The 137679-nt window shown below is 35.9% G+C and overlaps 12 protein-coding genes across 21 annotated transcripts; 5 read left to right on the top strand and 7 right to left on the bottom strand.

Annotated features, from left to right (window-relative positions):
* Positions 1–7000: 7000 nt before the first annotated feature.
* LOC137965645 (NADPH-dependent aldo-keto reductase, chloroplastic-like) lies at positions 7001–16383 on the bottom strand. Of its 3 annotated transcripts, XM_068811927.1 has the most exons (9): positions 16327–16383; positions 16185–16227; positions 15930–16063; positions 9640–9690; positions 9017–9093; positions 8795–8882; positions 7976–8251; positions 7651–7899; positions 7001–7295 (listed from the first exon to the last, which is right to left on the bottom strand). In XM_068811927.1, exons 3-9 carry the CDS (start codon positions 16047–16049, stop codon positions 7209–7211), a joined length of 948 nt encoding a protein of 315 aa, XP_068668028.1. In that variant the 5' UTR covers positions 16050–16063; positions 16185–16227; positions 16327–16383; the 3' UTR covers positions 7001–7208. The 3 variants fall into 3 exon arrangements, with proteins under 3 accessions (XP_068668028.1, XP_068668029.1, XP_068668027.1); XM_068811928.1 differs by lacking the exon at positions 16327–16383 and having other exon boundaries at positions 16167–16317; XM_068811926.1 differs by lacking the exon at positions 16327–16383 and having other exon boundaries at positions 16185–16317.
* Positions 16384–18120: 1737 nt separating this feature from the next.
* On the top strand, positions 18121–21722 carry LOC137965823 (CASP-like protein 5B2). Its single transcript, XM_068812183.1, has 3 exons — positions 18121–18643; positions 19238–19370; positions 21264–21722. Exons 1-3 carry the CDS (start codon positions 18513–18515, stop codon positions 21462–21464), a joined length of 465 nt encoding a protein of 154 aa, XP_068668284.1. The 5' UTR covers positions 18121–18512; the 3' UTR covers positions 21465–21722.
* Positions 21723–23313: 1591 nt separating this feature from the next.
* Positions 23314–26650, bottom strand: LOC137965821 (mannose-1-phosphate guanylyltransferase 1-like). 2 transcript variants are annotated; one of them, XM_068812182.1, is made up of 5 exons: positions 26557–26650; positions 25079–25236; positions 24654–24716; positions 24332–24571; positions 23314–24240 (listed from the first exon to the last, which is right to left on the bottom strand). In XM_068812182.1, the coding sequence occupies exons 2-5, from the start codon at positions 25187–25189 to the stop codon at positions 23569–23571; spliced, it is 1086 nt and encodes a 361-aa protein (XP_068668283.1). In that variant the 5' UTR covers positions 25190–25236; positions 26557–26650; the 3' UTR covers positions 23314–23568. The 2 variants fall into 2 exon arrangements, with proteins under 2 accessions (XP_068668283.1, XP_068668282.1); XM_068812181.1 differs by having other exon boundaries at positions 25079–25213.
* Positions 26651–34826: 8176 nt separating this feature from the next.
* LOC137965965 (uncharacterized) lies at positions 34827–44535 on the bottom strand. Of its 2 annotated transcripts, XM_068812380.1 has the most exons (10): positions 44358–44535; positions 43253–43317; positions 42906–43156; positions 37360–37480; positions 37197–37271; positions 37004–37109; positions 36400–36911; positions 36011–36144; positions 35555–35641; positions 34827–35153 (listed from the first exon to the last, which is right to left on the bottom strand). In XM_068812380.1, the coding sequence occupies exons 2-10, from the start codon at positions 43271–43273 to the stop codon at positions 35039–35041; spliced, it is 1422 nt and encodes a 473-aa protein (XP_068668481.1). In that variant the 5' UTR covers positions 43274–43317; positions 44358–44535; the 3' UTR covers positions 34827–35038. The 2 variants fall into 2 exon arrangements, with proteins under 2 accessions (XP_068668481.1, XP_068668483.1); XM_068812382.1 differs by lacking the exon at positions 43253–43317.
* Positions 44536–51834: 7299 nt separating this feature from the next.
* Positions 51835–57596, top strand: LOC137965742 (proteasome subunit beta type-5-like). The gene is made up of 9 exons (XM_068812075.1): positions 51835–51957; positions 53319–53442; positions 53565–53694; positions 55989–56095; positions 56493–56627; positions 56707–56810; positions 56898–56998; positions 57098–57229; positions 57401–57596. The coding sequence occupies exons 2-8, from the start codon at positions 53329–53331 to the stop codon at positions 57223–57225; spliced, it is 819 nt and encodes a 272-aa protein (XP_068668176.1). The 5' UTR covers positions 51835–51957; positions 53319–53328; the 3' UTR covers positions 57226–57229; positions 57401–57596.
* Positions 57597–66085: 8489 nt separating this feature from the next.
* LOC137966431 (PRA1 family protein B3-like) lies at positions 66086–68925 on the top strand. 3 transcript variants are annotated; one of them, XM_068813037.1, is made up of 2 exons: positions 66086–66980; positions 68669–68925. In XM_068813037.1, exon 1 carries the CDS (start codon positions 66286–66288, stop codon positions 66949–66951), a length of 666 nt encoding a protein of 221 aa, XP_068669138.1. In that variant the 5' UTR covers positions 66086–66285; the 3' UTR covers positions 66952–66980; positions 68669–68925. The 3 variants fall into 3 exon arrangements, with proteins under 3 accessions (XP_068669138.1, XP_068669139.1, XP_068669140.1); XM_068813038.1 differs by having other exon boundaries at positions 68643–68925; XM_068813039.1 differs by lacking the exon at positions 68669–68925 and adding an exon at positions 67056–67161.
* A 511-nt stretch (positions 68926–69436) lies between these two features.
* Positions 69437–72802, bottom strand: LOC137965117 (uncharacterized). The gene is made up of 3 exons (XM_068811518.1): positions 72685–72802; positions 70118–70271; positions 69437–69722 (listed from the first exon to the last, which is right to left on the bottom strand). The coding sequence occupies exons 1-3, from the start codon at positions 72800–72802 to the stop codon at positions 69437–69439; spliced, it is 558 nt and encodes a 185-aa protein (XP_068667619.1).
* Positions 72803–72845: 43 nt separating this feature from the next.
* Positions 72846–74781, bottom strand: LOC137966064 (uncharacterized). 2 transcript variants are annotated; one of them, XM_068812531.1, is made up of 4 exons: positions 74619–74781; positions 73373–73573; positions 73242–73300; positions 72846–73068 (listed from the first exon to the last, which is right to left on the bottom strand). In XM_068812531.1, the coding sequence occupies exons 1-3, from the start codon at positions 74727–74729 to the stop codon at positions 73247–73249; spliced, it is 366 nt and encodes a 121-aa protein (XP_068668632.1). In that variant the 5' UTR covers positions 74730–74781; the 3' UTR covers positions 72846–73068; positions 73242–73246. The 2 variants fall into 2 exon arrangements, with proteins under 2 accessions (XP_068668632.1, XP_068668633.1); XM_068812532.1 differs by lacking the exon at positions 73242–73300 and having other exon boundaries at positions 74619–74779.
* A 5398-nt stretch (positions 74782–80179) lies between these two features.
* Positions 80180–91022, top strand: LOC137966039 (shewanella-like protein phosphatase 1). 3 transcript variants are annotated; one of them, XR_011116175.1, is made up of 13 exons: positions 80180–80370; positions 81038–81138; positions 81873–81986; positions 82256–82468; positions 82809–82944; positions 83631–83803; positions 83920–84008; positions 84102–84171; positions 84500–84593; positions 87133–88282; positions 88437–88625; positions 88781–88844; positions 90750–91022. XR_011116175.1 is itself a non-coding variant. In XM_068812493.1 (10 exons), exons 1-9 carry the CDS (start codon positions 80223–80225, stop codon positions 84569–84571), a joined length of 1116 nt encoding a protein of 371 aa, XP_068668594.1. In that variant the 5' UTR covers positions 80180–80222; the 3' UTR covers positions 84572–84593; positions 90750–91022. The 3 variants fall into 3 exon arrangements, 2 of the variants coding, with proteins under 2 accessions (XP_068668594.1, XP_068668593.1); XM_068812493.1 differs by lacking the exons at positions 87133–88282; positions 88437–88625; positions 88781–88844; XM_068812492.1 differs by lacking the exons at positions 87133–88282; positions 88437–88625; positions 88781–88844; positions 90750–91022 and adding an exon at positions 86256–86667.
* Positions 91023–93609: 2587 nt separating this feature from the next.
* Positions 93610–94137, bottom strand: LOC137965116 (uncharacterized mitochondrial protein AtMg00810-like). Its single transcript, XM_068811517.1, has 2 exons — positions 93863–94137; positions 93610–93709 (listed from the first exon to the last, which is right to left on the bottom strand). Exons 1-2 carry the CDS (start codon positions 94135–94137, stop codon positions 93610–93612), a joined length of 375 nt encoding a protein of 124 aa, XP_068667618.1.
* A 10288-nt stretch (positions 94138–104425) lies between these two features.
* Positions 104426–123283, bottom strand: LOC137966051 (telomerase reverse transcriptase). The gene is made up of 13 exons (XM_068812510.1): positions 122987–123283; positions 122314–122391; positions 122133–122198; positions 121866–122052; positions 119337–119594; positions 119159–119250; positions 115483–115612; positions 115257–115401; positions 114957–115095; positions 113340–114575; positions 105810–106348; positions 105219–105491; positions 104426–104966 (listed from the first exon to the last, which is right to left on the bottom strand). Exons 1-13 carry the CDS (start codon positions 123281–123283, stop codon positions 104696–104698), a joined length of 3711 nt encoding a protein of 1236 aa, XP_068668611.1. The 3' UTR covers positions 104426–104695.
* A 3379-nt stretch (positions 123284–126662) lies between these two features.
* On the top strand, positions 126663–129373 carry LOC137966534 (dehydration-responsive element-binding protein 2C-like). The gene is made up of 2 exons (XM_068813190.1): positions 126663–126841; positions 128044–129373. The coding sequence occupies exons 1-2, from the start codon at positions 126825–126827 to the stop codon at positions 129014–129016; spliced, it is 990 nt and encodes a 329-aa protein (XP_068669291.1). The 5' UTR covers positions 126663–126824; the 3' UTR covers positions 129017–129373.
* Positions 129374–137679: the final 8306 nt, after the last annotated feature.

Below are 137679 nucleotides of genomic sequence, written 5' to 3'. Positions count from 1 at the left end.
CCTAAGTTAGGAAAAACTAAACCAACATTATAACTTCATTATATTTATTTTGTAAAACAATCCATCTTTTGATATTAATAAAATAATTATTTTTTATTTATTTAGTATATTCATTATTAATTCTTTTATTAAATAGTAATTTAATAGTAGTAATTAAAATATTATTAAAGTAAACATTTGATCAATTATTTTGGTTTAATTACCCCATTGCTATAATTAATTAAACCAATGGTATATATTTATTTATTTATTATATTCACTTATGTTATTTATTTATTTATAATTTATTCTAGTCACACGTAATTATTATATTAATTTATTATAAACTGTAATCATTAATTAATATAATATAGTATTTCATTATTTAGTGTATTAATATATTTTAATACTACACATTAAATCACTTATAAGTGTAGTAACCATGTTTATTTTGGTTAATTATCTATTTAGGTATATATTTTATTTAAGTATATTATAAAAAGTTACTCATTCTCTTGTTTCTATCATATTTTTTATTTTGGGGCACTAACATTGGAATTTGTTTTCCAGTGCACTTGAACTAGTCTACACACCCAAAGAAGAGTTGAAGTTGAATCAAATCATTGCCTCGAATTTGAAGTCTAACTTCAACTTCAACTTCAACTTCAATGTTGACTAACCCGGCAAAAAAACACCAAACAACCAAAAGTAGCAATCTTCTAGGGGTTGTTCAACGATTTTTTTCCATAGTATTAAACATAATAAACCATGATTTCAGTAGGGAATCAACTAGGCTTGATTCAAATAATTTCCCAAAGATCAAAAACAACATTAAAATATAGAAACTGCTCATTAACTGAAAATGGCATGAATGAGAGGAAACTGAATAAAAAAAACCTTATGTTGATTCAATCAAAGTAGCAACACTTAATCTTCATGTATATAAGAGGAGAATACTCATTCTCCAACCTTCTTCTTGAGGTTAATCATTAATAATTATCTCAGCAAAAGAAAAGATGAACACTTATCTTGGAGAGCACGAGTTGCTCAATTTTGCTTCAATTCCAATTTTGCAAGCTTGATAAAATCGTATGATCAATACCTTAACCGAAAGACTTGGAATCCTAAACAATGGCTCTGATACCATGTGGAATTTAGGATTCCATGGTGGAAGACCTCGATCAAAGTTGTGGAGAGAAAGAGGATGAAGGAGAAAAGGAAAAGGGAGAAAAAAGGAGAAGAGAAGAGAAAGAGCAGGATGGCTAGTAGATAAAGAGGGAGAGAACTCTTGGGAAAAGAGAGAATAGCTTAGGATCGAATTATGAGAAGATGAGAGGCTTCATGCTCTACCCCATTCCTTGAGGTTCTTATTTATAGTTGTGGGAGGAAGTTTACAATAACTACAATGCCCTTAGGGCTACAAGCTTTATGAAAGAAAAGACATAAGTGGACATACATCAACTTACATAATTACACCCGTGTGTCATCCTTATGAAGATCACTTTATTTACCCTCTTTGCCACCTCTAGACGTGGGGGAGTTCTCTCTTTTTTTACCTTTTGTGCCACCCTTCATAGGTTTCTTCTAACAGATACATACAAGTCCGTAGTACAAGGGGTTGAGGAAGATATGTTATCTATTTTACTGGTAGGATGTTTAGAGGCACCAAAGTCAATGATCCAAGATGAAGGACTAGTACATGAAACAAAGGAGAACGTACCAATAGTAGCAACCGTAGCTATAGTGTCACTTCGAGGTGGACCCATCAGGTTTTTAAATTTTGAAGTAAGTCATAATCTTTTTCTTTAAGAACCATCTTCCCTTTAGGATGACTAGATAAAACACTTTGTAGGGATGTTTTGATAGTAGTTGAGGCTTGATTAGACATGAAAAAACTTTGATTTACCATGTAAATTCTTGTACTTGTCAACCAGATGATTTTTTAAACCAAAAAAAGTACACTTTCTACTTTGAGTAAAGTTTGGGGAGTCGAAAGTGGGTTCACTCACAATTCTTCCTCTCCCTCTACCATAAGGTTTTCTACCTCTTCCTCTTCCATAGTTGTTGTTTCCCCTTCCTGGGGAGAAAATTGTTGAATTTTCTACTTGTTCTTGTTGAGTTGAGGATCCCTTAATTGGAATCCTAAGCAAGGTAGCACACACACCATTAAAAGGTCTACATGTAGAACTAAGTACCTGTGAGTTTGGAACATCCTAGTAAAACTGTAGACTTGTAAGGCATGTGGTTGAGATTAGGGGTGGCTTCGAATCGAGCTGGCTTGAGTTCGGCTCGGTTCGATTCGTTATCTATCAAGCTCGAGCTCTGAAATTGGCTCGTTTACCTTAACGAGCCGAGCTCGACTAAAGCCAGGTTCGGTTCGTCGGCTCGCGAGCCGGCTCTAGGTGAGTCGGGATTGGGGGAGCGGGAGCGTGAGCGAGAGAGAGGGGGGGAAAAAATTTCCTCCCCTCGTCACTATCGAGCCCCTCCCACCGCCTGTTGTCGCCGCCTCTACCACCGTCGACAACTGCTCGCCGGCCGCCTCTGTGGCCATCCATTCGATTTCTTCCTCTCCTCGCCGTCAACTCTATTTCCGTTGTCGCCGCTTTCGTCACCATCGCTTCCGTCGATGCTGTGGTAATCGTCATCCCTGACGACAGGTCCTCCCCGACGTCGTAACCACCTTCCCTCCACGTCGTCTCAGCGAAAAACCTAAACCAGTAAGTTCAGGGGAGAAATTAGGAGAGAAATAATCTCCCCCCTCCCCCGCGCGAAGATGATTCCGCATGTGCAAGATCATAAAGTAAAAAAAAAAAAAAATTCCTTAAACTCTCCTTCCTCATAGCTCTTAAAAAAATTAAAAATACATTTTATAGAAATAAGTTTCTATGATGTCTCATGTTTTTTTTAAACATTTTTCTAATTGAAAATTCTTATTAAAAATCATATAATTTTCTAAGTAAGATTTTCCTACCAAAGTGGGGTAAAAAACTGTATAGAATTTTTTTGAATAAGTATATAACAGTTAATGCTGTAATACTTTTAGCATGAAGCAATTTTCATTGCAATTTTGTGTTTGAAATTTTATTTGAATAAAAATTTATCAATAAGTATAATAATATATTAGATTGATTATTAATTTTTATTTATTTCCCAAGAATAGGCAATAAAAGGTCCATTTAACTTTCCTAAGAAAATTTTAAAATATTTCTTGTAATTTTCTAATAAGTCACTAATAGTAATAGGATTTTATTTAAAGTTTTTTTTTTGTGAATATGTATCATAGGAAAATATTTCTAGTTTTTTCTAGAATATAAATTTTCATCTAGGGGCACTATGGAGGCCATTGGAAATTTATGGCCAGATTCAAAAATTACAAAACAAGCTAGACAACAATTGGAGTAAAAATGATTAATATTGGTGCATTTTAATCCATTATTGAAATTCAATCATGAACCTCCCTTATCATTATTTTTTTAAAATGTATGCATAATTTTATATATAATTTATTCGAAGTCACCCCTACATGCGAGATCATAAACAAGGAAAAAAAAACTCTTTGTCCCTTCCTCATGGCTCTTGAAAAAATTGAAAAGATATTTTAGTAGAAATACGTTTCTAGAGACTATTAGTGGTTTTTTCAATAAATGTTGAAAAGACATTTTTAGTAGAAATATAGGGACAATTAGTGCCTCAAGTTTTTTGAAAATATTTTTCTAATTATAAATTCTTGTTAAAAAATCATATAATTTTCTACGTAAGATTTTCTTGGCAAGATGGGCTAGAAAACGGTATAGAAAAATTTTGAATAAGTATTTGACAGTTGATGATATAATCCTTTTAGCATGAGGCAATTTTCATAGCAATTTTGTGTTTAACATTTTATTTGATTAAAAGTTTATCGATAAGTATAAGAATATATTAGATTAATTATTAATTATTATTTATTTCCTTAGAAAAGCTAATAAGAGGTCCATTTAACTTTCCTAAGAAAAATTTAAAATATTTCTTGTAATTTTCTAGTAAGTCTCTAATAGTAATAGGATTTTATTTAAAGGATTTATAGTTTTTATTTGGGCGATTGTAAATTGATAGTGATATTTCATTTAATTTTGTTATGTTTGATTATTGTATGGAGTTTATTCATAATGTTATGCATTGTATGGAGTGTTTAAACTATTTTATGGAGTGTATAAATAATTTCATGAAGTATTTATGGAATGTATAGACAATTTTATGGAGTGTTTATGCAGGTATTATATATATAGATTATGCCCAATTTTAAGTAGAGGTCACGCCGAATTTTATATAAGTATTATATACATAGATTATGCTCAATTTTAAGTAGAGGTCATACCCAATCTTATATATGTATTATATATATAGGTTATGCCCAATTTTATGTAAAATATATGCATAATTTTATAAACAATTTATTTTATTTTATTTTTTTGAAAAGTTTTAAATGTATGTTGAAACTCGAACTCGGTTAAAATTTTTGGGCTCGCGCTCGATAACAATTTTAAGCTTGAGACGAAGTTCGGCTCAAAGCTCGGCTCAAAATATTTAAATCAAGCTCAGCTCGAACATAGGCAGGTTCGGGATCGACTCGGCTCGATGTCACCCCTAGTTGAGATCAAATCTTCTTTTTACTTTTCTTGAGTTACAATATCCGTTGAGTAAACCTTTGTAGCCTTCCATTCCTGTGACAGACCTCTGAATTCGGTAAAGTATTCATGAAGGTTATCTTTATGCTTTATCATGGACATCTCCTGAATTATATAATAAATCTTTGGAAGACTGTCAGGATTAGAATATAATTCAAGATGTGTGCCAAATCTCCTTAGTTGTTTCAAGTGAACAACATTATTTGCAACTTGCTCTTCTATGTTATTTATTAACCAATTAATAACTAAGGTATCTTCCTTCAACCACTTGTGATAAGGTTCATCAACATACATAGGTGACTGATTTACATGTCCAATAAGGTTTCTAGTAATCAGAAATTTATAGATTGCAACCAGGACAAGTAGTTACTCAGACCCTTGAGAAGAATTGTAGTGACTCTCAAGGGATCATGCTTGCTAAAATTAGTATATGATAAGGAAGAAGAAGAAGTACATGAGATTTCTATCATGCTAGATCTATTATAAATACTCTATTTTGTAATAAACTCAAGAGATTAACAAAGAAAATACAAAATTTTGGAATTAGAATCAACCCAAATTCACAAGGTATGGCTAAAGAGATGTAAAACAACTTTATGAAGAATATGGTTTCATATATGCACTAAACATGTAAAATTTGAAATTGAATCAATTCTAGCAATTAAACATTGAATTAATGCTGAAAATGATGATTAACCCACAAAAACATCACACTTAAAGGTGGGATTGAACGCAGACTTAAACAAACACTTTTTCTTCAACAGTTAACTTCAAACCCCACTTTAGGGTTTCATTGATTTGAAAAGTGTACTTTGCATTGAACAAAGGGAGATGTTAATCCAAAATTAAAAGGGAATTTTTAATCTAAATTTTTATGTTAAATTCATTGCTAAACCATTGAGATATAAGAACTCACAAAAAAAAAAGGAATTCATACATGACTATCAAGATGTTTTTTTCCGCCAAATCATGGAGATTGAAGCTAAAACAAAATTGGAATGTTTAGCACTTGGTTTCAGATGAATTAGAATAACTTTCAAGGATTAGGAACCACTTGTCTAATTTAGAACCTTGCTGGAATTTGAAAAATCCAGCACTATGCTTTCTTCAATAGTTGGAAAAAAAAACTCCTTTGTATACTTTTAACACTTTAGGAGTAGCTTTACTTGAAACCCTAGAATTCGTATTCTGATACCATATTAAATTCTAAGGTTTCTTGACAATTAGGGTTTAAGGGAAGAAGAAGGAGAAAGGAGGAAAGGTAACAAGAGAGTTTAAGAGAGAAGGCTAGCATGTGATGCAAGAAAGGAGAAGGAGAAAGTGAGGAAAATTTAGCACAAATTTTGTTGTAACTTGATACTTAAAGTTTTAGGGTAGAAACCTTAGTACATGAGTAAAAAGAAAGGAACATAAAATTTATCATAATTAGAACTCATACCACTCACTCACTTAATTACAATACATGCCACTCATACTACTTCAACAAGGCACATAGTTAGTAAAATAAAGAAAATATTGAGAAATATTGGGGTGAATGTAACTTGTTGATGGCTATTGCTTCAGTTTTTGCTCCAAATGTCAAATTAAGGTTGATTAAAATGTGTTTTTTGGAGATATATTCTGAGTGGAAACTAGAGTGAATATAACCTTAGTTTGTTAGATGTTATTTGAGATTTATGATGAATATGTAGCCATTTGTAATGTGAGACATAATAATGATGTGCTCATTTTGAATGTTGACTCTTTAGGTGTTTCGACAAGTTCTGAGATTCATTCTTCATCAAGTTCAAGTTAGTTAAAGTTATCGACTTATATAAAACAAGTGGAAATAGGTATGTATATTTGTGATGAGACTTCATAATCTGATTTTAATGCTTTAAAATGGTGAAAAAGCGAAAACTTGAAATATCGGGTATTATCTAAAATGGTAAAAGAGATTCTTGCAATTCCCAAATCTATAAGTGGCCTCACAGTACCTTTAGTGTTGGTGGTAGAGTGATTGACCCATATCATTCTTCCTTAATACAAGATACAGTTCAAGCTTTCATTTGTTGTGATGATTAGATTCTGGTTCTTCATAGTGTCAAGAAAATCCAAAAGGTGTACTAGTAGTAGATAATTGTTTCCTGTAACATTTTTCATGTGAATATTCTAGTTTCATATAATAAGTTTTAGTTTGATGATTGAAGCATGAGAAGAAACTTGTGGATAGTGTTATCCATTACATGATTTTTCAAAATTTTCTCTTGTTGGTCAGGTTCTCTTCATGGTGTGAAGAAAATCCAAAAAGGTGTACTAGTATTAGATAATTGTTTGTGCAGCCACTGCAATATTAGTTAAGCGCCTGGTTATTTGCTGTCTGTTTTCTTAGTTAGTAAAATATAGAGAAGGTATTGCTCTTTTTTATGTTTTTGGAGAGAGTACATAGAAACCAGAGACTCTGCAACATCAAAAGTAGGATATTCCCCTAGAGACATGAACAAAAAAACATCTCATGTTCAACTTACAGTCAGTTCCCCAGGCTGTTTGCGAAACTGAAACCACCATGCAGCCATTTCCGTCCACCTAGATTTCACCGTCCCAGAGTTCTTCAACACTCTTGTAAGGACTAAGAGTTTCATGGACAATAAACTGTCCGGTGACTTGCCTCCTCTGTACAAGAAGATAAAAAAGGACCACCATTAGATGCTCAGGTAAGAAGTGGCAGGCATCGAAGTTGAAGTTATTAGTCAACATTACTTTTAGACATTCTATTTTTGCTCAAAGGTAAGGGGCACTTCAACAGTTATTTCTTAAAGGAAGACCTATACTACAGTTTAAATTATGCATCATCGGGAATGGATCGAATCAACAGATCCCCCTTGTCTCCTGTATTGATGTGCAAGTTTTTCCTTGTTTTGTTACAGGGACTGTTTTGAGTACACAAAGACTTAATCAAAGTGCCTGTCTGAAGGCAATCTTGATGACAGATGGTAAGTAAAAGCAATGAAACTAGAAAACTACTTGCCTGTTCAATTCCTGCGAACTTGCCCATTAAGTCTTCTGGGATGGACCAACCAAATACATGAATGTTTTCCTTTATCCTTTCCTCATTTGTGCTTTTCGGCAAGATACTCTGACCCATTTGTAAGCCCCAGCGAAGAGCAACTTGGCCAGGTGTCTTGCCCAGTTTTTCTGCCACCTCAATCACGACTGGGTGGGTAAGCACATTACTATGAATCCAGTTTGTACCAGGGGAACCTAATGGTGAATAAGCCTGCACATAGCCAAGTAAAATATCCGAGTAATAGTTCAAATAAAGAATCACCTATAGCTAATGTGATGCAGCTTACAGATAAAAGAACCCCAGTGGAGTGACAGAACTCTCGGAGACGAGACTGCTGCCAGACAGGGTGGCATTCGACCTGATTGACAGCAGGAGGAATTCTTGCTACTTTAAGCAAGTCATCCAACTTCTTTGTTGAAAAATTGCTCACACCAATTGCACGAGCCTTCCCACAATCGTAAAGCTTCTCGATGGCTTTCCATGTGCTAGGTATGTCAAGGGGGCAGAAGCTTTCAGGCTTGAAGCCAGGCATTGATTTTTTTGTACGGAATGGCCAATGGATCTTCAGGGATTAAGAAGAAATAGTTTAGTTTCAAGAAGTTAAGTGATTAAAATTCCACAAGCACCAGAGTGAGATTTTATTTTCACATAAACCTGTGTTTCTTGACAAATAGTAAAATAAGAGAAGATAGCAACGTGAACAATGCCATCTGATTACACCTGATAACTTGCTCTACTTAGAGAGAAATAACCAATTTCCTATATTAACCTTACAATACTAAAATTTTAAACATCCAAATGACAGTACAAGATGTTCAGCATCTGAATTTTGACATGGATACCCAAGCATCTTTTTTCAAGAGAAATAACTGATTTCCCATATTAACCATATCATACTAAAAATTCAGACATCTAATGACATCTACAGATGTTTAGGATCTCAATTCTGATATGGATAGACACACGCATCTTTCGCTCATGCCAGAGAACATGCAGCTATGCATAAAAAGCTTGATCAGCAAATGTCCCAATTAATGATTACTTCTGCCAATAGTCATAAACAGTTGTAGATAAAACACCGGGCACTTTAAAATCAGAAACTTACAAGATACAGATCAACATAGTCAAGCTGCAATTCTTCAAGTGTTTTATCCAATCCCAGTGGTACATCTTCTGGTGCCAGATCACTACACCTGCAAAAATCGTAAATATTTTTCATCAGTTGACAGTAACTAAAAGGCAGGCACAAAAAGCTAAAGTTTTATGTATTGAGTAAAGACACCAATATGAATGTTATGACTCAATGAAAATGAAAAGGTAAACCAACCAGAGTTTAGAAGTAATCCACAAATCCTCACGCGTTACAACACCTTCTTCAAATAGTTTCTTCAGAGCATCGCCAACCTGAAATATATAGCAATTCTTTTAGAAAGAATAAATACCTCGAACTACATCAAATTAACTTAATTGACTAGTACCTCAGTCAAGGTTTAGAATCTGAGAAGTTTGACAACATGGTGAAAAAAATGGCATGACAAACTGTCTTCCTATTTCACTAGAGATTCACTTACTAATGACCCAAAACTGATCCTAGTCTGGTCTCCCCTGAGCTAACCATTATGAAGCACCTAATTTTCCTTCACATATCAACTCCTCCCACCAACAACAAAAAATGGACCACCAGACAGAACCTAGGGCATAGATAACACAGATCTAACAATAGCTGTATACAATGATGCACATGGAAGACTGTGATAGCGCAGAATGCCTGTGGTAGTATGTATTTTTTTTTTTAGAGAAACAGTGATAGTAGCTAGTGTCTAAATGAGGAAACTTTACAACTGTATATAGTAAGAAGCGGGAGACAGAATATGGGCAAGTTCAAACTACAACAAGCAACTGTAACATAGTCAACAGTTTTATTTTCCATCTAGAAAAGAATAAGACTACCTCCTTCTCATTGTTATATGCTCGAGCACAATCAATATGCCTATAACCAGCCTGCACAGATTTGCAACTATAATCAGTAGTAGTATATGAGCAAAACAGAAATTAGAAATTTTGGCTTGACAAACAAACAGATGCAAAAATTTAGTAGCACTCAGGTTCACGAAATTCACCCAAGAGACACCATTAACTTTTAAAGTACAGCAGAAACAAGAAATCAAGGTCAGGTAAAAGATTCAAAATGCACTCTCATAGAAATCCTAGTAAACAAACATATAACAAGGTTGTTGAGAAAAAGTCCACGATTATACTAGAGTGATCCACACCAAGCATAATAACTTGGTTAGACCTTTCTACTCCAAATATTCGGCTTTTCACTTGATGCTTTTCTTCATAGCGTGAGATTGAGTTTGATGGGCCTCCAGTCAAAAATTTTGCCATGTTAGGAGCCATAAAGAAGGCCTACAGGTGAGAGTGCTCCCACATCCTAGTAGAAAGATTCAGAACTCCTCGTTCTTTTTGTAAGCAAGAAAGGTAAAAGAATGTTTACTTTGTAAGCTTTTAATGAAAAAACTTTATTCACCACGATTTGGAAACCAAGATTACATCATATATTTATACATAAAATTGGAAACAGAAATTTGCTATTTTTGGCACTCATGATCCGGTCGTCGTCTTCCTTCGGTTCCGGTAGTGGAAGCCTAGTCTACAGGCTTTTGTTGCGGTGGTATATCGTTCACACACACTCGCAAGCTGAACGTCGGATTGGAACAGACGTGAAGTTTAGAGCAAAAAAATTCAAAGAGAGGGTGTGGAATACTTTTGGTGAAAATATCGACAACTTGCAGTGAGATGGCATATACTGTGTGTGAAGTTTGTCAGCAACAACAAGTTCTCGAAGGAAATGATAATCTAATTCAACATGTTTGACTCGCTTATAAGAAACTGGATTGGAACTGAGGAAGATTGCACTTTTGTTGTCACATAAGAGAAGAGGTGGTTGTGGAATAGAAACATGTAGATCGCAACGGAGATGCGTAAGCCAAATAAATTTAGATGCAGTGTGTGCAAGAGCACGATACTCAAATTCACAGATGAAACGTGATACCGTAGGTTGCTTTTTAGCACTCCAATAAACCAAATTGTCTTCACGGTACATGGCATAACCAAAAGGTGGAGCGACAAGTGTCAGGACATCCAGCCAAGTCAGCATCAGAGTAAGCAACTAGAACATTAGGAGTAGCAAATGGGCGAAAGGTAAAGCCAAAGTGAATGGTGCCTTTGACATAGCGAAGAATATGCTTAACAGTAATAAAAATATCTTTAGTGGGAGCATGCAGGAATTGGCTAACAGAGTTGACCGCATGGGCTATGTCAGGGCAAGGGATGTTCAAGTATTGAAGGACGCCAATGAGAGACCTGTAAATAGTGGGATCCGAAAATAAAGAACCATAAGCAGACAGATGTTGTGAAATGACTTTAGACCTAGGAATAGGTTTGCTATCAAGTATCTGAACTCGAGTCAGAATATCCCATGCATATTTGAGTTGACTGATAAATAATCAATCGGTAGTTGGCGAAGCTTCAAGGCCAAGAAAGTCACTGAGCGGACCCAAATCTTTAGTGGCAAACTCAGAATTGAGCTTACGAGTGAAGTTGGTGATAAGAGCGGAGTTGTTGCCAGTAATAATAATGTCATCAACGTAAAGGAGCAGATAGATAATGTCTGAATGCTTATGAAAGACAAACAGAGAATTGTCAACACGGTTGCAAGAGAAATCAAGTTGAGTGATAAAGAAGCTGAAGCGTTGGAACTAGACACAAGGAGCTTGCTTGAGACTATAGAGAGCTTTCTGCAACTGACAAACGTGATAAGGAAACCGAGGGTCAATGTACCCAAGAGGTTGTTTCATATAAACATTTTCAATGAGTGTACCATTGAGGAACACATTCTTGACGTCAAGTTGGTGAAGATGCCATTTGTTAGTCACAAAAATAGAGAGCACAACTCAGATAGTGGTAGCCTTTACAACAGGACTAAAGGTGTCAGTGAAGTCAAGACCTGGTACCTGAGTGTAGCCCTTGGCAACGAGGCACGCTTTGAGACGCTCAATGGATCCATTAGGTAGGTATTTGGTTTGAAACACCCATTTGGAACCCACAATATTGGTGTTGGTAGGTCGAGGGACTAAAATCTAGATCCGATTATTTTACAGAGGTTGAACTTCTTCATCCATGGCAGCACGCCAAGCAGGATTCCTAGGGGTAGATTTGAATCATTTAGGCGCAGTAGAGGCAAGGAGAGTGGAGAGAAGTCCAAAGGATTCTACAATACCGAGGTTGGCCAGATGGCGTGGTTTGAAAATACTAGATTTACCTCGTGTAACATAGGGTGAGAACCCAACGGTAGTGTAGATGCAGGAGTAGGAGGAGTGATTCGTGTCTCGGTAGGTTCTGGACTGAAAGCCTAGAGTGGCGAGGAGGGACCTGCAAAATAATCAGTGGTTTGCATGGACTCATCGATCGGATCAGTACAAATAGAACATGGGGTAAATCCGGATTGAGTAATGTGCGGAGAATGGTGTGAGGAGGAAGGAGGGGTTTCTGTTTGGATAAGACTGGGTTCCAAAAAGTTTGAAAAATGGAGAGAGGAAGGGGGTTGAGCCTGAGATGATTTTATGAAAGGAAAGTTGTGTTCATCAAATTGAGCATGGCGGGTGATGTAGATCTGAGAGGTGATTGGATCAAGGCAGCGAAACCCTTATAAGAGGGATTGTAACCCAAAAAGATGCAGGGAATACTATGAGGTGAAAATTTGTTAGACATATACTCATGTAAGCAAGGATAAACACGACAACCAAAGGGATGAAAATTTTCATAATTTGGAAAGGAACCATATAAAAGTTCATACGGTGATTTACCTTGAAGAAGTGATGTGGGCAAACGGTTGATGATGTAAGCTGCAGTGCCGAAGGCTTTAACCCAAAAGCGAGGAGAGAGATGGGAGTACAAAAAAAGTGTCAGACCAGTCTCAATCACATGACGATGTTTGCGTTATGCATGTCCATTTTGGGCAAGTGTATATGGGCAAGAAAGTTGATGATGGATGCCAGAGGTATGAAGATGAGTTTGGAAGCACGTGCTAGTAAATTCGCCCCCGCCATCACTTTGGAAAATTTTAATATGGGCCAAATATTGATTTTCTACATGTTTTTTAAATCGGGTAAAAATATCATAAAAATCAAATTTGAATTTCAAATGATAAAGTCAGGTGAAACAGGAAAAATCATCGATGAAGATAGCATAATATGCAAATCTTAAATGGGATTTGACAGGTGAAGGGCCCCATATGTCACAATGAATAAAATCTAACACATGAGACGACCTATGTTCATGACATGGATAAGGCATACAATGATTTTTCGCAAGTTGACATGAACTACTTAATGATGGAGAGGGCAATAAAAAGGTAAGATAAAGATGTCTTTGTTTATGTAAAGAAAAAATGACAGAATGATTTACATGTCCAAGGCGGGAATGCCATAAATCATAGGAAGCATGTAAATATTTTATTCTTAGGGACATAAATAAGTACATGGTTGCCACGCTCCAGCACATATAAGCCTCCATCTCTTTTACCGATTGCCACCACCATTCCTGTGAGACGATTCTGAACAATGAAAAGATGATTATTAAAAGTAACAGATAAAAGAAAACCAGACGTTAATTTACTGATGGTGAGAAGATTTTTGGTGAGATGAGGAACTAAAACATCTAACAATTGAATATTTGGGGTAGGAGAGAGAATCCTAGTATGTGAGATAGTAAAGAGGCATCATTCCCCACAATTGCAAAGTCCTTACTAGTGTACGGAGTGAACTGATCCAGGATTGATGCGTTATTGGACATATGAGCGGAAGCCCTAGTGTCCAAGAACCAGTCAGAGGACGCAGATTCAATGAGAGAGCACGATCCAGTGAAAGCCTCAACAAGATAGGCATGAGACTCACTGCGGGCATAACACTAGTTGAATCGATCAACATAGTGACCGTCAAGACGGCATATCTGGCAGCAAGGAGGGCAGTGCCCTTGTCCAGAATGAGTTCGTCCCCAGTTGACATAATGGCAGCCAGAACCACTGGTTGAGCCATGGGTTTGACCAAAGCTGCGGCAGGTCAACCAGTCCGAGCCAAGGGATGCGGCAGTGAAAGTAGCAACAGGAGAAACAGAGCTCTCGAAAGATTTCTGAATAAGCTCAAAGCTCTCAACTCTGGAGTTGAGGTCAGAGAAACAGGGGAGAGGTGTAAGTGCAATTTGTGTGACGGAGAAGGTTGAAAATTCGACACCGAGTCCATGGAGAAACCAGTGGAGTTTGTCGGTATTGTCAACAGGTCTACCGAATTTGTGAAGTTGATCGCAAAGACCCTTGAATACGTGGGTGTAAGCGACAACAAATTGATTTTCACGCTTTAGCTACTAGAGATCGTATTTGAGACAAATTTCTCGAGCCTTCGACCGATGACTAAAGTCATTTTCCAACTTGAGCCAGACCTCGCGTGTAGTGAAGAGGCCAACGGCATTGGCCATTGCCTCCTCAGTGAGGGAGGAAAGGAGGAGGCTGAGAAGGCGTTGATCCATTGTTCTCCACGCCAAACATGCGGCAATAGGGGTGGTAGAATCCGTGGCGGCAAACTAAGGTGGTGGCGCGAGGGTTCCTTCCACATAGTTGAGGAGATTTTGCCTTTCGAGAAGAGGAAGAAGTTGGCTTTGACACAAATCGTAGCTCGTGGAAGAGAGTCTAATGGTAATCATGTGGTTGAGGGTATGAAAATGGAGAAGATGAGAAAAAGATTCAATAGCCATTTTTTTTAAAAAAAAATTTTATGTGAACCGAGTTAGGCACAGAGTGTAACCATGGACCGACCTGGGTTCACGGTCGTGGGTTGGAAAAGCCTTGGCCCGGAGGAACTGAGCTGTCAGACTCAAAGAAAAAGTGTGGGACACAAATTCCCGTGGTCTCTCCTCCCGGAGTTGAGGTGGTGCACAAGCCGGTTGGAGCGGAGTGCGGCGAGGTTGGTGATTGCAGTGAGGAAGCGCCGCGGGACACGACGGTGATGCAAGCGACAGAGAATGTTCACAGTTTCTGGTCTGGATGCAGGCGACGGAAGAGGGTAATCGAGTGACCTTCACATCGGGATAGTTCACTGAACTGAGGCCTGCAGCAAGAGCGGCAACGATGCCAGTGCTGGGGCCAAGGGCCGCTGCGCTGAATTGCAGTGGCAGCAGAAGCAGGGCAGGAGGAGTGCGACGGGGCTGTCAGTGGTGCATCGACGGTGACGAGCGGTAGAACAGAAGAGGGGTTCCCGTCGAGAAAAAAAAAAATGAAATAAGGAGACGGGATCATCAAGGGTTCCTGATACCATGTAAGCTTTTAATGAAAAAACTTTACTGACCAGGATTTGGAAATTACATCATCTATTTATACATAAAATTGGAAACAAAAATTTGCTATTTCTGGCACTCGTGATCCAGTCGTCGTCGTCGTCTTCCTTCGGTTCCAGTAATGGAAACCTAGTCTGCAGGCTTTTGTTAAAGTGGTATATCGTTCACATACTCAAGTAGTTGTTAACAGAATAAAGGATTAGAATCTCTGGGTGCCAGGTAGACAAATATATTGATCAGACAAACAAACAGATCCCTTCGTTCTTTTCACAGGCATGGTTAAGCAGGCTGACACTTAAAAATGAATACTTAGATTCCTTCAAAGAAAACCATAACATCATAGTTTGGAGGCTGCATGTACCCCAATGTGGCATAAAATTTTTTAAAGATCGAGGCTGAGCTCCCTTTACTGGCCATTGATATCAAATACTCAGGTGGAAGATCCATAGACGACGAAAGGGGATTACAAGAAAAGACCAGATGAGCAGCGGCTACCGAAATCCACAACCTACATATATATGTAAGATGTAGATAACATACTCCGAGAGCCATAATACCGTCAGCCAGTAGCAATTCAAGGAATTACAAGTGCACCCGTCCAAACCAGTGAAAACTAGACTCAATGTCTAAGAGGATCAAGCTAACAAAAAACAGTATCTCACAAATGATAGCGAGAAAGACACTAAGATCACATAAAACATTTCAATTCTAATTAAAAATGGAAAGAAATTAACATTCAGAACCATTAACAGAAGCCAAATTGAGCCAGACATGAGGAGAGGTTATATGCGACAACAATCAAATACTCATAGAGAAGTGAAAAAACATCCACACAAAATCAAAGAACAAACCTTGATGGCAGAGATTACGGCTTTTCCGACTTCTCCAGGGGCCGATTGCCACGTACCGAGACCAATGGACGGGATTTTCGCTCCCGTGTTCAGAACGAAATGTCGAAGTTCGTCCGCCATTCCAAAACTTAGCCCTGTGAAGAGAGTGGGAAGATCATCAGTATAAGAAGATAAAAAAGAGCCTAAGAATCTCGCAATATGTATATAAAGGAGTGAAAAGGAGCAGATATAGGATACGCGATTGAGAAAACGCACTGCTTCGAAAATGAGTAGCTGAGAGCTCTGGAAAGATGAAAAGCTGCGAGAAGAGGACAGATTGTTAGACGTATTTCTAATTTGAGAAAAGCAATGGCATTCAGAGTGAGAGAATCGTGCTCGAGTGCAAGGAGAGTCCGACCTGCTCCGTTTGGGGCTAACTTGCTTTTTATCCAAAATTGGCCGGCTGGGAGAGTCAACAGAAAGAGAAACGGAAAATCACGGAATCCGCTTAGTCGCTGTCTCAGGGAATCTCGGATTCGGCAGCCTCTAACCTGGTTCACAATTCGTGGACCTCCTTTTTATCCAATTGTTTTATTATCTGTCCTTTTCGATCACTTACAAATATATTCAAAATGCAAGTAATTTTTTTTATAAAATAAGAGTTATTTTACCCAATTATAAAAAATATTTAAAAATAATTTCATAATTTTAATTATAATATAATAAAAGCTTAAAAAACTTTAAGGCCGTGTTTGAAACACAGAAAGTGGAGAGAAAATAAAAGAAGTTATCATGATCAAACGGTTAAGATAGTCATTGATCGAATGGTTGAGATAGTAACCGTCCATTTGATCAGATGGATGAGATAGCCATTTCACACCAAATGACTTTTCGTATTGGATTAACCCTCTAACTATATTTTTTATCGATGTTACTTAATTAAATGAATCTGTAATTTTGTGGAATACTTTTGTAAGAATTTTTATTTATACATTTATTTACCACATTACACATAGACAAGTGTTAGTTGAGTTGAGTCTTGAGTATGGATTTCTGGAATTGAAGATCTGAGTTAGAATTTTTAATTTGTTTGATTTCTAGAATTTGATACCTCAGTCCAATTTTGGGCATGATAAATGGAGTAAGGAGTATGAAACAATAGCAAATACAAGGTGAATGATGAAAAATCTTAAGGTGAGGGATATTTTCTTAATATAAGTACCAAACAGTGTAGGAGTAGTTCTAAATTCTTGATTTGTTTAATGTGGATAAGCCTAAGAAATCAGCTTACATCCCAATTGAGTCTGGCCCTGAGTTTCTTCGCAATGTTATATAAAGACATTGACGACATTCTAGAGATTTTCCCCTTGTTGAGAAATCTCGGCTCAGTCAATCTGTAAGTCTTCTTGAATAATTAGAAAACTCGATTAATCATATTGAATTACAATTATGGGTCAATTAGTGAATTTGTAAGTAATAATAGTAGATAACATATTCGGGATTTGGACTAAAAGTCTCATAATATACTTGGGTGAATTGTCATAATTGACCTCAGTTATAAGAGAGAGGGTCCATGAATCCCTTTAAAAAAATATAATAATAATAAATAAACAAATAAAACAAGCCTCGCGATTTGGACCCTTCGCATATGGGATTAACCATATGATTACAAGTGAATGTGTGCCCCTAACTACACTCGAGAGAATCTGAGTTGGATGACCAAGAAAGGAAAAATATTGTGCCCTATTTGCATAGAGGAGTTTGGGTCTCCTATGGTTGTCCTAAGGAGAATTATATGGACCTTTGTAAGGACACTAACAAGATGATGTAGACTTCACTTGAGACGCTAAGTGGGGAATCAATGCCTCTTTCGGGACGCTGATTGAGCTTTGTAGACTGGCCAGTATTATGTTTATGGACTTATTGAGTCCAGCTCTAGGGTGCTAAACATACCCTATTAGCATTTTTGTCTGAATATTTAAATGTTATCATTCCATAAATAAAAAATCTAAGAATGGTATACATTGTAAAAATGTTAGATTATAATACATTTCTTGCATCCCATATTGTAATATATTAGACCTTTCCCTGTTTAGAGTTATGCACGTCATAAGCTATTAACGGGATCAGTAACCAGGATTAAAGAGCACGGCAGTCGGCAGATTGAAGTTGAACTCGAATAGAATACTACAGGCAGCAGAGTTACGGAATGGGGAGAGCATCCATTTGTTTGATCCTGTTGTCTTTGCCCTTTAACTTATTCTTTCTCCATTACCGTTAGTCGGGAGCGATAAAGAAGCCGCCCTGCCTTCCAAATTCCAGCTCTTCCAGGTCTACATTGCATGAGATACCGACGCCATAGGGCCGGGAACAGAGAAGGACAGGATCTAGTGCTTCAACTCGAGAATTTCAGTGCACAAAAGTTCCTAGCAAGCTTTCCTTTTTTATCTTACAAGTTACAAACTGCCTTCAAATCTAACGTTGCTACTCCTTGTGTGAAATTCAATGCACCTTTGCTCTGGGTAGAGAAGATTTCTATGGACGGTCTGTGAGACTCGTGTTTTGCTTCGGGACCCTGTGTTTCTGGAGGGTCCCTTGGAAAGAATGAAGAAGTTGCTGGGTGGGCCTGGTACGATCACCGGTCTTCTGCTGCGAGTTGGGCAGTGCTTGTGTGCTGCTGCATCCATTGGAGTGATGGTTTCGTCTCTGGGATTCTCTAATTATACTGCTTTCTGGTATAAATATTTTATATTTTTTTTATTCTGTTACATTTTTTTTAAACTCCTATCATCTGGTTTATAACTTTTCTAGTTTCGTTAGAGTTGATTGTTTGCTCGATGACTATAGAAGTTTTGAATGGGTTCAAGATGTTATTTCTCCACCAGTTGTTGTGTCTTTTTTGTGCCGTGTATATCCCATTTCCTTAGTTCCGTTTGATGTTGCACCTCTGGTCCACATACTGTGCGTGCAATTTCTTTCTACTTTTTTCCAAAAAAAAAAAAAGTATATGGCAGGTTTTGTCATTTGCAGGCTTGTTTAACTTGTGATTGGAGGGATGAAAAGGATTCAATGGAATCTTTTACTTCGGTTTTGTATGACCTGGTCCCATTTTTTTTTCAAATTTTAGACAAATGGATTAGTAGGTCGTTCTCAGATTGGAGAGTCCAGAAAAATTTGGGCATGCCCGACCATTAGATGGTAATAATTTTCCAGTTACATTTTGAAGTGTCCCACATTTCTGATTTTTAGGTAATTGCTGGATTTCAACCAGCATCCATTGACTTTCTAGGAGATTACTATGGCTATCAATCAAACATTTTTGCTTGCAGTTATTTGATTGCTTCAATGGGACTACAAGTTAGCTGGAGTTTGGGATTAGCTGGTCTTGACTTCTATGCTCTAAAGATTAGGAGAAACCTCCAGAGCCCTGTCTTAATAAGCCTGTTTGTAGTAGGTGATTGGGTAATGGTTCTTTCTGCACTCCATCTACTCTCTTTTTTTCTGCTTAAAAATGCAAGTGATGCAAACCGCTGAATGAACTATGGATGATTTATATTCTTTAGTTGGTAATGCTGCTGTCTGAAGTTGCATTTCATATTATCATATACCACTGAACCTTGCACTTTCATTTCAACTTTCCACAGAGGATTGAAGAGGGGAGAGAAAGAAAATCTTCAGGGTAAGAAACAGCAGAGTAAAAAACAAGCAGTCAGAGGAGCAGACTTATAAAGAAACGTAGTAATGGTTGAGTGGGGGAGAGAGACCAACATTCTGCATTTACCTTGTTTTTGTGTTATTGTTGAGGCAAGCATTTCAACATGATGTAAATAAAGGAGATTCAGCCTCTGCTGCTTTGATTATAGGGATCAAGACACTGTATGTTGAGGAATGAAAGCAATTTGTCAGTGATATTTCTCTTGATATTTTGTGAGGGATATTTCTGGTAAAAAAATGTGAAAGCAATTTGTGAGTGATATTTCTCTTGATGAGGACCCTCTCTAAAACAGCAGTTGGTTTAGATTCATGGAATAACAAAATTGAATGCTTCCTCAAGAGTGTGGGGAAATTAGATTTCAGCAACAATTAAGAAAACTACATCCTGAATTCAAGTTTATTGAGTAAAACTTTAATGATAGAAGGAGGGTTTATGCAGCTATTAAAAAAAAAACGGAAGTTTATTTAATTGCAAAAGAGTAATTTATGTGGTACATATGAAGGCCTCTTATAGGCGTACAAATAAATAAAATAGGGAACTTCTATGCTGCCCATTGTAGGAAATAGACTCTAATTAGGACGTATTAAATCTTTTTTTACCTGCTGGAAAGAATTCAAAAACAGGAAACAACTTTTAATTTACAGAGTTGTTAACTTTGGTAACCTTTGGTTTTTCCTTTGGTAACTTTGGTAACCTTTGGTTATTTACGGCCAATATCTGGTAACTTTTGTTTTTCCTACTGTTCAATCTGCTCTCTCTGTGGTGCTTTTGCAACTTCATGATCTATTTTGCTAATCATATACCTTTTGGTACTTGAGTATGGAGCTCAGTGTTGGTTTTTCGGTTTTTCCTACTGTTCAATCTCCTATCTCTTCTCACTTATCTCGTAATCCTAGTTCTTTCTCTTCTCTCTTCTCTTTTTCTCTACTCCTCTTCGTTAAACCAAAGGTTCTTCTCTTCTTCTCCTTTTTCCCTCTTCTTTAATTTTCTAATTGTCAACCTTCCTAGCCCTCTATCTCTTCTCTCATACTCTCCCACATGACTATCCTCTCTCTCCTTTTATCTCTCCCTTTCTCTCTTCTTACTTCCTCTTCTTCCCTACAATTATCCTTACCTGTTTTTTTTTGTATCCGCCTAATCTCCAAATTCACTTCTTCCCTACACTTAATTGAAGAAGATAGGTTCTTCCTAAGAAGTTCCTATCAGATTACCTCTTTATTTTTATTTTTTTCCTCCCTAGTTGGGCTAAAACTGGGGTAGATTATGTAGCTTGGAAGCAAAATTATCTGAAGAAAAACTAACATTACTAGAAAGTAAGGAAAAGTAATGAGAATTAAATCATCTGATATATACTACTACAACCACAACTTTGATCTTTCCACCAGCTGCATTTTATATTGCTATGTTAATACTTTTTTGGGTGCTTTGCCCATATTCTATCAGGTATATAGTTTACTGTATATACATTTGTATGTGGTGTGTAGGCTCTTTCTTTATTTCCTGTTATCGTTGCTCCGTGATGCATGAAAACCACTCTCTCTTTTCCTGTTAGCATTGTCCCTGATACACGAGCTCCTCCTCCTTTTTCTTATTGATCTATCTTATTGACTTTTCTACCCATTTTAACAACCATGGAACAGGTGACTGCAACTCTATCTCTTGCTGCCGCATGTTGTTCAGCCGGTGTAACAATTTTGTACATAAGAGACACCGATTACTGCAGGTCACAGCCCAATCTCGATTGTCATAGGTATCAAATTTCCATAGCTTTGGGTTTCATAACTTGGCTTCTCATTTACACCTCTTCCCTAGTTATGTTGTGGCTGTTGGCATCAATTTGAAGGCCGGTCCAACTCACACATCATCTTGCTATATATTTGCCTGTATACAAACATTTTGTTTTTTTTTTCCCATGAAGCTACCAAAGAACCCTTGCCAAAAAATGTCAGAAATGCTTGAGACATGTTGAACTGAGATATAGTTCAACGTGAAAAGACAATTTTGGTGAAGTCTTCTGTTGAGTGGTCTATAAAGTCATTTGGTCATGAAACAGAGTGATAATTTACAAATATATATATGTTTATATTTGGCTGCTGGAAGGGAACTTACCGAGTGAAATGTATGACTTGGACTCTGCAAGATAAGCTTAGTAATTATCCGAGTTTTCTATCCTCTATAGGTCTTATGGGGGGATCACTGCCATTGATCCTTGTCCACTAAACTACCACTGTCGACTTGTAATTTTGACCCCTATTGATAAGTTCAGATGAACTAATGAAGCTAAGGAAGCTCATTTAAAACCGAGTGAATTGACATATTCTAAGAATCTCTTGTCAGCGTAGAGGTTTGATATGTTAACAAGAAAATCTAAGTAGCTTCATTTTTTCTGCTTAAACCTCCTAACTGAAGAACACATTCTGTTTCATTCTAAAGCATGTCTCTCTCATCGTTGCCAATGATTCATAACCAGAATTCAGAATTTTGGGTAAATTTTTAGCTTTTTCTATGAACTGGTGGCTATATCTTCACTGAGAGACAGCTGAGGAATGGCGAATTTCTTGTGCTGATGAGGTGGTACTGTTTGCCATAAGAGCTGACCAAAACATATTACAGTTTAAAGTTAATGCACGTAGGCTAGTTTGAGGTTGTCTGTGATTAGGACCCTTGAATGAATCGCTTCAGGGTCTGTTTGGAACCCTTAGAAAAGTAAAAAAAATGAGATAATGATCAAATTCTTTTTTTCGATAACTAGTTTTTGAAATAATAATAGTCAAGTTCTTATTTTCTTTTTTTTCTTTTCCATGGAGTTCCAAACAAACCCTTTATGACCATCTGATGCAATTAGGGCAATTTATGGTTCACGAGGTCGAGTGGTTTGCTGAATTAAATCCAATATAATTTGACATTGATGCTATCAATCAAACAAATCAAATTAGTCGGTCCATGGGAAGTAAAGAGCCCTAAAGAAAAGTCTATACATTACTCATTGTGGCACATTTTGTTCCATAGAGTTGGCAATAGAGTGGATTCAGGGTGGCTGTGCCATGACTTCCAGCTCCTTCTCCCAAAAAACCAAATAAATTGACCCATAAAAGAACTGCCCAAATTCTAGTCCATTTCTGTTGAATTGGAAGACTGAAGCAGCACTTTTGGAAGCTCCAGAACACACAAATGATGAAAATGAAACCCGAGAAACACTTTTCCTCTTCGTGGCTCACGTTTGGATTGTGTTTGTACTGTTCTGGAGACTGGGATGTCATGGAAGATTACCATCAAAGCTATTTATGAGTGTAATTACAGTCAAATTTTATGAAAGGTTTCATCATTCCTCATGACATTAATATTAGACATGAATCCCAATTTGGGTTTTTGGCTTACAAGTAATCCCTTCCGAATAATAGTATGGGGCCGATTTGAATTAACAATGGCCAAATCTCTTCCTAATTTACTATATAGATGCCTGGTCTAAAGCATTTTTGGTTTATAACCGGGGGGATGAAGCTGCAAATGTGGGCTAATCTGAATTTATAATGGCGCCCAGTCTTGTGCTGAGGTCATTTCATAATTGAGGTGAACTGAAGCAGGATCCAGACTCTTTCAACTTACCCTAATATGAAGAAGTTGAGTCCATCCAGTACTTCATTTGTTAAAGACAAAAAGGTTTGCAGCTTAAATATGGCATTTGCTCAAACTGATATGGATGTTTTGAATGTAAGTTACAAAAAGGCAGTAAGCACTAACAGGAGTGTCCACATATTTACAGTATACAGACATCACATGGACATGAAACCTAAGCCTCCGACAGGAAAAAACAGATAAAAGAGCAAAGATAAACTAGAGGAAGGAAGGAGAGATGAGACTTATTACACTTTGGGAAAGAAATGAAACTGAAGAAACAAAAAGGAAAACGAACCGACACCCAAAATGCAATAACAGGCAATCTTCTCACATGACGATTTCCGGCTTCAGAATGCTGGACTTGATCTCCTTGTGGGGAAGTACCACCCCACCATTACTGTAAATCTCATCACACACATGAACATCTTCTCCGAGGATGGTCATGTTCTCAACACGAGCCCATTGCCCAACAGTAGAGTGCCAACCTATGATACTACTGGAGATGCAGGCATGCTTCTTGATGCGAACTCCACGCATGACGGTGCACCGAGAGAGCCGCACTCCTGATTCAACCACACAACCTGGTCCAATGGCCACATCTGGACCAATCAAACAGCTCTCTCCAATCTTTGCAGTCTCATGGACTATGACATTTCCAACAATGTGAGAACCGGCAGCCAAATGGGAGGGGGATTTCTTGCGCAATGACTCCAGATAGAGTCTAAGACCAGTGATGTAGTCCCTTGGCTGTCCAATATCCATCCAGAACCCAGGTAGGACCATGGCAAAAAGCTTCTTCTCTGTTGCAATTTTAGGAAAGACCTCTTTCTCAATAGAAGTAGGCTTCAATTGGATCCGATCAAGAACAGAAGGGTTCAACAAGTAGATTCCAGCATTGATCTTGTTACCCACAAATATCTTTGGCTTCTCAACAAATTTCTCAACTTTCCCTGTCCCTTCCTCCGTCACAACAACGCCATACTTGGAAGGCTCATCTACCTATCCATCCAATTACTTGTATATGATTAGAATTGTTTTTTACATTTAGTCAGCATTTCGCAGCTAAATGAACAACAATGTTTCTTCTAACATTGGTAACCATGATCGAGGCCTCTCCACCATGAGCTTTGTGAAAGTCAATCATTTCTTTGAGGGGGTACTCGCTAATAACATCACTGTTCAGGACAAAGAATGGCTCACCAGATTCATCAATCAGTTTCTCCCTTGCAAGAGCCAAAGGTCCTGCAGTACCAAGAGGCTCAGTCTCTTGTGAGCAAGTGATTTTAATCCCAAGCTTGGTCTCAAATTCCTTCAAGAAGTTGAGCATAACCTGCAAAAATAGATATTGATATTCAGTGTAGAACGAAATATCACTGAGCCAGCCAAATGCATGCTGTCTTGGATCGACTTACCTCCGGTTGGTAGTTGATGGCCAAGACAACTTCGGTTACTCCAATGGCTTTCAAGGCTTCAATCTAATTACAAGCAAAATCACAAGATTGAAAAAGCTGTTAATAAAACGTTAAAAACTAACAAATAAAGTCTACTGAACAAAATTCTCAATTCTGATGGCCAAAAAAAGATAGACATGCATGGAAATACATAAATACTTGCATCCATGGTAATGCGCAAAATGACACTTTTCTTCCCAAAATTGTATTCTAAGTAGATTTCTAGACGAAGCACCACACAAATCAAAGGGGGATCAAGTACCCGGCATTTGAACAAAAATGACAGGAAAATAAGGTCATGTTACTGAAAAGTTCAATTTGAAAAAAAAAGAATTAAATTCACAAAAAAAAAAAAAATGTGAAAGAGATCAATTCACCAAACGTACCTGATGCAAGATCATAGGCTTGTTTGCAAAATCAACCAGAGGTTTTGGGATACTCAGAGTCAATGGCCGCAAACGAGTGCCAAACCCTCCAACAAGAATTAAAGCCTTCATGACAAGGGCACAAGCCTGCTACACCTGTAGATTTGCCCGTCAAAAACCTAGTAAACAACTCTGAGAGCTTCAGTTGGACATGCTGGAATGCATGAAAAAAGGAAGATGCTGTGTGAGAATCAGATCATGACAACAGACTGTGCTCATCAGTTAGGTGCTGTCAATCTCAACTGTGCTGGGTGTCTCTTATAACGAGCCACACATTCAAACAGCCGCTAAAGAAGGGTAAGAGCACCAAAATGCTATACAGTAAGGAAACGTATGTCCTTTTATGCTTTTAATTGCTCGAGAAAAGCTACAGATTCCAGCTGAATACAAGTAAGAGTTTCATTGGATATAGGATGTCTTTGAGAACAAATAATGAAACTGCAGATATTTGTCCTCAGGAAGATTTTCCGACACTGGATACTGAATACTCGAAATAATAAAATAAGAGAGACTTCGGAAATCACTAGGAACATTCAAAGGAACCAGAACCTATACTCCTATACACTCTGTTGGGATCTTGTGAAGAGAAAATTACGCTGATCAATTTGTTTAGAGAACGGATTGACTGCGAGCAAGAGACCAGGTTGCAGGACACGGGTATTGAAACAAGCGAGAAAACGCTAAAAGGACGAACTTACTTTGTCAATGTTCAGGGATCATTGCAGCTTTTTGTTTCAAAAGACTACATGCCGAAAGAGAAAAAAAAGAAAGACCCTAACAGGCGTAGAAAAATTCAAGACTAATGAAAGGCAAAAGAATCATTCGAAAGGGATCCCAAAGAAATGCGGAAGGAGATCAAATCTAACCACGAAACCAAGACGAAATTTCCTTATTAAAACAGTGAACTAGTCCAGATCTGATCTACATTCGATTACAGACTCACATCTACACTAACAAGTACTAACAAGAAGATAGGATCTAAATTCTAAGTGTCAACAGATTTTGAATACCGAAAGCAACAAGCCACCACCAAGCTAGATCTACCAGACGCGAGGAAAATCAACACCATAGGGACAAGAAGAACAGAAACAGAGAATCAACAGCACTAACCATATCATCCGCAAGTGCTGGATGAAGCAAGAGAGAAGAAAACAGAAGTTGCCCAAAATTCAAGAGAAAAAACACAGACCCATTTCAAGTTGAAGCAATTCCCAAACCACTGCAATAAGAAGACGAATAACTCGTAGCAACCCAGTGACATTGCTCGACGAAATTCTGTGAGATTTTGCGACGACTCTTTTGCAAAAAAAAAACAAAAAAGAAGAAGAAGAAGATAAGACCCCGTCACTCCTTTTCCTCAAAATGACATAATTCTCCGTCTCAACCTGAAACATTGATGCAGGAAGGAAAACCACCGCCATAAATTCGCCTGATCTTACCGAAAAATTCGTACGACACCGGAATAGACGCTTCGGGCAGCGGCGGGAACGTGAGATTCCGGTGATTCTCTTCCCTCGGGAATTACAAAGACTATTAGGCTATTAGCCGACGAATTTTCTATTCGGTGCTTTCAAATTTAAACGAACTTTTTTTCTGCATCAGAAGTTCAATATTTTGCATTTTGATGTCATAAAAACTATGAAGAAATTGCCTGAATAGACTGAAATGAGGCTATCGTTGTCAACTGGAATTTAATCTACAAAATGATAAAAAAAAAAATCAAACATAGTTCATGAGGAAGAAAATGTTCATTGATTCTCTAACTACCCAAAAACATAGACATTTGATGATTTTACTCTTAAATGATTTCGAGTTAAAAATGTAATAAAAGTAGTCGACTCCAAGAAACAAAAGCAATCAAACCCAAGGTGTATGGAGTCGAGCACATGCTATTATAGCTAGACAAAACAAAAAACGCAGCAAAACAAACTTAAAAGGTAGTTGAGTCAAATTTCTATAAAATCACTAGAATGAGTCAACCCCACAGGAAAGGAGTCGACCCCATATAGTTAGCTACAAAGAATAAGGAGTCAAACTCGAGTTATAATTAATTTTGAATTAATTAAAGAGTCAATCCCTATAGGAAGAATCAATATATAAGAGTCGACTACATCAAGTGGATTTGACCCAGATTGAAGCTACTGAACAAGAAGGATTTGACCCTAGCAAAAAGGAGTCGACCCTTGTAAGAAGAATCAATATATGGGACACGACTACTTCAAGTGGATTTGACCTAGACTGAAGCTACTAAACAAGAAAGATTTGACCCTTGCAAAGTCGACCCCTATAACAAATAGAAGATATGGCATTTGAGTTAGATAGAGAATTCGACCCCAAAAGAGCCATTAGAGCACAAGGGATTAGACCCCAAGCTATAGAAATGGGAATTCAAGATATTCCGGAGGCCATAACTTTGACTGTACATCATGAAATTATAAGTAACCTTCAAAATGACAAGCAACACTAGTAGAATTGATTAAGTATTTTTATAATTTTTGGGTTATTTTTCATTAATTTACTACAAGAGCTAGGAATAAACCTTTTTTTTTTTTTTTTGCAAATGGCTAGCTTTTTAACTTGGATTTTATCCTATAAATACTCAAATCATTCCTAGCCTTTACATCAACATCATCCACAAAATTTCCAAAGCCTCTCTGTCATATGCAAGTCGTTTCAACGGGCTTGTTTGAAATATGAGATTGAAGTCTCAACTTAAAGTTTTGAGCAAAGTATTATTTTGTTTATTTTAGCACCCCTTGATACTTTCTCAAAATGTTAAAATCTTGAATACTATCTATTTGAGCCTTTGATTTTCAAATTAAAAATTCTATTTTAAATAGCATCAATTGATTTTGATTTTATATATACTATAGTGTTGCTAATCAAATTGATAGTTTCTTCTAGAAATTCTAGTGTAACTCTATCATTGCTTTCAATTGTATATCTATTTGTAAAAGCGCTGGTTAGTGAGCACATTGTGAAGCAAGAAGTCCTTGCTCTTAAGTCAATCGAAGTAAATTGACTTTTTGTAATGTATAAATATCTATAACTAAGCAAAGAAATCAAATGCTATCCATCTTTTCATCTAATAAGTTCTCAAAAAAAATGGTTGAGTAGACATGATTGTTCACGATATTTTGAAATGGTTAGCAAATTGTCACTTGGACTCTCAACTTGAAACGATTGAGAGAAAGTTTTAACGCGTTTGATGGATAATAAACTCAGACAATAAATTAGATGAAAAGTTGAACATCTAATCTTCTGAGATTGGACAATGATGACCTTATGTAAATCCATGTTAAAAGACACCCAATGTATAGTGGTGGCATGACTAGTAAATAAGGAAAACTTTCATAGAGATGACATAGAATTATAATTGTGCAAGTTGTTGTATGTCCTCTCATATCCTTTTTCTTTTGAAGCATATAGCCCTAAGGGTATTTTAGTTATTGTAAATACCTTCCCACAACTATAAATATAGCCTCAAGACATGGGGTAGAACATTCAAGATTCTTCCTCTTGACTCAAATTCATCCATATACACCTTTCTTTTTTTCTCTTTCTTCTCTCCCTTAGTTTTTTCTCTCCTTTCTCCCAAAATCTAGAGTTCCTCTCTCCTCTCCTTCCCCTCATATATTTTATAGTTATGTGTTGGAACTAGAAATCAACATGGTATTAGAGATGGCAAATTTCTAATATGGAAAATGAGAAGAAAATGGAAAAAAAAAGGAGGAAGAAGAAAAATAAAAAAATAAAAAGTAAAAATGAGGAGTTTCTCATTTTTTCCCTTAGTCTTCTTTCCCAAATCATATTTTTCATTGGATTTTTCACTCTCTTACCGTAAGTTTCATATAGAAATTTATATACCTATGGAAAGATCTTTGACTGTAGTTTTTATATAAAAAAGAATTGTTTCAATCAGAGTTTTTTAAAAAAATTAATTAACATCTGAAGTAATAAAGGTCAAGCAACATAAAATTTTCTAGAAGCAGAACGCCTCAACTTTCAATACATTTTGTACCAACATGATGCAAAAATTCGAATTTAACCCAAATTTTTTGCTTCACTTTTTGAGTTAGTAATATTTTTATAAAAATTTCCTCCAAAATCTATGTCAAAACTTTCTAATTGGAGATTTATTTTAAGTTTGCCCAATCATCATGTTCATAGAGGAATTTTTTTTTTTCTGCATCAGAAGTTCAATATTTTGCATTTTGATGTCATAAAAACTATGAAGAAATTGCCTGAATCGACTGAAATGAGGCTATCGCTGTCACCTGGAATTTAATCTACAAAATGATAAAAAAAAAAATTAAACATAGTTCATGAGGAAGAAAAAGTTCATTGATTCTGTAAGTACCCAAAAACATAGACATTTTGATGATTTTACTCTTAAATGTGAACAAATTGATTTTTGAGTTAAAAATGTAATAAAAGTAGTCGACTCCAAGAAACAAAAGTAATCAAACCCAAGGTGTATGGAGTCGAGCACATGCTACTATAACTAGACAAAACAAAAAACGCAGCAAAACAAATTTGAAAGGTAGTTGAGTCAAGCGTATACATGTATGGAGTCGAGCACACAAGCAATATGCCAAGCTAATAAAAATTGTTTTTCAAATCAAATTTCTATAAAATCACTAGAATGAGTCAACCCCATAGGAAAGGAGTTGACCCCATATAGTTAGCTACAAGGAACAAGGAGTCAAACTCGAGTTATAATTAATTTTGAATTAATTAAGGAGTCAATCCCTATAGGAAGAATCAATATATAGGAGTCGACTACATCAAGTGGATTTGACCCGAACTGAAGCTACTGAACAAGAAGGATTTGACCCTAGCAAAAAGGAGTCGACCCTTGTAGGAAGAATCAATATATAGGACACGACTACTTCAAGTGGATTTGACCTAGACTGAAGCTACTAAACAAGAAGGATTTGACTCCTGCAAAAAGGAGTTGACCCCTATAACAAATAGAAGATATGGCATTTGAGTTAGATAAATACTCAAATCATTCCTAGCCTTTACATCAACATTATCCACAAAATTTCCAAAGCCTCTCTATCATATGCAAGTCGTCTCAATGGGCTTGTTTGAAATATGAGATTGGAGTCTCAACTTAAAGTTTTGAGCAAAGTAATATTTTGTTTATTTTAACATCCCTTAGATACTTTCTCAAAGTGTTTGAAGTCTTGAATACTACCTATTTGAGCCTTTGATTTTCAAATTAAAAATTTTATTCTAAATAGCATCAATTGATTTTGATTTTATATTTACTAATCAAATTGATAGCTTCTTCTAGAAATTCTAGTGTAACTCTGTCATTGCTTTCAATTGTATATCTATTTGTACAAGATATGGTTAGTGATCACATTGTGAAGCAAGAAGTCCTTGCACTTAAGTCAATCGAAGTAAATTGACTTTGTGTAATTTATAGATATCTATACCTAAGCAAAGAAATCAAATGCTAGCCATCTTTTCATCTAATAAGTTCTCAAACAAAAAAATATGGTTGAGTAGGCATGATTGTTCAGGATATTTTCAAATGGTTAGCAAATTGACACTTGGACTCTCACTTGAAACAATTGAGAGAAAGTTTTGACGCGTTTGATGGATAATAAACTCAAACAATAAATTAGATGAAAAGTTGAACATCTAATCTTTTGAGATTGGACAATGATGACCTTATGTAAATCCATGTTAAAAGACACCCAATGTATAGGGGTGGCATGGCAAGTAAATAAGGAGAATTTCATAGAGATAGTGTAGAATTGTAATTGTGCAATTTATTGTATGTTTTTTATGTCTTTTTATGTCCTTTTCCTTTTGAAGCATATAGCCCTAAGGGCATTTTAGTCATTGTAAACACCTTCCCACAACTATAAATATAGCCTCAAGACATGGGGTAGAACATTCAAGATTCTTCCTCTTGGCTCAAATTCATCCATACACCCCTCTCTTTTTTTCTCTTCCTTCTCTCCCTTGGTTTTTTCTCCATTTTTTTCTCATTTTCCATGTTAGAAATTTGTCATCTCTAATACCATGTTGATTTCTAGTTCCGACACGTAACTATAAGAGATCTAAGGGGAAGGAGAGGAGACATAAAAAATAAAAATGAGGAGTTTCTCATTTTTTTCCTTTAGTCTTCTTTCCCAAATCTTATTTTTCATTGGATTTTTCACTCTCTTACTATAAGTTTCATATAGAAATTTATATACCTTTGGAAAGTTCTTTGACTATAGTTTTTATATAAAAAAAAATTCAATCAAAGTTTTTTAAAAGCATTAATTAATATCTGAAGTAGTAAAGTGCAAGCAGCAGAAAAATTTCTAGTAGCAGAAAGCCTCAACTTTTAGAACAATTTGTACCAACATGATTGAAAATTTATGTACATAATTATATGTCAAAAAAAATCTATGTAAGTCTACTTTCTATCCAAGAAATCTTTTCTCAATCTCATCTTTCTAAAGAGAGACATCCATATTAGAAGAATCAAGGTCATGTTGGTAGCCTATTGTGTGCGAAAATTCGAATTTAACCCAAGTTTTTTGCTTCACTTTTTGAGTTACTAATATTGGTTAAGTTTCATATTTTTTTCAAACTCTAGTCAATATGTTACCAACCTGAGTATCTTTACTTCTTTAGTTCTTTTATTTGATCTAACATTACATTAGTTTCCTTAAGAGAAGTTTTTCCCTATATGAGTTTAATTTCCTTCTTGACAATGTCTTGTTTCCTCATTCTAAATTCCAAATATTAGTTTCCTAAATCTGCCTTATTCCAAAATTATCTTTTGAAAATTTTCTTTCCAAATTGTACAAATTGTGTTAAAAAGTAATTACCTTATATTAGAAGTCTATGTTTAGAAAATTTTCATTATTATGTCTCATGTCAAAACTTTCTAATTGGAGATTTTTTTAAGTTTCCTCAATCATCATATTCATAGAGGAATTATTTTTTATCTCCGTTTTGGGTCATACATGGTCAAATTTATTAAGTTATTTCAGTTTTACCATTAGTCGCCTTCTTATTACTGTGGCGGTTATTTTCTCTTTTTTTAATCCCCCATTACCAGGTGAATATGGTTTAATTAAATAGAGGAACTATCACTTTTAACATAAGTAGAATGTAAAAGAGAAATTGTCATATAGGTGGAAGTTATATCTACAATGAGTTTAGAAGCTAGTACTCTATTAAGTAACTTTTTGCATAGATCAAGGAAAAAATATGACTAGTTAATTTACAAAACTTTTTGTGTAGTTTTTCTCTCAAATCCCATATGCTTCCTGTGCTCCACCTTCTCCACCAAGTTTGCTATGTCTAGCCCTCCTGCAACATAAGGCACTCATAGAATTGAGTTATTTTCGCCATAATTCTCTGAATGTTAACCTTATTAGGTAGGGCTTGGTTTTCTAAAATAAAATGTCAAAAAATTAGAAATCATTCTCCAACTCTGACCTTGATCCTATTATTAGCTAGGTAATAAAGACTTAAAAAAAAAAGTAAGCTTGAAATGATTTAAGAGGAAAAAATATATGATTTTTTTCGTACGATAATGGGTTTCAAACTAGCAATATGTTATATTCATGGAGTTAAAGAAACCCCTCTCCAATAAACCAAACCATGAGGAGGATTCCACATGAAGTAGCAATGGCAAATGAGACTCTTCTTCAAGAGCTAGGAGGAGTAGAACCTCACTCTCCCCACAATTTAGGGCTTATTTGTTCTAATAAAAAACCATTAGAGAAATTAATTTTCTCTCCAATTATTAGTTCACATAAACAACTTCTTTGAAGGACTCCGGATTTTCATGCCTGTTTTTATGAGAACATAAACAAGATATACTTTCAAAGTCCAATATTACTTCAGCCCTATTAGTGCACTCCGAAAGTGAAAATGAAAGTGAAAGTACATTCACTAGTGAAAATAACCCAAAACCTATTAATGTACACTCTAAGTGGCGAGTGAAAGTGAATCACCTAGGTAATTTACTTTTACTCATTCTTAAACAAAACGAGTGAAAGTGCAATCACTCCCTAAGGTTAGTAAATTGACTTTCACTTGATCTCTCTCTTGTTCTATTCATTCTGCCCTCTTACTCTTGCATTTGCATATGATAAAATTAAACATTTGTTTAAGAAGTTTATTTTATAAATTTAATTAAATTTTAAAAATAATATAATTTATAATTATTTATTAATTTATTTATTTTTAATTTTATCTTAGTTTATTAACATAATAATTAAATAAAATTATCTTATAAAAATTAAATCAATCAGAGTAATTTTATATAATAAAATAACCTCTTTTTTATTTATATAAATTCATAATTTTAATATTATATTTGATTTCTAATTTAAGAGTGAGAATTTAGATATTACAAAAGTAACAATTTGATTAAGTACTTGGATATTATAAAAGTAAGTTTTTTTAATCATTTTATTTTTATTTATTTATTTAACTAAATAATTGTTTTTTTAATTATGTATTGATTTAAAACAAGTTTAATATTATATTTAATGACTATTTTAAGAGTGAGAATTTGGATATTTTTGAAGTAATAATTTGATTACCATTTGGATATTATAAAAGTAAGGATTTGTTTAATCATTTTATTTTTTATATATTTAATTAAATAAATAATCTTAATTTATTAATTTAAAACAAGTTAAAATATATTTTAGTTTAGTTAAATAAAACTATCTTATAAAATTAAATCTATAAAATTAATTTTGTATAAAAAAATATCCTCTTTATTATTTACATAAATTTATGGTTTTTAATATTATATTTAATTAATATTTTAAGAGTGAGAATTTAAATATTAAAAAGTAACAATTTGATAAAGCATTTGGATATTATAAAAATAAATTTTGTTTAAGTATTTTATTTTATATATTTAATAAAATAAATAAAATTAATTTAACTTTTTTAATTACTTATTAATCAGACAAATTAAAATCTATCATAACTTATTAATAAAAAATAATACAACTATCTTATAAAAGTTAAATAATTAAATTATTTTATAAATTAATTTCGTATATACTTTCCACTATACTCTTCACTATACACTAACACAAAAAAATCATTTCCCACTACACACTAACACAAAAAATAATTATCTTTCAAATTACACTTAACCCCCCTTACAAAACCAACCATCATAGTCTCAAATGATGTCATTAGCCCTACCCCAGACTATTGACTTACAGATACGTAAGAAACAGCTTTTGTATATTTCAAGTCGGTTTGTTCCCAAATAAGATTTGTACCAATAAGAAATCATCAGAAACAAACCATCTTTCAGATACACAGGCAGCAGCTGCTACTCACGGCTTTCCTTTACAAACCACCTCATATCATCACATACTCTAGCTTATTTTTCTTTGTTTTCTATTTGAAATAGGGTACTCCGGCCCCTTGGCAACTACTATTTGAGAAATCTGGGTCTGGACCTGTTCATTAACCTATGGCCCGCTCACCCAAACAAATAATGAAACGCATCTGTCATTACAACGTAAAATTCCTGTATTTACATGATTCCCACCTTGGTTTTGCTTTTCTTGCAAACAACCATCCTCTGTTCTTAAAGCAACCACACCCAGTCAAAGGGCACATCTCCAACGGGCATATTTTCACGATTGGAGGCCCTCCGGTAGCACCACCCGCGCCGGATTTTTGCGAGCAGTTCTTTGTTCCATCACCATGAATGGGTTATCTTCTAGCTTTCATTATTAGCAATAAATACTTACTGAATGATTTACACCATTCCTGAAAGCAAGAAAATGTGAAGCAAAAAGGATATTGAGCTGTTAAAACCCACACCCCTCCCGGTCAATCACTGGGGGATAAACCACGAGAACAAACTGAAGAAAAGAATGGCTTTTCTCTCTTCCGCAAGGAAAAGCAAGTGGATGGTCACCGTTGTTGGGCCAATTTCCGTTTCTTAGCTCCTCTTCTCATTGCTTCCAGTCTTTCTTCCTCTTCAATCAAGAGGAGTTCTCTTTCATCCTCTTCTCTAGCAATTTTTGCACTAGAGGGAAGACAATGTCCACGTTAGATAAAGACAAAACTTGGAACTTGATTATACTCAATGAGATGATTATCAGTAAACATGTGCCAGACTCCAGCCTGTAACTTGTCAAACTATAGCCAGTCTTAGCTTGTCTATATGCTAAATGCCAAGTTAAAATGCATGTGAAAATCTAACTATAAACTCGTTGTACGTTTTTTCCAAAAGAAATTGAAAAGCTTCCATTAACTTATGAGAAACTGATAAGCCTGAAGCCTCATGATGCAAGAGGAACAGAGATACCCGCAGCAAAGTGCTAGCAAGTAACACCTTCCTCGTCTAGACAGTCAGCAATAGTTCTCAATTTCTCACCACACTAATCGAGAAAAACACAGATTCATTACAAGACATTATTTGCTTACCTCCGTTTCTCTTCTCTTTGTATGTCATCAAAATTAGCCTCCATATCGCTAGTATCATCATCATCCCGGAAATGAGAAGGATTGTACCTACAAATGTAACAAACATTCTCCTTTATTCTTTCACTATAATTAGTCAAAGTATCATGGCATGAAATATTTATTGTGGATATCTCAAATTTTCTTTTTTAAGTTCCGAGTATAAAAGCCTCAGAAGCTAAAGTGAAGCCATTTGGGAGGGTCAGGCTAAAAAACTAATGTAAAAAAAATAAATTTGCACGACTTAAAGAGCCCTAGAAAGCAGCAACAAGAAGCTGCATTAGTAATTCAGTGGTGGCTTACCTGTAGATTACACCATCAAATGGTATTGGCATAAAATTAAGGGAGGGGGAGGGGGAGGGGGAAGAGAGAGAAAGAGAGAGAGAGAGAGAGAGAGAGAGAGAGAGAGAGAGAGCTCACCCATACAGCCTCCTGATAATGTTAATAGGATCATCATCATCATCATCATCATCAAGATCCCTATTTACAGGCCTTTTCTTTGGTCGAGTATCTTGCATGGGGCGCATTGCCACTTGTTTAGGAGGCGGCCTCATCTGTACATATTCCAAAACAAACGGTTTCAATTGAAAACAAAAACAAAAAAAAAAGGAGGAACGAAGCAATGCAAAACGTAGAGAGGAAATAAAAACAAGTCTACTATAACTAAATAACTGAGTCTTGCAGCATATAGTAGTCCAGCAAAAGCCAATATGAAAATTGATGACTATAAGACTAAACCCCAATACATCACACTAGAATCCTACTCCCATCCTGCCCATGTATCCATTAAGAAAAAAAAGTGTGTGAACCTGAGGCTTCACAGACGGCATGGGTTGTCTTGGCCCTGCTTTAGGCTTTTCTGATACTCGGATTTCCTGTTTCTGCTCTAAATACTGCTTGTGTATTGAAGACGAAGCCTTTGCAAAGGGTGCCTTCAGAGGCAGAGATGCAGAGAGTTTTGAACTCCCTGGATTGACCTTCTTACTTGGAGCAGGTGGGACAACCTTTTGAATGGTACTTTTTAAAAGTGCAGGCCGACCAGGACCATTGCTTGCATTACTTCCAAGCATTTTCCTCTGATCAACTGAGGGTCTCTCTAGCCGATTCACAACACATGCTTTTGTTAATTGACTATCTTTACTCTGAAGCAACTGATTTTTTGAGACACCATTTCTGTCCAGATGCCCATTGGATAATGGCCTAGAAGCAGGTTTGCTCATTGGTGGCTTGTTCATTTGTGGCCTGCTCACTGGTGATTTGCTCAAAGGAGGCTTGCTCGTAAACGGCTTGCTCTTTTGTGGCACTTGAGGCGGCCGGGCATCTTCCACATCAGAGAACAGTATAAGCATACTCTTCATGTAGGCAGCAAGTATGCTTGAATGATCTTTTAAGTCTGAGACATAAAAAACATACCAGAACTTGGAACAGAAATATTTCGAGGAGCAGGAGGTTCTGCATCATCTGAGAGAAGGCATGAGTAGTCTCGGCTGTCTTTCAGTGTTTGAGCTCTCATTTTCGTCTGTCATGAAAAAACAAATTCTGTCTGATAAATAAACTAGATTAAGAGAATAGAGAAAAATATATTAAACAATTTAACAGTTCATACCTGATTAACAACCTTCGGTGGACGATTTACACCATTTTTTGTTACAGTGGAAGTTGAAGCATGACTCTTTTTGAGCTGACAGTAGAGATGATAATAAGTATTTCAAATAAAGAAATTCTACGAGTGCAGAAGAATTGAAGCAAAAAAAAGCAGTGGTACGTACCCCAGGCTGTGAGTTTGTCTTCTTAGATGCAAGAAGATGCTGGGTTTCAATTATTGAACGCCTTTCTTCAATTACTCTTTTAGCAATAACAGGCTTTGAAGGGCCAAAGAAGGATCCATAACTGCAGCACATACAGAGTATGAATTCCACTAAATCTTCGTAATTTACTTTTTCTTAAATAGCAAGATTTTCATTAACTAAAAAGAAGAGAATTTCATATACTTTTTGTTTTGTAATTATTTTAGAATATTATTTTCAAAACAAAAAAACTATTTTAGAATATTTTTACACACACCTAAGACTCTTCAACCAGAGCAGTCACTTTAAGAAACCTCGCAATGCCATTATGCAAAAAGTCAATCTGTTACACTCTCCCTTATGACTTGGATATTAAATAACTTTCTGAATGATTTACCCCCAGAAAGAAAACCATGTTCCTTGAAAAAGGAAGTTACTTGTTTTAAAGTAACAACATCCCAAGACCCTCCATTGACAATTAAAAGAAATAATTACACCCATCTACTAACCACCAAAAAAAAAAAAAAAAAAAACTAGAGCAGACTAATGTATGTGTTTAAAGCAATGGTTGGAAGAGGGTATCCTCCTTGCTTGTTTTATACTTGCAACAGAAAAAAAAAAATCATGAAGAGCACACCTAGCCCCATCAGTACATGGTCCTCGCCTAGATTTGTCCAAAAAATCCATTTGAAAGAAACACCCATTCTTTCAAGTTTACTTTTCCTCCTCTCAAAATAAAAAAAATGCACCTGCTTTCTTAAACGCGCAACCTGGAATGTCACTATTTCTTCACAAAGAGATTCCTCCCTGAAAATTTTGCATTACTGCATTATGATAACTCTATCTTTTATGGCACTTACTGTTCAAAAGGGGCATGATTTTGCGACTTAACAGATCAATCCAGATTTGAAGGGGTTAGGCAAGGGGTCAGACTTTCCCCTCGTATTTTTACTATGAGACCCACAGACTTGCCCATAGTTCAGCATCAGGACTACAGAAAAATCAAACCAACCAAGATTTCACTAGGACCAAGCCAAGACCTGAGTTCCAGTCACCACATCCTCAGTTACAATACTGTCTTTAGAGAAATTATTGGAACTGCTCAACTTATGGCAGCACTAATCCGAAAGAAATGGAGTTCAATAATCGACCATTACTAGCCATCACCTTGCTTTGTTCCTTCCGGTACTTTTGGCAGTGTGATTCCACAGTAATGGAGATTAGGGCCCTTTCTCAGGACTTGGACTTTTTGTGGATAGATAATCTTCCTCTTAATTGAAGAAATTAAGGCAGTGGACAATTGGCTCACTGGAGAAAAAAAAAGCCCCTCCTAGGCAATTCTTCATAATTTTTGGCAAGACCATCAGACATTGATCTCTGTCTAGGACTTGCAGTGTGAGCGGAATTAACATTGCTGATGCATTGCTTATTTTCCTGGCTAAAGAAGGGGTGGACCAGCAGCATCTCATTACTGAACATTGCTTTCCTCATGCTTGAGTTTTATTGTTTCTCTTCTTTATCAGATTTTCTGTCTTGATGTTTTCTTGCTTTCTTTACTAGATGTAATATGATCCTTTTTACTCTCCTCTGGAAGCATTTTCTCAATAAAAATCCCCTTTTGTCAATGTTTATAAAAACTAATTAAATAAATAAAGCTCCTCACATGATTCCTGTCCAGATAAGCTATCATGGACCTGATCTGGGACTGGCTACGCAATACAAAACCCATAATCTTCTGAGAGCTATTGACAGAGGATGTAATATTTTTCCTATTCAAAAGAAATAATGGGCCTACAATAGAGAAAAAGAAAAGGAGGGAACTTACAACTTTTCTAGTGAAAGGAAAAGGAGGGAACACCACAATAGAGAAACCAGAAGCCTATCCAAATCCAGTAAAAGATGAAGAAAAATCGTATGATTATCCTTAGCAGATCTAAGTACAGCATATGCTTCCCTAGCACCATAGAAGACCTCCACGATCAGAGCATCAATCGGCGTCATTTCCTAAAACGGGCAAAGAACTATGGACACTAACCATTGCAGTAATCCTATGGCAACTATCAAAAGAGCATAATGCACAGATTTGTAACTCACAGAGAGGGAGGGAGGGGGTAGCAGAAAAGACCCTTCAGTCCATCCTAACAAGGTGCATGCTCTACTTATCTTTCCTCCTTTCCCTGGTTTTAATATCACTTGTACACTACAGAGATCAAGACCAAGTGCTCCCATCTCCATGGACTCCACGATAAAATTGGCTAAAACTAAATGTTGACTAAAGCTCTCTAAATAACCAGACCCTGTGAGTTTTGGGAGGTTATGCATGATCAGAATGGTGTGATAAACTTTCCTTCTCTGGACCTTCTCCACACAGATTGGCAGCACGCCCTTAGCAATGCAAATAATGTATCTGATAAGTTGGCCAAATAGGGAGTTTCTAAAACCTCTATAGTAATGGAAATCTCTCCTCATTCTGTAAGAGGACTAATGCCCTCCTTTAGGTTTGATCTGTAATAAAGTCAACTAATGTTTCAAAAAAAATAAACTTGCCTTCTCCGGAAAGCAGGTCACTGTGATTCAGCTAAAGCCAAATTGCTAGCACTCTTAACAGGTATTAAGTTATGCTCACAATGTTTCTCAGACTGGTGATTATAGATCGGGATTCATCATAGTAATTAATTGACCATCAAAGAACTCTCCTTCCTGTTGAAGGCTAAGATATATATTTGATGGTGGTGGCACTTCTATCAAAGTTACAAGCAGTAAGGCAGCATGCTTAGAGGACTGTCAATAGCATTTCCCTTACTTCTGCAAAGGATGGTGTCAAACACAATGAAGCAATTGTGGGAGAATGCTTCCCCCTTCCTCTAGCGATTTAAAGCTGGGTGTTTCCCTCTTACTGTATTATTCGCTATTGGTTTACCGGAAAACTCCATAAGTTCAAAAGAAAAAAAACTGTGGGTTACGATTGGTACAGAGAAGATTACCAGTCCCAACCTCCTTGCAGTCAGATAATGGCTCTTTATGTGGAACAGCTCAAGCAAGTCTAACCATTAGAAAAATAAGTTTTCAAAGTTTGTGAACACCAAAGTTCTGCTATTTGAGTGGCTTAAAAAGGGAAAACCATACTCACGAATTTCAACAAGGAGGTTGTTCTTCCACTAAAGCTAAACACGGCCAGGAAATAGTTTTTTCTATCAAATATGGGAAAATAAAATTCATGCTCCACTTTTCTCAACAGTTTGACAAAAACACATTGACACTCCAACTTTTCTCCATTATCTGCTGATGGTTTCAAAGTTGCCACACCAAATGCAATACCAGGAAGCTAGATTTATCATGGTTCCATCAACAACTGGCACATGATTCAGACTACCAGGCATTCTACTCACCATTTCGTTTACCATCTTTTTGTGTTAAAAAAATAAATATATGTACTTTTACAGGTGATAACTATTTTTGTTTCTAATAGAAAATTTCATCTACATATGTTCCTAGACTCACCCTGTTCCAGCCTCCATTGACCAATTGCAGGTTTGGATCCATATCCAACAACATTTTCAAGTCACTATGACTTCCAACCCACTCTTTCGTTTTTTTTTTTTTTTTTTGCACTGTTCTTGGCCGTTCATAATTGTGGAAAGTTTGAAATGATAAGACATAAAGATAAATATTTCAGTGGCTGACAAGACCACAATACAAGGTGAATTAAACAGACAAAAGAAAACATTGAACCTAGATACACCACATAAGAATGATGCTTTCCTTATTTAAAGAGCGAGGGAGCGAGAGAACAAGGGACAGAAAGAGAGAGGAACAAATAAATTATGACAATATAGACTATTGATATTTGATATGAAGCTTTATGAAGCATACAGAGAACACATAGGACCTCGTTGGCCCAACAAGGGTATGTGTATGCTCACGCTTCTGCCCCTCCCTGGCGCTATTGGGATGTCTATTTTGAAATTATGAATAATGTTTCTCACTATGATTGTATTTGGTCCCACATCCCAAGATCCACAAGTTCAGTTGCTGATGTTCTTGTCAAACAAGCAGCTACCCTTCAATCTCTCGTTGGTAAGGGTTTGCTCCCTTGATTTTGTATCTCTCTTTTCACTCTTTTAATAAAATCATCCTTTCTAAAAAAAAAAAGGTATGTGTATGCATAAGGGAACCGTAAGGACCTCGTTGGGAAATCAACAGGGGGATGTGTGTGAGAGTAAAACAACTACTATCTCTAGAAATGTTGTGCATCTATAGTGAGGAATAAGGATTTTGTTGGAAAATCAACAAGGGTATGTGTGTGAGTAGAACAACTACTATATAAACCCTGGAAATGTTGTGCCTCATCTACAGTGAGGCATAAGGATCTTGTTGAACAATCAATAGGGATATGTGTGTGTAAAGGAATACAAGTACATAGGTGTTAATTAGGAATAAGGAATGGAAAGTTAACACAAGTTGTAAACACAGGTAAAGATGCCTCAAATTTAGTGAGAAGTATGGACCTGGTTGAGTATTCATTGAGGGCATATCATGGGATAGTGTTATAAGTAAAAAAATTGTATGTTTCACGAGATCTAGAAGCATTTATAACTGTACAACTGAAAAGTCAAGGATGAACTGGATTCATGTTTATGCTAAATAATCTTCATGAAATCTCTATGTTGAATCGATGTTATTATTTTACATTTTTTTAAATGATGCTGAATTTTATTTTTTTGAAATAGTGCTGAGAATTGTATTAAAAAGAGAAAATTACATGGGATGGGGGCGCATCCCATTCAGCGAGGGACTGAAATCGATGCTATTATTAGACAATACTCATCGGTGTTAATGGAATGATTCTTGCATGAGTATATATATGGACTTGGCTTATGGTTGAGGTATGCAAGATTTCTGAGTTGGTTTAAATGGTAAATTTTATAGAAGCATGTATAAGTTTTAGGTTTGAATATGTGTCAGCTTCTGTAGTGATAAATAATGCTTTGAAATTCCTATTTGGTTTGGAATTTTTAAGTGCCTAGGAGTAGAACACATTATACAATAGCTCACCCACCTATGTAGATTTTTTTTTCAAAAGAATAAGGGAGTTGGGTAGCTTGTTTCATATGTGGGCGGAAGCACCTAAGGAGTCATAAGTAGGAGATTGGATAGGTGTACGAGTTGAGTTGTTTAGACAATTATATGCTTTTAAATTATAGCTGGAGAATTTGTACCCAAGATATCTGGAACGTGTACAAGTGTATAGGATGTAAAATAAGGAATCTGATAGTAGGCCCTTCAAAGTGTGTATATTTTTTGTAAACTTAGGAGTATTTCTTTGAGGGCATGATAATATGACAGGAATCAGAATATTAAAATGATGAAAGTAATAAAAAAAAAAAAAAAACACTTGAAGAAGGAGCATCATGTCCGATATTCTATGAGTTAAAATTCAGGTGTGGCAGGTAAATGTCTAACTCAAATTAGTAATCCGACCACATGTATGCTGAAACAAAATGAAGACAAATAAGGTAATTACTCACTTGTCTTGTGGCAGCTTCTTCTTCTCTTGAGAATTACCGAGAACAGCAGCAGCCTCCTTCTTTATCTTCTTCCTTACAGCATCTTTTAGGCTCTGCCTCAACTCCAAATATTCCAGTTCCTCCTGAGTGGGCTGTGGATCTGCTTCTTCATACTCCTCTTCCTCACCCTCTTCTACATCCTCATATTCAGCTCCTTCACGTTCTTCGTCTTCTTCGTATTCATCATATTCGTCTGAATACCCACGATGCATCTGACAAGTCAAACAAAAGGTGAATGGCTTCCATTGTCATAAACCATTGACAAAGAATAATAGTACACGAGGTTGTTAGATATTTTCAGAAGTTACAGCATTATCATAGGCTCGCATTGCTTGTTGAGAAATCCAACAAGAAAGCTGGATGGAGTTGCACCCTGTAGTAGGTTAATCACAAACATCAATTCCTGAACTTCATGAAGAAAAAACTTTCAACTGTCTGCTTAGAGTCATGCTAAGACCAAGTATTAATTTCTATTATTTTATTAAAATCTAGTATATGTCGTAACAGCATTCTAATTATAAATGAAATTGAGGTAAGAGCAAAACAACATTCTGTTTGTTAATGTGGTATAGACACCATGTCACATTAGTACTTGGAGATGATAGATATCTCTAACAATATGAAAAGAATGCATCACTTCCACAACAGTGACAAAGCTAAAAAAGTAAAAAGAATAAGACCTCCAAACAAGAACAAAATGAACTCGCAAGACCCTCCATTGAGCAGATACAGCAATTAGTTCTAAGGCACAAAATTAAGGGGGGACTGAAGTAAAGGGGGAAAAAAGAGCAAAATCAGATAGTCGACATTTTACTCAAATGAAGCAAACATGGATTTCGGACCTGGGGAATACGACAGCCCACGAACCTTCATACTGTGTCAAACGGAATGGTGTTTTTTTCCGCTTTCTTTTCATCAATAACCCAGGACTCATAAAACGGTATGGCTGAAACTTGCGATTAAATCAACTCAGATAGTACAGGACCGCAAAAAAAAAAAAAAAGGCAGATGAGGCCAAAGGACAAAAGCCAAGAGATAAAATTTAATCTTACGAGAAGGGGAAAAAAAATGCTTTCAGTTTAAGAATGATGCTGATGATAATATTTGGAACAGATCCCACCACCCTAGGACGTTATAGAACGAAAAAACGAATAAATCAAAATAAATTAGGCTTAGGGGGGAGAAAATAATGAATAACTCGGATCGGAGCATAGGCGTTGGGAATTTCTCAAATAATGAGTAACTCAGATCGGAGCATAGGCTTGGGAATTTCTCAAATAATGAGTAACGAAAACCCAGATCCCCAAACTCACAGCAGAAAAAAAGACGAGCGAACCTCCAAAATCATAAAACATAAAGAAAATAGCACAAAACCAGCCTGTTTCTGAAACGAATTCGACAAAAAGACCTTACCTGGTGAGACAATCGCCGCTTCCGCGACGAAATCCTCGAGCTTCTCACCAATCCCTCACAGCAGAAGGAAAAGCGCGCGAGGCTGACCAGCTGATCGAGATCGAACGAAGCCAAAGGGACGACGAAGCAGCTAAGAGAACCATAAAAAGCCCTAGAATCGGTCTTTTTAAGTCTTTTCCTCGCGAAGAACGCGTGGATACAAAATCAGAACTCGAAGGATAGGTAAACACAAAGACGGGACACTAACATGCGCGCCCTGCGTATAATGCATCATATTTGTAACTGACGACTCCCCCCGTCCAATGCCCGCATCGGCTGGCATCTAGTGCTGGCAGTGGCAGTAACAGATCCAACGGGAAGGGATCCCATCCGGGTCCCGGACCCCGGATCCGATCAGATTTCGGATATCCGGTATGCGAAATCGGATATTTGGATCCGATCCGTTCCGATAGTATTCGGATATGGATAATATTGGAATTTGAATTTTTATAATAAAATAATAAAAAATTAAAGAAAAATGAGGTGAAATGACGAAATGAGAGAATCTTAAAGGGGAGGGGAGAAATAAGGGAGAAATGAGGTTCCCCTATTTAGGATCCGAATTTGGATATTTACCCGGTGGATCTATATAGATCCGGATCCAGCCCCAATTGACTTTCTACAAGCCCCACTAGGAAAAAGGGCCGGATTGGCAAATCGGATGAAATCGGTTTTACCGGTTCTTATACTTGAATATAAGGAACCAACGAATTGGTTCGATTCCACTATAAATTGGTCTAGGGTTTAAGTTTTAAAATCAACCAAGTTCAACTGAAATCGGTCAAACCTGTAGTTTGATGGTTGATTTTGTTTTACAACACTAATATTTATAATTTTTAGTGTTTAGGGTTTAGGGTTTAGGGTTTAGGGTTTAGGGTTTGATGATCGTCCCCTTATAGCTGGTTGGAAATTATCCTCCATCTCTCTGTAAATATTTCATGTCTCCCTTCTCCCTACAAGCTTTCTTGTCGGGAGAAGATGATCCACTGTGCCTCAAATGCAAGTGATGTTGGGTTGTTTCATTTCATTTCATTTATGAACTAGATAGATGTTTGTTTAATTTGTCTATTTATTTTTATTTTTAAAGTTTTGACTTTGAAAATAATAATCGATTAATTCATCTATACAATTAACTAATACACTTGTATTGAATTAAATGTAGAAAAATTAAATTAATTTTTTTCTAATACACTACCTAATTTTTGTGTTTAAAATATTTTAAGAGTAAGCTTTACGGTGTAATGAGTTAATCATTCACTTATCTTGTTATTAAATTAAATTAATTAAATTGGTCAAATAGTAAATAACAGTAAATTAGAAAATAGTAAGAATTAAATTGATTTAAATAGTAATCCATTTATTTCTTCTTACTTTACATTGTTTTACATTAAATTATACAATGTAATAATTTAATCATTTAGCTTTTTTGTTCTTAAATTTCTTGTTTAACTTAATTATTAATATTAATTATTAACTTTCATTTTTTATTTTTTAGATTAAGCTATACAAAACACAAAATAAATATTTTAATTAATTAGTTACTACTGATAGAAAATCTTATATTTGTATGATTAAGAGTAAACAATTAGAAAATAGTAAATAATAAACTATAAGAAAAATATAAATATATTTAAATTATAAAATATTTAAGAATTAAAATAATTTAATTTGGTTAAATCATAACATAACAAATATATAATTACATTTTCTTTTCATTTTTTTATTTTGTTAGATTAAGCTATACAAAACACAAAATAATAATTTAATCAATTAGTTTCAACCAATAGAAAATGTACATACTATACTTAAATCATAACATAATAAGTATTAATTTGAAATAATGATCTAAAATTATTATGATTAGAGTAAAATAATTTAAACTATTTAATAACAAAAATAAATATTTATTCTGATTTCAATTTGTTGATTTTTATTTTTTTAATAATTTAGATTTAGAAATTAAGTTATTTAATCATTTAGTTAATTTTTATTAAATCTCCTATTTAAATTATTTTTTAATTAAAGGTGTACAATGTAATCGGTTAAGCATTTAGTTATTTTTATATAGTATAAAATCGTAAATGATAGTAAACTAAACTATAAATTTTTAAATATTTACATATTGAAAATTTTTAAAATAGAAATTATATAATTTATTATAATCAATTTATTTATTCTTACTTTACGTTATTTTACATGTGATGCTTAATAATTGAATATGGTGATGAGATTTGCACTTTAATGTTTTATTTATTTATTTTTATATACTTTACTTATTTCATTTTTACTATTTTTGGTATTTAGTATTTATTTTTTTATTTATTCTCTTCTTAGCCACTGATTGTGGGAACTCTCCCTTGCGAGTGTGCTATTACAAATGTTTTCTCATCCTTCCTCCTACAAGTCGGTTACTACAAGTATTTAATTTTTTTTATTTGCTTTATTTCATTTTTGTTGTGTGCCAACTTTGCTCATAAGTTGTCTCCTTGTTTTTTTAAGCGTGTTTTCCTGGGTATTCACGTAATTAGAAAGGATATGTGTTATAATCCCATTAAGCATAAAACATATATTTCTGCTAATGTCACATTTTTTTTTAAAATACACCATATTTTGGTTCATTTATTGAATCTCAGCATCATTTTTTCATTTTCTTGGATAATCAATCATTTATTGATGTTATGGATGCACCAAGTGTATAGTCAACACACTCTCTGTTTACTATTAGCACCATAAGTTCTTGAGATTCCATCTCATGAGCCCCCTTGGACCAACCATCCTCCTCTTTTCTCGCAGGTTTAGTTTCGTCTAACTTGGATTTGTTCATTGGTCTTCGAAAAGGTAAAAGGTCATGTACTTCACATTGTATATCTAAATATGAGTCCTTTATTTTTTGTCACCCTCCTATAGGTCGTTTGCCTTATTATCATTATCTTTCTCCTATACCACATTCAGTGCATGACGTTTTGGCTTCACCTGAGTAGAATGAGTAATGGATGAGGAGATGAATGTTTCGATGTTTAGGGGGATGTAGAGTCTTTATAATGCCCCTACAAGGGCAACCATTTTGGGATATCATTGGATGTACAAATTTAAGTACAAAGCTGATGAGACCATTAACCGATACCAGGCTAGGTTGGTGGCAAAGGGATATGCCCAAACATTTGGTATTAATGTTTTTGAAATGTTCTCTACAATTGTTGAACGTACCTCCATATTTGTTTTGATTTTTGTGACTATAAACAAAGGGTGACCATTATTTCAATTGGACATTAAAAATGTATTTCTTGTAAAGTGATTTAAAGGAGCATGTATGTATGGAGCAACCTCTTGGGTATGTTAGGGGGAGATAGGAAAGTGTTTCGATTGAAGAAGGTTATTTATGGACTTCAGTGAAGTCATAAAACATGGTTCAAAAATTTTAGCAATGTGATTATGAAGTTTGGGTTTTGCCATTGTGATGATTCTATGTTTTTGTTAAAAAGAAAGTCTAGGATTATTATTTTGGTTGTGTATGTGGATAACATTGTATTGTCTAGAAGTAACCTTGAAGAAATCAAACAAGTGAAAAGATATCTGGCAACAAAATTTCAAATAAAAGAAATAATTTAGGACATTAAAATATTTCTATGGTATCGAGGTGGTTAGAAGCAAGCAAGGTGTTGTTTTATCTCAGAGACAATACATTTTAGATAAGTCGTAAGACTATGGACTCTTGGTTGCACAATGAGTGGATACTCCCATGAAAGTTAATATTAGCTTTCATGATCCTTAGAGTCATATACTCAAGGATAAGACACAGTATAAACGTTTAGTGGAAAGTTAAATTATGCCACTATTACTAGGTCAAATGTATCAATTGCAGTGGGAGTGGTCAGCCAATTTTTGTGAAAAACCTAAAGAAAATATATTTAGAAGTTGCTCATAGGATTCTTAGATATTTGAAAGGTGCACTTGGAAAGAGTCTTTTGTATACTCCTTATGAGAAGATTGATGTATAGAGATACTTTTATACAGATTAAGTTGGGTGCAAGATAAATAGGAGATCCACTACTGGGTATTGTTGCTTTGTTGGAGGTAACCTAGTGAATTGGAAGAATAAGAAATAGACAATCATGGTTGGATCTAGTGTCGAAGCAATGTATAGGGTGATAGCTTACATAGTGAACTTACGTGGGTGATATCTATCCTTGTTGAGTTTGGATTTCACTTTCTAGAGCCTATGATTATGAAGTGTAACAATCAGACAACCATTTTCATAGTCAGTAATATTATATTCTACAAAAGGACTATACACATTGAGGTCAATTACCATTTCATTAGAGACGTCATCATGTAAGGGAAAATAGTTACTCCATATGTGAAGTTATTTGATCAACTTGGTGATATGTTTATTGAACCTCTCGGAAGACATGAACATTTGGAGTTTTTTGACAAGTTGGGTTTATTTGACATTTACTCCCCAACTTAAAGGGGAGTGTTAAAATACCGATGTAGAGTAGTTTGATCATTTAACATTCCTAAATATCTTTCATAAATATGCAGTAAGCTAGACTGCATATTAGGACTTTAATTTTTAATTTTCATTAAATTCAAATATGTATTTGTGAAGTTATGAAAGGTTTTGTACTGAGGGGCTGAAATTTATTTTCAATGTATTTTAAACTTAAATGATTCATTAGAAGGAGAGGGCTCAATTTTTTAGCCTCAACCGACACAACCTTCTTGAGTTGCTTCTCCTCCTCAATTCCTTCTTTTGTTCGACACTCCTTCTTTCTCCTATTTCAATGTTACATCTTTTTAGAAAATTAGAAAGATACAATGACTTGGGCACAAAATCTATTATAATGAACTTACAAGAACTATGTTGCATAAAGGATAGTGACATATATCGTGATAACTGGATGGTATTAATATATTTTAGTTAGTTCCAAAATATGTGATTAATTGATGCAATCAGGAGTGGTGTAGACAATGACAAATGATAGAAAAGGTAAAATAACTGAAAGTAAAAGAGGTGTTCTCAATATGAAATACTTCAAATAAACACTTTTTGCCTTGTTTATATTCCTCTCCTGATAAACATGAGAATCATAAATAATCATTTCAAGCAACTTTTTCTAATATGATAGTTCCGTTTGCATTGTGGATGAGTTTATTGATTAGTGTAAAGAGGAGACTACTGAAATGGTTAATAATTAGCTTGCAGAATTGTATTGGATGTGTGTCAGATGCCACATTGAAAGATACAACTATGCCAATTTAGGGATATTGTTTCTTGGCTTGTCCTAGAGCTATTTGATTTGGGATATTGTTTTTTCGCTTGTCCTAGATCTATTTGATTTGGTCTTGGCTGATTGTTGCTCCTAAATATGGTTTAGTAAGATTTTGGAATCCTAAAGGATCAATAATTTGATTTTTGCTCGCCAAGGTTTGATCGGGAAAGCAAGCCAACAAGCAACGACTTTCACCCTAGCCATTTAGTCTGTTGCTTGTTGACTTTGTCACTCAAAGTAACCTACTTGAGCTTCATATGTACCTTCCCCTATCAGAAAAACCTTTTCATCCCTACACCTAAAACACCATTGCCTTACTTCCTAAAGATGAAAGTCCTAAGCTCTAAGTCAAGGTATTATTCTTCACTTTTTATATTTAATAGTTATGGGGTGGATGGAATGGGTTGACGAATTGATTCTGTTGTTTCGAGACCAAATAAAGGGCATAGTTACCCGTTACCTAAGCGGAAGATGAAAGATGATTCTTAATCATACATTATAAACCACTCTTACTGGGTACTATATTGATGATGTAGTTCTTTGGGATATGATTGATTTCTTTGGATGCACTCTTGACAACTCGCCCACCACATACGCGGCCTTCCTCTTTTTGATTCTCGCCCCACGGCTACCCTTTAGTCCCCCTTTATTGAGAAGTTTGAGAAGAAGCTTACCACGTGGCGAGGCAAGCTCCTATCCACAACAAGAAGATTTACTCTGTTAAAGTCATGTTTGGTTGGGCTACCAACTATCTCCTGTACTTCATTTATTGTCCGACATAGATGTGTTGTAAGATTGATCCTATCCATCGACGATTTATCTAAAGAGGTTCCAAAGACACTTTCAAGATATCATTTGGTCAATTGGAAGGAGATTTGTCTACCTTGGATCAAGGGTGGTTTGGGTATCCGATGTACAAAAGACATTAACTATGCCCTCCTCAAGTGAATTTAGAATCTCAGTTCCAAGCATAATAGTTTGTGGAGAAATATGATAAATGCTTGCAAACAAGCAACTCAATAGAGTAAGGGAGGACCAGAGTCAACCAAATCCCACATTGTTAGTGAGCTTTTGATTTGACAAGGCCCTATAAAAACAACAATGCAGAGGCTATCTTAAGCCATTGAGCCTCAACTTTGTTGAGGCCTCACTACATCCTCACCATTGGGAGTAGATAAGAAAGGAGGAAGCAATAAGAGTAGTGTGCCTTTTTCATTTTTGTTGTAGGGGCTAAAGTAAGGGAAAATACCTAAAAAACCATTTTTCTAAAAATTTTATATCTTGTAAGCTCAATGAACAAATTTTATTTCCACAAAAAAATACTAATATCAAAAGTATTTCTTTTGGCTCCATTCTTTAAAAGAATCTTCTAAACACCGTTTTGCAAAATATCAAAATGCCTTGCAGTCATTGAAATATAAAAAACCTCATTACTACAATTTTCTTGTCCAAAAACTCATAATTCAAGCTTTCTCATATTAAAAAAATAATGTTTTAATGAATATTTTTTTAAAAAATTATAATAGAAATGGTCTAGTATAGAAATATTATAAGGTCTTTTAATTTTTTTTCAAGTATTTAGGCCCTATTAGTGCCCTTGGTCAGAAAATTATATCCCAGGAAAAGCTAGAAATATTTTTCATGGCATATACATTTCCAAGAATCTTTAGATCAATGCTTTACTAAGAAATTACATTATTTTTAAAAAATTTTCAAGGAAAATAAAATGGAAATGTTAACATCTTTTTTATTGAAATAAATAAAAATTAATTATCAATCTCATACGTTACGATACTTATACCATGATTTTTAGTAAAATAAAATATTAAATACAAAATTATCATAAAAATTACCTTCTATGAAAGTATTACCTTCTATGAAATTTTTCTATATGATTTTCCGGCCCATCCAGGTTGAAAAATCTTTCCTGGAAAATTATATAATTTTCTTGATAAAAAATTTTAACTAGAAAAATATTTCAAAGAAATATAATGCGTGGTCCACTGGAAATACCTTTTCAGCATTTCCTGGGAAAATACTAACAGGGTCTTAATGTTTTCTATAGAAAATTATGATAGATCGGTTTTTAAGTATAAAAAAATTAAAGAGGCTTTTTTCACATAATCGCCCGAGTATTTATTGCTTTCCTTGGGGGCATTTGTCACTCTGTCCCTTCAACCAAAACTGAGATCGGTCTCCGTCGTTTCTTACCTCGCAAGCTTCTTAGGAGAGTAGACGGTTGAAGCTCTTTTCTGCGTGTCTGGGATTCTTTCTTCCTCCCATCAAAGGTACGTTGTTTGCACATAATCTGTCCCTTCCGGAAACCTTTATCGATTTATTTCCTTAGTCTCTGGCCTCGTCTTCCTGGTTCATTTTTAGTTTGCTTTCCTTAGGTTTTGGTATAGAATTGCACCCTAGATCCCAATTAGTGTTTTTATTTGTTATCGTCAAATTCGCAATATCAGGGACTCTATTTTTCTCTTTGAGGTCTCAGTTTTCGAAGGAATAGAAATCCTATTTCGGGCTTCGTCTTGCTGACAGACAGTCTCTTTTTCCATTTTTTAGTCGAGCGCTTGGTTGTGTTAACTTTTTTCTTTTGCTGTCTGTTCAAATCTTGGTTGTATATCAGGAAATTTTTGCTTTATAGATGTATTTTTTGGTATTTTAATGTTTGATTGCCTTATCCAGATGGAAATTTGGGTCTTTGTCCAATTGGTTGCTTTCTGGCTTGAATAAGGTCTTTTAAACGTCGGAAATTTAGCATGGAGCCATATACGTTAAATGTATCGTTGTGAACTTGTGAACTGCTTTCAGTTTGGAGACATTTAATACGTGCTTTTGGAATGCTGGTATACGTATGAGCTCTAATAATGGTTAAACTTACTGATATGTTGCGCTATTCTCTTTCTAACAGATTCTACTTTTACTTTTTAAATTTTCTTGTTTAAGTAGGTTTTTGTATGGTCAGATTATTATTCTTCCTGTCCTTTTGGTATCTTTTGTTGGTATCCTGTCATATGTCTATGTACTTGTTACTCGATTAACCTATAATAAAGTCTTGATTTTACTGTCACATTTAATTTCATACTATTTTATTTACATTATTTTGGTTTTTAAATGCTCGAGAAAATATTTATCTCTCAAATCTGATGTCCTTCTTTTTCTTAAGAAATTATTGGCATATGAAATTAATTTTTTTGTTTTTCCTTTTTTTTCCTATGGTAATTCATGTCTCATCATACCTTTAAAAAAAAAAAAATGCACGTCTTGACATTCTTTTACTATTTAATGTATCTCTTGCACTATTTACCTTTAATGCTCCCATTACATGTGATGATGGTCATCTCTGAGCTTTTTGCTTGGTTGTGATACTGTTATATATCTTAGTCATATACAAGGAAACCTATACTGTATTTAAACTATATGTTCTCTTGGCTGTATCTATCTTATTATTGAGTTCAATTGGTCAAGATGTTCCTGAAAACTCTTTTCGGTATTCTTTTACATGCTTGATATTGGTGGTACGATCGTCATTTATATATGCCAAATTTTATGTGATCTGAACTTGGAATCTCAGTTTTGTGCTGCTCTTTTTCAGAGAATTAGCCATGGTTTTGTATAGATGACTCATTACATCTTGCTTATCTAGGTATATAAGCATGAAGCTTGACACAAGTGGCCTTGAAACATTTGCTCCATTCCATGAGGCAAATGGAGTACTTTGTGGAGCACTTTCATCTGTTCCATCATTTGAGTTTCCTGAAACTGCTAATGTGAGTTCAAAATCTGTTTGATTTGTTCTAGATAGTCATGTATTTCTACTGGGAACACTCTCCTTGAGTTTGACTTGCCTTTTGTCAGAAAGTGAGACATCTTTTTCCTTTTCCTCCACCAGTTTGATGACTTTCAGAAGAAAGCTGTACAAATGGTAAAACCGGCAAAAGGGACTACGACACTTGCTTTCATTTTTAAGGAAGGAGTGATTGTAGCTGCTGATTCTCGAGCTAGCATGGGCGGATATATCTGTAATCTCTTTAACTATTTTTATTTAGAACTTCAATTGATGCTGTACATAACTTTGTCTACTCCAGGGGTCTTTGGCATGTTAGGTTCATGTGACATTGTTTGCCTTTAGAAGTGTGATTAATCTGTTCTCTTGATTTTTTTCCCCTCAGAACTTCTGTATTTTATGTGAAGACTTCTTTTCTTTATTTTGATCACTATGATATTTTTATTATTTTTTAAGGATATCTGAGTAGTAATATCCTGATGGATAAGAAACATGTCATGATTGAGGTCTTAAGGTTTTGTGGCTGAACTGAGGCATTTTCTTATGGATTCCTTCTTGACTTGAGACCAGCTGATTAGCTTCTCTTTGTTAAAGGAAACTACTTTAGTGTCAAGAATTTTTCAAATGTCTACAATGACCAATGGACTTTATCACCCTGCTGTAAGAATTAATCATTTCACCTTCAATGATTAAGGGACTTCGAAAAGCAATGGCAGAAAGGCATGCTTGGCAAGCCCTTTCTTCTACTTTTTACTTATAATATAATTAAAGTATCCAAGAATAAGACAAATGTAAAGTTTTGCCACTCCACAGGCCCCAGGAACTTGAACCTCCTATTTGATTTGATGCTTTGGAGCCTCACTTGTTCTCCTCCTCTTTATTAGTAAAATTTATCTGTGTTAAAAAAAAAGACATATGGGGGTTGGAAGTGGAAACTATACCACCCTTTTTGTGCAAGAGTGATAAAAATTTGTTCAGGTCTTTAAAAAAATAAAAATAAAAATCCGTTCAGACCTTTTACATTAACTAAAAAAAAAATCTGTTCAGATCAATTTTATCTAAACATCAAGGTTAGGGATTCAACCACCTCTCTGAAGCCTTCTTGTTCTTTCTAGTTAGATAACATATGCTAGTGCACTCATACTCTCATAACTTCTTAGACACAAAGAGCAGTGAGACAAGCGTGTATAGAAGCACAAAAAAATGCATGAATGCACCTTGGAAGTAACTAATCATTGAAATTTTGAGTAAGACACACCGGGTATCATGCAGGTGTTCAACTGATTTCTTTTTTTCTTCTTCTGATTAACTCGATCAAGCTCGTAGGCAAATTATCATAGTAAATTGTAAGTAACAGTACTTGTTTCTGTAGGTTCAGATCTTTGAGGCCAAACTTGCTAACATATTATAAGGACCCAGTTGGTACAAATATATTTAGGAAACTGAAGAAGACCAGAGGAGAATATCAATTATCTGTAGAATATAGAATGATGAGGAACTTGTGGTATTATATGGTATATATACTGTAATGTAGACTTTGAGGTAGTATTTTTGGTTCATCCAGCATTTGTGAAAATTCCTTGTGCTATTCATGGTCTTTGAGGAAAGACATCCTTTCATTTTTTCTAGTCTCGTATACATGCTGCTCCAACTCCAAACTCGATGTTTGTTAACTAAGCAGGACACTTCCAAACTGTTTCTTATCAAGCTTTTGCGGCCCTTACTAGTAGTTATCATGTGTCCTTGGCAGAAAATAGGGAGGTCAGGAGTGAGTTAAGCCAAGATATACAAATAGACAGACCAGGCCCATCCTTTTATGTTTAGGTCAGTGCAAGTCTGTCCAAGTCTAGGTGGTGTTGAAGCTGGCTCAATCATGCTAGTCATCTTAGAGCTATGAGTCAGAACAATGTTCACCAACTCTTCTGTGGTTTATCTTGTTCATATATCGAAAAAGATTTTTAAATTGAGTTTTTACATGAAATCAAAGTGTTTTGTCTTCTCTCCAAGGTCGCATTGCCGAATGGGTGATCCCTGTCTTCTTTATCAAGCTAGCTTTTCATACAAATCGGCTGAGCTCTGGTTCTAATGCTGGTTAAAGAGAAAGGTCTACAGCAAGTCTCAAGTGCCTAACGGATGAGATGGAAGGCATACAACCACTCTGATACATCCATTCAACCTCGGCCTTTCCTTTCCATTAAATAATCTTGGTCTATGGCCAAAGCATGTTTTGAATGGAAGATATTGGTGGGTGACAGAAGGGGAATGTTAGTTATGGCAGTGAAGATGGAAATATCAGGAAATTTAAATATTATATGGTGTAAAAAAGTGTCCTGATTCTTGAGGAGTTTGTGGTGACTGTTTGTCATACATCTCTCTTGCCGGAGTTCCATGCTATAGCTTTGAGTTAAGAGTTTTTTTGCTGTTGTCCTAACAATCTAAATTAATATCGGCTTTCCTTGACACCTTGACACTACCTAGTTGTATGGCTATGCTTCTTATTGACTTTCACACTATTTGTTGTATTTTTAGCATCCCAGTCTGTGAAGAAAATTATTGAAATCAACCCTTATATGCTTGGCACAATGGCTGGAGGAGCGGCTGATTGCCAGTTTTGGCACAGAAATTTGGGCATTAAGGTATTTATCTTATCTGTTTATATTTTTCACTTTTTTCATGATGATTTGACTGCATATTAAACAGTCAATAATTAGTTAATTGCACTAAACATGAATTACCTGTGTGTGATAAATATGGAACAGACACACTCTTCTTTAGGTCTGAAAATGAAAAATCCTTCTTTTAACTTGAAATTGTTATTTACAAGCTAGTCTTTGGAGTAAAGAGAGCAAGTGGATGTTTCATAGTGTCAAATATAGAGGTTCATCCCAATCTATATGCTGAAGGACTATACAAGATGAATTTTTGGTTCCCAAATCTTTCTTGTAGTCGCTTCTGTTTATGTTAATACTGTTCATGCCAAAGAACAGTGTCCAAAATTTTATAATGGGCTGACGGAGTTTCATTGGTCCTCAGTGTCGTCTGCACGAGCTTGCGAACAAGCGAAGGATTTCTGTCACTGGTGCTTCAAAACTACTGGCCAATATTCTGTATTCATACCGTGGAATGGGTCTTTCAGTTGGAACCATGATTGCTGGATGGGATGAAACGGTATCTTCTTGGCATAGTTAATAATTTTGCCATGGCAGCTTGACCGTTAGTGATGTTTGTTTTCTCATGTACATTTCAGGGACCCGGTTTATATTATGTGGACAGCGAAGGTGGAAGATTGAAGGGAACACGTTTCTCTGTGGGATCTGGTTCCCCTTATGCATATGGAATTCTAGATAATGGGTTAGAAATTCTACCTGGGCAACTTCTATTTTTTTAACATTTTATGGCCCTTTTTAAGCTTTTAAATTGAATTTGTTGTTGTATTAGGTATCGTTATGACATGTCAGTTGAGGAAGCTGCTGAGTTGGCTCGTCGGTCAATTTATCATGCAACATTTAGAGATGGAGCTAGTGGTGGAGTTGCAAGTGGTAAGCTCTCTCCCTCTCTACTTATACATTTATAGATTTACATATGAATCTGGGTCCTGATGTTTAACCTACTAAGTGCATTTTTTTTTTGTTTTTCAGTTTATTATGTTGGGCCCAACGGATGGAAAAAGCTTTCTGGGGATGATGTTGGGGAACTTCATTACAAATATTACCCAGTTGTTCCAAGCCCTGTCGAACAGGAAATGACTGAAGTAGCATCTTCATGAGAAGGTTAGTCTCTACTTCTTCTCATTAATTTACCTGTGATGTTTTTCTAGGGATGCAGCCCTTAGCTTGCAGGGTACTTGGGCCAAGTAATTTTCTTCCAAACCTTGAAATCACAGCTTCCAATGCTTATCTTCTTTTGATTGGTTATAAAATTGATACGAACATGTTTTGCAGGAGTTGACCAAGAATTCCTATTGGATACGAACATTTACCAGTTAAAACCTTCTTCTGTTGTGGACGGAAAAGAATCATTTCTGTTGTTTTATCTTGTCCTATGGGTATTTCCTCTGTTAGAAGGAGAATGCAGACGATAGCGATTATATCTCACGAACTGGACGTTTCTAAAGAATACCTCTTGTTCTTTTTCTAATGATATTTGATCAATGAACAACTTTAAGGATTAAAAAAAATAAAAAAAAATGGCTTCTTTATTTGGAAGGTTATTTTTATTATACTAATATATAAATAAAATTTGTAAAAGGCTTTTTTTTTTATTTCAATTTTTGTTGATTTATTTTATATTAGAAATGGTGTTTTTGTTGTTTTAGACTATATTAAATAGGTGCCGTAAAAGAGTATTTTTTCAGTAATTTTATGTAACATATGGTAATTGTGTAACTGAGTTCAGCCTTGGTACTTACGGGAAGGGGAGGGGAGGTCATTCCTGGCTTAGGGTAGGACAGTGACGGTGTAGGTTCAGTCACTGTCAGACAGGGAAGGTCGATCGCTAAACCCTGAAGGTCGTCGGACAACCTCGCGAGTTGTCCTATCTCCAGTGACTCGGTCCGATTCCACTCGTTATTTTACTACAAACAATCCGGGCCCAATAATTATTCTATTGCCTTCAATCCGAACCACTCGGCATTCCACTCACTTTAACTCAGTCTTGACTCATGCGGAACATAGCGTTACATAGCAAAAGCCTGTTATGATACCGTTACAGAGACTATGTATCAGCCGATATGATGTTGTATACAACTGGTAGCACCTGAAATGATTAAGTAATAGTCAACATCGCATAACGGTCAAAACGAGTCAGATTGTTCCCCGTGGTGTATGCCTCTCGATCGTGTGGTATAAATCATACATTTTCTGCTCTTTGAATTCTTCAGTGTTGTTGAGAGAAGAAATCGAACTTTAATTGAGATGGTTAGAGTTTTGTTTCGTGTATATAACATGCCCCATAGATTTTGGGCCAAAGTTGTAAACATTGCATGCTATATCATTAACTGAGTTAGCATAAGGCTATTTCTCAACATAACTCTATATGAGTTGTACACGGGCACCCTTCCCAATATTATTTACTTTAGAACCTTTGGATGTAAAATGTTCATATCGGAAGAATTAAAGGAAAAATAGGAGAAATTTGACTCTAGAGTTGATATAGAAATTTTCTTGGGTTATTTTACTCATAACAAAGTCTATAGAGTTTATAACAAAACTTCTATGAGAGTAAATGAGTCGGTTAATGTTGAGTTTGACAAATCTGATTCGCCAAATCCAACTCCAACTCCAATTTCTGATGACAAAGAGAGAAACCCCTTTGATTCATTACTAGAATTTCAACCGCAAGACCAAAATCTTGAAGAGAACCCAAATGACTCGAATAACCAAGACAAATCACCTATGGAGCCATGGAATTACAAGATCATGGCTAATCCATCCTCTAGATCAAATCATTGCTAACCCTCAAGGCAAAATTGCAACTAGAAGAGCAACTCATGAGGCTCTCTACAACTCTCCTTCTTCTTCTCACCCTTTAAACCTCTTCTACTGCAATTATACATCATGGAATCCTAAATTTTAACATGATATCAGAGCGGGAAAATATTTGAGATGGAAAAGGAGAAGAAGATGGAGACGAAGAAGAGGAAGAATAAGAAAAAGAAAAAGAAAGAGAAAAAAGAAACAAGAAGAGTTTCTCATTTTTCCTTTAATCTTCTTTCCTAATTCATGTCTTTCATTGGATTTTTAACTCTCTTACTGTATGTTTCATGTAGAAAATTATATATTGTTGGAAATATTTTGACTCTAGTTTTCAACTAAAAAAGAATCATTAAAATCAGATTTTTTTAGAAAGATAAATCGACATTTGAAGCAACAAAGGTAAAACAACAACAAAAAACTTCAACTTACGAGCAGTTTTATGCCATCGAGAACAAGAATTTATATGGAGATTATATACCAAAATAAATATTTGTAAGTCTATTTTCTTACCTATTCAACAAATTCTCAATCTGAGTTTTTTTTATATGGAGATATCGTTCTCGGAATGGTCAATGATCATGTTAGCCAAAGAAGAAAGAGTACCTAGTTCAGCCAGATTATAAAGTCCGAAATCTATTAGAATATTTATCTCACAAGAAGTATATTTTATGAAGAGAAGTTATACTTAGATGAAAGATATTTACGTTTAGTTTCATACGGAGAAAATATTATATCAATCTGATCAATATTTAAGGAGATATTCACATTGGAAGAATAAAAGGTCATGTTGGTATCCCATTGTTTACAAAGATTCAAATTTAAGCAAGATTTTTGCTTCACTTTTTGAGTTGTGTTATTGATCAACAATATTAGGAAAACATCTTATGATCAACCCTTGGAAATTTTCTATTTTTTAACTAACAATATCTGAAAAGAATCTTTAGAAGATCATCTTATTTTTCAGAATTTTTCTTTGATTTATTTGTCCAAGAGAAGAAGTGTTCATGTTCTGAATTATGTCAACTTCCCAAAAAGATAGTTACTTGATTTAATGCTTCAAATTATAGAAGTATCTATGTAAGGAGATTCTGATTCAAAATGTATGTTTATTCTCTAGTTATGAGAAATCTTTGTAGCATATTAACAACATGTTGGAGCAGCACTCGGTGTACTTATCCCTTTATGAAGTGAGTAGCCTTGCTTAGCCTATCACTCGGTGAAATCCTTTCAAGCTATAACTAGTCTAGCCTCAAATGTTGCCATCAATTTTTTATCTTACCTTTCAAAATCGGCTTCATTATGTAAGTACATCTCTACGCATGGACTATATTCAGAAACAAAACACTTATTGGCTGCTAATTAGTTGGTTTAATATGGCTACTCTTGGTTTGGTGTTTGAATTAATCACTGATGCAATAAACATGGAAGCAACATCCATTACTATTGTATTCACTCTTCTCTGTTTTTTACAAGACTTTGCAGCTATTCTCAGAATCAACAACACTTAGTTCAGTTATTCTTTTTTAGAAAATTAACAGAACTTGGTTTAACTTATTATTTGGTGCACATCTTCCTTATACAAGGATGAACTTGCTATAGATTATCTTATGTGTCCTTATTACTCTTAAGGACTTTTACTGTTTACCGGTTATCCGCTACTATATAACAACATATTTGGTATGTTTTATTTGGGCATTGGTTCATTACCGTAGCTATTATTGTGTCTCTTTGATTGAAACATTATTATTGAAGAAAAAACTCTTATGTTACGTGCCTCTAGTTCATCATTTGGTAACTGTTGTTGGCATTGGTTTATATGATGAAGAATTTGAATTACTTCAAAAAATAAAGCACATGATGACTCCAACTTCTTCATCTTATCTTCCTATTCATTCCCCATTACCCTTTTGTTATTTGGCAAACCTTTCTCCTACCATCCTTTATTTGAGTTTCATTTACTCCCTTTGGCCAACCCTTTTAGGTGCTTTGCTATGGTTTGTCCTTTATATATATATATATGAGTGTTTTTAAGTTCATTGGGACTTTTTATTAGTACCCTTGGGTTTTTTTATCGTCCTTTCGTGAATGATAGACATTACCCACTTTAGTGATTATTGTCACTATATTTGTTCGATATCATTTGAGGTTGGTTTCGACTTATGTTCTTTCACCCATTTCTACCCTTCGAGAGTTTGTGCCCGGTTTCATACTTATACTTGGGCCATCGTTATGAAGGAGATTATTACTACATCTATATTACTTGTTTCAAGCTAGGATCACTGCCATTACCTCCCAGCTCGAGGGAGAGTGTTGGAAGATATGATGTAATTAGGGTGTGATATTTGTAATTAGTTTATGTATTATGTATCTTCTTCACTCTTACTAGGGTGAAGGGTACATTTTTAATATTGCATTTTTTTATCACTTATAAATAAAACTTAAGGGGGAGGGTTTGGTCTAATAACACAACCCTAATTCTCTAGCCTCTTTCTCCTTCTCCAAATTCATCACTCTTCTTCTTCTCCTCCTAAACCTTCTCTCCATAACTCTCCTTCTTCTTCTCACCCATTAATCCTCTTCTACTGTGATTATACATCATGGAATCCTAAGTTTTAACTGGAAATGAGGAAAATCAGGTAGTCATGGTTAGTTGCCAAAGGATACAACCAAAAAGAAGGTATTGATTTTGAAGAAACATATGCACGCATGGCAAGACTAGAGGCAATTCGAATCCGCCTAGCCTATGCTTGTCACATGAAATTCAAATTGTACCAAATGGAGGTAAAAATTTATTTTTTAAATAGGTGCATTCAAGAAGAAGTATATGTTGAATAACCTGAAGGCTTTGAAGATTTGAGCAAACTTTACCATGTATAATAATTACATAAAGCTTTTTATATGGGTCAAAGCAACCTCCTAAAGCGTGGTATGAAAGATTAAGTGAATTCTTAGAAAAGAATGGCTATAAGAGAGGAAGCATAGATAAGACACTATTCACTAAGAACCATGATCAAAGGTTGATTATCATTCAAATTTATGTGGATGATATCATATTTGGTTCCACATATCCCTCTTAATGCCAAAAATTTACTAGTATAATGAAGAATGAGTTTGAAATGAGTTTAATGGGTGAACCCACATTCTTCCTTGGACTTCAAGTAAAGCAAACCAAAAAAGGCATATTTATAAATCAGTTCAAATACACTAAGGGATTGCTTAAGAGATTTGACATTGAAAATCTCAAGTCAATTAGCACACCCAGGAGTTTGTCCTTGAAACTTGACACAGACAACTCTGGTAGGGCCATAAATAAAAAATTATATAGAAGAATGATAGTATCCCTACTTTACCTTTTAGCCCGTAGACCGGATATAATGTTTCTGGTATGCCTATGTGCTAGATTTCAATCTGATCCTAGAGAATCTCACTTAGTGGTAATGAAAATATTTTTTTGTTATTTACTTGGAATACCAAACTTAGGTCTATGGTATTCAAACTCTCTAGCCATTGATCTAGAAGGCTACTCGAATGCTGGTTTTATCAGTTACAAAATTGACATAAATAGTACAAGTGGTAGCTGCCAATTACTTGGAAATATCATTGTCTCTTGGTTTTCCAACAAACAACATTTGGTTGGACTATCCATTACCCAAGTTGAATACATAGCATGTGGAAGTTGTTGTGGCCAACTTCTTTGGATAAAACAACAACTAGATGAGTACGACTTAGAGCAAAATGAAAATTTAGTCAATTATTATGTTAAGTACCTAGCCAATACTATCCAAAAGACCGATCTTTTAGGTAGCATAAAACCAAACACTTGACCCCAAGACCACAATAATACTCCCACCGTTACGAGCCGACGACCTCGGCGGCCTAACTCTAGCGATACTGGCCCACTATTACATGGTAAGCGCGTTTGGGCAACGAGATCGCCCACACCGGGATTTGAATTCGCAACGTGGTGCCCACTCTGATACCAAATTGTTACAGTCCCAGATCTAACACAATGATTCGTAGGGAAGAAGAAGAGAAAAGAAGAAAATCAAGCCGAAGGGAAGCTTGAGACCATAAGTTCATTGAGGAGAACGCACACCTATGAGTTCGTTTAGGAGAACTCAAAACCCTTTGTTTAACCTAAATTCAGACTTGTCTTTTCTCATTCCCTTTCACCTCTAAGTAGGGTTGATGCAAACAGAGTTTAGGGTTTAAAAATTGCACTTCTGCCCCTACAACATTCTGACTTAAACAATTAATAAAAAAAATAATTAAAAACAATATGGAATATGAAAATAAAAACAATTAACTCAGTGACTCAATGGTGCCTCTTTTGGATGACTCGGTTAACTATTGAGTCCTCAACATGTTACAATATGAGCACCATAAGTCTAACTAAGAACTCGGTCCACCAATCTCGATCAAAACACAAAGAAATTAGACATCACTTTATTAGAGAGTTGGTTCAAACTATTGGAAGACATCTCAAAGGGGCATTAAGGTAAATAAATACCTTCCCCACGTCAAAGAGATGGCAATGGGTGTAAATTAATGTTCTTATCATAAGGATGGCATAAGAGTGAAATTAGAGATGATGTATTCTACTTATGTCTTTTCCTTTTGAAAGCTTGTAGAGGGTAATGTAGTCATTGTAAACTTCCTTCATCAACTATAAATAGAGACTCAAGGCAAGGAGTAGATCATTAAGTCTTCCCTCTCCTCTTTAAATTCGTCATTACACTGTTCTCTCAAACTCTCTCTCTCTCTCACCTCTCTCCTCTCTTCTTTCTTCATCTCCTTTTCTTCTTTCTCTCCTCTCTTACCCTCTTGGTCGAGTACCTTATCATGGGATCCCGAAATTATTATGCTAGTTAATCAAGGTTTTATCAATTCTTTTGATGGAAGTTGAGGTATTGAACAAAGTTCGGTTTTGCACCTCTTTTGGCTCACAAGGATAATTTTTTTTCTTCTCTTCTTTTCCTTGGGATGAATGTTACTATATATCTTGAGTATAATGAACCTCTATTTATAATAGAGAAAACTAGTATCCAATTATAATTAAACTACCGTTGTCCCAGTTACACCTAAAGTTAAACACTAAAGATAAATCTTAGAACAATTAAATAACTGAATATAAATAGAAGATTAACATAACTAAAATACCTTTAACTGATATTTTTCTATAACACCTTCACTTGTGAGACTCCTATAAGACTCCACCATACTAATTCTACCTCTATGAGACTTCTTATTATGAGAGTCATGTAAGACTCTTCCATTCCCGATCTTCAACATGGATTAAAAACCCATACTTCTATCAAGTTGAATGACTGAACAAATTCATTGACCACATTAATCATAAATTAAAGGCACAAGAGAGAACTACGAAATTGCAGAATATGTCACCAATAACTAGAGTAGGTAGAGAGACTCAAAAACTTAAAATATGTAGAACACAAACAATCATGCAAACACAACAAAAGACTACAAACAACCCATAACAGAATCAATATGGGAATAAAACGATGAAATAAAGTAAAAAGAAAAAAACTTTATTGTATTAAACTAAGATATCTTGCTATTTAATCCATATACAAAAATGCAAATAATGACTACATCACAAAGAGAAGAACATTACCTCTGCAAGTTGACCTAGTCAACTAACAAACCGATCACATGTTTTGATACCATGTTGAATTTCAAAAGAAGAAGGATAATTCATTGACTTTATTATAACTAAGTACAATGTGCCTCTATTTATAATAGAGGAAACAAGTAGAATAAGATTACACTCAAACACTAAAAGATAAGTCCCAAAATAATTAAACAACTGAACATATAAAAGACTAACATAGCCAAAATACCTTTAAACAAAACCTCTTATGTGAGACCTCTTTCCCATGAGACTTTTCTTGGACTCCACCATATTAATTATAACTTTGCGAAACTTCTTGTTGTGAAACTCATGTAAAACTCTTCTATACCTACTTTTCAATAGAGGGTGATATTGTTTTTAACAGAAAAATTGAAGAATAAAATGGAGAAAGTGAGGAGTGGAATAAATAAGAATGACAAATGAGACAAAAATAGAGGACACATAATGTGATTTGATGATAGGATACTTTACCATCTCTTCTCCTTCTACGTGGCAAAAAAAATAAGGGTTGCATCACAAAAAATAATATTAAATGAAGCACCAACTAAGGGAAAGAAATAAAAGAGAGTGGAAGTTTTTTGGACTAGGGGTGGGCATGGGGTCGGGTTTTACGGGGAACATGATCTGACCCAACCCCAAAACCCAGTTTCAGGTTTTTGATTTCACCCTACAGGTCGAGGATGGGGCAAGGAAAGAAAACTTGCCGAGTTTCAATTCGGGAACAAGTTTTCTTAAACCTAACCCAAACCTGACCTGAGTCAGACCCACAGATGAGGCACAAATATAAAACAGGGTTGAGACGGGTTGGGTTTATGGGAACGAGGCGAAGATGGATTGAGTTTAAATTTTGTTTATGGGAACGGAGTGAGGATTAGGTTACAGGGATGCTGATTGGACCGGGGGTTGAGTTTGGTGATTCGATTTTTTTTTTTTTTTTTGTTGGGTTTTTTCAGTTGAGGTTTCAAGGTTTGGGATCAGGTTTTGGTAAACCCGACCTGACTCGTGCCTACCCCTATTGTTTGACTTATTACAAGATGAGGGTAGGGAATGAACTCTTCTCTCCTTCTCCTACACAAATGCTTGCTTAAAAAAAAGACTAGTTTTAAATAGAGTCTACTCTGGGCACAAAGGAGTTAAAGACTCCACCCTCAAGAGTCTCAATCCTTTTACCCATCTAGATGTTTGGGTCGATATTGTGGGTTGGTTTTGGTTTTCAAAAATAAAATGGGGTTAAGTGATATGCACCAAACAAAAAGCCTTTTTAATCCTAACATCAATGTTTCATAATTTTGGTGATAAACATCCAAAAATCATATTATATACGTTATAATGTTGACTTATGGTAAAATTTCCATTAATTATATCCTCCTACCTTGACCATTGCGATATTATGTCCCTGCCCCACCTATTCTACCAAATGATGAATTGATCCCTAGGGCGCGACCATTCGCGCAAAGGACGCTAACAAGTAACAACCGCATTGCTTGGGAAAATAGCGATGGGAGGACGAAAGAGAGATCCCTCCGCGTTCCCTCTCTTTCCGCTTCCGCGTTCCCTCTCTTTCCGCTTCCTTTCTCGGCCGTTCCATTCGCCTTCTAAACTACTATAAAACTCTTCGCTCTTCTATTGCTTCAAAGACTCTCCTTTCTCTCTCTCTAGATATCTCCTGATTCGTTACCTCTCCTACATCTAGAGAGAGATGGCACAAATGGCATCTCAGCCTCCGCAACCACCGCTCTCGATCCCCTCCGCGCAGACGGCTGGAGCTTCCGCTTCTCCGATTACCGCCGCTAACACTCCGGCCTTCCGCGCTTTTATCTCCCGTCTCTCCGATTCCGTCCGCCTCGCCCTCTCCCAACGTCGTCCCTGGTCCGAGCTCCTTGATCGCACCGGTTTCTCCCGCCCCGATTCTCTCTCCGATGCCACCGCTCGCTTCCGCAAAAATCTTTCTTATTTCCGCATCAACTACCTCATCGTCATCTCCTCCGTCCTCGCCCTTTCACTCCTCTCCCATCCTTTCTCTCTCCTCCTCCTCGTTGTGCTTCTCTCTGCTTGGCTCTTCCTCTATCTCTTTCGCCCCTCTGACTCTCCCGTTGTTATCCTTGGTCGCCAGTTCTCTGATAGAGAGACGCTTGTCGGGCTTGTCGGGCTCACCATCGTCGTTGTCTTCCTTACCTCCGTGGGTTCTGTTCTCATAACCGCTTCGATGGTCGGATTCGCGATAGTGGCCGCTCATGGGGCCTTCCGGATGCCGGAGGATCTATTCTTGGACGATCAGGAGCCTGCTGCAGCCGGATTGTTGTCCTTCCTTGGTGGCGCCGCCTCTGCTGCAGCTAGCGCACCCGCTATCGTCACACGCGTCTGATCGGATCGGATCTGATCTGATCATTGCCGGTATGTTTGGTTCTCTCAGAATTTTTAGACTTAGGGTTTCTTCGCATTCGCATTTATTTTCTTATGTTCTAACAGAATTACTCGAGTCTCAAGCGGTCTTTGCGTTTCTCATGGAAATTGGCCAAGAACCTTTTATTATATTTTCTTGTGTTGTCATGTAGATTATTTGTTTTGACTTTTAGTCTTCGATATGGATCTTGCCAATTAGTTCTTCTTATCCGTCAGCCTCTGTAGGTAGATTGCGAGTTGTGGTAGATCTATCTGTTCAGATCTGCATTTTCTTTAAATCAATTCTTGCATATTTCTTTTTTCCTCTTTATTACGCAGATATGTATTGTTTAGAATTGGTCTGTTTCTTTAACATAGACCTGCGTAGTAGAGAAAGGTGACTCCGGAGCTTTTCCTTCTTGGTGTTTTCCTTTGATGGTTTTTTCCAGGGAACAAATATACTACTCTATAATGGAATACTAAGTTATGTACTAATATGATATTATGTTAAAAGGTAAATAATAACTATGTTACTACATAGTAGAATACAATGTTATGTACTATCATAATCCTATGTTACGAGAGTTATAGGTTGGAAACAGGGGATAGTGAATATATCATCTTTTGATTTATGAATTGTAGACTTAACATTATTTAATATCTATATGACCTTCCATTTTCCAAACTGTGTCACTAACAGAAAAAATAGTGCTTCTTCTATGGGGAGATGATCACCATATAAATCACATTTTGTTCCAAATAATAGAAAAAATAGCATTTCTTTGATGAAATAATCACTATACAATTCACATTTTATTCCACCTTCCATGGTGACCAGCTTTGGGGGAGTCTGAAATCATTTCATTGTAGATGCAGTTTAACTTCGGTTTGGAATGTCTTGGTACAGTATGACCGATAACAACATTAAGTTTCAGTTAATGGACTATATGCTCCTGCCCTTTCCAAATTATGCCACTACCACAAAAATTACATTGCATTGTGAGAGTTGTCGCCCTAGAGTTCACATTCTATATGGCCTACTTTGAGAAGTTTGAAATCATTTCGTCATGGATGCAATTTGGCTTCCTTTGGAATGTCTTAAAACATTGTCAATGATTAGTGTCGGATTTCACCTTATAGCTCCGGAGTAGAAACATCTAGAAGAGATCCAGAGTAGAAACTTCTAGAAAACACTGGAAAAGTGCTTTGGAAGTGAAGAAAAAGGGGAGACTCACTGAAGGAGGGGGGGTGATGATGGAATGCTTTCATATCGGGATTGATTTTTTGCTATTGCATTGTTTTATATTGGGGGGAAGTCCAGTAGGATCAGGGAATTGGGTCTATGACCTGCGACTCGCCCAACTCCACCCCCGGTCTGCCTGACTCTCATAATCCAGGTCTAAATGGGTATTTGGTGCGATTGCGCATCCCCCAGACCTGTTTCCCTAGAAATCCGGGTCAACTTGCCTGAGTCACAATTCGACCCGGCGAGTCGCAAAACACTGTTTAGAACTAGTGATGTGATTCTTTTGTATAAACTTGCATCAGAATGCCGCTCTAGCATGATTCTATTTTACGAGAGCTTAACTTCTTCACTTATTAAATTTGCTTGTCCTGTGTTATCGTTACCTGTTGCAGTTCTGATTGTGTTCCTTGTTAGTTAAATCTGAACAGCGTTCTACCTTCCTCGCTTGTTACAGAGATCTGCCACACTTGGATATCAGCGTGCACATTCGAGACTTATCTGCATTTCTGACCGAATTGTTGGTGTTTCTGACCTCTTGAGGTGAAAAATACGATATTCTTTTTGTACTTCTTATAGATAGACAAATATTGATGAGGGGAGTAGTTTGAGAAATGGACCAACCGAACAGTTACCTGTTCTGTACTCATATGAAATCCATGTAACATTTGTGTTGTGAATCAAAGGTGTCTTCAAGGTTTATATGATTTTGAATCATTGTTTGAGACATGACTAAGCAAACTATTATCTGTTCTGGATTCATATGAAATTCATGTAAATTTTGAGTTGCCAATCATAGATGTCTTCAAGGTTCTATATGATTTTTTGTTCACTGTGATTTTTGTACTCGTATGATCTATTTTTTTAAGTTGTACTTTTTTTTGTAGTTTTTATGTGACTCTTGTGAAAATTTGTGTTTCTGTATGAATGTTCAGCCGTGTTTTCAAATGGCCCACCCATAAGAGCTTTTTATGATACTGTCCTTTACTTTAGGGCATGTTAGTGCGCACGTAAGTGAAATGTATGTTGGGTAAACGGAGCCAAAATGCGTTAGTGCGCCCTGTAAGTACAGGGGGAAAGTAAAATATAGATATATTTCGCTTCCCCCTGTTTAGGCATAAAGCGATGGAAAGTGAATTTAGAGGTGTTGAACTTTGAATTCACTTCCGCTCTCTCAATTACATCAGGCTTGGGCTTGGGAAAGAAGTTCAGTCGAATGAGGGTTTCAAAGAAAAAAAAAATTCTCTTTTGCTCGCTCGCGACCTTCGGCGATTTCAATCGCTCTCTGTTGCGTGACCTTGTCTCTGAAGCTCGACTCCCTTCCTCTCACCATCTCCAACACCGATGACCTTCGGCGACATCTCTCCCTTCTCTGCAACCTCTCTGGCTCATCCTTCGCTCGCGCCCGCGGGCGATTGCAATTGTCCCCTCTGCGACCTCTCTCCGACGCTTGATTCTCTTCCTCTCGCCGTCCCCAACACCGACAACCGTTGGCAACTTCTCTCACCTCTCTGCAACCTCCGTTATTCATTCCACTCACTACAACTAGGGGTGGCTTCGAGCCGAGCCGGCTCGGTATCGGCTCGGTTCGATTCGTTATTTTTCGAGCTCGAGCCGAGCTCGAACACCGAAATCGGTTCGTTTACCTTAACGAGCCGAGCTCGACCGAAGCTAGGTTCTGTTCGTTGGCTCGCGAGCCGGCTCGAAATGAGTCGGATCGGCACGAATCGGTACGGGATCGCGAGCGAGCGGGGGAGCGGGAGCGGGAGCGAGAGCGAGGGGGGGGAAAATTTTTCCTCCCCCCTCGTCACCGCCGACCCCTCCCATCGGTTGTTGTCGCCGCCTCTACCGCCGTCGTAGCTGTTCTCCGGCGTCTATACCACCGTCGCAGCTGCTCGCCGGCCGCCTCTGTGTCCGTCCGTTCGATTTCATCCTCTCCTCGCCGTCGCCTCTGTTTTCGTCGCCGCCGCTTCCGTCACTGCCGATTCCGTCGCCGTCGTGGCCGTCATCTCCGACGATAAATCCTTCCCCGCGCCGTAAGCCCCTTCCCTCGGGGTCGTCTTGGCGGAAAACCAGAACAGGGGAGAAATAATCTCCCCCTTCCTCGCGAGAAGATGAACTCGCACGTGCGAGATCATAAAATAAAATAAAAACTTTTTCCTCTGGAAAAAATTAAAAATAAATTTTATAGAAATAATTTTCTATAAACTATTAGTGTCTCATGTTTTTTTAAACACTTTTCTAATTGAATTTTTTTATTAAAAATCATATAATTTTCAAAGTAAGATTTTTTGTACCAAGATGGGGTAGAAAACTGTATAGAATATTTTTGAATAAGTATTTAACAGTTGATGTTGTAATACTTTTAGCATAAAATAATTTTTATTGCAATTTTGTGTTTGATATTTTATTTAATTAAAAATTTATCGATAAGTATAATAATATATTAGATTGATTATTAATTTTTATTTATTTCCCTAGAAGAGACAATAAAAGGTCCATTTAACTTTCCTAAAAAAATTTTAAAATATTTCTTATAATTTTCTAATAAGTCACTAATAGTAATAAGATTTTATTTAAAGGTTTTTTTGGGAATATGTATCATAGGAAAAATATTTTTAGTTTTTCCTAGAATATAAATTTTTATCTAGGGGCACTAAGGAGGCCATAATAAATTATGGCCAAATTCAAAAATTCAAAAACAAGCTAGACAACAATTGGAGTAAAAAATATTAATATTGGTGTATTTTAATCCATTATTGAAATTCAATCCTGAACCTCCCCTATCATTATATTTTTTAAAAATGTATGCATAATTTTATATATAATTTATTCAAAGCCACCCCTACGTGCGAGATCATAAACAAGAAAAAAAAAAACTCTTTGTCCCTTCCTCATGGCTCTTAAATAAATTGAAAAGATATTTTAGTAGAAATACGTTTCCAGAGACTAGTTTTTTCAATAAATGTTGAAAAAACATTTTTAATAGAAATATAGGGACCATTAGTGCCTCGTATTTTTTCAAAATATTTTTCTAATTATAAATTCTTTTTAAAAAATCCTATAATTTTTCAAGTAAGATTTTCTTGCCAAGATGGCTTAGAAAACCATATAGAAAAATTTTGAATAAGTATTTGACAGTTGATGATATAATACTTTGAGCATGAGGCAATTTTCATAGTAATTTTGTGTTTGACATTTTATGTGATTAAAATTTTATCGATAAGTATAATAATATATTAGATTAATTATTAATTTTTATTTATTTCCTTATAAAAGGCAATAAGAGGTCCATTTAATTTTCCTAAGAAAAATTTAAAATATTTCTTGTAATTTTCTAGTAAGTATGTAATAGTAATATGATTTTATTTAAAGAATTTATAGTTTTTATTTGGGTGATTGTAAATTGATAGTGATATTTTATTTAATTTTGTTGTGTTTGATTATTGTATGGAGTTTATTTATAATGTTATGCAGTGTATGGAGTGTTTAGATTATTTTATGGAGTGTATAAACAATTTCATGAAGTGTTTATGGAATGTATAGACAATTTTATGGAGTGTTTATAGAGTGTTTATGCAGGTATTATGTATATTGATTATGCCCAATTTTAAGTAAAAATCATGCCGAATTTTATACAAGTATTATATATATAGATTATGCTCAATTTTAAGTAAAAGTTATGCCCAATCTTATACACATATTATATATATAAGTTATGCCCAATTTTATGTAGAGGTCATACCCAATTTTATATAAAATGTATGCATAATTTTATATACATTTTATTCGATATATATTTTTTGAAAAGTTTGAAATGTATGTTGAGGCTCGAGCTCGGCTCGAACTCGTAGGGCTCGAGCTCGATAACAATTTTAGGCTCGAGACGAGGCTCGACTCGAAGCTCGGCTCGAAATATTTAAATCAAGCTCGACTCGAACATAGGCAGGTTCGGGCTCGACTCGGCTCGATGCCACCCCTAACTGCAACCTCTGTTATTTGTTCCACTAGCTGAGCGAGGAAGATAAGCTATAGTAACTCATTTTAAATAATAATAATTATTAATTTTTCCTTTTAAATAACCATTGTTATTATTTATGTTCTGTTTTATTTTTTTATAATCTCGTTTTTCTGTTTTTTATTTTATATTCATATTTTGGACTTTTTCATTATGCAATAGTTAGTATTTAATTACTTCCCAAATTTATTTTTTAATTATAAAATATAATTAAAACTAATAATTTTTTTTCGTTCCTTTTTAAAATAATTTTAACTTTGTTTAATGTTTACTTAATGTTTGGGTCAAGTGGAGTTTCTAAACACTCGACCTAACCTCGAGCCATAATTTTAAGAACTCAACTTAACCCCAAACCCTTAACCTTAAACCCCTACTTCTAATTTGGCAAAAAAAAACAAGGGGGCTAAAAAATAGGAACTCTAAAGTTTGTGACCAAGTTTTTCTCCCACATCAACCTTCACAAATAGGGACATTCCTGCTTATCAACACTGCTTTCCCCACAACCAGATAGCATCCAGCAGAAGTCCCTTCTTCATGAAAGAAAGTGCATGTTTCACTGTCAGATCTGCTCATCTTGATAGAGGATTCAACATCAAAAGAAAAAAGACCAAAAACATGGTTTCCAACATCATCAATCTAAATCACCAAACATGTAGCATCATTCCTTAAGAATATTAAAGAAGAGTTAAAAGGGTCCAAGCATCTAAACTTGTTTATATCCAGCTCTTAAAATAGCAAGCAACAACCTAAGATCCACTTCTTGATATATTTAAGACAGATCTTTACGGGGAAGACTGCAACAATTAGAAGGTTGACCCGTTCCATCCAAGGTTGGACCCCTGCATAGTACAAAGTAATAAAGTTTTAACAACTAAAGACTGCAGCTGTAATACAATGAGAGAACTAGCTTACCAAATCAAACACAAACACCATTACGTTCCATGGCTTTCAAAGCTTGGATAAGGACAAAAGAGAAAGTTTGATATGATTCCAGTAGTATAGGGTTAATTACATGATTTATTGCTGATGTAAAGCATGCAAACACTGTGCATATTCTTGGACCTGATGAGCCTAACAAACAAAAGAAATGCAATAAGCTCAAAGCACACGTAACGGCTCCTAAAAGAAATTGAGAAGACTTGCCTTAGTGTCATAAAATTTTAGGAAGAAGCGGGACTTGGGGACCGACAACTTGGTCTCAAGAATATTTGCAATGGCAGCACTCAGTTTCCTGTTTACATCAAGGTTTAGACCCCCAATTGAAACGAGCTCGCCATAAGCAGCTGCTTCTTCAGTCCCACCAAATGAAAGGGGCACAGATCCCTTCAGCACTATCATCACATACTGCATATAAGCAGACAGATAAGTCTGGACTTCAATTGTGAGCGTCAGGGAAACAAAAACGACAGCACTATCAACTCTTCGAGTACCATGCCATAAATAAATGGCTTTCGCAAATTAACCAGAAAAATGGGGATAAGGCAACAAATAAACAAAAAACGCCAAATACAGATACCAGATTGATGAAACCAATGAAATTCTAACCTCATTTGCCAATCCCACCATATTTTTCATAATCTTGCAGTACCTAGTTCTCTTGAATAAATAATATCATCCTTCAGAACAGAAAACCCCCAATTATACTCATCGTTACTCAGTGAAACAGTCAGATATTCGTTATACAACAGAAAACCCCCACTTTTACTAATCTTCATTCAGTAAAATATCCATGATAATATTTAAGTTTTTAAACTGATTGGACATAGAAATGTAGAATATAGAATAATATTGCCGTGATTATCATTGATAAGGTGGATACTATTTATAGAATTACAACTGAGACCTTTATCTCTATCAAGAAATTGCCCGAAAAGACCAAAACTGTTCTCAGAGCCTTCACTCCCATTGGCAAACCAAATATCAAAATACGATCAAAGATTAAAAAAAATAAATTAGTTAGCTGTCATATGCTAAAATCCATAAAATTTGGAGTACAACAAGACAAGAACCGCAGTCCTAAAATCTTGCCCCAGTTTTAAGGAATAGATAAATAATTTTGGAAGAGCAATCTGAGGTAAACCAATTCCATATTATTCATCTACAATTCATTCGCATCAAACAACTTTGAATATCTGAAAACCGCCACAATCTAACAGAATATCCTCCAAAAAAAAAAAAATACCAAACGAACCAAGGATCTCATAGAAAAAAGCAGGACTTTTCAAGCAGTCAAAAAAGAGAAAAAACAAGAGAGATAATTAATTATAATTGCATGGAAGCATAAGATAAATAGTTTATGCTGTTCGAAGAAAAGCATCGCAAGGAACAGCCAGAAAAGAGAAACCCTGGAAAGAAGGGAAGCCTTAAAGAGGAAAGAGGAGAAACTGACAGCTTCTGGCTTGCCGATAATCCTAGCGACGTTCTTGGTAGCCTCCGAGAGAATGGCGGAGGTTTCGACCCCATCCAAGCTCACGTTAGTCGAAATGTTGAGGCAAGGCATCTCTCTCCAGAAAATTCTCCGCGACTCTGAAATCCCCCAGGAAGTTTCTTTTTGTCTGAAGAGGAGTACCAATTTTAATGAGAGAACTCACAAAGACAAGAAGCACGTGAGAAGCCTAAATGTGTCTTACAAATTGACTCTCACCTCCCCTCGTCCCTTAGCTTTTAAAAAATATATAAAAGCCCCTAATTTAATAATATAATATAATATAATTTATAGTATTTAAATAATAATAATAATAATAATAATAAAGAGAGCTAGAGAGAATGTAACCTTTCCTCTATGGTTCAAGGATGACCTTCACTCTACCCCTTATGTACTCTAGTGAAGAATGGTGGGAAAGAGGTATGCCTAAATTATTAACTAGTAAGAGTGGTAAAATCAAGTGCACATTTGCCTTTTGTTCAAAATTAAAAGGAATTTGAGTTAAAAAAAATTTCTAAACTTAGGGGGTAAAATCAATTTAAAATTGTTTTGGCCTTGATTGTAATAATAAAATCTATTTTTACTTGGAATTTTTAATGCAGATTTTACATATCATTTACAATTCATTGGATGGCGTTGAATTTAGGACCCCTTGATTAGAACCTCGAACAAGGTGGTGAGGGAGAAAAAGAAGAAGAAAGAGAGAGGAGAAAAAGAGATGAGAAGAAAAGAGAGGAAGAGGGGAGCTTGACCAAAGGGAGAGAAGGGAGAGAGAAAGAGAGAGAGTTTAGGGACATGAGAGAAGGGGAAAGAGGCTTTGATGTTCTACCCTAAACCAATGACCTCTATTTGTAGTTTTTGAGAGGATGTTACAATATCTATAATACCCTTAGGGTTACAAACTTTATATATAGACATGTTCTTCTTGATTAATTACATCCTTGGATGAAAATTTTTCTCATCTTCTTGTTGTATATGTGGATTATCATGATTAAATTTGTTCAAGATTTGCTTATGTTGATGTTCGTATGTTTACTCTCTAAAAAAACCTCAACGAAGGTTGTTTTGATTACTTAGAGGAGGATTTTTTTTTTTGTTGTTGAAAAGGTGTTGTATTTTGCACGATTTTTTACCTTCCTTTGGCTATGTTATCCTTTGTATTATCTTACCTAAAAAAATCAAGGAGAAAAAAGTAAGATCAAGATGTGATTTAATCACAAAGTTGGCGCACTTTGCATAGAAGAAAAGTTTTCTTCTTCTAGAGTTTCCCAAGAGGAAAGTTGGAGAAAAGAAAGTGTTGTGATTTATCAATTTAAAGGCTTCCTATATTAGATCATTCTCTGAAATTTCGTTCCTAAATTATTTAAAGAAAGAAGGAAGTCAAAGATTGTGATCTTGTATTGATAGTTAGCGAAAGTGACATAGAAGGAAATTTTGGTTCTTTAAGAATATCCTCGAAGTTGTCCAAGATCTCTTGAGATTTCACTTGCCTTTATAATTCTTTCTTAATTGAGAAATATTTGGAATCAATATTATATGATTTGGATTACGTGCGTGATTAAGGCTTGGGTTTGGTTTGACTTAGTATGAATTATTGACTGACTCAGTTTGGCTTGTTTGGTTTCTTCTCTTCTATTATTGGTTTGTTAATATAGTGCATTGACTATTCGTTAGTGATGGGTGAATAATATATGAATATGAGTGGTAAAAGTGACTTACTTAGATTACCACTATACCCTTGAGAGGGTTATCAAATTACTTAAGTTGGGCTCAATCAGGTAAGAGATTCCTTATCACTAGAGATCTCTGAGGACATTTGACTAAACCAGCTCTACCCATAGATGCAGATGATAATTCCTGTATTAAATGGCTCAAGAATGACACACTAGTCATTAGTTGGTTAATTAACAGTATGGAAGAGCATGTGGCTAATAATATTGTCCACCTTGAGACCATAAAGCATATATAGGACACTTGTTCCAAGTTGAACTCTAGCACCGAGAATTTACAAAAATTATATGATGTGTCTCAGAAAATGTTTAATACAAAACAAAGAGAGAACTTGCATGAGTACTTGGCTAGGTTTAGAGGGCTGATTCCGGAGTGGAAAATCGCTCAACCTAATCTACCGATATATCAATTCAATAAAATCTATTTTCTTGTCTAATATCAAGCAATATCTTAAAGTGGCCATATTATTGAGGTAGACTGCCACTTTATATGGGAGAAATTTGAGGCTAGAAGCTTATCTCTCAGACATGTTTCATCACAAGGGCAGGTGGCAAACATTCTTACAAAACTAGTCACATTCAAGATTTTAACAACTATATGCGGCAGGCTGGGTATCTACGATATTTTTTTCCCCGAGTTCGAGGGGGAGTTTTGAAAGACATCTCAAAGTGGCATTAAGGTAAATACCTTCCCCACATCAAGGAGGCAGCAAAGGATATAATTTAACAGTCTTCCATAACGATGGTACAAGAGTGTAATTAAAGAAGATGATGTATATCTACTTATGTCTTTTTCATTTTGAAAGCATGTAGCCCTAAGGGTATTATAGTCATTGTAAACTTCCCTCAACTATAAATAGAGACTCAAGGCATGGGGTAGATCATTAAGTCTCCCCTCTTCTCTCTCAAACCCTCTCTCTTTCTTCATCTCCTTAGCTGTCCCTCTCCCCTTTCTCCTCTCTTCCATTTTCTTCTCCTTTTGTTCTCCTCTTCTTCTTTCTCTCCTCTCTCACCCTCTTGGTCGAAGACCTTATCATAGTATCCTAAATCCAACATAATTATTTAAGATTGAGACTTAAATCTCGATTGATGATGTGTGAGGTAATTTTTTATTTAGAGTTGAACATAACTTATTGACTTAATTTTAAATGAACTTCTATATATTTCAATTTCAATTCATAGAATAACTTGTAATTTTGTAAAAATAGATATAAATTAAAATTAATTTTATGGTAATAAATTTAATACAAAATATATGAGGAAGAAAATTTTTGGTCAAACTCATAGCCTAGTTATTTGAATGATAATTATGATTCTAATATTTATTATAATATAAAAAAGAATTAAATGTGCTCTTATTGTGTACTCTAACACATAGGGCTATGTATGATGCATAAATAGATATATAAATATAAAAGATATATTAGTCCATATTCGTATCTTAACTGGTTGATTTAGTATGAAACAAACTAGCCTAATAACATTTTTGGATAAGTTCAGTCTTAATTGGGCTGAAGTATTTAACATTTTAGTCATGCAATATAAGTATATTTGTTAGCCCAAGTAGTTTCTCAAGAGAGGAGTGAATTGAGCAAAATTAAAGTGCATACATACAACCACAAGAGACATGATTTTTTTGTTCTCGATGTTCCCTTGTTTGTAGTCACCGCCCAAGATTCCCTACTCAAAAAAATTCACTATATATGCTCAATTAGCTAAAATTTCAAAGAGATTCTAGGGTATCTTTAAACCGTGCAATCCCCAATAACACAAATTGAACTTGCCCCAAGAGATTTTAATACAACTAGATTCCAACTCTAGTAGGCATTCCCTCTCTAGATTTCAGGCTCTGGAATACCAATTTATCTTTCTTCAATTTACTAAAGAACTTCTACAAAAGAAAATTTAAAATACTATAGAAAATTAAACTTACAATATTTCTTATGGAGAGGTAGCCTTCTCTAAGTGAGATCTAAGACTCCAAAGCTTTAAGCACAAAATAAGAGATGTATAAGAGCTTGATGGAACTATTGAATGTTGTTGAAGAGCATATATGAAAAAGTCTTACATGACTCTCATAGCAAGAAGTCTTAGAGACGCAAAATTAATATGTTGGAGTCTTACAAGAATCTCACAAGAGGTCTCACATAAGAGTCTCAGTTAAAGGTGCTTTAGTTATTTTAATCTTCTACTTATGTTCAGTTGTTCAATTATTCTAGGACTTATCTTTTAATATTTAACTTTGGGTGTAATTGGGATAAAAGCAGTTTAATTGTAATTGGATTCTACTTGTTTTCTCTATTATAAATAGATGCTCATGTACTATAATTACAACAAGTTAGTGAAGTTTTTCTGTTTTCCGGAAAATCAACATGGTATCAGAGAAGGTTTTGTGAGTTGACTCGATCAACCCACAAAGATAATGCGAGCCTGTTCTGATCTATCATCTCTAGTAGTTTAGGTTCGTATTCTATCTTTTTTCCTCTTTCCTATCCCAGTACTTGTTGGTTTATTGGCATTCACACCCCCATACTGAGCTTTTCATATTGAAAACTCTATATTGATGGAAATATCTTCGAGTCTAATTTCCAACACAAAAAATAATTTTGGCAATTGGATTTTTTTACAAGAGAAATCGATATTTGAAGCAAGAAAGGTTCGAGTAGTTGTAGAAAACTTCACTTTTTGAGAGATTTTAAGAAATGAAGTATGAAATTTTATATGAAAATACATATGCCAAAAGAAAGATCTGTAAGTCTATTTTCTACCTTATCAAGGTGGAATCCTCTGTCTTACTCGAATCCCATGTCTTTTGACTTCTATAGGGATCAACCTTTTTTTGTAGGGATCAAATCCTCCTTGTTCAACATTTTTAATCTAGGTCAAATCCACTTGATGTAGTCTACTCCTATATACTAAACTTTCCTATAGGGGTCGACTCCTTAATTATTTCAAAACTTACTATATCTCTGGTTTGATTCCTTGTTATATGGGGTCAACTCTTGTTTTCTTAGCATAGAATTTGTTCAAGCTCAACTCTATGGTTTTGTTCTCGGCTCCATATGCATATGTTCGACTCATTTTGCTTTAGTTATTTATTGAAATTTAAAATTCAGTTAGTCTTTTCTTGCATATATACTCGACTCTTATGATATGAAGTCAACTCTTCTTACAAGTTTAGCTTAGAATCAACCTATTTTTTATTCATAAACTATTCAAGAATAAAATAATTAAATTTTTATATTTGTTATCATCAAAATCTAAATGATTAGAGGAATCTTGAGCTTCTTCTTCTTCCTCAATATCTACACCTCATGTGAGAACCTTTGAAAAATAGGGAGATATATTTACCAAAGCATTATCGATATTTTTTAACATGCTGGGGATGTTTGACATTTATGCTCCAACTTATGGGGGAGTGTGAAAAGCTAGTAGTTAGACATCTGTATTTGATTATGTAATTATCCCTCTAAAGGGTATCACTATATTTCTTCATATGTTTCTCTCTCTTTTAATCTATGTTACTATATATCCTGATTCACCTACTTTACTCTTTGGGCGAGTTCAAGTGGATGAACTTGAATTGGCGTATGGTGGTGCAACATCCGGGTCATGTCACAGTGTAATTTAATCCACTTTAACGCCCATTTGATCCCATTGTTGGCGGGAGGAGAGACGTGCTACGGTCTAGCATAAACGTTACGGTACCCGCGAAATTTATCGGCACTTCCTGCCCAGGCAATAAACTATCTGTAACACTTGGCTGAGGTACTCCTGGCAGCAAAATGGAGTGGTAGTTTTAAAGAACCCATAAACGACTGCTTAGAAAGTTGCAGAAATGGCTTATCTATCACATTCTTTAGCTGTGCCTCCTTCCCAACCTCGGAAGCTCTCAAACTCTTCCATCAGGTCATGCCTAAAGCCAATTGTTGTCGCTGGGAATCCTCCTACCTTTGTTTCAGCTCCTGGTCGCCGCATCGTCGCAGGTCTGATGGTTCGCTTAAAATCTTCTTCAATTTCTTTTGTTAATTAAGTTTAACGTCACTTTTTGCTTTATGGGGTGTTGGGATATAAGGAGGGCCAAAATACTCTTTTTTGTTGCATAGTAGCTCTAAAGTATATAAGCAGAAATTGCGGATTGTATTCCATTCTTTTGTGGTTAGATTGGCATTTGTTTGTGAACTGTGGATGTTCAGACGCTTTGAGGATGATATTTCTTATTATCTCTTTGATAAATTGGCGAACAAGGTTTAAATAAGGAAGCTACGCTGATAAGCTTTAACTTGTATGTTTTAAGTTAAGAATGCGAGTCAAAGTAATGTGATCCTTTGTAGCTTTTGGAAATAGGATCTTTCGTTTCTATATTTTGTCAACAGGATGCCACGTTAGACGTGCTACTGGTCAGAGTTGGGCAAATCATCCTTTGAGCATTTTGATGTAACATATAGTTAAAGAGGTGAAGTGTTGGAATCTGAATAAGAAAACAATGCCTGTAGATTCAAGGTGCTCTGAATGCAAAAATCAATAGGGTCGACATTTCTTTCCTATTACAGTCTGTAGTTGGTGGCCTTCAGAACCTTCTGTTAAAGTGCAGGCACCTTGGTTCTGTTGCGTATACTAAGCTAATTTCATGTCCTTTCTGTGCATTTTTAGTTGGAGATTTGCATGGAGATCTTTCAAAAGCTAGATGTGCATTTGAAATGGCAGGGATTTTGAGCTCAGATGGTCAAGATTTATGGACAGGCGGCGAGACGGTAATGTCTGTTTAAGTAATAACTCAAGTATTATCAGTGGTTTTTTATTTTTTAGTTCCATTCACAGAGCTGAACGATCTCTCTAGTTTTTCAGTAATAATTTCAGTCCCATTAGGGGTTTTTTATTTTTTAATTCTAATCACTGAGCTGAAATATCTTTCTATTTGGTTGATATTTTATAATCTTCCATTGTCAAACACTGCAATGACTGTCAGTTTACCATGTCCACAATGCATCTTACTCCGAATTTCTAGTGCAGCACAAAGGTGAAGAAAAACTCTGAAACAACAGAAAAGGAAACAGAGATGAAACGAGAAATAGAGAAAATGAAGGAGGAGTTTGATGGAGAATGTGTCTATTTCTAGGATATTTCTTTGTGTTTATTTATGATCATAGGGAGATGCAAATATATTTATTATACGTTAAGAATGGAACTTGTATTTTTGACAACTGGTGGACAACTCAATAGGTTTACACATCTAAGGAATTTGTTTTGCTAGTGTCCTTTCTCTTCTTGTAATTATGAAGCGCCTGCCTGGCTGTTAGACTTCTGTTTTCTTTCTAAGGGAAAGAATTACTAGACTTCTTTTAACCCAGCTTTGGATTAGTGCAAGTGAATCTCTTCCTCTAGAGACTTATTTTTGTGCCTATATCTGTGTGGTATACGAAGTTTAGAGTTTTTATACTCTAATATAATTCTTCATTTTTATGTCTTATTGGTCTTGTTTCATCAGGTATTGGTTCAACTAGGAGATATTCTTGATAGAGGTGATGATGAAATAGCAATTTTGTCTTTATTGCGATCACTAAGAATTCAAGCAGAAACTGAAGGTGGAGCTGTTTTTCAGGTAGTGTCTGACTTTATTTCTTTGCAATTATTTTGTTTGATTTGGAAAAAAAAAAGTTAACTGTGTACCATGGATTCTGAACCTTAGCTTTCTGTTTGGTTTCCTTCTGTTCTATACATTTCCAGTTACTAGTTTTGGTTTTAAGCTTTTTTAGCTGTTGCAGTTATTTTAAAAATGAGGGCCTAACTGTTGCAGCTCTTAATCACCTAGGTGTGTGATCCTGATTCCTTTTTCATTCTTGACATGGGGTACTTTTCTTCTTTTACTAGGTAAATGGAAATCACGAGACCATGAACGTTGAAGGTGATTTTAGATATGTTGAACCTGGTGCTTTTGATGAGTGTTTGGGCTTCTTTGAATACTTAGAGCTTTGTGACAATAATTGGGATGAAGCATTAGTTAGCTGGATTAATGTTTCCACTAGGTGGAAAGAAGAACGACTACAGTCTTGCAGTTCTTGGAGTCCATTGAAACTAATGAAGGTATTCAGCTAATAAATTTCAGAGCATTTTCCAGTTTCCTATTTATGTGTACACTTCATATTTAAATTAATATAAAGATTTAATTTTCCTACTTATGCTGTTGGTGTTCACTTAAATTGATTTTCCTGCATGACATTTCACTTTTCCAACATATTACTCAGGTTCCATAATGCTTTTTACTTTTGATTTATTTTATTTATATTTTCTCAACCTGCTAATTAAAAACGACTTTATACTTTTCTGGTACTATAAATGTAGGATAGGTGGTAATAGTTTAAACATGTTATCTTTCTTCATATTTCCATGCCAAATTGACAAATTCATCCAACTATTAGGACAGAGGCAAAAGGGTGTAATTACAAGATCAACACTTTTAAGGCCAGGGGGTCCACTGGCATGTGAATTGGCGCATCATGGTGTTGTTCTTCAAATAGATGACTGGCTGTTCTGTCATGGTGGACTTCTTCCTCATCATGGTAAAATAAGATTAATTTCTTTCCTAGTCTTGGACTGGTCCTACCTTGGTTAGCTCATCAGCATTTTGAAAAAAATATCAGATTGTTGACTTGGAAAGAGGCAGAGTTTGTTCAATCTGATTTGATTTGAACTGGTATACTGGACCATCATAAGCTTATATGAGTGAAAACTGAATTTCTGGTATTTTGTGTCTTCACAGGCTCAACTACTTCATATAGCAACTTTTCATTTTCCTGTTTTTTTCACAAGCCAAACAATAGTTTCAGCTAATTATGCCTGCGCCGCCTTCAGGTCTGATCTTGTTTCAATCAGAAAAAAAACTTGGTTTTTATTGAAGTTAAAATCTCTACAGTTGCCACATTCTCAGTTTTGATACAAAATATTTTCTGTTTTGTTCGAGTAAGGCTTAAAAGATAAACCACAGAAAATTGGTTAGATTCTTGTCGTAGCTGGTGTACATTATTTAAAAGGATACTCCAAAAACAACGATTACTGATTCAAGTCCCAGTCATGTTGGTTAATTTCACCTTACACCACTAAAAGGGGTTGTTGATAGGTGGCCAGGACTGCAAGTTGGTGATTGTTATGTATCAATTGAGAGGCTGTCTTTTATTTTGTATCCTCAGGTGGATATGCAAGGGTCTATTTTCATGTGAATGTCATGCAATAAGTTGTTCTTTTGCAGTTGCATATGGTATAGAGAGGATTAATGCAGATGTCTCCCTTTGGATGAGAGGCCTTAATGATAATAGTGATGGTCCTGAAATTCCTTTTATAGCAACCAGAGGTTATGATAGTGTTGTTTGGAATCGCTTATACTCTAATGATACAGCAGATTTTGACTTCCGTGAACACCAGGTAAATAAGTTTTCCCTCCCAGTTTAAATTTTAAAGAGATCTTTCATTCTTCTAATTACTTGTTCTGAATAAGTTCTTATTTTTGGATCATCTTCATTTTGGCTGAGATGATTCAGATATGTTCTGTCGCTGAAGAGACACTTGAAAGAATAGGTGCCAAGGCAATGGTAGTGGGCCATACACCTCAAGTCAAAGGAGTCAATTGGTATGGACACTTTTTCTGAACAAGCTCTTTTGGAAAATTAAATTTCTTTGCATATTATACGTAGTCTTGGTTTGATAAAAATGTTTTCTGTAGTAAATATAATAACAGCATATGGCGTATTGATGTCGGCATGTCCAGTGGGGTTCTTAATTCAAGTCCAGAGGTACGCCATACATTTCTTCTGTGCTCCTACAAAATTAAAGTGTTCCTTCTACATTTCATTCTGCAGGAACCAGTGTGTGTGTGTGTGTGTGAGAGAGAGAGAGAGAGAGAGAGAGAGAGACTGTTTCACACACTCGAAGCCACATGAAATCTGCGCTATCATCATAGCTGAGAACCTTAGTTTTAATTTCAAATGCAGCAGTTCTTCAAGTTTGACTTAAATGCAGCTCATTATTTGTCTTGTTTTATCATTTTCTTTTTAACTGCTCCAGTTTGAGTTTAGTGGTTACTAAGAATAAAAAGCTAAACTCCATAATTCCATTAACCAGGTTTTGGAAATACAAGAAAACAAAGCAAGGGTAATAAAGGGGGACCAGCAACATGTAGTGGAGTACATATGAGATCATTGTATAGATTGACAAGGTAAGATATGTTCTGTTTCTTTCTTCTTTACTCCTATTGCAACTTCAATTGACAAAGTAGCACCCAGATTCCTTAATGACATTCACAGATCTGTGTCTCTCATATAATAGGCATCTTCAAAATGTTGAAATCCATGCTAAGGAATTTGAATGTCAAGACACTCTTGTCTTTCTTTTACTCCTCTTCTTGGTTCTCATTCTTTGTAATGAAACTCCTTTTCATGCACACTTCCATTGCAAGCAAGCTCAGATCCTGAGATTTGATTACATAGAAATTCTGTAAAATGAGGTTATGATATATTTATCGGGGTGCCACTTTGCAGGCCATGAAAGTTGTAACTCTACTGAATGACCAGGCCTATTTTTCTCTATATAGTGTTGACGTTCAAGGGTATTTTAGTAATATGTCATGTGGTTAGATCTGGATCCGTAATTTGTTAGATAAAAGGACCAGGCCAGTGTTTAAAGAGGTGTGGTTATTGTGTAAATCTTGTGAGTTTAGAAGGGTGTTTTATATTCTTATGTTTAAGTCCTTAAGTGAGGGGCTTTTTAGTCTTTTTGTAAAATCACTTGTTAGAAATAAAACCTGATGGGGGTCAACTTTTTCCTCTATCCAGCAGGCTGTACGACAGCCCTTCTTCCCTCTTTTCTCTTCTTCTTCTCTTTTTTCTCTCCAATTTCTCTATTTTCCTTTTTCACATGGCATCTGAGCAATTTGATCCACAAATTCAATTCTAAAGTCAAACCTCTCTTCTCCTAAAGGCTGCGAGTTCATCCAAGACTGAAATTTTGAATTGCCTTCTAGTGATTGAATTCAAAAATAAGTTTTTTATTCTTCTTTCTGCCTTAACCTAAGGGTTAATGGCCTGTGCTGCTATCTAGAGCAGTTATGGTATGCTGTGGTGATCCTATAAGGATTGTATGAAGTTCTGAATTGTCATCTAGAGACTTGTTACCTGCATCACCCAGTCTGGGACACAGGTTTGCCTACGTATTTGTTGGACTTCTTAATTGATATTATTTCCTCCTGAATTCCTGCACTTGTTATGACAAGAGCTTTGTTGAGTATCAAAAAGTTTTTTTGTAAACCCTAACTCAGGGTTTTTGAAGTGTTGGGCCCACAGGTATCTACACATACCTACTTTTGAATTTAGAAAGTCGTTATCATGAGGTGTTCTCTGGCTTAGCATTATTGTTGTTGTTGTTGTTGCATCTATAAGTAGGGATTATTATGGCTGATACTGGAGAGGTTACTCCTACTAGAAACAATAAGCATGCAGAGAACAAGGATTATGTCCAGATCATTTTTGTTAAGCTTAATGGGGCAAACTATCTAAATTGGCCTTGAACAGTGAAGAACTTTTTTATTGCAAAAGAAGAAATCTAAGTATATGAGGGAGGATCCCCCTATCTCATAACCAAAGATTGAAAAGTAGAGGATCACCAGGTCTAAACCTGGATTTTGAATTCTATGAATCCCCATGTTAGCAATCATGTTATTAGCTCTGACACTGCAAAAAGATATGTGGAAGACTCTCAAGTCTATTTTTTATCAGGAAAGCAATTTGTCTCGGGTTTGTGAGCTATATCTAACATTTTTTGGTATGAAAAGAAGTGACGAGATGGTTATAGAATTTTTTACTAAATACGTAGCATACTGCAGGAGATCTTGTGAAGTTAGATGAGAAGGAAGGTTAAATACAAGTTGACAGGTTTTTGGATGGGTTAGGACCTGAATATGAGACTCTACGAGCATAGATGTTGGTAGATGATGATATCCCGACTTTGGAAAAAGCTTATAACAGAGTAATTGGAGCTGAAAGTGTTGTAGTGTCTCAAATTAGTAGATGCATCAAACCATCAGATGCTGCCACCCTTAACTTGTCTTCTACTCCCACTCGATTTGAGAGAAGTAGGGGAAGAGGGGGATGCAAAGAGGATGAGGATGAGGACGTGATGGTGGAGGAAGAGGTTGTGGACGAGGTAATAAAAAATGTGTTCATTGGGGATGGACCAACCATTTTTCTGATAAATATTGGAAGAAGTTTGGCAAACTAGTATGGCCAACGCATCTGTATCTGAAGGCATTGGCAATACACATGAATCTAACAATAATTCTGAAGATGAAATTTAGCAACTCCTACATCGACTGAACCAACTTACAATTGCTCCTATGTCTACTCCTACAATAGTAACTACATAATCCACAACGAATGCTACTTTGGCTACACCAGCTATCTCTGCACTACATGTGTCACCTCAATCCTCATGGGTCATTGATTCTGGTATGTTAGCACATATGTCAGGTATGTCCTCTATATTCAGGAATTTATTTCATTTTTCCTCATATAAGTTAGTGCAGTTAACAGATGGATCTTCTTCATCTGTAATAGGTGGAGTAGTTCATCCCACACACCATTTATCCTTGTGTTCTGTGTTGTATGTTCTTAAATTCCTAGTCAATTTGTTATCCGTGAGTCAACTTTACTAAATCATTAAATTGTTTAGTTACATTTTTGTCATCATACTGTATGTTTCAGAACTTGCAAACGAGGAGGATGATTGGTTTCAGACATGAAAAGGGGGGCCTCTACCATCTAGATTTTGTTCAAAATAATCTACACACTGCACTTGGAGTTACTGCTATGACACCTTATCTGTGGCATCCAGGGTTGGGGCACCCATCTCTACTGAAGTTACGTTAGTTTCTTCCTACTCTGTCTTCAGATTATCCTTTCAATGTCGATTGTGTCAAACTTGGGAAGTACCACTAGAGTTCGTCTTCGTTGAGTGGCAGTAATAGTCTAGTTCCTTTTGAGTTAGTATATTCAGATGTCTGGGGTCCTTGTAAGAATTCCAACTTGTTTGTTGTCAATATTTCTTAACTTTGATAGATGATTGTAGCAGAGTTCCCTGGGTATATCTCCTTTGAGAGAAATCTAAAGTTTTAAATGTTTTTGTCTAGTTTTTTTAATAAAATAGAAACTCAATTTGGTGCTCCAATTCATACTTTTCATTTTGATAATGGTCTTAAGTTTATAAATCATAACTTTGCTTCCTTTTGTGCGTCTCATGGGATTATTCATCAATCATCATGCATGTACACTCACCAAAAATTGGGATTATAAAATGAAAGAATCATCATTTATTGGAAGTGGCTCGCCCTCTTTTATTTCAAATGAATGCCCCAAAATTTTATTTGGGAGATGTGATATTGATATCTTGTTACTTAATCAATAGGATGTCATCTTCAGTGTTGGGAGGAAAAATTTCTTTGCAAGTGTTAAAGACAAAAATGTTCTTTATCCAACCAGTCATCAAATTGATAAATTATCCCCCCGGCCTGTATGGTGTATTCTTCTGGGTTATCCTCGTATGTAGGACTATAAATGTTATGATCATGTAAAAAATAGAACATATATTTCAGCAAATGTAACATTTTTTGAATCTACACATTCTTTAGTGTTGTGTCTAAGTCATTGTCTACTCATGTAGTTACTAAGAAGCCTCCTCTTCCTCTTCCTATTATGGAGAGTCCCACCATACCTTTTATTTCTATTTTACAAAAACCTGTGCAGGTTTATCAACGCAAAAAGGTGTAGAAATAGCAGTATAAGCATGAAAAACAACCTCAAGCTCATGATATGGCTCCCTCTCACATGATCGGATCATCTTCCTCCAAACCTATAGGTCCTATCTTTGATTTGATTTGTACATTCTTGTTGGTATAAGAAAAGATATTCAATATCCTATTTCCAAATATGTTTCTTTCCATTGTTTATCTCCTTCATTCAAATTTTTTGCTACTTCATTGTCCGATATTTCTATACCTACCAAAGTGCAGGATGTTTTATGTTTGCCTAAGTGGAGAAAACTATGGATGATGAAATGACTACATTACAAAGTAGAAAGACTTGGACCTTGGTGGATCCTCCTAGTGATAATACAGTCGTTGGTTGTCATTAGGTGTATACAATCAAATATAATGCTGATGGAACAGTTGAAGGATCTAAAGAACGTTTGGCAGCTAAAGGTTACACCAAGACCTATAGTGTGGATTTATTTGATACTTTTTTCCCTAGTGGCTTGTATGAGTACTATCAAAATTTTAGATCTGTTGCAGTTACTAAGAAATGACCTTTATTTTAGTTTGATATAAAAAAATGGTTTCTTTATGGTGACTTGTAGGACAAAATTATATGGAATAACCTCCTAGATATGTTGCTCAGGGGAGAATGAGAAGATTTGCAAGGTATATAAATCTATACATGGTTTAAAGCATAGTCCAAGGGTCTGGTTGAAAAATTCAATGAAGTTGTCTTAGCTTTTGGGTTTGTGTGGAACCACTATGACCATTCGTTGTTTGTTTTATATTGAGCATCTAGAAGTGTGGTTCTTGTGGTGTATATTGATGACATGGTGTTGTCTAGAAGTGACAGCAAGGGGATTGATGAAGTGAAGGATTATCTTAGTTGACATTTCCAAACAAAGGATCTTGGATCTCTAAAATGCTTTTGAGGATTGAGTTTACTTGTAGGCAAGGGATAGTCCTTTATGTTAGATTTTAGTGTTTCATTATTGAAATACGTTGGGTTTAGAAGAAGAAAAGAAGAGAAGTAGAAGAGAGAAAAGAGAGCAAAGAAGGCAAGAGAGAGTGGGGACGAGCTTGATAGAACTAGGGTTTTAGGGAAAAAGAGAGCATGTCATGAGCTCTCCCCCTCACTTCATTATTTATAGATGAAAAGGCTGGAAGCCTTAGTACATGAAGGAAAAAAACAGAACTCAAACTTTTACATAATTACACCATATGCCACTCCTTCACTTAATTACATATAATACCACTCACACATCTTTAATACTTTCATAGAGGAAATATATCACTAACATGTTATGTGAGTATGAACTATTAGAAGCCAAACCGATGGATACTCCTATGGAGGTTGGTCAAAATTTATATAGGATGAGAGTAGCACTTTGTTTAAAGATAAATGTATAGAAGGTTAGTTGGGTAGTTGATATCTGCAACTATTACGAGACCTAACATTGCTTTTGTTGTTAGTATGGTAAGCCGATTTATGGAATCTCCTCGCAAATTTCATCTTGAAGTTGCACAAAGAATTTTACAGTATTTGAAGGGGCTTTCAGGAAAAGACGTTGTATATTCCACATGATCATCTTAGAGTTGAGGGATAATCAGATGCACATTATATAGGCTCTAAAATTTATAGGAAGCCTACCACTGGTTATTGTGTATTTGTTGGAGGCAATCTTGTTAGTTAGAAAAGTAAAAGGCAAAATGTTGTTGCACGTTCTAGTGTTGAGGCAGGATATAGATCAATGGCTCATACCATTAGCAATCTCATGTAGATATAGTCAGTATTAAAAGAATTAAAACTATTTTCAGAGGACCTTATGATACTTAAGTATTATAATCAAGTAGTTATTTTTATTGCAAGCAAACCAGTATTCCACGAGAGAACAAAACACATTGAAATTGATCTATACTTTGTAAGGGAGTAAGGGATAGAGTGATAAAGGGAAAGGTGATTACCCTATATATTAGGAGTATTGAACAGATTGGTGATGATGTATTCACAAAATCTCTTGGACGGCGAGATTTCAATAAATTTTATACCAAGGTGGGATTATTAGACATATTTGCTGCAGCTTGAGGGAGGAGTGTTGAGAGTCAGGGGTATTTCTCATGTGGGTAGATTTGTAATTTGTTAGAGAAAAGGGAGTGTTTAAAGGGGTGTGGTTATTGTGAGTTTAAAGGGTGTTTTACATATGTTTAAGTCCTTAAGTGAGGGGCTTTTTAGTCTTTTTATAAATCTCAAGTTAGAAATAAGACCTGATGGGGGTTCACTTTTTCCCCCCACCTAGCAGGTTTTATGACCAACCCTTTTTCCCCCTTTTCTTCTCTATTTATTCACCAATTTCTGTTCTATTTCCTTTTTCACATATAGTAATTTTAAATGAAGAAAATCTTACTATGCTGAGAGCATTGGCATTTGATCTTCTGGTACTTCTGCAGTGGCAACCTGTGTTAAAACTTTACTGAGTCCGGGTCCAATATTTTCTTAACCTTCTTTCTGTCACTAGCTCTTTTACAATTTCATGAACTACCATCCAGATTCATATTAATGTTCTTTTGCAGGAAAACTGAGTTACCCATCTGCAGTTTATCCTTCAATTTCTTCTCTCCACATGGAGAGATTCGAGCAAGATTTTTTCCCTCACAGGGCGAAGAACACTTCTAGACTGCAAGACTGTGAGAAAAAACAAGATTCATAGTGTGCCTATAGAATAAGAAGAATGAATAATTTTCCGATGTTTTACATTCACTGATACAGGTATTTATAGGTTAACAAGGGGCTCAGAGTTGTTGTACTTTCGAAACAGATGCCCTTTATTATACGGGGATAGTTGTATACCGCTTATACCAAAGTCACCAATAAAGACTTATTTCATTAGGTGAAGAAGATGTTATATATACTCATCATATTTGTAACAAATGTTCACACTTTCCCCTCTCATTTTCTCCAGCATTTGCGTTGCATTCCATCTTTAAAACTGTGAAACATGCCTCTCAGTTACCATGTCTCCTATGATAATGATAATGGAAACCAAGCAAAAATGCCCAACCAAAAGGAAAAGTTTAGCTAAATTAGAGCCACCATTATCTCTTTTAAAGAATATAATCAGCCCTCAAACAGGAAAATATGCTGACTTTTTACATAAAAAAAAACTAAGGACGTCACGTATCATCCCATTTTTTTTATAATAGATACTTTGTTTAAATCTCCAGCCAGTTGCCAACAAGTGAGGAACAAACGGATTGAAAAACACCTTCTGTTTATGTGAAATAGAAAGCTTATTTAGCATGAACATAATCACTTTAGAGTTCTTTAACATGTCTGAACTCATTTTCTGTGTGCCGGCAGGACAAAAGAATGGGAGGGATCATCTGGTGTTTGTTTGGGGGTACCAAAGTTTAATAAATCGTGTTCTCTTGGGACACATGAAGGAGTTCGGCAAGTGCTTCAAGATCAAAACGTCAAAATGCTCCATGAACCTCTGATCGAATACCCTTGCTTTGGTTGCAGTAAAGCACTGGTACTCATAAAAAAATTGGTGACAGACACCATCTCTGCAGTTTTCTTAAGCATCCCACCAGACAACCTATTCGATGCTGCAACATACACACCATAATACAACGTCAGGTTGGAGGAAAATTAAAAGAAACTAATTCTTCCCACTATTTATATCTGAACAAAAGAAAGGAATAATGAAAAACCTTCAAGGAGGAAACACAAAAAAACGAACATGTCCATCAAGCGAGACCGTGGAAACCAACATTTGCCAATGTTTTTACTCACTTTTCCCTAGTTACAATGTATCAAGATAGGATGATTTTTAACATCTGCAAGAATCATAGAAATAACGGGTATCAAGTGTTAAGTTGTGGAACCTAATCAATGCCCTACACTGAGTCGGTACACATATTAACCTTCGCGGTAAGGTCATCGTGGGGGTTGGAAAGGGGGCGGAACTCCTGTAAGATCTATGATATATTGATTACTGTTTCATTAAGGGTAGTTTGGAGATTTTATATTTATAATCCAATTACGAATGGATTTAAATTGGTAGAGCTATAGGGAAGGTGAACAAAGGTAGTCAAACAAAATCTAACCCAAAAAGAAACAAACAAAAGCATAATAAGAACCAGGCACATCAAGCAAAAAGTGGTCAACATACAAATGAAAGATAATCAACTAATCTTTCACATACAAACGATCTAAACCATAAAAATCAAAGGAATAAAAGGACACATCAAGCACATTCACCCAATAACTGTATGTTATGATCCCATACACGTATAATTTCGCACAGATAATTCATGTTTCAACCACGAATAATACATAGAGACCAAAAACATTTAGCAAAGATAATGGCTAACCTTCACCTTGAATCTGTCTTGCAATCACTTTTCTATCCTGATGACAGTTCAGATTTTGGTGATAAAATTTATGAAGATTCTAGATCCTTGCAAAGGGTTGACAAAATTGAGCACCCTTAATTATTGCTCTTGCATAGGAGGCTCATCAACCAGGTTGGGTCAATGAAAACAAGATATATACATGCATGACTTTCATCTTGTCTTTCACTGTTTGCCAGTATTCACTTTGAATCAATCAGACAAAATGCATTAGTTTGCTTTTAAACAAAGGTGATTTCTTCATGAACAACACAACATCATAAGCCTTTGATAGCTAAGAACACACAAGTTCGTATTCCAAGAAACAAATTTTATAGAGAAGGAACAATGATCTCATGGACAAGAAGTTTCATAATCATGTTGAACATAAATTCATTCCTCTTAAGGATACAATACGCGCTAAAACCAGTTCAAATTTTTAGAATTTAGGATCTCATGTAGAGGACTTAGATCAACTAAGAAGAAGAAGATGAAGAAGACGACGGGAAAAGGGAGGTTGGATGAACTTTATGTATAACTTTTACAATGCCCTTAGGGCTACAACTTTATAAAAGAAGAAACATAAAAAAAGGACAAGTATTTACAGCTTCATGTCATCTTTATGAGAAACATCCACCACTTAGACGTGTGGGCTCACTTACCTTGGACTTGTGGTCTTGAGCCCATCTTCTAACACTCCCCCTCAAGTTGGAGAAGAAAAAACATCATATATACTGAACTTGCCACATATAAAGGATATGATTTTAGATGTAACTGGTTTAATAAGGTTATCTTCTACTTGATCTTGTGATGAAACATGTTTGAGGGAGATTATACCCACATGAAATTTCTCCCGTATAAAGTGGCAATCCACCTCAATGTGTTTGGTCCTTTCATGGAAGACTAGATTTGCAGTAATATGAATGGCTGCTTGGTTATTACAATGTAGACCCATGGGACCTCCTTTATAAAATCTTAATTTGGTAAGAAGGGTCCTGATCTATAGGAGTTCACTAATTGTGTAGGTCATGGCTTTGTATTATGCTTCGTCACTAGATCTTGCAACCACATTTTGCTTCTTACTTCTCCATATAACTAGGTTCCCTCCAACAAGAGTGCAATATCCAGACGTAAACTTCCTATCATAAGGTGATCCAGCCCAATTTGCGTCTAAGAAACCTTCTATGTTGAAGTAGTCATGTTTTTTATAAAGTAATCATCTTCTTGGAGCTCCTTTTAAGTATTGTAATACTCTCTCCAAGGTCTGCCAGTGGGTAAGTTGTGATTTATACATGTACTGACTCACCATGTTTACAACATATAATATGTCCAGTCTTGTTACCGTGACATAAATTAGTTTGCCCACAAGTCTTTGATATTTGCCAATATCAATATTTTCTCCAGTCGTTGCACATAATTTTACATTCGTATCCATAGATGTGTCAACTAGTTGATACTCCTTCGTTCCCTTTTCTTTGAGGAGGTCCAAGACATACTTCTGTTGAGATAATATTATCCCATATTTGGATTGAAGAAATTCTATACCCAAAAAATAATTTAGTCCCATATCTTTAGTTTTGAATTATTGACATATCATATTTTTTACTTCTTGTATGTTATGCATCATCATCAATTAAGATAATTTCATCAACATATATGGCCAATAATATTTTTCCTTTTGAGGTATCTTTAAAATATACTGAATGATCTACTGAGCACTGACGAAAGTAAAACCGTAGTAGTGTTTGGCTAAATTTATTAAACCAGGCCTGATGGGACTGTTTAAGCCCATATAAGGACTTTTGTCGCCGGCATATAGACTGCCCCTCAACCACATAACCAAGTGGTTGAACCATATAAATTTCCTAGTGTATATCACTATTTAATAAGACATACTTTATATCGAGTTGATATACGGGCAATGATAAGTTAACAACAAGAAATAATAGGATATGAATCGAATTCAACTTGGCAACAGGAGGAAAAGTCTCCACATAATCCACTCCGTAACACCGAGTGTATCATTTAGCAACGATTCAGGCTTTAAGACGAGCAACAGACCCATCCAAGTTATGTTTAACCGAAAACATCCATTTACAATCGACTGATCTTTTTCCTTTTGGGACCGAAGCTAAGTGTGAGGTTTGATTATCATATAAGGCGTGCATTTTCTCATCCATAGCCGTCTTCCATCTCGGATGTTGAAGTGCCTCATGATAGGACTTACATAATTGAAGTGGAAGAAAGAGATGCAAGGAACTGAGAGCAAGCGAAAGACAAACGATGGTGAGACATAAAGTTGGATATAGGGTGAGAAGTAGTACAAGAATGATGTTCTTTTCTTAAAGCAATAGGCCGAGTATCAAATTCTGGATCAAACATAGGAGGGGATAGACTTACCTCGGGTGGATCCGAATACTCCACAGGTGAGGTGTCGACTGATGCTTCAAGGGGCTAAGTAAGTTCGACATTAAAGGACACAAGTGGACAAGGAGTAATAGGAGGAAATGACAAACCTGGAGGAGGAGCATTCAAGGAGAAGAATGAGGTGTCCTCAAAGAAGGTCACATCCCGAGAGACAAAAATCCTCCGAATGGTAGAATTGTAACAAACATACTTTTTTTGGGTGCAAGAGAACCCTAAAAAAATACACTTCGTAGAACGAATAGCAAGTTTACTCTTTTGTGGAGATGTGACATGGACAAAACATGTACATCCAAAAACCTAGAGAGGAAGAGAAAAGGGGTCTCCACCAGGAAATAATACAAAGTAAGGAGTTTTATGGCTAAGAATAGATGAAGGTAACTATTGGTAAGAAAATAGGTCGTAAATATAGCATGAGGCCAATAAAAGTAAGGTACCTTCATGGAGTAGAGGAGGCCCTGAGCAACTTCAAGAAGATGACTATTCTTTCTTTCAGTAATACCATTCTGTTGAGGGGTATAGGCACACGATGTTTTATGGATAAGCCCATTACCCTTATAAAATGATTAGAACTCACTAGACAAATATTCCTTAGCATTATCAGACCTAAGGATTTGATTTTTTTTCCTAAATTGAGTTAACACCATAACATGAAAGGTTTTAAAGATAGTAAGTAATTCAGATAATTCTTTAAAGAGATATAACCACGTGACTCGGGTAAAATCATCTACAAACGTAACAAAGTATTTAACATGAGAAATATTAGAGATATTCAAAGGTCCCTTTACATTAGAGTGTACTAAAGAAAAATGAGCAGTACTTGAAGTTGTAAGGCGAGGAGAATATGTACTCCTATGATGTTTACTTAATTGAGAAACCTTGCAATTGAAAGTAGAGAGGGATTTTAACAAAGGAAGTAAATGACGAATGGAAGGTGTAGAAGGATGGCCAAGCCGATTGTGCCTTGAATGTAGTGGATGATAGGGCGGCTAATGGAGGAAGGTTGTAGTACAAACCCCCTTTTTCATGGCTACCACCAATCACCCGTTTTGTAGTTAGATCTTGAAATGTACAAGAAGAGAGTGAGAAGGTGAGAGAACAATTTAGATTTTTTGTGATTTGTCTAACCGAAAGCAAGTTTAAAGGAAATTGAGGGACAAATAAGACATCTTGAAGAGGGATAAAAGATGTGATAGATGAGGAACCCTTGCCAAATACTTTGGTTTGGGTACCATTAGCAATAGTTGTCAAACGCCTAGCCAATACAACCCAACAGACCGGTCTGTTAAGTGCGGAAATCCAAGTACCTAACCCAGGTGGACCGGAACCACCTAGCTTTGACACCCACCGTTCCCGTTCCTTACCGCTTCCGTCGGGATTCAAACGCGGAACGTGGTGTCTATATCTGATACCATGTCAAACGCCTAACCAATACAACCCAATAGACCGGTCTATTAAGTGTGAAAAGCCAAGTACCTAACCCAGGTGGACCAGGGGTGGACGGCAAGTGGACCGGAACCACCTAGCTCTGACAATAGTAACAAATTTATTGGGAAGATATGAAGATAAAGAATGAAACATGTGTTTGTAACCTAACAAGTGTTTAGAGGTCCCGAAGTCTATGATCCAAGAGGAGGAAGAGGAAGATGAAGAAAGCATACCTGAGGCAATGGTGGTAGCAGCAGTAGGTAACGATGGAAGAGAAGACTCCATAAGGGACTTCATCTTTTGAAATGTGGCATAGTCTTCAGTAGTGAGAGTTATTTTTTCGAATTGGGAGTCAGCCTTTTCTTCCCATTTATCAACATTAACGGAGATTGGGTTAGCCATGGCCCAATCAGGTTTGCCATGAAGCTTCCAACAGTTTTCCAAAAGGTGGTTCTAACCACCATAGTAGGTGCATATGCAAGGCTCAATGCATGAATGGGTAGGATCCGTTCTACCGCTTCTTGTGGAGCCCCCTCTAAAATTTTTCCCGCGTCCTCGGTTGGAGGATGATGTACCCCTATTACTGGAGTACATAATCGATGGAGCATCAATAGGGGAGGTAGGAGCTAGATCGAGGATTCGTAGCAACGTAACACTGATTTCATCAAATGATGGAAGTGCTACTTAGTTAAGAAGTTGGGTCTTAGCAACCTCAAGATATGGTTTGATATTCGTCAAGCAAATGGCTGTTGCCAAAGTCTCTCGTTGTCTTTTTTGAACCGCAATATCTGTTAAATACGGTTGAACGATCTTCCATTCTTGAAGAAATCCCCAAAATCGGGCAAAAAACTCATGAATATTGTCCCCTTGCTTAGTATTCAACATATTTTGTAAAACACCAAACATTTTTTGTAAAGAGGTCGTGCTAGAGTATAACTTAGCACATGTGTCCCAAATATCCTTGGTTATTTCCAAATGGACCACATTGTTGGCTACATGTTCTTCTATACTTTTTATGAGCTAACTAATAACCAAATTATCATTTTTAACCCACTTGAGTAGGCTACATTTTCTTCCCTTCCATTCTCTTTTGATATGTTTGCTAATCAGTGAAAAGTGGTCGGAGTCCTCTGAGCATCTCTAGACGGATGTCAGAAGAGGGAGTCCGGAAGCTCGCAATCTCCGCGCCCATGAGAGGAACGAAAAGAGATTGATAAGGCTTGTTGGTGGACATGTCAAATTGGAATAGGAACAAGGAAGAGGAATGGCAAGATGAGCATGAAGAGGAAAGAGGAAATGAGGAATTTTTTCTAGTTCCCCACTTATGTAGCACACTAACGATTTTTGGGCCACTTTCCCAATTCACTTTCACCCACCCAATGCATTAACAAGCCCTTTGGGAGGGTCCATCCAATGAAAGAAAATGAAATCGTTAGTCATCAAATCAAATAACCAATACACTTTAGGAGGGTTAGTGTACTTTAAAAGTGCAATGGAAAGTGAAAGTGAAGTGAATTATTTTTTTGTATTAATGTGTGCAATGGAAAATGCAGTGTAAAGTATTTTTTGTCTTAGTGTGCAATTTTCACATTTTTTTAGTAAACCATACAAAACTTTATGCAGTTTTCACATATTAATGATTGTAAAAAATAATTGTGGGGAAATTACTTTGTTGTGGATAGTATTGTCAGCAAAATTATTGTGTTAGTGAAATTATGGCATCGAGAAAAGTAATCAAAAAATTTTTTTTGTCATAAATTAAATTATAAAAATTAAAATATGTCTTGATGAAATTATTTTTAACAGAAATATTTAAAGAATAAAAAAAATGATGGGTGAAATGATTTCTCTAAAAATTAATTTTAAAAAATAAATTAAAATTACTTCTCAAAAAAATTATTTCACTAGAAAGCATTCTCAGTGAAATAATTTACTGAGAAATGATTAATTATTATTGATAAAAAATATGTTTCTTTGGTAATTATTTTTAGAAAAATTTCGTTGAAAATACATTTCTTAAGAAGAAATAAAAAATTTCACCGAAAATAAAATCTATCGTAACAATAGTATGTGTTAAAACGATGCTCGCAACAGGTGTGAATTCTAAATTTAAAAAAAAAAATACAAAAAAATAATTATAAAATAAAGCGGTTATTTTTTATGGTCGATTTTCCAGTCCCCATATGGTATCGGACTCAGGAAGGTTCCCCTGGCTCTTGTCGTTTTATGCACCAAAAGTTCATATAGCTATCGAAATTGTCATAAAAAGTTGAGGTTTTTTCCGTCTTTTCACGCCTCGGAAAGCGCGATCGACTCCTCTCAGATCTGTACTCGCGGAAGCAGTTAGTCGAGAGCACAATTTGCGAGGCGCGTCAGCTCGAGCCAGAGCCGCGCTCCCCAACACATCCTCCTTTCTCACCCTAAATTACCACTCTTGCCATTCTCCGCTAACTCTACGTGTTGGGGGCCCACATATCATCATTACTTTCTCCTTCTCTTTACCAAAAATGGGTTAACCAGATTAGGTCTTCATTTTAAAATTAAGTTAATATGGGGGATCTGCAGGGCCCCACCTAAGTAGGCCTAAGTGGGTCCCAATCTTGTCACTTTCAATTTAGTTGTGGCTACGTCTGTGAGCTACGTCTCCATCATGTAATTTTTTATTTGCAAAAATCCTCCCTCGTTTGTTCTTCTTTTTAATTTCGTCAAGATATGTCACCCTGTATAAATTGCTTCCTCCCCTTTTCTTCCAAAGTTCTGTCTTATCTTCTCTTCGGCTTTCTCTTTCTCTGCGAGTATCTGTCCCTCCTCTTCACGATGATGGGTGTATCTCTGGCATTGGGAAGAGACGGGGAAAGAAAAAGAAAAAAAAGAAAGTAGGGGAGGACTAGTGAAGCTCAGGAGGGATAGCGCCATGGATGCCCTGTTGGTGCTATCTATCCTGAGTTTCACGGGTTCTTCCTACTGTTATTGTTTCTAAGCCGAACTGGGACAGCTCTTCTTGTGTTTTTACGTTTTTTTTAGTTTCTGGACAGAGGTGCCGTGATTGATTTGGACCCTGGGTTTCTTCCTCTCTACTGATCTTTACAAAAAGGGTCAGAGTAGATTACAGGCGGCTCAGATGGTCGGTGGTGTTAATAAATTCAGTTATGGGTTCTCTCTCTTTTCATTCAATGTTTCTGAATCGTTATTGGTTCGTTGTAATAATGGGATTTTCTTTTTCTTCTGTTAAACCTGCGATGAGTTTTTTTTATTCTGTATCTCTTATCTACTTCCATTCGTTGGAGAAAAAAAAACAGCCGAGGAGCTACGAATTCTTATTCTTGAATAGCGTCGTGTGTCTTAGTTTCCACGATATTTGTTTATGCTCGTCCGACGCATCTCTTATTTGTGCTGTACAAGAATAGGACGTATCTATGAAAATGTTGATTGATGGAGTGCTGGAGCTGTTGAAGTTACTCACCTCCCCCAGCTTCGCGCAGGCGATGCAAGTAATTTGATTCTGATCTATCATCATTTTAATCAGTAATCTTTTTTTTTTCTTCTCTGATTCGTTCCTGTTTCCAGAGTTGAATTCTGTTCTCGTTCATCATCCTAAAGCTTTGCTGTCAATAAATGGTGTAATTCTTCCACAGGATCTCTGATGGGTTTTTCTATGGCCGGTTCCTCACCCAGTTGGGAGCTTTTTGGGTATTCTACGGCTTACAAATGACCAGTGCGCCCAAGGTGGAATTAGAAATTCTGTTCTATGGCCGGTTCTTCGCCCAAGGTGGGAGCTTTTTACTTCTGGAATTTGATGGAATTTTGATTATGAATTTTACATTAATCTTCTTACTAAACTCATTTATTATGGAGTATAGGGCAGGTTGGAGGAAAATCAGAGGGAGGCTATAGCCTCAAAAGAAAAAATTTCAGTGAAAAGTGGAGTGATTGGACAATTATAAAACCTTTTTATTGATTCTGGATGACGGGATCGTGGCCAGCTTTTTCTTGTTGAACTTTTGGCTTACATTAGGCGTATGAAAAATGTAAACGGGTGTTAGTGCGCACGGGTAAGTAAAAGTGTAAGTGATTAGACTGTTGACTCAATCTAAACGCGTGAGGCGAGTTCAAGTGGATAAACCTGTATATTCACTTGAACTCGGATCTAAGTAAAGTGGGTGAACCAGGATTTTTATTGAAATCCTGGTTCATCCACTTTCCCTCGATGCTCCCTCTTATTAATTTATATTACGTAAAATCATTTTATGTAACTAATAAAATATTATATTTATTATTTTAATTATTGTTATTACCATATTAAATTACTGATTTAAGAGTGATAATTAATATATTATTAAAGTAAGTATTTGATGAAGTATTTTTGTTTAATAATTATTTTTTACAATTAATTAAACTAATAATTAAATTTTTTTAGGAAATATATTATTAACTTATATTACGTAAAAATCTATCTTATCTTATTAATAAATAATATATATTTATTTTTATTATTATATTAAATTAGTGATTTAAGAGTGGTAATTAAAATATTATTAAAGTAAGCATTTGATCAAGTTTTTATTTTTATTTTTTTATAATTAATTAAGTAATAAATTTTATTTTTTTGAAACTATATTATTAATTTATGCTAAGTAAAAATATATCTTATGTTATTAATAAAATATTATGTTTTATTTATTTATTATGTTAATTACTTTTTATTTCAATATTAAATTAATGATTTAAAAGTGATAATTAAAATATTATTAAAGTAAACATTTGATCAAGTATTTTTTGCTTACTTATTTTATTTTTATAATTAATTAAAATTATAATTATTAAATTTTGTGAAAATATATTATTAATTTATACTACGTATAAATCTATCTCATTTTATTAATAAAACAATATATATTAATTATTTTTATTACTATATTATATTAGTGATTTAAGAGTGATATTATTTAATTAATTATTATATTAATATATTTTAATACTACATTAAATTACTTATTAGGGTAGTAACCATGTTTATTTTGGTTAATTATCTATTTAGGTATATTATAAAAAGTAATTCATTCTTTTGTTTACATTATATTTTTCATTTTAGACACTAACACAAAAAAGTGTTTTCCGATACACTTTACATCTACCACACTAACACCAACAAGTGATTCACTTTTATTATACTAAGTAATTCACTTACACTAAGATGAACTGAGTAATACAACTAAAGTTCATCTCCTAAGTCAAGTTGACTAACCCCCCTAAATAAGTGCACTAAGTAATGAGCAATGTTTCAGGGCTTACCAAGCAATAGGAACTTGCAAGAGGAATATTTGAGAGGATGAGAATCAATGGCAGAAAGAGAGTGGGAATTGTGCTTAAGAATGACAAGTTATTATCACTATGGAGAAGAACCCCTCACCATAGCAAAAGGTGTTCAAATCAAAGGGATCCCTTGGCAAATAGAATTTAGGTATCTATCGCCTCCATATCTTACCATTTGGCATATAAATCTTAATAGTGATGCCCCTTGCACCCTTTTTCACTCTCAAATAACTGGATAGCTTAACCGGTACTTCATATAAAGAGGCTGATGCAAGTCCCATTATTCTACCGCCTCTCCTATGTTAGTAGTTGTTGATGATAGTGCTGAGAATGTTGATCTCAAGATCTTCCATTAAAACAATTTTGATCACAAACACTCTTGTACCAATAATGTGTTAAGTACATTACTCAGCTCAATAATCTCTAATAGCAAATCTGTTTGACCCGCCATAGAATAAGTAACTCATGTTAGAAAATATACCATCTAAAGCAACATTTTTTGTCCAAACAAGAGGAAAAATAATCATTTTTACAAGAGAAAAAAGTAAGTCGATAATCGAAGACAAGAAAAGAAACAAGTAAAGGAAAGTGTAAAATTTTAGGGTTTTTTCATATTAGCTTTGGTAAGGTGAGAAGATAGAAAGAAGAGAGGAAGAAGAAAGGAGAAGAAAGAAAAGTGAGTTGAGAGAGAGGGACGTGTGAGAGAACTTCATGGTGAGGAGCTCCCCTTTAGGTCATAGTTCAAGCTTAACCGTTTCAACCTACCGGGTCAACCATTTGCAGCCACCCCTGGTTTTGTCACAGACAAAAGTACAAAGCAGGTCCGATTGAACCCAGTTCGATCAGTTTGAATTTTATAACAATGCCAGGAAATATCACTAACCACAAATTTATCAATTGTGGACCCATTAGCCTCCTAGCTTTATTGGAGTTTTCTAGAACAAGAAAGGCCTGCTGCAATTCAGAGAAACTTTTATCCAATTATGCCCTGCTAATAGCCAGACAGAGGAGACTGCTATTGAATTCTCCAAGCAGAAAGACGACAACAACGACCAAAGCAAAAACCAGTCTGTCATGTCCCTTATGAAAGATAGGGCATTTTACCTGTAATTGGAAGAAGAGCATGTTTGACATCCTGAAAAGCATCAGCAGCCAGACCACCTAAATCTGAGGAAACAGAGGCAATATCTACTTTGCAAGTGAAAAATATGGCCGCAATAACACTAAATTTCCAGCAGCAACTCCAGAAGTCAAACAATAGGAGCAGAAACCAATAATGAGAATGATGAAGATTCTGGAACCATAGAAGCGAACAGAATTAAACAGGAAGCATCAATTCGAGGAAGAAGACGTCCAGCAAAAATTAACATCAGGAAAATAAGACTATCAAAGAAAGAATTGAGGTTTGGTCTTACACAGCCATTTGGGTTTTGAACATTATCAAAATTCAAAGAACTAAAGAGAGGGGGAATAGTTTTTAATCTACAACTACTCAAAAAATAGGCTGATTTTAAAACAAAATTAATGACAATGATGACATGAAATTTAAAAACAACATAATACTAACTTAACAAAGAGAAGTAAGTTGAAGAGACCATATTATTATTTGCTATAAGAAAAGGGTTTGAAAGATGAAGGTTTTATTTATAATTGAAATAATTATCAAAATTAATCCTTCCAACTTGTAAACCCTGAAAATCTAACATTATGAGATGATAATTTCTAAACGCTAAGTAAAAACTTAATTATAAGTTCTAACACTTCTCATCAATAATATAGTAACTGGGTGTTGGGTTTAATAAGTGCAAGCCTTCCATTCATTCAATGGTATTTTGTGCATGGAATGGGTGGTCTCAGCTGCTTTTTCCTTTGGAAGACTTATCCTCCTTATCATAGAATGGAACAACCTTTTTCCACAATAGGTTATATTTTCATCTCTTTTCAGTGAACACTAAAGGGGAAAGGGATATAAAATTATAATGACAAGTGGAGAATTAAAACCAGAAAACTATGCAGAATAATGCATAATGGAAGACAAAAAATAAAAATGATAAAACAAATAATTGAAAATAAATCAATTGTTAAAGATCAAGCAGAAAGTGCTTGGCCACTGATAGATATTGAATAGAAACATTAATCCAAACAGAAGTACCGGCCATAGAGTTAACAGGGCAATTTTTTTTTCAATTTGGACCCAGGATATCTGTAGAGATCTAAAAAACAAGAATATTTTCATCATATTCATTCTTCAACTATTTTTCTACATTGGTGGCCTAAAAAATATCACATGCAATGAAACTATGCAGATATATGTGAAAAAATAGTCAAGAATGAATGTGATGAAATATTCTTGTTTTTCAAAACTTCATTGCACATGCAATAAAACTAAGCAGAAAAGCCTGTTCTAAGCGAATCCATATAGTTTTTCTTAGAACAAGTTAGCCTAACAAGTCGTGTCCCAACTTCATTGCACATAGTTAAAAAGCTTGATTAGTTCGATTTTGAAGAATTATTCTAAGCAAAACTCTATGGATACTCCCGGATATTCATTAGTTCAATTTCAAGAATTAGTCTGCAGATTCTACCAAATTTACCAATTTCCTTATGTTGTACAAGTGACAAAGAATTTCCATGAACTTAGAGAATAACTGGGACACAAACCCTTTTTTTTTTAATGATGAGAAATTTTATTCAGACAGTTCATCACCCATCATCAGACACAAATAGCAATAAAAAATAAAACAAATTAGAGCAAATTCCAACATGATAACACCTGGAAATGACTCCCCGAAAGAAAATGCCACAGAAAAACAGTTCATGCCAATGAAACGGCCATGTAGTCTGCATTCTGCAACTCATGTCAGATCCCAAACTATTGATACCCGATAATAGATAGAACGGAGCATGACACAGAAGAAAGGCAATTTCAATAGAAGGAGAGCAGAAACTTCATTGCCCGGCTAAAACTTGATTTTCCAAAGCAAGGACGAATGGGAGTCATCTACTGCATATTGTAATTCCTGAGTGTTCTCCAATTCTCTGTACATTTGAAGCTTGGCCTTCAACATCCTCAAAAGCTCTATATGCCGAGATTGTTTCTTCCTTAATATCCGAATGTAGGCTGAGAGTCCAAGCCAATCAGTTTCTTTCTTCTTCAGTTTAAGAATTGGACTAAAATTGTATCTGAGCCTCGGAGAATGCATCTGGTGCCAGATAAGCTTATACATATAACTGAATGAAACCATGTCCAAGTTAGAAAATTTTGGAATGGCAGAGATTCTTAGAGGTATAACATTTGACAAGTCATAATAGGTTAAGATAGGTCACTGAATCACATATTATAGATTACTACACAGTAAATAAAAAGCAATGCACTAAGATTTACTGATAATACATCACATTTATCCAAATCAGTGCAAAACTAATAGCATGATCATGAACTTCATAGACACCAAAATTGTAACAAAGTTGGCGTTTCCATACCTTATAGACTTCTGAATAATCTGTAAGCAGTATTTGGGACATAGACCACTGAGATTTGGCACAGCACACATATAACAGTGGAACTTCATTGCACATACTAGAAAAGCTTGATAGACATTTAGTCTCACGGTTCTTGATCCATTGATATTAGAATCATAAAACAAGGGGTGGCACTTCGGTCTCACATAGTCACACAACTTCCTCTTCAAAGTTAACCTTGGCTTGGCTTGGTTTGAAGCTGTAATTGTGGAACTCATATGTATACCCCAATACCTGTCCAATGTAAAAACTACAACAGTAATAACATCATATGAATATCAATATTGGCAGGAAATGGCACGTTCTCTATCTAGTCGTAATCAATTCAAGTGAAGTGCAGCAGTTATGTCCATGTAAACTACATTATCCCATGCCTGCCTATTGCTTTTAAACCAAAAGGATGGTAAATATTACTCTTTCTACCCTTTTCAAAAAAAAAATATTACTCTTTCTACGCTTAGCACCATAAGGAGAGCACTTAATGGTTTGTTAACAACAATAATATGCAAGTACAATGAAAAACAAAGTAGCTTTGTTGGAGAAAGTCAAAACCTCGTATAATCTGCTTGTATTTCAAGAGTGCAACAATTGATAAGCAGGCCACTCCAAGGAAGAAAAGACACCCCGTCTTCACCTTTATAAATCCTGTTCGACTGAAATCCAGCACATTTATCCCTGATGTCAAAATTCACAGAGAACTTCCCTTCGTTCATCTTGCAATTGTATTCTCTAAAGCCTCTCTGCATCCTAGAAAGGAAATGGATTGCGAGGTCCTCTGATGTTGATATGAAGAGAAAGTCGTCAATCAATCTCAATAATATATACTTGGACAGTGCAGGGCCGTCGTGTTGAAGACCAGACTTTTCGAACCCAAAAGTCAAAGCTTTTTGAATCTTCTGAAGCCATGGGAAAATTATCCTCTTCTCCAGAGAGGCATAATAAAACGAGCAAAGAAGAGAGGACAATACACTTCCTTGAGGAATACCCACATGTTGCAAGTACAAGTAAGGACCAAGTAGCACTAAATTGCCTTTCACATGTTCATGAAGAAGGTGAAGAAGACATTGATTCCTTAACTGTTTAACTCTGAACTGAAAACCAGAAAGAAGAGATTAACTAGAGTACCTGTCACATTCAATCATAACCAAAAAAAATAAAAAGAAAAAAAAAAGAGTTGCAACAGTAGAACAGCAAACCTTACAGATGACAAGTGATTCCATGGTTGGTGTCAAAAAGTCAAAGACGAGAACATAATCATGTATTTTATTAGCCAATATGCTTTTTGCCTTGCAAATTCCAGGCTTAAGAGGTTCACTTATGAAAAACAGCCATTTATAATAAGACAATTATAAAAAAAACTAGTTTAAATAAGAAACATGTTTCTTTAGAGTATGAATTGTCAAAGTTTGATTTAGACAGAACTTGTACAATAACCTTTTCTTTCTCATTTCTCATAAAATTATTTATCGGCAATTAAGATGACAACTTGTTTTCTATAATCATAAAGTCACCCACCATTATTAACTCAAGTTCAAAAGTATTACATAAAGAACTTCAGGAATCGACTATCTAGATAGCTCATGTTCAAGTGAATTACATTAAGAGCTTCAAGAGTGGACTATCTAGATACTTTTTTCACCCATGGCTAGATAAAACTCGGTTTGTATTCTCCTCTTTGTTGTTGTTAATTGGGGATAACCTTTATTTCAGCTAGATACTAAGAATGTTTTCCTCTATGATGATGTAGACGTGTTTATTGACCAACATCCTCATTTTTTTGCGCAAGGAAAAAAAGGACAAGTAAGCTGACTGACAAAGGCAACCTATGGACTGAAACAAGCCTTTGAGGGTGGTTTGACAAATTTAATAAAGTGGAAAATTGTTAAGGACTTGTGGATTTCCACGCTGCTATTATGATCATTCTATATTTTATTGATAGGAATTCTGAGATTGCTAGATAGTCTATGTTGATGAAAATCTTCTTAAGAAGTGATCTAGAGGGAATTTGTTGGGTTGAACCTAGTTTCATTCCAAAATAACTAACCACTTAGGACGTCTATTGCTCATCCTTATAACTCGTTTACTTCTCTTAAAATTTCTCAATGTGGGATTTTTCCTGCTCCACACTCCCCCATACATCCACGAACACGAACTATCCGGCTCTCACCCCATTGAGCCTACAATACAAAAATAACCTAGGGATTACATATTGAGCTTAGGCCCTGATAGAAACCCAAAATTACCCCCAAAGAACTAAGAGAAGAAGAGAAGAAAAAGAAAAATAGAAAGAAGAGGCGCCACCACAAAACAGAAAATGGAGGTGGAACAAGGAGCGTGGCGCATGAGGGCAAAAAGGTAACAATGCCCCCTCAAGGGGCTGGTCAAAGATAAGAGTCATACTTGCCTCTTGTTGAAAAGAAAGGATCATACTAGATTAGAAAGAATTTTCTCTAATTGATGTAATCTTTTAAATTCCTAGAATCTCTCCTAAATTGATGTGGTTTTTAAATTTCCTAAAAAAAATCCTTGAATTATGTAATTAGGAAACCCTAATTGATTGAAGAGTTTCCCAAAAAATGCAATTGGAAAAGTATAAATAGGGGAGTTAGCTGAAGGAAAAATCAGTCAAACCTTTCCAAAATCTCTCTTGCCTCTCTTTCCCCTCTTTCCCCTCTCAAATTCATGTCCGAGCACCTCTCCTCTCTTTCTCATCTCTTATTTTCTTTTCCTTCTATCTCCCTCTCTTCCTCTACTTTACTTCTCTCTCCTTCCCTTCTCTCTTATTCCAACCCTCTTAACCTCTCTTTCAAATCTTCCTTGCACTTTTAAGAAAAGATAAAAGACCTTTCACAAGTGGGTTTCTTATTAGGCCTACACACACAACTTGCTCTAACACTAGTGTTGGGATAAGCCCTCTTTTGTCCCACAATGACTAGTCACATTAGAGACTTATTGCTCAACCTTCTAACTCATTTACTTCTCTTAAAATTTATTGAATTTTTCGGTGATCATATATCAATATTATGGCTGAGACAAGAGAAGTTTATACTCCGGCTAGAGGAAATTCTGGGTTTGATGGAAATGATACCTTCATGATTACTTCGGAAAAGTTGATAAGGTCTAATTACCTTAATTGGGTTAAGTGTGTCAAAATGTATCTTAAGGGTAGAAAGAAAGTTGACAGGGTCTAATTATCTTAATTGGGTTAAGTGTGTCAATGTATCTTAAGGGTAAAAGAAGTTGAAGTTTATCCGAGATGATCCCCCAATGCCTTCAGATGATGATTGGGAGGCAGAGGTGGATTGTCAATAGTATCGATTCTACTCTTGGAAATCAAGTGATGAATTGTGAGATAGGAAGGGTTGTGTGGCTGTCTCTAGAAACTTCATATGTACTAGAGAGTAATCTCTCTCGTGTTTATGAGCTGTATAAAGACTTTTTTGGGTTGAAAAGAGGAAATCGAACAGTAACAAAAAATCATAGTGCATTTCTTGGCATATTGCAGGACATCAATGTATATCATCCATTTACTACGGATGAAAATGAGTTGAGAAAACAGCAAAATTAGCTGCTTGTTGCAAAATATTTGGATGGTTCAGGTGCTAAATTTGATGCTATTAAAGCCCAGGTGTTAGCTTTAGATGAAATTCCTACTCTTTCTACCACTTTTAATCTGATTATGAGGGCTAAGAAGACTATTGTACCTAGAACAGGTAAAAGAGGTAAGATAATAGAAGCCACTGCTCTTAATGCTTCCACTACTACAACAACCCTTATAGATTCCTCTAGAGATAGAGGTAGAGGCCGAGGTAGAGAGGGCCCGGGCCGAGATAGAGGACGTGATGATGGTAAGTTAGAAAGGAAGTGTATTCATTGTAGCAGAAATAATCATTATTCTGACAGATGTTGGATTAAGTTTGGGAAACCAGCATTGGGCTAATTCTACAACTCCTGATAGTGGAAGTGGGAGTGTAGATTCTTCTATGTTGATTACATTTAGTGCTCTAGATGAGATACCGCGATTGATACAGCGGCAACAACAAATTGCTCAGCACATGGCTCAAATCTCAGTTACCTCGACCTCAGTCGCTCATGCTTCAATTCCGTTTCCTAGCTCTACCAAAGTTGACTCAAGTATGGCAACTTATCATGTTCGCTCATCACTGTCCTAGGTTCTTGACTCAGTAACCTCTAGACACATGTCAGGTATGTTGTCATTGTTTTCCGATTTAAAAAAGTCTTTGTCTGTCAAACATGTTAATATTGCATATGGTTCTACCTCTCCTGGTAGGTAATGTTACTCCGACTTCCTTTTTGTTTCCTCAATCTACGTTTTTTGTTCCCAAGTTTCCTTTAAATTTGTTGTCGGTTAGTCAGTTAGCCAAGTCCATGAGTTGCTCTATCACATTTTATCCTACTCAGTGTGTTTTTCAAGATCTCGCGACAAGGAAGATGATTGGTTCCGTTCGTGAGAGAGATGGGCTATACTACCAAGAAAACCATCGGCAGAATAATAATCGAGTGTTACATACCGCATATTCTCCTCTATAGTGGCACTTGCGGCTAGGTCATCCATTTGCAACAAAATTGACTCAAGTCTTTCCAAACCTTCCTTCGAGTTCTTCTTTTTAGTGCGAGTCGTGTCAACTGGGCAAACATCATAGAAGTTCGTTTCCAGTCTCGTCTCATAAAACCAACCATCTGTTTGAGATTATACACTCTGACGTTTGGGGTCCTTGTCCTGCGACTAGTCAGTTTGGTCATAGGTATTTTATTTCCTTTATCGATGATTTTAGTAGGTACACTTGGATTTACCTTCTTAAGGAAAAATCTGAGGCCTTTGATATATTCAAACTTTTCTTCAATGAAATAAAAATCAGTTTGCTGCATCACTTTGTATCTTGCAGGAGGTCACCCATCCTAGAATTACTGTGGCCTAGGCTCGCTTAACTTCGGAGTTTTGAGTCAGATACCTAGCCAATACAACCCGAAAAGATTAGCCGTTTAAGGTGCGGAAAGCCAAGTATCTAACTCAGACCACAAACTCTAACAAGAGTGGATGGAACCACTCTGACACCCACCCCGCCCATTCTGGAGCCGTTTCTCACGGGATACGAACGCGGGCCGTGGCGTGCCAAGCTCTGATACCATGTCAAAGTCCTAGGCAAGAGTACTTCCCAGGAGGTCACCCATCCTAGAATTACTCTGGCTCAGGCTCGCTTAACTTCGGAGTTCTGAGTCAGATACCTAGCCAATACAACCCGAAAAGACTAGCCGTTTAAGGTACGGAAAGCCAAGTATCTAACTCAGACCACAAACTCTAATAAGAGTGGATGGAACCACTCTGACACAAACATCATGTGTCTTTACCCCTCAGCAAAATGGCGTCGTTGAACCTAAGAATCACCATTTACTAGAGATAGCTAGGACAATGATGATTGATATGCATGAGCCCAAATCTTAGTGGGGTAATGTTGTTCTTACAGCCTGTTTCTTGGTTAATAGAATGCCCTTGTCTGTGTTAGAAGGAAAAATTCCATAAGAGATTCTTTTGCCGTTCAAGCCATTATTTGCTATTTCTCCCCGTGTGTTTGGATGTGTCTACTTTGCTCATGTATTTGGGTCTTCTAGGCATAAGTTATCTCCCCAAGCAGTTAAGTGTGAATTTTTGGGGTACTCTCGTACACATAAGGGGTACAAATGTTTTTGCCCATCCACTAGAAAAACATTTGTATTTGCTGACGTTACTCTTTAAGAATGTACCATTTTTTTCCTCAGTGTCTTTACTTTCTAATCATGTTGTCTCACATTACCCGACACCAGTTCTCCTTGTACCAATTGATGAGCCCGTTGGACCATTACATGTTGTCACTGTCGAGAAACCATTACAGGCATATAAATGCCGGAAAGAAGTATTAGCACTGACTCCCTAAGTAGAACATGACTCTACTTCCTCTCAAGATCCTGGAGGTAATGATCTACGTCTTCCTATTGCACTCAAGAAGGGTATCAGGATAGGTAAAGGTACGCGGTATGCATTATCTCAGTTTATCTTTTTGTTTCTTATCTAACTCCTATTAAAATTTGATTTGTCCATTTCTACCTGCACTATCCCTTCTTTAGTGCAAGAGGCTTTCTCGTCTCCTTATTGGAAGCAAGCTATGGATGTTGGAATGGATGCTTTGAAAGATCGGGACACTTGGCAACTGTGTGATCTACCATCCAGGGCCAAAGTTGTTGGTTGTCGTTGGATTTATACTATCAAGTATAACAGACTGTTCTATTGAACGGTATAAAGCCTGGTTGGTTGAGAAAGGGTATATTCAAACCTTTGGTATTGATATGTTTGAAACTTTTTTGCTTGTTGCTTATTTGTCATTTGTACGTAGTTTGCTCTCAGTTGCAGTGAATCAAGGGCGGTCCCTACATTAATTGAACATAAAAAACGCTTTCATATATAGTAATTTGGAAAAGGAGATATATATAGAGCAACCTCCAGGATATGTTGCTCAAGGGGAGACACGTAAAGTATGAAGACTTAAGAAGGCAATTTATGGGCTGAAGTACTATCCACGTGCTTGGTTGGAAAAATTCAGCTAGGTTGTAGTATCTATGAGGTTCTCGAGGAGTCATTGTGATCACTCCTTGTTTGCAATGGAAAAGGTCCTCTGTAATTGTGGTGCTTTTGGTTTATGTAGATGACATTATAGTATATGGGAGTGATATTTTTGGTATTGAGGATATCAAGTCTCATTTGTCTGCACACTTACAAACTAAAGACTTGGGACCATTGAAATATTTTTTGGGCATTGAAGTGGTGAAAAGTAAAGAAGGTGTTGTGATAACACAACATAAGTATGTGACAAATTTGCTTCAAGAGTATGGTTCGTTGGGAGCCAAGCCAATTGATACCCCAATGGAAGTGGGACATGATCTCCATCATGAGCACAGTGAAGAATTAAATGACAGAACACAATATCAAAGGTTATTAGGAAAGATAATTTATGAAGCAGTTACTAGACCTGACATTTCTTTTGCAGTAAGTATAGTGAGCTACACAAAGAATTTTGAGGTATTTGAAAGGAGGACCAGGAAAAGGTCTTTTCTTTAGACCTAACAATCATATGAAGATAGAGGTTTTTTTTATACAAACTATGCAAAGTCCAAACTGGACAGAAAGTCAACCTCTGGATATTGTGTCTTCCTAGGAGGAAATTTGGTTTGTTGGCGAAGTAAAAAGCAGAATGTTGTAGTCGGTCTAGTGCAGAAGCTGAATACAAGGCGATGGCTCACACAGTGAGCGAGTTGATGTGGGTTAGGTCAGTCTCATGAGAGTTGGGTTTCAATCAGGATGAGCCGATGAGCATGTTTTGTGATAATCAAGTTGCGATCTTTATTGCAAGTAACCCAGTTTTCCATAAGAGGACTAAACATATTGAAGTGGATTGCCACTTCATTCGAGATGCAGTGATTAAAAAGGAGATAGTAACTCCGTTTATTCGATCTGGAGATCAATTGGGAGATGTCTTCACCAAGGCCCTTGGCAAGCGAGAATTTATATGATTCTACAACAAGTTGGGACTCCTGGATATATATGCTCCAGCTTGAGGGGGAGTGTTAGAAAATACATCTAGGGGTATTTTGGTCAATTTACCACTTTAGTGGTTAATTTTTTTTTTATGTAATTTTGTTCTGCATGTTAAATTATATCAGTGGTTTAATTTTCATGTACATAGGATATGTAGTTAGGGAGATATAAGGAGATTAAAGGTTATTAAGTGTATAGGGGCATTTTTGTAATTTTTAATTGAAGGAGTCTGGGGATTCATGCATAGTTCCCAAGGACGCCATTCAGGCTCTTCAGAAAGCTCTTCTTCTCTTTTGTCTTTTTTTCTCTTAATTTTCTCCTCTTCCTTCACCCAAATCTTGATTTTTACAGAATCATAACTGAAAAGATTTGAATTCGTTAGATAGCTATGAAAATCATGGCATCACATCCAATCCTGGTCACAAGTACAATTTTCCACCAGTTATCCAACAGAAAAACAAAATAAAACCATAAAAATAATGAACTCAAAATACCTGATTGACATGGACGCTATGTGATGAACGGTCTGGGACAAGAGAGGTATATTTCATGATATTTGCATTGCTTCCCACATTAACTGCTACTTGATCATAGTGAACACGGACAGCATCTTTGGTGCAATGGACTTGAGCAACTTTTTGCAAATGATATTCACTCTTTTGCAAAATCTCATTCATTACATGAATCAATTTATCCTGGTCAATGGTATCAAATGCCTTCCGTACGTCACAACCAACAATAAAGAACCTTGCTGTCATTGGTAAATTCCTTCTCACTCTGGTAATGAATGGGAAAAGTCTTTCATAAATATCATTGTAATCAAACACCGAGGAACCCAACTTGTCTGGATTCTCTACCTTTAAGCTTTTCAAAATTGCATGTAAATCACAAAGATTGGAATTTACAGACCTGAAGTTAATCACCTCAAAATCTCTTAAATATGTAGCTTTTACATATTTATTTTTGAAGCAAAACTTTTGGTCAGAGAGCAACACACTTGAAGGAGCTTTAAGATTCACCAAAGACCTAATTCCTCTTTCTTTAGGAAGAAATCTTACTTTTGAAAACCCAAGAGTCCTTTTATGAAAGACCTGTCCCAGCCAATCCGGATCAAATAAATGGTAGGTTGTTCTTCTCAAATGAGCAACGGCTCCATCATTAATTTTCTTCCATACTTGCTTTTGGTAGTAAAATACACTATGCCTCCCAGTTTCACTCTCTGTGACGTAAAAGTGGGCCACCACAATTGGTACAACTGCACATGAAAAGAACCAAAAAATCCATCTTTCAAAGAATGCTCTTTTCAAAAGTTGGACATCCTTGCATGAAGGCCAAGTGATTTTTGAGAGGAATGGCACTTGAGCTGTTTTAAGTCCATGCATGCATTGTCTCAAATTGAACTTCTCAAATCGTCTGAGCTGGACTAATTTTGAGATGTTTCTCCTCAGAGCCCTCCAATTGGATGGAGTACCAAGCAAATCCAAAGGAATTACACTCCGGCAAATTGCCCATATGAATGACACCACCTGTTGCTGTTGACAGTAAGCTCCATTCAGGTCCTCAAACTGTTTATTGCTGATATGGGTTTTTTTTGAAAAAACCTCTCCTTTATTACTGAAACGACCATAAGATTTTAAGAAGGATTGTTTACTCAATGGTTTCAGGTGAGAATACTTCTTCTGTAGAGTAAGAACCCGAAATAATGATAAGGAAGTGTCTATTTCACGCTCCTGAGAAATATATGATCACAAATAATGAGACTTTATCATTCATGCACAAATGAATGAGACATTTTGGTTTTGAAATTCAATCCCCATATAATAAACAGAGACAGACTAGATTTTTACTCTTCATATCAGGACAGAGACCACCCTATGCAGTTTCTATTCTGTGCAGCCTGAAACCTTGCCATCAGGAACAGCAAGGATCCAAATCTTCATATGTCACATAAAAATAATCATGTAAAACATGTATGCCAACAATTGGGAACTAGCGTGTCTAAGAATTAACTCACACTCGAGTTCCTACATGCATCAAATTTATCAAAAAATAAACAAATAAATTATTGCACCAATGGTTTGACAATGTAATCCAGATCTATTGGAGCTAACCTTAGACATATTTCCACTCTTTCTATCACTGCAGAGTCTTGAAGTTGGAACTCCACAATGCTTATTGAGAATCTTCAAGTAATGGCAACGATGAAACCTACGTATAAGAGACTTCAGAGGGGCCAACAGTGAATAAAGTCTGATAAAACAGAAAAAAAATTAATAAAAAGGGAAAAAATGTAACATATGGAGAATGTGTTGAGCAAATACTTGGAAAATATGATATTTGATAATACTGCTTCAGTATTCTAAAATTGGAATGCACCAGAACTCAGACAAAGAGGTGCATGATCAACTTACTGGCACTCTGATCCGAATGGACAAAATCTGTCACTAAGAATGGAAGTCCAAAATCCAGAACTTGTGTCTCTATCTTGCAGGCAGAAGATATTTCTCATTAGAGAAGCTGCACCTTTATCATTTGGCTTCAATCTGTTCAGTATGTCTAAATATTAAGGGGATATCTTCTCTTTAAAAAAATCGACTAATTGCAAATCACATTGAACTTGGAAAGAGAAAAGGATACGATTTTTTGGAAACAGGGAGGGGGTCAATCTAGAATTGTAGAACATCCACTGCTTCTCAATTTCAACTTCCCTTGCATGCCCACGTGGTGTTCGTTGCAGCATCAAACAACAATGACATGACAATGATTTCTGTTCAAGAAATTGAGAAAAGAGAAAGAAGAGAAGAAGAAAAATTCAACAACCATTCTTGGGGAAACAACATGAAAGTAATAGTTCCTCATCTGGCAGAGCATTAGAGACAGGTATGCATTCCCAATAGGCCAACTTAACTTAATACTAGTGAAGCAAAGCTATTGAGTGGCTTGCCCCAAGCCACCTACTAAATATACCAAGTCTGAATGCATCACAACCAAAAAGTCTTGGCAATAGGATCACCATAACAATTGGATCAATGGCTAACAAATATACAATGCAATCAGTAAAGTTGGAAGATTAAAGAGAATTCAAAAAGGAAAAGAAAGAAATAAAAAAGAGAGAATAGAGAAGCTGCATTGTGCAGCCTGCTCGTTAGAGGTCAAGAATCAACCCATAATCCTTTTATTATTCTCACTACGTGAAGAAAATACATATGGACATAAATGCCCCTCGTAAGAGAACACATACCACAATGTAATAAAGGAGCAGAAAATTAAAAAATTACAACTTTGGCCATTCAAACATATACAAATTTCTGGACAATCTAAACTTCCATATATTTGAATTAACCGCCTATGAAATGACCAAAATATCCCTGACTCTAACACTCCCCCTAAAGTTACAGTGTATATGTCAAGTAACCCCAGCTTCGTACAATGTAAAGTTGTATGATAAAAAAGTAAAGAGAAGAGAAAGAAGGAATAAAAGAGAGAAAAGAGGGAGAAGGAGGCTACATAAAGAACAGCAGCCATTGGGGGTCAATTCAATCCCTAATCTCTTTATTATATCACTTAAGTGAAAAACATATAAAGCTAAAAATAAAATAGAAAACAAAATAAGATTGGTGTATCACTATCCAATAACCTTCCCAGGACCAAAATACCCCCAATTCCATATTTCTTACACTTCCCCTCAAGCTAGAACGTAAATATCAAAGAGTTTTAACTTGTCACAAAAGATAGAATACTCACGTCTTCCAAGAAGTTTGATAAAGATGCCACCGAGTTGTTTAGATGATTTCACATAGGGTGTAACAACCTTCCCTTGCATTATAGCATCTCTGATAAGAGATCAACCTACTTCGATATGCTTGATCCTCTCATGAAAGATTGGATTGCTAGCTATGAAAATCGTTGCCTGGTTGTCACACTTCATAAACATGGCCTCCGTAATGTGAAATCATAACTCAACAAGAACTTATTTCATCCACATGAGCTCACTCATTATATGAGTCAAAATATTTCCTCCATTCAAATATTTCAAAATTCTATGAACAACCTCTAAGTGTATTTTTGTGTGGATAATCCATGAATTGGCTAACAATTCTCACTACAAACGTTATGTCTGATCTTGTAACTATGAAGTAAATTAACTTAACACTAGGTGCATATATTGTGTTCTACCATTAACCTTAGGATTTTGGTCATCATGAAGACTAGTATTGACTTCCATAAGAGTATCCACTTGACGTGCACTCTATTAAGAAATGAGCACAAGGGTCTGGTCATTTCACACTGCTGTAGTTCGTACATCTTACATCATCTTGTTCAGCATCTTTAATTGTATTTATGGTTTTATTTTCATATATTTTTTTTCAAATGATGCTGATTTTTATTAAGGCAAAAGCTCAAGAGAGCATATTACAAAGGAGGGAAGCCTTCCCAAACAATGAGAGATTGTTGGGAAGTCCCTCTTTAATTGTATCTATGGTTTTATTTTCATGTTTTTTTTTTTTTGAAATGATGCTGATTTTTATTAAGGCAAAAGCTCAAGAGAGCATATTACAAAGGAGGGAAGCCTTCCCAAACAATGAGAGATTGTTGGGAAGTTCCGAGTTTAGGTGGAGACCCACATATGAGTATTTGCTCAAATATCATGTGAAGTTGGGTCCAAGGCCCATCCCAAAATGACTAGCCAACTTAGGAAGCCTCTTTCCCAACTAATAAACTCAAGATCACTAATCCACGTGTGACTATTCCTTAACACATATCACTTCAAATCCGGTCTTCCATGAAAGAACAAAACACATTGAGGTGGATTGTCCACCATTTGCAGCAAGCTAGACATTTACCATGTTTTCTCACCCCCAGCTTGAAGGGGAGTGTTAGAAGATGGGCCCAGGCCCACACGTCCAAAAGGGGTGGCATGTTTGTAAATAAGGTGTCATCTCATAAAGATGGCACAAGGGAGTAATTTGTCAAGGTGAACATGTCTACTAAAGTCTTTTCTAATGTAAAGCTTGTAGCCATCTTTATAAATAGAGGCATTGTAAATTCCTCTCAAAAACTATAAATAGAGGCCCTTGGCTTGGGGTAGAGCATCAAGTATCTCTCCCCTTCTACAAATTTGTCCAAGCACTCTCATCCTAAAGGCTCTTTCCCTTTTCTCTCTTTCTCCCTTCTTTACCCGTGTTCCCTCTCTTCTTCTCTTCTTATCTTCTCCTCTTCTCCTCTCTTCTTCTCTTCTCCTCTTCTCCTCTTCTCCTCTCCTTCTCTTACTTTGCTCGAGGTTCTAATCATGGGGTCCTAAATTCAACATTGTGCACCAGGAAGGGTGATACAAGCATAGGTCTTCTAGACCATGCTTCAAGATTTCATGTAACCCTTAAAGCATACCAAACACATTTACTAACTGCTTTATAAAGCAGCACAAGCCATTAACCCGCTTTTAAGGCACAAAAAGAGGGCAAAGTACTAAACTTTATAGTCTATCAGCAGAAACAAATTGAAAAATCCAACCTATAGAGAGGTCGCACACTTCAAGAAGAAGAAATAGCAAGCTAAAGGTTATTGCTCTGATACCATGTAAAGTTGGAAGATTAAAGAGAAATCAGAAGGAAAATGAAGATATAATAAAGAGAGAGAAGATAGAAGCTGCATTGTGCAGCCTGCTTGTTAGGGTCAAGGATCAACCCTAATCCTTTTATTAATCTCGCTTAAGTAAAGAAAATACATATGGACCAAAATGCCCTTCATAAGAGAACATGTAAAGAAACATATAAAGGGACAGAAAATAAAAGAAAAACTACAACTTCGCCCACTCTACACATATACTGATTTCTGGACAATCTTAACTTTCACATATCTGAATTAACCACCAATGAAATGGCTGAAATACCCCTTGACTTTTAACACAATCAATGACTAAAATACAGCTAGTAGCATCTTATTGGCAGCAAACTAAAACTAATCAGTCTGAAACTTTTGGGGCTTCCGCCATAGATGATGACCAGTATCAACTGATAGTATTGGTTGCCTAGATCTGTAATCTGAGTCTGCAACGCCATAAACAACTTCTGGATACCCCCTGGAAAATTCCTCATTTTTTCTCCAATTAAGTAATAACAGATAATTACTTAAGAGAACAACATATTGTAGGGCAACTAAAAAGCTTGCAACATTATAATCAGTTATCACCAATCTTCAAGAGGTCGGCATCATTAACAAACAAAAGATCAGCTGTTGATTAACATCAAACCATTGTTCATAAAGAAAATTAAAATGAAACACACGGTAGTCAGCAACTATTCAACAGTTATACCTTCTCACACCGTTGCTTTTCTAACAAATCAACTTGTGAAGAAGTACAGATTCTATGATTCAACATTCCCGTAGATGAATTTAACACAACCCCTGTGAGTAAGGAAACTAACGGATTCAGCTCAGCTTCTTCAATATTCATTATAAAGAATATTTTTCACAATTACAAGATAGATTACCAGAAAGAGCATATCCTCCTTGGACAAGTCTCTGTGGCACAACATCAAGGGAATTTGTATTTCGGCGTTTCCTGCATCTTTGCCAACTAAAAGGTCTGACACGCTTCCTGGGTTGAGCACTGTTTTCATAGAACACAGAACCTTCATAATTCTTTATGCTCCATGAACTACCAGAGGTCTGCATCTCCATGCCAATACTGGACTTTGATTTCTCTCTATTTTCAACTACGATGTTCTTTAGTGGCCCTGAAAAATTTACTAATAGAAGAAAAATTTGACCAAACAGTAATAATATAGAAATTTAAAGGAAGTTTGCTCCGTCCATACTGTGGACACATATTAAAATGGTCATGAAATAAGATTGCTTTCGATATGAGGTAAAATATTTTATATTTCAACGAAATCTGAAAAGTAGAGGCTTTCATCATAAGAAACTTTTTCAATAATATAAGAACTGTACGTATCTTGTTGGTCAGAACAAATAGCTTCACTAGCATACTTAAGAAAATGCCATGGACAAGATAGATCATCAAATATTTACAAGAAATTTGTCATTGATAGGCCATCATCATCCTTGTACCAACTTCTTGGGTTCACATTGTTGGGGACAGAAAAGCAGCAACAATGGGAGTAAACAGTCAGTTTTTACCTTATATCTAGCTTTATAATTTTATAACAGTAGAATTAGAAGAGAGATCATGAGTGCCGCAACACTAGAGGCAGCAGCCACATCTGATCTTCATTAATGAACTAAATTAGGGGAAAATAAGCCCAATAGGCTTAATTACAACTTACAACAAAATAAAAGATTCAAATACACCCATGATTACATAATGAAATAAGTCAGTTTAAATGAAGTGACAAAAATACCCTTAAATGAAGTGACAAAAATACCCTTAAATGATGCAGATCATAATAAAAAGGAAAACTAAGAGAAAAATTACAAATATACCATATCTCTCTACAATAATATCTTTCTTATTTTGATAACATCAAAATCAGATTTATGAGAGCCTTGATTAGTCCTAATTCTGAGTGTTTTCACCACTACTTTATTTTATAAAAAATTTATTGATAAAATGGTTATAGGATGTTGAGTAAAGAAAAAAAATCAATTGGACAAGGTGATTTCTCTAAATCTCTTCTTTGTCTCCTACTACTCTTCCACTCTACTCGATGCAATGAAGATGTTGAAGAATTGGCATAGGATATTGATGGAAACATCATTCTACGTGTATACAACAGAAGAGGCAAGGTGAATTAGAAGAAGACAATTCAGGCAGATAAGGGGGAATGGAACACCCAAGGACCCAATGGAGCCCATCCACCTGGCAGCATCAAGGCTGTCCCTTAGAGGACAGTTAGTTACAGGAATAAGGAATAAAAAGAGAGTGCTGGCAGAGGAGGGGAAAAAAGAAAAATTCAATCAGGGAGGATTCTAAACCCTCGAAGTCAAGACAGTAGAGCAGCACTTCACAGCAGCTCCATTTTTCTTCACGGTGTCATCTCACCACAATTGGTAAGCTCCCTCTTATACTCGAGTCTCCAACATGCTGGTATCAGAGCAGGGTTGGACTGGGCACAGTGAGAACGAGAATGAAAGGCAGGATGGATTCAGTAGGAAAGGAAGTACCAGAATTGAAGAACGGGATAGAGGAACTCCAAATTGACATGACATCGATACGTGGATGGTACTATTGAGACTGGAAAGAAGTGAGTAGAAGGCTACAGCTTCATCATCATTCAAGCTCCGGCGGAAGAGAAGACTCCAAGAAAGATTACTCCAAGATTCTGCTACCGAGCATGAAAAGTCCATAGCAATCCTGTACAGCCCCGGGTATTCCTAAGAAAGGGGGCGGGAACCGCACCACTCGTCGGCTCAGAATAAAAGAGTCCTCCCATTTCCTAGGTAGAAATTGGTTGCAGCCTTGAAAGTTGGAAGCAGCTTATAAACGGATTTCCAAATCAGGGATAGACGACGGGGAACACCTCCCTCTCTCCACCAATACCCTGAAATCTAAAGATAGTGGCACATCATATTTCTCCACAAATTTCTGTGGTTGGCATTAAGGTTCCAAGTCCACTTAAGCAGGAGGGCATTATTCATATCCTTTGTAGATCGAATGCCCGGCCTACCCCTATCCTGAGGCAAACAAATCTCCTTCTTAAACCTGTAGTTCCTTTGGCATTTTTATCTTAAGAACATTTACTAATTGAGTAGAATCTCATTTTGTCCAACTGCAGATTTATGTAAAAATAAATAGCCACAAAATCCTGATATGATTCCTCTAAAGGCTTTGTTCACTTTTGCATCACATAGTTGTACTCTAGGTAAGACAATTTTATTAGTATCATACATTCGTTCTTGTCAAAAGCAGATCTCCAGAGTACACCGTCTGAATCTAAAATTTGTATATGAATCCTATCATTTGAAGGGAGAAAATAAACACTTCAAGATGTGCAAAAGTTCAAGACCTCCAAAATCACGAAAAAGTAGCACTAAATTTCCACTATTAAATAAGTTATAACCTGTTGTGAGCAGAGGCCGCTGATTTTGGGGCATCAACGGTTTGCAATGTTGTTTATACTTGCAAATCTTGGAGCTTGAAAGAGACTTATATATCGGACAACCAGTCACTTGAAAGTGATTGTTGCTAGGAAGAAACAAAAATATTGATGAATATTTCAGGAGGTGGACCATGACCTCATCACCTATCTGCAACACCTTTAGAATTAGATGATTAAGAAATGCGAAGGGACAAAGAAATATAATAAACATTAGCACCTCTTGCTTACTCTTGTTAAAAGTAGACTCCAAGCTGGGTCGCTCAGATTATCAATAACATTATTGGTCTGATGTAGCTGCAGAGATCAATTAATGTTTTCTTCTAAATAGTAAAATCAATATTTTTTAAGGAGCAAAGAGACAATAAAATAATGAATAATTTAAAATTGATAAGCATTGGAAGAAACTTGCCTTTTCATAACCAGCACATATCATGTTAGTATATTTTGATGAATCGCTGAGCATCAGCTGTATGACAAGCTGAACAATCTGAAAGAAGGATGGTAAATTAAGAACACCCATAAACTTCATACAGCTCAATCCTGCATTGAAACCTTTCCTTCTACCATAGTGGTGACCAAGTATATCCATATTTATTTGACAGAGGCTATCTGTCAATCACTAAGTGGTTCATCCGAGGTCAAGCCATGGATGACATGTTCAAACAGGTTTCAGGGACAGATGGCAGTAGTTGGCTTACATAATGACAAGTAGTTTCACAAACCAGTGCCAGTCCGGGACTAATGAGTCCTTCTCAGATTATCATCTTTAAGGCATAACAGAGACTTCATTTCTTTATTAAAATATTAAAAAGGAAAAAAGAAAATGAAGATGTCAAAGAAGTGGCTAAAAAAGAGGTTGAATCTGAGTTCACTACTTCAAGAGAAACAAATCGCCTAAGAAAGGATGAATCGATCGTCGATAAATGAACAAAACAGTCGTAATAGCAACAGAAAGCCCAATCAACTACTGGACCTACGAGAAACTCTTTGATTTCAGTGGAACTGACTGAGTAAAAGCAGAAAAATGGCATATCTTGAGCAGTACTTTCCGGCTAAAGAAAAAGACAGAATTAGAAACTGACATATCTCTGCTCCAGATGATGAGTAGGATCAAAGACATGAAGCCGCGGAGCTTGATCGGAAACGACAGCGCAAGCCCGAGTGAGAAGCCTATGGTACTCCACAGGATCGCCCGGCCGCAAGATGGCGGATGACCGGTCGGCCGGGCCCATGCAGCGGAGGCAGCGCCCATCATCGCAAGCGCAATTCGACGAAGGTAGAGGCGAGGGAAGCAGCGCCAAAATGGCGTCCCGTAACGTGCGAGCATTGTCGCCATACACTCGCCGGAAGACCTCAGGAACCTGCCGCTTCTTCGTCATCTCAAACAGAAGCCGAAACTGGCAGGGGGAAGAGGGGATTATCAAAATTGAAACCCGTTCGTACTTAAAAGCGCGCCAAATGTTTCTTTGTGCGATTTAGTACGGCTGTTGACTTTGACCTTTTTCTCGGGATTCGGACAAACTTTTCGGGGGAGGCACCTGATTATATTCTCTACTTTTTTAAATTATTAAACCTTTTTAATATTTTTAATTTATAATGTTGAAAATAGCAATGGATTTAATGCATTAGACACTTGTTTTTTAATAGATATATATGACTTTTTATGTGTCCAAAATTAATCTATGTTAGCAACTTTGTAATGACTACATCAAATAAACATACAAAAAAATAGGCAAAAATTTACACACCACAAATTGAACACCAAATATTTTATTATCGATATTCTTCTATTGGTATTCTCTGCCTAATAACCCATGTTTGAAGTATTCCACCGATAAGATTATGGTACTCCTTCGAGCGACTCATATGCTCAAATACACAATTACAACCTAATCTTCTCAAGAGAATAGCTAGATTCTAGGTTTAACAGGGCTTTTTTTATTTGGATTTATCAAGGTTTCATGAACCTATAAGAAAATAAAAAATTACAATAATGGTCAAACTTACACCTAGAGAGATACCCTTCTCCTTTGAGAGTTTCAAGCTTCTAGCCTTTGACGCATAAGGAAGATTGTAGGAGCTTGACTCATGTTAATGTAAGAGATATTTTGCAAAGTGTGGTTATCTCTTTCTCAAAATTGCATTTATGAAGGATTTTCAAATAATCGAGAAAAAAAACAAGTAGATATACCAATAAAAACTCATTAAGTTCTCATTAAGTTCATTAAGCCAAACTTACTGACCTTTGTTTCGCTAATCGACATCTTCCTTGTCATGTGCATGGTCTCCTCATTGGTGAGGTCAACCCCGCAAGACCAAAGGATGGTGGTGATCAATTGAGAAAATGAAGTGGCCACATGGATGACGCATGGTAGTGTAGGAAAGTTTCACCTAAAGGAAAAAGGTAGCATCAAATGGGTGGAAAGATGTGTCATATTCTTATGGAAAGAAGAAAAGTTTTGTCACATATCTCCCTCCTTTGTAAGTGTATCTAGTCAAGAGGAAAGGGAGAAGATAAATGAGAAAATGGTGGGGTGGTTGAAACACCTCTACAATACTATAAATAGGGACCCCCTATAGGGAAAAAAAAGGTATTATTAGGGGAAAAACTTCTAGAGGGATGGAGAAGTAGTGGAGAAATAAATGGAGGTAGTGGAGTCTTATATATAGGTGTTTTAAAGTCCATTGAGACTTTTTTATTGGTACTCCTTGGGTTTTCATTGTCATCTTTTGAGTGACTTACATTACCCTCTTCAGTGATTATTATCACTATTTTGTTCGAAATCCTTTGAGGTTAGTTTCAATTTCTGATTTATCACCCATGTCTTGCTTTTTGAGAGTTTGTGTTTGTTTGAATACTTATCCTTGGGACACTTTGATAGAAAAGACAATTACTACAACTATTTTTTTTGTTTCAAACTGGTATCATTGGCATTACCTCCCAACTTAAGAGAGATAATTGAAGGAGAAGACTGAAGGATGAGATTGAAAATTGAGTGTTATAGTTGTTGTGCCTCCATCTCAATTAAAATATGGATGTTGCTATCGTTTGAGAAGAAGTATAATCTATAATGAAGAATTCTACGTGTTGTGGTAATCAAATTTGATGTGACTAAAATATCCAAGTATGGGAAAGTTACAGGCGCTAGCATGAGGGGGAGTGTTAAGAGACAATCACGTGTGTAGGGCTGACATGACTACTAAATAAGGAAAATTTTCATAAAAAGTATAAAATTGTAATTATAAAAGTAGATGGATGTTCTCGTATGTCTTTTTTTCCTTTTGAAGTATATAGCTTTAAGAACATCGTAGTCATTATTAATACCTTAACACAACTATAAATATAGCGTCAAAGTATGGAGTTGTTATGAACTCAATAGAGGGCCGAGTCATCTAGAGGTGGCGTGACCGAATCAATTATTTTGGTTGAGTTAATTACTAATCAGTAAGTTAAGTCAATTATTTAGTCATTAAGTTACTTAGTTGTCAAGATACTTATTTATTAAATTAAGACATTAAGTTTATTTATTTTTTAAGTTGAATGTCATGGAGGGGCATATCTATAATTTTTCTTGAACCTTATGGGCATAAACCTTATTTAGAAGGGAAATAGAACGGAAAAAGTAAGTCTGAATTTAGGTTAAATAAAAGGTTTTAAGTTATCCTAAACGAGTTTGGGGGTGTGCGTTCTCCTAAACGAACCTAGGGTATCAAGCTTCCATTTGACTTGATTTCTTATCTTCTTTTCTTTTTCCCTACAAATCACTGTATTAGATCTGGGACTATAACAAGGGTAAAACATTCAAGTATCTTCATGTTGATTCAAACTCATTCATATATCTTTCACTTTTTTTCTCTTTCTTTTTTGCCATTAGTGATTTCTCCTCTCCCCACAGCTAGTGAACAATTAGAGTGATGAATTTTGAGTTTTTTAATCGGATCCAATTCTCTGGATAAATCTCCGATCTCATATGAGACTGTAGATGGACAATGGCCTTCTATCAAACATCCCAATCAGAGAGATCTCGATCCCAAAAGGCTGAAGAGTGGATAAAAGGTACTCTAGTAACTTCCTCAAGTCTTAATCAGCGCCGGAGGCGGCGCGCAGACGAGGCTTCCTAGTATCTGCGCTCGCGAGTCGCGACGTCTCTCTGGTGCCTTCCACGAAACCTTTGCCATCCTGTTTTTTTTCCGGATTATTACGAAATTACCGTTGTTCCTTAATGTCTAAGCTTTGAGTGTGCTCACTGAAGCAGACCGGATGGTTCTTAACACGGTTCAACCCGAAGGTTCTTAACCAAGTTGGACGGCTGAGGTCATCTCTTGCATCATAGAGGCTCTCAGCTTTTATGATTCTTCAATGGGACCCACCAAGCAGCTGGATCGGGTCAGACCCTGACCGGCTGGCCCACGAGAATGGTCCACGTTTACGAAATGTCACCGTACTTGCAACTTGCAACCGCGTGTCATGCCCACAGAGGGAGTGGCAGGCGTGGCAGGAGTGGTAATTATGTAAATAAGTTAAATTTGTCGGGCAAGAACTAGTATTGTTGGTGACAAAACTTCGTGGCCAAGCAAACCCAATGAGGAAGGGTTGCCAAACTTCCAGAATCTGCTTGCCACGTTTGGTAAGTAACGGCTGGGAGCTTACCACGTTGAAGATATTTTGTGCCACGTCATCGGAAGCCGCGTACGAATTGAAATATCCTCGTCTGTAGGCTATAAATATCAGGTAGCTCAGCCAGAGGAAGAGTTTACAGTCCTTCCTTCCGAGGACGTGTCGTGAAGAACTAGCCAAAGCAGCCGAGAAGAGAAAGAGAAAAAGAAACTAAGGCGAGAGAAACAACGAAAAGGAGATTGGGGATCAGTCCTAGTCGCTTTGGAAACAAAAGGATTTGTTGGGAAAGAACGTTTCGCCGCATGTCGGAGATACAACAGTAAGTTGCTTCTGCTTATTCTTCGTTGAGCTGTGTTTCTGTTGAAATTGGATTTGATGGATTGAAGGTTTTTGTGTTTACCGTATTGATTGATTAGGTTTCTTTTGCGTTTTCAATTCGTTGAATTTTTTATTGTTTAATTTTTTTTTTGTGTCTTTCGGTTTTGTGTCTCTTGTTTTGATGAGTTCCTGAAAAGTCTGCATTAGGGTTTTGGGTGGAACAGAAAGATGAAATAGATTTTTGTCAAGGGTCTTATGTTTCTTTTCGTTGAAGGATGGTAGAGCTGCGGAATTGCTGTATTGTCTTGGTGGGGGTGGTTTCTTAAATTTAGTAAAGTTCAGTTCAAATCTTTAGGTCGCCTGTGGTGTTCATTCAGGTTTTTTTATTTTCTTTGACGGGATTCTATAGTTGCTGTAAGAACTCGTCGTTATATTTTTTAAAATTTCTTTATTTATTTACTAATTGTCTTTTCTTCTGTCTTGGTCTTTTGGTGTGCTTGTCTTTTGAGCTAAAACCCTTTCGTTGACTAGATTGTAGTGTATTTTCAAGCTTATTATTTAAGGTGCTGAAACAGTCACGAAGATTAATTTCTGTTTTCTGCGTTAAAATTTTGGAGGCTTTGATATTTGGTTCTTGTTTGCTTGTACGTTTCTGAATGTCTTTTGATGGTTTGATTGTGTTGTGATGTATTTTCTTGTTATTCGCTGAAGTCTTTATCATTGAAGAAACTTAGGTTGTGTTGATGTTGCTTTGCGGCTTGTATCCTTGATTGAGAAAATTTGACTTTGCTATTAATATTCTAGCAGTTTATACATGTTCATGTTCAATTGATCGACAAGTTTCTTTATTTGAACGATGTGCTTGTTATTTGGAAATTAATTTGAAAATTATGCAGCTTTAGCCTTGTAGACTAGTGTGTCAAAACTCTTAAAGATTATTGTATCCTTGGAAGTGTCCTATGACGATCGAGTTTCCTTTCTATGGTGTCAGTGTGAAATAATTTTGAAAATTATGCAGCACTTTAAATCATCGTGGTTATTGGAAATGTTTCCCCTGATTTGTATCAATATCTAAAACTGAGCTGTAAAATTTGCATTTAATATATAACTGAGTTATGAATGCCCATAAAAATTGATTGACATTGATGGCCTTATTTATAGATGTCTATACATACACTGAGATCTCTTTTAACTTTTATTTAGCAAACGGAGGAAATCAAGAAGGCATAATGGAAGTGTTTCGATAGGAGACACTCTTGCAAGGTGGAAGGAGCACAACAGCCAACTGGACCGTTCCAATGGTGGCAGAGGCATCCGGAAAATTCCCGCAAAGGGTTCGAAGAAGGGTTGCATGCGGGGAAAAGGAGGACCAGAGAACTCTAAGTGCAATTACAGAGGTGTAAGGCAGAGGACATGGGGCAAGTGGGTAGCTGAAATTCGCGAGCCTAATCGAGGTAACCGACTCTGGCTGGGAACTTTTGCCACTGCCACAGAAGCTGCACTTGCATATGATGAAGCTGCAAGGGCTATGTATGGTACTGCCGCCCGTCTCAATCTCCCCCATATGTATTCATCAGCTACAACCTCCTCTTCTGCATCAGCATCGGATTCAACTAGCACCACAACTGTCTCACACAACTGGGATGTTGTAGATGAGCAAGATGGCCCAAAGATTAAATGCGAAGACAGCATCTTGGCAAGTGACAAGGCTGAAGTAACAGATTTAGCTGCAATTAAGAATGAGGCGCCTGAGGATGCTGTGGGCACCTCTCAGAACCTGGATTTTGCAATGGATGAGATGTTTGATGTCGATGATCTACTCAGAATGATGGATAGCGGTGACGAAACTGAACTCGGGTTGAGTGTGGAGACTGATTATGGTAACATGGGCAGTTATGGGATGCATCCAGGTAGTAGTCAGCTGCCTTGGATCTTACCGTCGGCTCTCTCGTTTCAGATGGAGAATCCAGATGCCAAGTTGCTGGGTAGTCTGCAGCATATGGACCAGGCTCCGGTGTGTGTTGATTACGGTGATGATTTTATCAGACCCAAGCAGGAAAATGAATCGATGTTGAATTATGGATTGGGTGCAGAACAACCCTTGTTTGAGTTAGACTTGAGCGATATGCAGTTTGATGACAATATAAAGACAACAACTGACGGGATGCAGATCTGATTTTTTTTTAATTTTTTTAGGATATCTTAAAACCTGTTATAGTTTTTGAATCGACTGGAACAGATTCTCCGTGAAGTTTTTGAGGTGGAGATTCTGCTAGTAGGATTCCTTACACTAGAGATCCTTTAGGAAGTTGAAAGCCTTCGCTTCCTCTAATTTGGCATCTAGGAGTTATTAAGTCTTAAATTTTATTTACATTCTTTATTATTCTAGTGATGAACGCTGTACAGAAATGTAAATAATCAGCTCTGAAGTTTTTTACTTCCGTTGGGGTAGACGGGCACTAACTGTACGCAAACTGGAATTCGAGGATTGAATTTCATTTTTAACATAGAAGAAACGGATACTTTTTTTCTTTTTAGGATATGTATATTGTTGTAATTTTAGGATATGTATATTGTTTTTCTGATTTTATTCTATATCGATAAAAAATCTCTGTTGGGTAGAAGAATACATCAGAAAAATTGTTCTTTGTAATTATTCTGTTTTACGTGTATCAACGCAGGAAAATCTTTTTCTCGTTGTCCAATGATAGAACAGTAACTTTGTCCTGTAGCCAAAGCATAAAGTAGCAACTCTGTAGTTGAAAAAAAAAAAACCATAGCAGTTCTGTTTTGTTGTCGTCGTGAACAAGTAGCTGGTTTAAACCGGTTTCCTAACGTTGCCGATGACCCACTACCAGCCCGAATGTTGTCGACGATAGCACACAAAATCGAAGATGCTCTATAGTCATCGTGAAGAAAGAAAGACGTTCTGTTTGCGTTGTTTCTTCAGCCATCGCCTAACACCGAACTGCCGTCAGAGAAGACCGACGGAATTTTCAAAAGCTGCCGACGTTGAACCACTGCTCGGCCTCCTAGCAAATAGTACCATCGCCGGCAAGAACAGAGAGACTACCATTGCCGAAGACGAAGACGACGAGGTATGTAAGAATTATTTGTTTTCGCTTAAATTACGTCCCGATTTGATTATTCTGCCGACCGGACTCGAACTGGACTACGTGCTCAAACCAGGTCAAGACATCAAATCGGACCGAACCGGATCACTTCTCGTACTGAAGAAAAAAAAATCTTGGTCAACCTAAAGACAAAATGGAGAACTATCGTCCAATCTCTGAGAACTCGGCTATACGAGTTAACCAAACTCGACAAATATCATCAAACAATCGAAACACTCAATCCTATGGAAAAGCTAACAATCGGGTATGTACTCACTGCGGGGAAAAAGGTCATTCGTAACAGCGTTGTTACAAGATTATTGGTTATCCGAAGTGGTAGTACCTCTCTTATTATTATCGCCAGTGGTTTCCACTGCCAATGTAGTACCTCTCTTATTACTGGGGAAAGATCGGTTATCTTGTCTAATAATCTTACATTAGATACCGTCCTTGTTGTTCCATCTCTTGAATACAATCTTTTGTCTATTAGCCAAATTACTTCAACTCTTGTTTGTGTTGTAACTTTCTGGCCCTTATTTTGTGTCTTTCAAGACATTCTAACCAAGAAGATTCTTGGTTATGGTGTTAGCTGAGGCAAATTCTACTATTTGAAGTTGACAGAGAATGGGGGATTGAAAATCAGTCAGGCAAATCAAACTAATAATGAAGACAGTGCTCAAACAATTATATGGTTATGGCACCAAAGATTCGGTCATCTCTCTTTTGGGTATCTTAAGAAATTGCAACCATTAACTTTTTCAAGTTTGAATAATTTGGATTTTCATTGTGACACTTGTGAATTAGGTAAGAGCCATCGTATCCCGTATTTACTGATTTTGAATAAAAGTTCCGAACTGTTTGAGGTTATTTATTTTGATGTTTGGGGTCTTGCAAAGGTTCCTTCTATTTCTAGAGCTCGTTACTTTGTGACATTTATTGATGAAAATACTAGAATGACCTAGGTATCCTTGCTTATAAAAAAGAGTGATGTGTGTATAACCTTTCAGAAATTTCACCAAATGGTACACACTCAGTACCAAAAGCAGATTCATGTTTTGCAATCTGACAATGGTACTGAGTTTGTCGATGCTTCTCTCAATAATTTTCTGAACAATTATGGAATTCGTCATCATACCTCATGCACCTATACTCTCAACAAAATGGATTGGCAGAGAGGAAGAATAGACAACTTTTGGAAGCAGTGCGAGCCTCCCTCTTTGGCATTAACAGACCTCGGTTTTATTGGGGTGAAACTGTCAAATCTGCTGCCTACCTCATCAATCGAACACCTTCTTGAGTAACAGACTTTCAAACTCATCAACAAAAACTGCACTCCCTAATTTCCATTCCCCATCTTGTGAACCTAAAACCCCATTTTTTGGGTGTATCGTATATATTCATATCCCAAAATTTTTGCGAAATAAACTTGATCCATGTGCCCAATGATGTGTTTTTGTTGACTATTCTGACTTTCAAAAAGGATATCAGTGCTATAATCCACACACCCGAAAACTCCATGTGACTCTAGATGCCTCTTTCCATGAATTAAAACCTTATTACTCAGGGGGAGTCTCTCGGAATTCTCTTCAGGGGGAGAACTCAAGTGAAGAAAATGTTCAACAAGAGAATAGCGGAGGTGCTGAGTTTATTGAGTTAGAAATGGTGAATGCATTTTTTAATCAACAAGAGAATAGCGGAGGTGCTGAGTTTATTGAGTTAGAAGATGTGAATGAATTTTTTAAGCAACCAGGTCATCATGATGTGCAACAAGACTGTGATCACAACCATGAAGCCGAGAGTGAATCATTAATTTCTCCTGAAGAACCCTCAGAGGTTCCTCCGTCTACACCATCAATTGAAGAATCAACCTAGAATGTTCCTCCTAAGGTAAATACGAATCATGTGTTTGATGAGTCGAATGAAACATGTGTTCCTACAGAAAATATAACTCCTATATATCCACAAAGATTGAATAGGGGAGTTCCAAAAAAACAGTATGAACTTGATCCTGAAGCCAAGACCAAATACTCAATCAACAACTATGTGTCATCCCTTAGGTTGACTAAATCGTATGCATTTACTATTGATCAATTATCCAGGGTTTCTATTCCTAGTAATGTGTAGGATGCATTAGCTGATCCAAAATGGAAAAAAGGCGATGAACGAAGAGATGGAGGCTATATAAAAGAATGCCACTTGGGAACTTGTTCCACAACCTAAAGGAGTGAAGACAACTGGATGTCGATGGGTGTTCATGGTGAAACTCAAACCGGATGGAAGTATTGAAAGATACAAAGTTCGACTAGTTGCAAATGGATATATGCAAAAGTATGGGATAGACTATCAGAATACTTTTGCACTAGTAGCTAAGATCAATATAATTCGCATTCTTATATCTATAGCAGCAAATCGAGATTGACCTTTGCAACAATTTGATGTTAAAAATGCATTTCTCAATGGAGACTTAGAAGAAGAAGTCTACATGAAGCTACTACCCGAAGTTAAAAGTAGTTCTTTGTGTCAAGGTGAAGTCTGTAAATTGAAGAAGTCATTGTACGAGATGAAACAATCACCTAGAACATGGTTTGGGAGATTCTCGGCTACAATGAAAGAGTTTGGCTATAAGTAAAGTAACTCAGATCATACTTTATTTAAAACAAAAGGAAGGAAAACTAGCAGCTTTAATTGTGTCTGTTGATGATATGGTCTTAACAGGAGATGACCCATGTGAAATGCAAGCATTACAGGAGTATTTGGCCACTAAATTCGAAATGAAGGATCTTGGACAACTTAAATATTTTTTGGGAATTGAGGTTGCAAGATCGAAACATAGAGTCTTCCTTTCACAACGAAAATATGTGTTGGATCTCCTAGCCAAAATCGGAATGCTTGTTTGCAAGCCAGTAGAGATGCCCATGGAAATGAATCATAAGTTCATAATTCTCCCAGATCAAACCCCAACAGACAAAGGGCATTATCAGCGATTAGTTGGAAGATTAATCTACCTATCACACACAAGGCCAAATGTAGCATATGCAATGAACGTTGTGAGTCAGTTCATGCATGTACCAAGTGAAGAACATATAGAAGCGGTCTATCAGATCTTAAGATACTTAAAGAGTGTTCCAGGAAAATGTTTGTTATTCTAAAAAAAAGGTATCTCTAACATTGAAGGATACACAAATTCTGATTAGGCAGGTGATCAGATAACCAGAAGATCCATGTCTGGTTACTTTACTTTTGTGGAAGAAAATCTTGTCACTTGGAAAAGCAAAAAAAAAAAGATAGTATCAAGATCAAGTGTTGGAGCTGAATTTCGAGGCATGGCTCATGGTGTATGCGAATTGTTATGGATAAGGAATATACTGAGGGGCTTAGGGATTGAATATGCTAAACCTATGAATCTCCATTGTGATAATAAGGCAGCTATCGCAATTGCACAAAATCCCGTTCAACATCATTGCACTAAACATGTTGAAGTTGATCGTCATTTCATCAAGGAGAACCTCGATGCAAAAATTATACAATTTCATTTTATTCAATCGAAGAGTCAACTGGTTGATATGCTCACGAAGGCAATATCATGGAGGGTATTTCATAGTATAATTGACAAGTTGAGCATGATCGACATCTATGCACCAACTTGAGGGGGAGTGTGGTAATGAGCTATATATGATCTATAAAATTTGTTACCATAATTTTAGGATCTGTGTAGTGTTACAATATTTTTTCCTTGATTGTACTCTGTATATTGTATCGATAAAAAGCCTCCGTTGGAGAGAAGAATACATCAGAAAAATTGTTCTTTGTTATTATTTTGTTTTACATTTTTAACAACATTTATATCATGCAAACTCATAATGCAGGCATTCAACAATGTCTTTAAATAGGTCGTGGGTAAAAGTCTATTTTGAATGGAGGTTTTACTAACAAAAAAAATGGTTTTTGAAGTGACAACATCCTTATAGTTTCTTTTTGTACACATGAAAAAACTGGATTGGTGCTTATATGAGTTTGTTGTTGATAATTATTACATAGACATTAATTCTCATATGTAGAGAATACAATTCCCATGTCTATTTTTATGCTATCTACCAAAAAAAAATATGGGTGTAACCCTAATTGTCTTTTCATATAAAAAGGGAGTTCCCAAAGTAAAATTTATATGTAAACTATAAAAAATAACATATTCTTCTAAGCCTGCCAATTTTTGCCTAAAGGAAGCTTTTCTTAACTCGTCCTAATAGGTGGCAATACTTAGTTCGTTCCTTGATATTTTGAAAAAGAATTATTAACACATATGTAAGCAGTAAGTTCTAGTCCTTGTCCCAAAATAAAATTTCAAAACCATATGGAGAGTTCAAAATATTATTTTTTTACTACTAAATATGCTATATAATCAATCTTAGGATATGTGCTTGTTGAATACTCGACCAGGTTCGTACTCTTCACTCAATTCTATGTACCTTGTCCGCTTTTACTTGGTTTATTATTATAACTACGTTACAATCTGTATCAACTTTCTATTCTTTAACTCCAATTAACAATTTTCTCATATACTAGTGTCATTTTTTTACATAATCATGTTGGTTAAATATTAAGATCATTACTTCTCACAATGGTTGATTATTAAGATGCTCACCCTCCACTACAAGTGAGATATCATATACCAGAAGTCTTTTGCACTCACATTCCCTTGTCGGTTATCTAACAAGGTCCTCACCCCTCAACATAGGTGAGGCATTTTCATATTTTTACAAAGAGTTTGCTCTATTTACTTATTCACTTGATGACTACTCATAAAAAAAAATCCTCTATCCATCCTATAAAAAAATCTTAATACAACCAAATAATGTAATTAAAAAATATGAAATAATGCTAGATGATTTATGCAAACTATATTAATATAATATTTGAAAATAGTTTAGGATGTGGGCTTGTATCTGTCACACAACCATTATTCCTAAACCCAATAAGAAAAAAATATCATTATGCTAATTCAATAAATAAATCACTTCTCAATTCTTCCTTCTTTCTAAAACAATAAATACAAGATTCTTTTCAGAAAAAAATAATGATGAAAATTTCAAAAAAATTGAATGAAAAATGAGGGAAATATGACTATTTTTTTTTAAACCAAGAATTGGTCTGATTCAGGTAAAAAATGAGAAAATTAAACAAAAAAAAGTAAACAAATACCAAAATGGGTTGGATTCTCTATTTGGATGGCGTGTCAAATATGCGCGTTGGATCCGGATCTAAGAGGTGGAACGCGATGCATATACTAAAGGATGTGGTGTATTAGGCGGATTCTCTATCAATTTTCCAATGCGGATCCAAAACCACACATCGGATTACGCTACAGATCCTCAAGTTGGAAGCACACCTACAAGTCTAATAAACGTGCAATTAAGCATTGTGGACCAAGTGCCATCGTATCAGATCTGTAAGCAATTCTAGCAATGGTGCCGATTTCTAAAACCTGATGCACGAGCCAACATGCTTATTAGGGCGAGCCACACTGGCTCGTTGTCTTCCTCTTGATGCAAAACAAACTAGAAAAATCAAATTTCAATTGCACCATCATATTTTAGTTGATTTTCCTGAAACAGGAGGCAAAATGCTTGTAGTATAGAGATATAATCTAATCCACAAATCAATTTGAATGAAAAAAAACGAATAAATATCTCACAAAAAAAATGCTGAAATTAACAGCGAAGGAAAAAATGCAAAAATCAGATAGTTGGCTCTGATACCATGAAAAGATTTTAAGTGAAAATAAAATTAAAGATAAAAGGGACAAAAAGTAGAAACCATTTTTACGTGTTTTATGTCTAAGAACCTAATTCACAGACGAAAATAGAGGGAAAATTTTTATTGAATTAAAAATGAAAAATTTACATTAGTACAAGCCTCTTTATAAGTTAAAGAGGATAATTTGAATCCTTAATTAAGGATTCAATTTTTTTGTTTAATTTAGAAATAAAAAATTAATCAATATATTATTCTTGATTTTATGAAATCATGACAAATCAATCTTTGATTTGATTTATCATTAATTTCCTAAATTATTACATAATTTATTCCAATTTTAATTTAAAAAATAATTTAATTTTTTTTTTAACTGAATGTAGGTTGGTTCCTCAAGTCCCTCCACACTAATATAAGATAAGTTAAAATAATTACTGCAATTCTTTACCCTTTTTAATGTAAACTTATCATATTCAATCACGTGACAAGTTATGAAGTTATCATATAAAGTCACCTCACTAGTTACAAACTCACCATCTTCATCTTTACATTGTGATTATGTATAATCACCTCATGAGTTACAGACTCACAATCCACATTCTTAGAGAGTGGTCATGTACGATCACTCACAAAATACAACTAGCCATCCTACACTCATATTCTTGATATTTATTTACAATATTTGTACCTTCCATTTACTTGCAAATGAGGAACTCTCAGTTAGCTAACAATGGCCTCAATTCAGCCCTGTAACACTACATATACTCAAATCCTTCATTCCCATTCATATGCATGATTAGATGATAATATTAAAGAGGTTTAGCCTAGATGTGCAACTAAATCACATGCTGCCCCCTTATACTGGTTCAAATTCATGCACAAGGTCATATGCATAGGAAGGAGGAAATAAGGTTATCCATTAGGACTTTCTCAAACTTGAGGTTCTTACAAAGCCCAATCATTCTTAACTTCAATTTTTTTTTTGTTTATCTACATAGGCATATCAAATGAGCTTCAAAATTCTCAACAAGTGGAAGTTCAACCCTAATAGTCCATGGCAAACTAAGAGGTGGATTTATCATAAAATGAACAAGAATTTCCTCAGCCTGAAACTTCACCTATAGACTAATAGTAAAAGCAGAAAAATATATCCAAGTATGAAATTTCAGGACTCTATTGTCCGTGTCTAAATTTAAGCATGTCACTTCCATGTTAAATTGATAGAAAAGATAAATACTTCACTAACTTGTTGTAATTTGAGTATACGGGCCTCTATTTATAATTGAGGGAACAAGTAGAATATAATTGCAATGGAACTACCCTTATCCCAATTATACCCAAAGTAAAACACTAAATGATACCCAAACAATCCTAAACAATCCCAACTCAATACCCAACTAATCAAGTTCAAACTAAACCGATTTCAAACTAGTGCTTTAATCAATCCCAACTCAATACCCAACCAATCAAGTACAAACTAAACAAAACCTGAAATTTCAGAAAGCTTAACCATATTTAAATTATTTCAAACTCTCAATTTCAACAATCCTACTCAATACCCAATTAACCAAGCACAAACTAAATAGAACTTGAAACTTCATAAAGTTTAACCATACATAATTTATATTAGACCCTCAATTTCAACAATCTTGTTCAATACGTAATTAATCATGCCAGAACCAAAAGAAACCTAAAATTTCAGAACCCTAGTGGCTTAAATCTGAACATAAAGCATATATTTTTTTGCACTAAATTTCCATTAACAAAAAATGAACCACAAAGAGAATTAAAGTAGAAGAAATAGTTAACCAACGAGAGAAAAAAAAAAGTAGGAAGGGTGATTTCTGATTGAGTTAACCAACAAGAAAAAATGAGAAAATGAGACTTATGGTGCTCATATTGTCACAATGGACTAAAATTTCACTTTGCTCTAAGCCATAATCATCTAACTGTTTTTTCATCCAAAGAAGTTGTG

Source organism: Aristolochia californica, unplaced genomic scaffold (genome assembly GCF_029961685.1).
Source record: "Aristolochia californica isolate CCGP_79_NKW_82.1479 unplaced genomic scaffold, dmAriCali1.0.hap1 SCAF_5, whole genome shotgun sequence".
Taxonomy (NCBI): domain Eukaryota; kingdom Viridiplantae; phylum Streptophyta; class Magnoliopsida; order Piperales; family Aristolochiaceae; genus Aristolochia; species Aristolochia californica.
This window is presented reverse-complemented; position numbering and strand designations above follow the sequence as displayed.

What these genes read in the sequence shown, in the direction of transcription:
- LOC137965116 (XM_068811517.1), bottom strand. Translation starts at nt 94,137, where the DNA reads ATGGGACTAAATTATTTTTTGGGTATAGAATTTCTTCAATCCAAATAT. An exon ending in AACATGGTGAGTCAGTACAT is followed by an intron (nt 93,710 to 93,862) that starts GTATAAATCACA and finishes ACCTTATGATAG; the next exon opens with GAAGTTTACGTCTGGATATT.
- LOC137965821 (XM_068812182.1), bottom strand. Translation starts at nt 25,189, where the DNA reads ATGAAGGCTTTAATTCTTGTTGGAGGGTTTGGCACTCGTTTGCGGCCA. An exon ending in AGCCTATGATCTTGCATCAG is followed by an intron (nt 24,717 to 25,078) that starts GTACGTTTGGTG and finishes GCTTGTAATTAG; the next exon opens with ATTGAAGCCTTGAAAGCCAT. An exon ending in CCATCAACTACCAACCGGAG is followed by an intron (nt 24,572 to 24,653) that starts GTAAGTCGATCC and finishes CTATTTTTGCAG; the next exon opens with GTTATGCTCAACTTCTTGAA.
- LOC137965117 (XM_068811518.1), bottom strand. Translation starts at nt 72,802, where the DNA reads ATGAGCAGATCTGACAGTGAAACATGCACTTTCTTTCATGAAGAAGGG. An exon ending in GAATGTCCCTATTTGTGAAG is followed by an intron (nt 70,272 to 72,684) that starts GTTGATGTGGGA and finishes TTTTCCGCCAAG; the next exon opens with ACGACCCCGAGGGAAGGGGC. An exon ending in TCGAACGGACGGACACAGAG is followed by an intron (nt 69,723 to 70,117) that starts GCGGCCGGCGAG and finishes CGGAGGTTGCAG; the next exon opens with AGAGGTGAGAGAAGTTGCCA.
- LOC137965965 (XM_068812380.1), bottom strand. Translation starts at nt 43,273, where the DNA reads ATGCGAGCCTATGATAATGCT. An exon ending in TGCGAGCCTATGATAATGCT is followed by an intron (nt 43,157 to 43,252) that starts GTAACTTCTGAA and finishes TTGACTTGTCAG; the next exon opens with ATGCATCGTGGGTATTCAGA. An exon ending in TGCCGTCTGTGAAGCCTCAG is followed by an intron (nt 36,145 to 36,399) that starts GTTCACACACTT and finishes GAATATGTACAG; the next exon opens with ATGAGGCCGCCTCCTAAACA.
- LOC137966051 (XM_068812510.1), bottom strand. Translation starts at nt 123,283, where the DNA reads ATGACGAAGAAGCGGCAGGTTCCTGAGGTCTTCCGGCGAGTGTATGGC. An exon ending in CCATTCGGATCAGAGTGCCA is followed by an intron (nt 115,096 to 115,256) that starts GTAAGTTGATCA and finishes CTGTTTTATCAG; the next exon opens with ACTTTATTCACTGTTGGCCC. An exon ending in ATTATTCAGAAGTCTATAAG is followed by an intron (nt 104,967 to 105,218) that starts GTATGGAAACGC and finishes GGTTTCATTCAG; the next exon opens with TTATATGTATAAGCTTATCT.
- LOC137966039 (XM_068812493.1), top strand. Translation starts at nt 80,223, where the DNA reads ATGGCTTATCTATCACATTCTTTAGCTGTGCCTCCTTCCCAACCTCGG. An exon ending in AAGGTGGAGCTGTTTTTCAG is followed by an intron (nt 81,987 to 82,255) that starts GTAGTGTCTGAC and finishes TTCTTTTACTAG; the next exon opens with GTAAATGGAAATCACGAGAC. An exon ending in TGGACTTCTTCCTCATCATG is followed by an intron (nt 82,945 to 83,630) that starts GTAAAATAAGAT and finishes GTTCTTTTGCAG; the next exon opens with TTGCATATGGTATAGAGAGG.
- LOC137965742 (XM_068812075.1), top strand. Translation starts at nt 53,329, where the DNA reads ATGAAGCTTGACACAAGTGGCCTTGAAACATTTGCTCCATTCCATGAG. An exon ending in AGTTTCCTGAAACTGCTAAT is followed by an intron (nt 53,443 to 53,564) that starts GTGAGTTCAAAA and finishes TTCCTCCACCAG; the next exon opens with TTTGATGACTTTCAGAAGAA. An exon ending in TTGCTGGATGGGATGAAACG is followed by an intron (nt 56,628 to 56,706) that starts GTATCTTCTTGG and finishes TGTACATTTCAG; the next exon opens with GGACCCGGTTTATATTATGT.
- LOC137965645 (XM_068811927.1), bottom strand. Translation starts at nt 16,049, where the DNA reads ATGGCGGACGAACTTCGACATTTCGTTCTGAACACGGGAGCGAAAATC. An exon ending in CCGTAATCTCTGCCATCAAG is followed by an intron (nt 9,691 to 15,929) that starts GTTTGTTCTTTG and finishes AAATCTGTGCAG; the next exon opens with GCTGGTTATAGGCATATTGA. An exon ending in TGGATTACTTCTAAACTCTG is followed by an intron (nt 8,883 to 9,016) that starts GTTGGTTTACCT and finishes CGATTTTTGCAG; the next exon opens with GTGTAGTGATCTGGCACCAG.
- LOC137966064 (XM_068812531.1), bottom strand. Translation starts at nt 74,729, where the DNA reads ATGCCTTGCCTCAACATTTCGACTAACGTGAGCTTGGATGGGGTCGAA. An exon ending in TTATCGGCAAGCCAGAAGCT is followed by an intron (nt 73,574 to 74,618) that starts GTCAGTTTCTCC and finishes GCTTATATGCAG; the next exon opens with TATGTGATGATAGTGCTGAA. An exon ending in TAAAATTTTATGACACTAAG is followed by an intron (nt 73,301 to 73,372) that starts GCAAGTCTTCTC and finishes TTTGTTTGTTAG; the next exon opens with GCTCATCAGGTCCAAGAATA.
- LOC137966431 (XM_068813037.1), top strand. Translation starts at nt 66,286, where the DNA reads ATGGCACAAATGGCATCTCAGCCTCCGCAACCACCGCTCTCGATCCCC.
- LOC137965823 (XM_068812183.1), top strand. Translation starts at nt 18,513, where the DNA reads ATGAAGAAGTTGCTGGGTGGGCCTGGTACGATCACCGGTCTTCTGCTG. An exon ending in TCTAATTATACTGCTTTCTG is followed by an intron (nt 18,644 to 19,237) that starts GTATAAATATTT and finishes TTTTGCTTGCAG; the next exon opens with TTATTTGATTGCTTCAATGG. An exon ending in TGTTTGTAGTAGGTGATTGG is followed by an intron (nt 19,371 to 21,263) that starts GTAATGGTTCTT and finishes ACCATGGAACAG; the next exon opens with GTGACTGCAACTCTATCTCT.